The sequence below is a fragment of the Vidua chalybeata genome, chromosome 2 (assembly GCF_026979565.1).
Source record: "Vidua chalybeata isolate OUT-0048 chromosome 2, bVidCha1 merged haplotype, whole genome shotgun sequence".
Lineage (NCBI taxonomy): Eukaryota > Metazoa > Chordata > Aves > Passeriformes > Viduidae > Vidua > Vidua chalybeata.
Window position 1 is genome coordinate 4,609,792 of NC_071531.1, and position 129,791 is coordinate 4,739,582.

At 44.0% G+C, this 129,791-nt stretch overlaps 4 protein-coding genes and 1 long non-coding RNA gene across 15 annotated transcripts; 2 read left to right on the forward strand and 3 right to left on the reverse strand.

Moving 5' to 3' along the window:
- Positions 1-5,707: 5,707 nt before the first annotated feature.
- On the reverse strand, positions 5,708-38,891 carry PRDM15 (PR/SET domain 15). 4 transcript variants are annotated; one of them, XM_053935252.1, is made up of 25 exons: positions 38,861-38,891; positions 35,055-35,101; positions 31,773-31,866; positions 29,417-29,570; positions 28,448-28,700; positions 27,191-27,316; positions 24,756-24,854; positions 23,752-23,979; positions 22,985-23,120; positions 21,760-21,938; positions 21,043-21,137; positions 20,184-20,271; positions 19,313-19,480; positions 18,081-18,175; positions 16,826-16,957; positions 16,306-16,440; positions 13,789-13,952; positions 13,165-13,244; positions 12,459-12,578; positions 11,656-11,787; positions 11,095-11,178; positions 10,733-10,908; positions 9,541-9,621; positions 8,998-9,210; positions 5,708-8,547 (listed from the first exon to the last, which is right to left on the reverse strand). In XM_053935252.1, the coding sequence occupies exons 2-25, from the start codon at positions 35,089-35,091 to the stop codon at positions 8,068-8,070; spliced, it is 3,549 nt and encodes a 1,182-aa protein (XP_053791227.1). In that variant the 5' UTR covers positions 35,092-35,101; positions 38,861-38,891; the 3' UTR covers positions 5,708-8,067. The 4 variants fall into 4 exon arrangements, with proteins under 4 accessions (XP_053791227.1, XP_053791226.1, XP_053791228.1 ...); XM_053935251.1 differs by lacking the exon at positions 38,861-38,891 and adding an exon at positions 37,797-37,810 and having other exon boundaries at positions 21,760-21,941; XM_053935253.1 differs by lacking the exon at positions 24,756-24,854 and having other exon boundaries at positions 21,760-21,941.
- Positions 38,892-42,417: 3,526 nt separating this feature from the next.
- Positions 42,418-79,726, reverse strand: C2CD2 (C2 calcium dependent domain containing 2). Of its 2 annotated transcripts, none has more exons than XM_053935963.1 (14): positions 79,350-79,726; positions 77,346-77,444; positions 68,767-68,886; positions 68,336-68,437; positions 65,171-65,293; positions 64,763-64,853; positions 61,411-61,519; positions 59,396-59,457; positions 57,679-57,812; positions 56,727-56,898; positions 55,870-55,983; positions 53,562-53,689; positions 52,488-52,800; positions 42,418-47,908 (listed from the first exon to the last, which is right to left on the reverse strand). In XM_053935963.1, the coding sequence occupies exons 1-14, from the start codon at positions 79,629-79,631 to the stop codon at positions 47,682-47,684; spliced, it is 2,076 nt and encodes a 691-aa protein (XP_053791938.1). In that variant the 5' UTR covers positions 79,632-79,726; the 3' UTR covers positions 42,418-47,681. The 2 variants fall into 2 exon arrangements, with proteins under 2 accessions (XP_053791938.1, XP_053791937.1); XM_053935962.1 differs by having other exon boundaries at positions 64,763-64,883; positions 79,350-79,725.
- On the forward strand, positions 79,457-87,455 carry LOC128784391 (uncharacterized). 2 transcript variants are annotated; one of them, XR_008429468.1, is made up of 3 exons: positions 79,457-79,541; positions 85,751-85,907; positions 86,849-87,455. It is a non-coding gene; the product is annotated as an uncharacterized LOC128784391 (long non-coding RNA). The 2 variants fall into 2 exon arrangements; XR_008429469.1 differs by lacking the exon at positions 79,457-79,541 and adding an exon at positions 80,011-80,098 and having other exon boundaries at positions 85,754-85,907.
- Positions 87,456-88,819: 1,364 nt separating this feature from the next.
- Positions 88,820-107,673, reverse strand: ZBTB21 (zinc finger and BTB domain containing 21). Of its 6 annotated transcripts, none has more exons than XR_008429467.1 (4): positions 106,083-107,503; positions 99,790-99,844; positions 93,659-97,012; positions 88,820-91,943 (listed from the first exon to the last, which is right to left on the reverse strand). XR_008429467.1 is itself a non-coding variant. In XM_053935957.1 (3 exons), exon 3 carries the CDS (start codon positions 96,997-96,999, stop codon positions 93,823-93,825), a length of 3,177 nt encoding a protein of 1,058 aa, XP_053791932.1. In that variant the 5' UTR covers positions 97,000-97,012; positions 99,790-99,844; positions 106,083-107,503; the 3' UTR covers positions 88,820-93,822. The 6 variants fall into 6 exon arrangements, 4 of the variants coding, with proteins under 4 accessions (XP_053791932.1, XP_053791936.1, XP_053791934.1 ...); XR_008429466.1 differs by having other exon boundaries at positions 88,820-91,753; positions 91,853-97,012; XM_053935957.1 differs by having other exon boundaries at positions 88,820-97,012.
- On the forward strand, positions 107,567-111,524 carry LOC128782454 (uncharacterized). The gene is made up of 3 exons (XM_053932818.1): positions 107,567-107,772; positions 108,566-108,900; positions 110,268-111,524. The coding sequence occupies exons 1-3, from the start codon at positions 107,567-107,569 to the stop codon at positions 110,771-110,773; spliced, it is 1,047 nt and encodes a 348-aa protein (XP_053788793.1). The 3' UTR covers positions 110,774-111,524.
- The last annotated feature ends 18,267 nt before the right edge of the window (positions 111,525-129,791 follow it).

Below are 129,791 nucleotides of genomic sequence, written 5' to 3' on the forward strand. Positions count from 1 at the left end.
TCTTCATTTTGATAAAATGCTTACAACTTAATTTCTAGACACCTTTCCAAGTAGGCAGTGGCTGTACTGTGAGAAGACAAAGTAAATTAAGAAGGAAATGTGTGTTTTGTATAATTAGAATGACAGCTATCCCCTTTACTACCTACAAATGCTCTCAGGGGTGAGTGCATGACTTTAGAACAACAGCAGTAACCAGAGCACTCTTTTCCAGGCTCTTTCTGCTGGGAACACCTCATATCTCTATTCAACCCACTTCTTACTTAAATAACCACACAAGTATATCATGCCTGGAGGAAAACTTAGTGCATGTTGGGATTTGCATTTATTTCATGGGAAAAAAAGTAGTGAAAAAGGGAGGAGAGTGAATAAGGAATAGGTGTATTTGCCTTCAGGACAGAGTTTCCAATTTTTCTCTTTGGTTATGCAATATGAGATCTTCTCTTTTTTTTTTTTCTTTCTTTCTTTTTTTTTTTTTTCTGTGTCTTTAAAAATGGTGCTTTGTCACTGATTCCAGTCTCTTCAGCAAAAATCTGTTTGCATCAGCATGGACTTCACAGGACGGCAGTAAAGCAGCTATTCTTCACTTTTAAAGACACACACAGCCCCAAAAAGAACCCACTCCTGCCCAAACACCCCCAACATATGCACCCATATTTGCAGTTCAGCAATCCTGAATTTTCCTCCCTAACGAGGGCACAAGTGCCATCTCTATGTTGGTCAGACAAAGGTATTTATTCCTTTTAAAGCTCTGGTGAGGGTCAGGGCATTGGTGTGGAAAGAAGGGAAAAGGAGCATGAACAAGCAGTTTATTTGTTATTTTTAATCTACCAGCCAGTATAACAGACTGAGAGCCATTCTTTTGTATGTCCCTTGGCAGAGCAAGGATCTGGGGTTAGTACTTCCCCACCCTTTCCTATAATGAGCTGCTTGGATTTTTTAGAAGGTTTGTTTTTGATTGTAAATCCCACCTTTCCTCCAGTGCCACCCCCTTGAGAACTCTCCTGTGCCTGACTTGCATGCAGCCATCACAGAGGTTTATTCTGTGCATGAGAAAGGGCAGTGAGAAAACCCTGCTCACAACCTCACTTCCACAATTCCCAAAAGCCATGAAACGTGGGCCTTCCTCATTCTCTTATCACTGGGCATCTCCCTGCTTGCTTTCTGCATGTTGCTGCACATAACAACACACAGAGTGTGTGAGTCCAAACCTTTGGGTTTCATTTATGCCGAATTCGCACGCTGAGCACACATCAACGCTTTTCCCTGTGCGGGTGACAGAACACAGGACCTGTGCAATAATCACTAATTAGTGAGCAGCCCTGCAGCCAGTTCAGCACAGCCTGCCATCAGCTGAGCACAGCAGGCTCAGCTTGTCTTCTCTCACCTATTTTTTAGCTGTACTTTCAATGTGCCTCGTTGCCCCTCAGGCCCCTCTTTCCCCCCAGTTTTGAATCCCTTTCTTGATGCTGAGAATGTTGGGGCTGCTCAGCCTGGGGAGGAGAAGGTGATGTGGAGAACTCAGAGCAGCTTCCAGTGCCTGAAGGGGCTACAGGGAAGCTGGAGAGGGACAGTTCATGAGGAACTGGAGTGACAGAAGGGGGAATGGGTACAAACTGAAAGAGAGTAGGTTTAGTTTCGATATTAGGAAGGAATTCTTCCCTGTGAGGGTGGGGAGGCCCTGGCACAGAGAAGCTGTGGCTGCCCCTGGATCCCTGGCAGTGCCCAAGGTCAGGTTGGATGAAGCTTTGAGCAACCTGGGATAGTGGAAGGTGTCCCTACCCATAGTAGGGGGTGGGACTGGATGATTTTTAAGGTCCCTTTCAGCCCAAACCATTCCTTGAACAGGACAAGAGGCCTCAGGCTGTGCCAGGAGAGACTCAGGTTGGACATGAGGAAGAATTCTTTCACAGAAAGGTGGTCAGGAATTGGAAGAGCTGCCCAGGGAGGTTTGGAGTGCCCATGCCTGGAGGTGTCCAAGGAAGGCCTGGAGGTGGCACTCAGAGCTCTGGGCAGGTGACAAGGTGGGCATTGGCCACAGCTTGGACTCGATGGGCTGGGAGGTCTTTCCCCGCCTAAAAGGATTCTGTGATTTTACATTCACTGAACACGAAAAACACGAGTCCTGGAGACTCTGAGGTTCCCCTGGGCTCTGTGCAAGGCTGTGCTGGGAGAGGCACTGAAAGGAGCACGTGGCTTGAGGGGAAGGCTGGCAGAGCTGGCTGCTCTCATTAACACCACCCTTCCTCGAGCCCCCATCACCCATCACGGCACACCTAAGGCTCATGTGGGCAGCAGAAGGGTGGGAATCTGTAGAAAATGAGCATCACTTGTTTCTCCTAAATTTAACTCCTCATTCTACCATTACTACTCTTTTTTTTTTTTCTGGGTTATCTTAAAAACCTCTTAGAATCAAGACCTGCAAGTAAACAGAAAAACACAGGAAAGCAATCAAGTGACAACAAAGATATTAGGACTGAAAAACTTGGCTTTAAGTGAAATAAACCTCCAAACCCAGTAGTTTTTCTTGCTTTTCATGTCAGCTGCTCTATGGACATTGCACCCAATAATCAGCTTTTCAAAAGTGTCAGCAGCTAACCAGGCACTGTAACTGGCCAACACAGCTCCTGGATAAAGCAGGAATACAAGGGCATTACACCCCAAAATGTTGATGGAATTCTTATTCTGGGGGTGCCACTGAAATCTCCAGGACACTTTCTGCTCAGATATTGGGAATTTAGCAACAATGAGCTTGTACTCTTTGGATGAGTGATCCAATGTTTCAGCCATCCTCAGCTGTGCAGGACAGCTGGAAAGGGACTTAAAATAAGGGTCTGTGGTAACAGGACAAGAGGGAGTGGTTCTAAACTGAAAGAAAGCAGGGCTAGATTTGGTATTAAGAAGAAATTCTTTGTGAGGGTGGGCAGGCCCTGGCACAGGTGCCCAGAGCAGCTGGGGCTGCCCCTGGATCCCTGGCAGTGCCCAAGGCCAGGTTGGACACTGGGGCTTGGAGCAGCCTGGGACAGTGGAAGATGTCCCTGCCCATGGCAGGCGATGGGGTCTGGATGATTTTTAAGGTCCTTTCCAAACAGAGCCATTCTGATATTTAAAATTCTACTGCAGAATCCTGTCTGAACTGAGATGGCAGAAGTACAGATGCAGAACAGCCCTGCAGCACCCAGGAGGGAAAATAAATCCAGAAGAGCTTTCTCAAAGCATCTGAGCAAGAAACATCCTTTCCAACCGTGGCTGCACTGATTTTTTAACAGCTTCCTGCCATGAACAGTGCAAAATCAACACTCAAGACAATCAAGTCAAGTTCATGAGAAACGTGATAGAAATATTTTTTTCCCTTTATCCTGCTGCCACCATGAGACTTTGGTTTTGCTGTAGGGCAAAGCCCCTATGTGGAAACAAACCTTGGTAATTCCAGAGATCCAAGTCACTTGGCTGCATGTTTGTCTCCAAAGAGAGCTTTTCAAGCAGAGCTTTGCTGTACATTATGGTGTGGATGAGCAGATCCTCCTCCCATGTTCATCTCCTTTTACAGACGAGGCCAACCGTGAGAGGGCCAAGAATACAAGGATTAAAGAGTTTCCAACAGGTACACCCAAATCAATAATAAATGCCAAAAGAAATCAGAAGTTACATTATTATTACTGTAAACAGCACCAAGGAAATCTCATCACAAAGGTATTCACCCCACACATTTGCATGGGGTACCTAGAGTTTGGATATGCTGACACTTGGATGTGTGGTATTTATTCCATTCCTGGTTTTCCAGATGAGAAATTGAGACATCTTTGTGTATGCAGAACAAATCACTGACAACCTGGCAGGGAATTCAGTTCTTGAAATAAATCCAACTGTTACCTGGATGTTAACTTCAGGCAATCTCTGGAACAATAAAAGTGTACAGAAATGTGGCTGGTTAGACTGGCAGGAGACTGGCTGGTGGGTTTCTGCAAAAATACTTTTCATAGTGCCACAGTTAAAAAAAAATCATTTTAGAAAGTGTAGTTACACTTGATACAGTCAGTTCTCCTGAGAGAACTCAGCACAGAAACCATGAAAGATTCAATCTCTTTTGCTTTCTCTTATTACCAATAACAAGCTACAGAATAAATATTTTAGAATGCTACCCCCGTGTTTCTCTAATTGGGGATGCACAAAGTTCCACGGGATGAGGGTTAATCTTATTGCTTTTGGGACAAATCTAAGAGAGCAGAAGGAAAAAAATGTTTGATATCTTAATTAAGGAACAGTAAAGAATAACACTGGCAGAGAAAGGGTTCTGTACCTCGATGCTCCTTTACTTCAGAGCCCAGTGTGCCACAGACAGCATTCAATTAAATAATAGTCTTAGCAATAAACAACGACAATACACAGAACACCACACAACATCACTCCTTTGGCTCAAAGTAATTCCAGTTTGTGACTGAACAGCTGTTATGCAAAACAATGAAGCCTTCACATCCTACAGCTGAAAAGGCAGGGAACAAATTGGCAGAGGAAATTTAGATTGCACATCCCTTATGGAGTGGTTTTATTTCTTGTGCAGTTTGAAAACAGCACCAGTACAACTTTGGTATTCACCTGGAAAAGGCTTAGTTGGGAGAGCAGTCACTGCTTGTCCAAGGGAAGCTCTGTCTGAAAAGGCAGCAATTTCCAACAAAACCATTTGAAACAAAAAGCAAACAGAATAATTTGTTCTGAATTTTTTTTTCCATGGTGCAGCACACCCAAGATACAGTTGTTTTCTCACAGAGATGTTAATAACAGGAATAATAATAATAAAATCATGCTGGGAGATGATGAGGCACCACAGCAAGGGCTGTGGAGAAACTCACAATCCTGTCTCAAAGGAGTGCTCTGGGAAGATCATATTTAGAGAGTTTTCTACTGCCTTGCCTAACCAAAGCCTTTCCAGTGGTTATATTTTCCTCTCCTGAATATTATTTAAGGTAGTTTTTACAGTAAGAACAACCAGCCACTGAAACAACCTTCCCAGAGCTGTGTCACTGGAGGTTTAAAAGATGCAATTAGACAGAATGCTGGTTAATGATGATTTTATGATTCTGTCACCTCACCTATCTCCCTCTCCCCAGAAAAAGGCTGGACCAGATCAATCATCTTTTGAGGTGCCTTCCAGCCTGGGCTGTTCTATGATTTGGGGGATGCTGAGAGACTGAAGAGGGACATTTCTATGTGAAAACCAGCATGCAAGCACTTATTGTGGGATTATTCCTTCTAAAATCACCTGGAATCAACTACTGCCAGAAAGGCAAGATCCTATTGCCTGGATGAGGTTACTGAGGACAGGTAGCATGGGAGGAATGCCAAACCCCTTAAGAGTACAGAAAACCAGGGGATTATATTAGGATAGAGATTTTGTGAAGCCAGAGAGGTCTCTAGAGGTTGATTTCCTCTGAGTGCAACTCTTTATCAAGCAGGAAATTATGTGTTAAAATGATGCAGATTGGTTAAATGCAGCACAAATGCCACTGTCAGTAGTATCAACATGAAGAAGAAGGGCTCTGCTAAGGTAAAAAACCTCTTCCTCCCCAATTAAAAGCCTAATCACCATTTACATGTGTCTCAACAAAACTTTGATTGTGTAAAAATTCTGTATTTACCACAACAACTTGGCCTAGGAGCTCTCAATTTCACAGAATCACAGAATTTGCTTTCCTTCCCTTTTTTTTCCCCCTTCTTGCACTCTGACAAAAAATAATGTGCCTTTACCAATTAGGCACCAAACACAGGGGAAAAAAAAAGTTTCAAGTACATAAACAATATATTTCATAAATAAAACCTGGCTTCCTCTTGCCCATTGGTTTGGTGTGAAGCAGAAGCATTTGTGGACAGGACAGCTGAGGAGAAACTGAACTAGCTCAAGCCAGTGGTGAAATAATCCAGGAACTGTACTCAGGATATTGGGAGCCTAAAAAATTACAGGATCTCACAGTATTTGTGTGAAAAGTACCTAAGGAAGACAGAAGTGAGCAGGGAATGAAAAATTCTCTTTCCCACACTGCTAAAAGGTACCTTTCTTCCTGATATGCATCCTTGTCCCACCAAATACTGGTCCCTCCCATGCAGGTATTTTATAGACCTGCTGACATCTAATTAAAAGTAGTTCTGCTCCTCTGACACCCAAAATCTGTCACCAGAAATCCCTTTCCTATCCCTGTCCTGCAGCTTTACACAAAGCCTGGTATACCAAGCCCCTGGAAACAGCCATGGCACCAAGAAAACCAGTGGAGGTTAATTTTAATATCCAGGCATTTATACTTTGGGAGAATTTGTTGTAGAGACTGTAAGGCAACCTTTAGGGATCAAGTAGTTCATGTTAATAGAGACTTTCAAAACTGAAGTCATTCCTACTCATATTTCTGCTAAAACATAGAACTTTTCCATAAATACAATAAGCACAGACAGGATTTTTACAACCACCAATCCATCCTCACTGTCAGACACAGCAGCTGCTTATCCTCAGGGGGAAAAAAAACCCTTCAGCACAGTTCTGTGGCTCAGTCTGCTGCCCCAAAGGACGCTATTCTTCAGCCACAGCAGGGTTTGCCCTTCAGGATTTCAAGCAACATTATATATATACATATATATATATATGCACATTATATATATACATATATATATATATATTTAGTTTATTCCTTTTTGCTACCAGCTCATTTTCCCTGTGGGAATAACACTATATTCTTGACATGCACAGGTCCAGACTGCACATCCATGGATGGAGAATGAAATGAAGGGATTCTGTCAGCACAGACGTGTTTGACCCAACCCACGCTCTGCATCCCCAGCAGTCATGCAAACCTTGCCCATCACACACTGGGGCACACTGACTCCATGTGGCAGGACACAGAATATGCTTCAGACATTCCTTTTCCTTTTTCTTGCACTTCACACAGCCTTGTGTGTGGCTGTGAACTTTGGAAATAAATTTTGGGAACAGAAGGAACAGAATCCATAACTTTTTCCCGTGAGAAGTGGTGACATGGGGATCAAAGAATTAATGAATCGTGTTGGTAACAGTGTTTTTCACACAAATACTCACCAGGAACACACAGTAAAATACAAAGGCTATATATATATATATATATGTATGTATATATATATAAAAAGAATGCTTTCTCAAATGTTTATTACAGGATGAAATAAGTCTAATTGAAAAAAATTCACATCCTGAACTTCATCAAAGGGGACTGATTGCTCTTCAGGCCTATTAGCTAAAAGCAAGATTGAAAGAGCAGGTTTGAAAAATTACATAAAACCGTATCACATTCTTCTTTCAGTTTGTAATTGGTTTGATTAAAACTTGACTAGAAGACCATAAAAGTTTGCTTCAGCATTAGACCAGCTCTCTGGCTCAAGCAGCACTAACACTGTCTGATGGGTATAGGGTTTTTCCAATAACTAAAATGGAAATAATTGGTAATATTTTCTTCCACACCACACTCATGCCCACCCCAAAACCCCAAATTCCACCTACTTCACTGATGTTGTTAGATACAAGACCTAAAGAAGATAAGAAACAGAGACAATTCCTGTTTTGCCCCTTTGTGTCTTCACGTTTCAGTCTCTACCAGCTGACCACAAGGACATTCCACCCACTGTGAACAAGGTCTTCAGATGTCATTTCCAGACTTGGAAAGAAGTGACATGGTATGGCTGAAAGGGTTTTTGTACATCACAAGTGCCGCAAAATTTAGGATTTCCCTGCTTTGGTTAAGGTGTGTGATGATGCACCTGTCAAATCTCAATCTTAGTGCACAACTGGAAGGGGCTGCTAAATTTGTGGTGAGATTTCTTTTTTTTTTCTCCTTTCTGTTATTTTTTAAGACAGTGCAAGGTCTAGACACAGCGTGAGAATCTCAGACCGGGGTGTTGCAGGGCGATCTGCCAATTTCAGCTTAAATTTCATCAGATAAACATTTTCCCGTCTCTGTTTGGTATCCAGCAAACAATCCTAGTAGAAATTTTCCAAAGGTCTGTGTGGTTTTATGTGTCTCTGAGCACTGTCCATGCCAGCACTTCCCCAAGTATAAATTAGTAGCTGTACATCTGCTGCTGCTGCTGCTCTGTCTGAACGGGCTGCTGGCCCGGCTGCTGCGGCGTGGCCGGCGCCGGGGGCTGCAGGACATCAGTCTGAGGCACTGACCTCCAGCTCAGGGGGTGCTGTTCTGTCATCTGATTCCCCAGGGGAGCAATGGAGTTCACCAGGGTGGTCAGGTTTATGAAATGGGCCACGGACTGGGGGTTGGGCGCCTCGGGCTGCGGCGGGAGCTGGATGTCGCTCTGGCGGTTGTGCAGCACGGCCGAGCCGCTGACCGTGTCGAAGGTGACCGTCAGGATGGAGTTGTCCAGCTGCAGCTGGCGCTCCGGGGCGCCCAGGTGGCCCACGGCCACGGGCTGCAGGTTGGTGAACTGGGTGCCAGCTGCCGTGGTGATGGGCGTGACGGTGATGTTGGTGAGTCCCACGGAGCTGGAGGGGGCTGTGACGTTGGGGTCACTGAGGGTCACCACCACCTGAGGAGAAACACAAAGGTGACCTCAGCCTTGTAGATTCGGACCGGGAAGTGCTGGTGGGCTCACACGGAGCCAGCAAGAGAAGTCACACACAGATGGGAACGTAGGAAACTTGGGATGTACCAGCTTCCAAGTGTAGAAGTAAGATGGTGATGGGACAGAGAAATATGGGACGTTCAGAACAAGCAGACAAATTAACTTTCATTCTTTTAATCCCAGCTTCCAGACAGTGATATCTAGCAAACAATTGATGCTAACACCAGAAGATATGAAAACAAACATAAGGAGCTTATTGGTCCAACTTCTTGGGTTTTTAAACCCAGCTTTGTATTACCACAATTTATCCCATCAGCTCCAAATGTTCCAACCAGTCTTTTGTGATTTTTTTTAACCAAAAGAAGGGTCATCCCTCTAAGCAATGTCACCCATCACCCTCCTCCTGCAGCTCACCTGTTGGATGCTCTGTACAGCTGAGTTAGTCTCATCTCCAACATTCCCTGTGAATTCACCTTCCTTCTCTGTGTATTCACTGAAGGCAGGGTCCTCAGGCACTTGAGCTTCCTCCTCCTCACCTGACTTTTGTTTTCGTTTCTGGCCACGTTTAGGAGCTTTTATGTGCTGCTTCCCTTCTGGTAGTTCACCCTGTTCCAAGGCTAATTCCGGCTGGAGCAACACATTTCCAAACAAAACAACAAGTCCTTTTGCTTAGTGAGGTTCCAAGTAAGACACAATCACCTGAAGCTGGTTTACTGTCAGTTCTCAAGCAAAGAAACAAACTTTAGCAAAATCCTGACTCCAGGGATTGAGACCTCGCCCTGTAATTACATTCTGCCTGTTATACAACCAAGCAGATCAGCAGCTTGTGGCTGCTTGGACATGTTCCACTGGGGCTGACTCTCTAAAAAAGCACCTTACCCACCAGCTCACACCCAGCTGTGTTATGTACCCAAAAAGTGCTGTCCCACCTCACCCTGCAGCAGGCCTGGAACTCACCTGAACAATCCCAATTGAAGAGGCATCAATGGTGGTTGTCTCAGGTAGCGGCTCTAAATCATCAATCCTCACTGAAAGAATCTGAAGACAAAGAGGTGTCAGCTGCAGAACTGCAAACCACAGTCAAACAGCACAGCATTTCCCTAACAAACCCCATTGCCAAGGCAAAGTGATGTAATCTAACACTTTACACATAGTATTTACTACAGGGAGTTAACTGTGGCTTTTTAAAATAACCTTTTGGCATATCATCTTTTCCCTCTTGTTGAAATCCAGTGAAATTTAAACACAGTAAAAGAACACGTCTATTTTCATATTCTAGACAGAACATAACCCTCTGGGAAGTGATGAATTCTACAGAAAACAATGTGTTTGGAAAAAAAGAAGTATTATGTTAGCATTGCAATATATAAACCTATCAACTGTGTCCTACTTCATTATTTTCAGATGAATCTACACATCTCAGCTCATCGAAGAATAGAGACAAATTGCCCTCTGGATTTCAGATATGTACCTGCATTTTAAATCCCTAAATCAATAAACAAAGCATTTTGTTGGCTTCCTTTACAGTCATCATGATAAAACAGCAAAGCAATGCTAATGAAAAATTGGTAGTTAAAAAATTTTTAAAAAGCCTCAAAGGGAACAGACAAGCCTTAGTCAAACCTAAACAAGAAATGCTGAGGAGAAACACAATATTTAGAACACAGAAAAAACCTTGCTGGGGGTCAGACAAAACATCCCTCTAATCCAGATTCTCTTCAGTCAGCATTCATCTTTAATACTGAGAATAATTTTGCATCATCAGCAGATGCTGCCACCACCTCTCTACTCACAACTTTCAGATCATTTCTGAATACAGAGAACACAATGGAGAAAAAAGAATCCATTATACTCACTAATGGATGGAGACAAAACATGAAAAAACATATATTTAAGCCGGGGTCGAAAAAGAAAAGAGATTTAAATAAGCAGAAGAACTTCATTTTTAGGGACTGAGAACCAGACAGTGAAATAGCTGATTCAGTTAAGTCCATGTTTCACAGATACTACTTAAAATTGGGCCCAAAAGATCAGGAAAAAAAAAAGAGAGGGAAAGACAGAATTTCCTTTCAAGTCACCAAAGGCCATAAACATTCTTCAAATTTTTTTTTTTTTTAAATTCCACAATCCACCACTCAAACTCACTCACCTCTGGGTGTTTACGCCTCATGTGTCGACTCATGGACGCCCTGGTAGAAACCTTTGTCCCACACAGCTGACAGCTCTGGGCTTCCACCTTGTCATGGGTGAGCTGGATGTGCTTCTGCAGCATGTAATCAGTGACATACTTCTTATCACACACTGAACACGTCCACTGTTTTCCTACTGGTGGCAGAGGGAAGGAAGGAAACCCAATGGATGAGCATCAGATTGCCAACGCCTCAACGAGAGCAACAATTTATGTTTGGCAACAGGATGCACGACATTAGTTCCAAGACTGGCCAGTCTAAATCAAAATTAAGGAGCTAAATTAAGGTATTTTTGCTGGATACTGCTTTTTAGAGGGTTTACCTGTATGAATCAACTTGTGAGTCTCCATTGTGTTTCTCTCGCTGAACGTCTTGCCACAGAGCTCACACATGAAATCTTTGATTCCTGCATGAAAAGCAGATTTGGCACCTGTGAAAGCAGCCTGAAGGCATCTGGGACAATTCTGAGTTTTGTATTAGTAGCATTAAAAAAATAAAAATCACAGACAAGAAACAAGCTGTTTTTAGTTAAACCATTCCACTATATCCAGCAGAAAACAAATCCCAGAGAAACTGATGTGGGAAGTAGGATTTTGTTTTGGGAAATCACAACCTGAAATTAACTTAAAACAAACTCAACACTGTAGAGCCACCCTAGACCAAGGACCTTAAAAAAAAAGCAAAACTTGAAGCCAACTAAACTGCATTTATTTGTACAGCACACACTCCTGGTTGAGTACAGGACACAATCTCACTTTTCAAAGAGCAGAACATGCATATTTTATTAGTTTTTGTCATACTGTCTGACTGTTCTAGGCAAGAGTTCTCTTGGGAAAGATTTAAGTGATTCAGTGCAACTTTTGTCCATCTTTGGGGTCCTCACCTGTGTGTCTCTTGTAATGTTTCAGCATGTTGACTTTCTGTGCAAATTTTCGGTGACATTCCTTGCACTCGTATTCCTTAATCCCCTTGTGAAGCTTCATGTGGTGACGAAGGGCATGTTTTGTCTTCATTCCTGTGAGACAGAAGGCACAGGACACTTAGTCCATCACTCCCACCTTCAGGGGAGAACTCAGGCTCATGTTGTTAACCAACAGCTCTATTTTATATTTGCTGCGAGTCCACAGTTGCATATTTTTAATTGTTTATGTAGCAATGCACTTCATCATTATTATTCTAATTCCAGGAAAAAAGCTCTGGAAAACATCTGAGTAATCACAAAACAGCAGGGACAAGCAAATATAAAACATCCTTAGAGGTGTCAGACTTACTACTGCCTTTCATTAAAATACCAGCTCAGACTTGTTCAAGTTATAACACGAGAAATTAAAAAAGTCAAAGTGACTTTGACTCCTAATGCTCTTACAGAGAGAAATTACTCTCTTTTTTCAGCTCAGAATGAAAAAATAAACTTGCATTCACTTTTGTGCTGTAAATCAGGCATTCCTCAACCTGACAAAAACAAATGCTACTAAAACCAGTGTTGTCTTACAGGCCATGAAACCAAACTGTACAAAATTAGGGCAGCTCATGTAACAACAATACTCCTGATTAATACATTTTCTACCTCTCAAAAATGCAGGATTTACAGCACTGCCACTATTCTCAGCATGGAAGCTGTTTTAATTCAGATATTCACCTGCTACTCAGTATCACAATGAATGGAAAACAAGGCATCAGACATACCTTTGCCACACTCTGCACACAAGTATTCTCGGATATTATCATGGACTCGCATATGTTCTTTTAACATGTCTTTTCTAGCAAATGATTTGCCACATTGCTCACAAGCATGACTTTTTACACCTTGAAAATAAATTTAAAAGACAACGTAAACAAAAAAAAATGTTAATGAGTAATGTGCATCTCCTAAAAATTGATTAAAGGGGTGAATTAGAGGGCAACAGCCCATCTATATACTGACAAGCTTCATGGATATTGTAGCCCAAATTAAATTAGAAGACTTTGAAGAGAGAGAAAAGCTGGCTTTTTGTGTGAGAAAAAAAAAGATTAACTCTGAGGAAGGAGAAGACTGAATAGCATGAAATAGTAATGAGCTGTTAAAAATGATTTTGCAATAGCAGGTTTCAGCCTGTGTAATGGCAAGAAGGTGGCATGGATAAGAATTTGGGGAAGAACAGAATACAGAATTAGGTGAATCCTGCAAACATATTAACTAGGAATTTGGATTGTGTGTCCAGATCAAATCTCTTCATTAATATTCCCTGCTTTAGAAAACTGGTTTACTCTAAAAGAATAAATATTATATTTGTCTTATTGTAACATAGAGTGAAAATCCTCCAGTGGGAAAAAAAAAAAAAAAAAAGGCAGGCACTGGCAACAGAAATTTCTCTTTAGTATTGATAATTATAAATAAACACAACATTTTTACCTGTATGTATAAGCTTATGTCTTTCCAGATTTCCTATACTGTTAAAAATCCTGCCACAGATTTCACACGGATGGATGTATCTGAAACCAAAGAGATCAAAACCTGTGATTCTTCTCTTGAGGCAGAGGTGATTCTCAGGCATCTCTGTCACTAAGTATATTTCATTTGCTAATACTAATTACTCCAAAAGTTCCTTGAAGCACAAGTCTTTCTAAATGAGCCTTAAGAAACCCCCAGTTTGACTGCAAGCTTGGAGCAATCTGGCATTGCTATACACTCAATTTTTTAAAAAACATTTATTAAAATCATTGATTTATCCTTTGCAAAGCCCAGACTGGGGTAGCAAGCTTGGAGCAGTCTGGCATTGCTATACACTCATTTTTTTTAAAAAAAAATTTATTAAAATCATAGATTTGCACTTTGCAAAGCCCAAACTGAGGGGCTGCTGACTCATCAATCCGTGTGAAGCCAATCACTAGCAACACACATTTCAAGCTCGTAATAAACATTTTAACCCCCCATTTCACAGTTATTTTAGCACAGCCAAATTCTCTAAGAGCACCCCAGGTGGCAGAACCATTAGGACTCCAAGCAGACAGCTCTTCTCGGTGGAACAAGCCTTACTTCTGCACGTTGGGGTCAGGCAGGTTCTCCCTGTGGATGACCATGTGCGCGTGGTACGTGGCCTTCAAGGCGAAGCGCCGGTTGCAGATGCTGCAGCCGTAACCCTTCTCCTTGTGCACGTCCATGATGTGCTTCAGGTACTCCTTCCCTCTGCCAAAGGTCAGCTGGGGAATGAACCAACAGTGAATGGAAGGGGGGAAAAAGTCCTCGGGCACGGCAATGAGCGGGTAACATCGAGCAGACATACCCATCCCATGTAGCACTAAAATCCTGTGTGCCACTGGATGAAAAAGCTGTGACAGCTGGGTTTAGGCCTCAAACTCTCTGGACGTTACAAGCACGCTGCTACAGGACATCAATTCACTCAATTTCTCTAGATGGAGACGGTGTCTCCACTTCTGCACAAGAAGAGGACCTGGAGTTGTTCGTGCACTGAGGAACAGTCATGTTTAACCTCCACCAGCTCACCTCGAGTACTGTGAGCAGTTTTGGTCACCACAGTGTAGGGACAATATTAAACTACTGGACAGTGTCCAAAGGAGGGCTACAAAGATGGTGAAGGGTCTGGAGGGGAAGCCTTGTGAGAGCCACTGAGGGCACTTGGTCTGTTCAGCCTGGAGGAGACTAAGAGGCGACCTCACTGCAGTTACAACTTCCTCGTAGGGGCAGGCACTGATCTCTGCTCTGTGGTGACACTGACAGAACTTGGGGAAATGGCCTGAAGTTGTGTCAGGGCAGGTTTAGGTTGGGTATTAGGAAAAGGTTCTTCCCCCAGAGGGTGGTTGGGCACTGAACAGGCTCCCAGGTTCTGGTCACTGCAGCAAGACAGAGCTCAAGGAGTGTTTGGACAATGCTCTTGGTACATGGTGGGATTCCAAGGCCTGCATAGAGCCAGGAGCTGGACTCAGTGAGCCCCAGGGGTCCCTTCCAGCTCAGCTTATTCTGTGATTCTGTAGGAGTGAGGACATCACAGATGGAGAAAACACCTGCTAGGCTCTAGGGGCATGATGAGCTCCTGCTTTGGCAGCAGCTCCTGAAGGGCTGGAATTTCCAGGCACTGCAGGGCAGTGACTCTGGCTCAGCTCCTGGAGGTGCTGCAGCTACGACAGACAGGTGCTGCACTACTGAGCTCCAGATGTGCACATCCAGATGTGCTCCAGCATATCCATGTGTGCTGCAGCATGCCAGGGTGAAGTTCCATAATGACATGGTCTTTTGCTCCAATTCTGGAACTAGTCAGGGCATCTCTAACAGCACTGCACAGCTTGGTGAAGATGTACTCTGAGATCAGGAAAACCAGATTTTTTAAGACCTCAGAAGAGAGATTTCTCCAGGAGTTACCTGTATTTGTTCTCCCTTTGGCTGTTCATTGTCCCCATTTCCTCACATCAAATCCCATTTCCCACAGCTGTGCCCTTACACAACTGTTTACTTCACAAACACCTATGAAAGCACTAAAAGAACCCCAACTTCCAAAAAGATCTTTCTGATTTGAATGGCCCAACTGCCCTCACTTGGAAGCACACAATTTTATATAGTTTATGTACTCATGAAGTGTCAGGCAGGAAAATCAGCACAGTGAAAGCAAGAACATGATGAACTGCTATGACACCACACCTTCACATGTTTACTGACACAAACTTAAAAACAGTTTGCACTGAAAACCAGCTCCCAGATAAGAAAACTGAAATATTATTATCTCCAGGTCTTAAAATGAAGACAAATTAAGAAATTTCACCACATTAAGTGTAGGCTGTGAAATAAGCTCTGATTTCCAGGGGTCAATTCAGTGGCTGAACAACCAAAAATCCCCTGTCCCTGTGTCAGTTTTGCTGTTCTCACTGAGTTGTTTTCCACCCCACCTGCTCCAGCACAGTGTGCTCACCCAGGGAGGGCACAGAGTCCTTAAGGACCCATTATTTCTTTAGAAAATGGCAAAAGCCACACAGTGAGAGGTTTAAAAAGTCTTCCCCTCTCAGCTGACAACTGAATTAACTACATTCCAGCAGCACTTCCAACACCATCCTGTTAGTAATGGAGCAGGGCAAGAATAAACAGTCACATTGAGCATAAGCAACAGTCTTACTCCTCCAAAGTGGATGTCTATTAAAGAACCTTCTGACCTCATAAAAATTAATCAATTTGTGGGCTCTATCAATCAGAAATGCTGTAACTATTTAAAGCTGCACATAATTGAAAGGTAGTTCGAGATGTGAATGTTCCTTTATTGATCCTTCCTCCAGTTTTATTTGTTTTCTTCCTCACAGGAAAAAGTGAATGTATCTGTCTTTCATTTTTTTAGTGTTTATCATCCCCCTTACTGGACACCACCTCAATTCTTATGGAATAGTCTCAGTTCACAGACTAGAGGTAACAGCACTGCAGAAAACAGCAGACCTGAGAACTGGTCTTCTCTTTGAGAGCCCTTAATGTTATTTAGAATTCTGAATGATTTATAAATCCCTCCACTCCCTCCCCCATCCCAAAACAAGTTAATTTGAAAGTATTTAAAGCTACCTGGCACCTTTTGCAGCTATACTTGTGAGGCTCTGAATCTGCACTTTCATCAGAGTTGTCATCGTTTTCCTCTGATGAGATTCCAATTTTACCAATGAACTCTTCCCTCTGGTGATCATCCATTAGGGCTATGTCCTGTGTAGAGTAAAGGGAAAGAATATTTTAATAGATTAAACTTCTTCAAAAAGTAAGGCCTGGTCACCTTTTTCTGCCATGCAGACTGCTTTGCATTAACTGCTGTAATATTATTTATTTAAAATATCCTTCTGCTTCATTCAATCCAGAGCTTCTCTGCCCAGGACCACATAATGAATAACTTATTCAAACACCTAATATTAATTTTTCTGCATATAAAAGGAATTTTAATATAAAGAGACTCAGCTGGTAGAATATTACATCAATAAAAGCATCTTTATGAGCACCACTGAGTGATACAATTCCCTTTTAATTTCATTTAATTCCTTACAATTCAGTGTTGACAAAACAATCTGCCTTCTCTAATTGATTATTAACACAATACCTTAAAATGGACATGAATATGATCTCTCAAGACATCCACCCTGAAGAATTTACGTCCACAGATCTCACAGGTGTATTTCTTGTCTCCATGTGTTAGAAGGTGTTTGTTCATATTGCTCCTACATGAAAATACCTAAAAGGAAAAGAAAAGGAAGGAAGGATTTTTGGATCATGTCCAGCAGGGCTACAGTTCTTTGCAACCTATCCAGTGGAGAACACAGAAAACTTTTATTGTCTTTTTTTATTCCTTCTGGCCAGAAACATGCAGGAGCTCCTGTTAGCAGTGTGCCTCAGAACTGCTGGCATGGCAAAATCCAGGGGCACAGTTCCAAGGAACTGACTGAAACTAGCCATTTGTCAGGGGTGGACTTCCAAAAAAAAGCTGCAGTAGAATTACACAGAGTAGAATTTGAAATATTTTGACAGTGTCTTTTGAATCACAAATGTTCCATCTATCTCTAAAAAGATATAGCCACAAAATCTACCTTGACTGATATGAAACATATCTAAAGCATCAAAATCAGAGGTCTACACAGCAGCTTAAAGAGTTCTTGAGTACCTTTTGTGCCATGAATCATTAAACATTTATAAAATCACAAGTTAAACCCACACTCCTTGTGACAACAGTGACTTAAGATCATGAGTGTTGAACATTCTAATGCAACCATGCCATGACTACACCATGAATTCACTTTTATTCCCCAAGGAAAACGATTCCCAATGCACACAGTCAACTCCAGCTGTTTACAACCAGTCAGAAAAACTTCATTTTAAATAACATAAGCCATGAGACTCCACTGACACACACAGTGGCCATGTGACACTCTACATTGTGCTGCATTTCCTGAGGAAAGTTCAGGCCTGAAATGCACTTTTGCTCTCATCTTTGTGCTAACAGCTCCCACCATCCATGGCCACAGTAGGCTTGGATAAATAATGGAGCTACAGGTGTTTGAAGAGGAATTTCCTGACTGGACTCCACGCCCTCCCTGGGCAGCTGTTCCAGAGTTCTGCCACCCTCAGTGCGAGGAATTTCTTCCCCACGTTGAGGTGGAACTTCTTGTGTTTTATTTTATGGCCACTACTCCTCATGCTGTTGCTGAGCACCACCAACAAAGAGTCTGGCACCATCCTGTGACACCCCTTGGAGATATTTAAATGTATGGATGGATCCCCTCAGTTTTCTCCTCCCTGGACTGAACTGCAGCACCCCTGGAGCCAAAAGTTTCTCATGGCACACTGGCACAAGCTCCTACCTTCCCACACACGGGGCACCCCGAGGGCTCCTTCTTGTAGCGAACCATGTTCTCCGTGCTGTGCTCAAAGTCTTCTCTCTTCACACGCCTCACCCCTTAACACAGCAGTCCCCATCAAAAAAAACAAAACAAGAAATAAACCATGGCTTTCCACTCCAGCCTGCAGGCCTGCTCAGGAGGAGACTGGGAAGAAGAGTGAAAGACTGGGAAGGGCCTCAATGCAGGGTTTAATTGCTAATAAAAGGGTGATTTCTAAATTAAAACGTGTTTTAAGAATATAGAAGCAGTCTGCCAAAGTGATGTGTTACAGCTTATTGGTTGTTAAAACAACTGTAAAGTGACTAAAAACACTTTTGTCAAAAACATTTTTGTCAACACCAGGAAACAGGCAGATCTAGTAGGCCTTGGTACTTAAAACTGGTATCTGGTCCAGAAATTCACCCTCACTACAAAAGAGGAGAGGAAGTCTCTAAGGAGAGATGCAATCATCCAGCATCAGCTGTATTGCTCAGACATGATTTCAGACCTCTTTCTCTGCTACTTTCTGGAGGGCAGAGGGCCCCTGCTCTTCTGTGACAGCTGAAAATGAGACACTGCCAGTGCCATACAGCCCCTTGTCCTCTGGTTCCTGACACAGAATAAACAATCTGGCTGTTTTTTTTTTTTTTTTTGTTAATCACTTTTGGTTTTATCATCTAAGTCACTAACCACATCCTAATACATGTTGAGCAATGTACCAACTTTTCCCCAGTCTTTGAGTACCTGTAATATCCTTAGATGCTTGAAATTTTGAACAGCAAACTCTCATAATCTCATTTTCATATATTCTAAAGTGTTTCAAAGCTAACATGACACTGACATTGTATTTATGTAGTAGACATTCTCAGCTGTACATGGCAAGTTAACTGTCTGCCTTCAGACTTTCAAGTTACCACACAAATTTTAAAAAAGGAAGAATGGGATGCAAAGAAAGAAAAATATATAATTAAATTCAGCCAGTCTAAACTGCTGCCATGCAGCTTCCACATGACTGTTAATAGCTCTGGACCCACTACTGTCATTTTTCATAAATGTTAACATTTTGCTGAAACTTTAAACTCCTGATCAGGTAACTGATAAAAAAAAGACAGCCACCATTCTACAAGATCTAATGCACACTATCATTTCCTTAACCTGCCCACCTCCACTGCTGTTTCAGGAGAAATAATTAGGTTGATCTGCAGTAAATTTACCTTCCAAGTGCCGCCTCTGATGGTCCAGCATAACATCCTTCCTGTAGAACATCTTATTGCAGATCTCACATGCAAACTTCTTATCCCCGTGTTTTTTCTTGTGTTTTGAAAGGTTGCTGTTTGTAGAGAAGAATCTGAAACACATCTCACACTGGAATGTCTTGTCATCTGTAAGCAAGAGAAACCATGCAGCTCTTTACAACTGAAAACAGGTTTTGTACCTTTGTGAGACAGGTGGTTCCTCTGTTGGGTCTGGGTTTTCAACATGCAATCCATCACTATGCTGTAAGGGCAATTACCTGTGTGATTCTGGACTGAACATTATTGTGGGGCCATAAAAATAACCAGGATGTCATTTTCTGAGCATAAGATCACAGCAGAAATAATATGAGTAACCACAAGGGATGGCTATGGGAGAAAAGGACAGGTTGGAGTGATACTAAGGAAAAAAAAAATTAGAGACTACTGCAAGTATAAAGCTGGAGAAAGCTGAAGAAAACTGTAATCCCAGAAAACTGCAAATTACCACTAATATTGCTCCTGTAACAAGTACCTCTGTTTCAGAGGAGTGAGGTGGAATTTAGTTTCACAGAAAAAGGTTAAACAGAGATGATGACAGATTATCTGTGAACAAAGTGAGGATATTACACAGCTGAGCAGGAGATATTAAAAAAACCCAATTCCTAAGTGAATGTGTTGCTCTACAGAGCATTGGTTACACTTTTCTTATCAAAAAAACAGGTTGCTTGTTGTGATGATGACAAAAACCTAAATCCCTACTCCCCTTCTGTAGTTTCTATGCTGAGATGGATTTGGGGACATCTTCCCAGAATGGAGCAGAGATGCCAGAGGAACAGTTATCCACTCTCACCTGTCCTGCAGTTGTGGAATTCCAATGCACTCTCTATCCGAAAGGCCTTTTCACATGTGGTGCACTTGTATCTGTACTCACTGTCCACCTGAGGATCACAAACAGGAAAAGCCAAGTCACAACTGACAGAGAAATTCTAAACCTCAAATACCTCTTTGGTTTTCTGTCCTTTCCAATTTTTAATCCTTCAAGAGGGCATTTATCTACACAGTGTTGCAAAATTCTGATGCTGTATTATTGTGCCATGTTCCTGCATCCGAGCCATAAAAAAACCCAAAGACTATGCTCCTGTGTGGATGTGGAATATCTTCCTGATATCCCCCTGGTCCAACACAGACACAGAGAAGCAAGATGTGATCTGACTCATCTTCCAGAAGAGGTGGCAGCAATCTCAGAGTTAAGGACCCTGGTGCCAAGCAACAATGGAAATTTTTACTAATAAGGTGCCACTACACGTGTCTTTAATATATCTATGGCAGCAGCATCAAAAGGCAGAGTTCACACATTGAAGGAATGATAAATGGGGAGAGATCAAACAGGACAAGCAAACAAGAATGGAACAACCCTACTTAGCAGTATAAGTCAAGTCAGATCTCACCTCTGTATCATGCAGGTCCAGCTAATTCCAGCTTGTCTTGCTGGAAGTGATGCCTGAAAGCAATTTTCTATAGGAAAAGGGCTTGCACATGCTCAAAGGCACTTTTCAAATCCATCAATTATTCTAAGATAAGATGTTAGCATCCCCTCTCTGTCCTTTCTCACTCACATGGGATACCTGCTCACATGAGCAAGGCATGCTCACACCTGGAATCTCACTGTGCCTTTCCACATAAACCCTGCAAGAGCCCCTTCCACTCACTTCATTCCTGCTGTGCTTGTATGAAACGTGTTGCTTCAAGCTCTCCTTCCTGCTGAACAGCTTTGCACATTCCTCACATTTAAACAGTTTGTCACCTGAGGGGATCAATCAAGATGAAAGGGAAGTAGTCAGTGATTGATAATAACCAACTCCAGGCAAGGCAGGGGAAACTAAAGCACAAGCAACTGCACACAAACAGGCTAGTGATGAAAAATTTAGTAATTCAGGAGATCTAACCAGTGGATTTTAACCATTTCTAACAATTCTGGTTTCGTTCCTCCACCGTTTTTCAGTGATGATTTTTCATGGAACCCTTAGAATAGGACACAGACCCCTGGAACTGCAAATCACAGGTGGAAAAACACCTGTCATTTACACAACTATGTTACCCATGTGCCTGTGAAGGTGGGGGTGATATTTATGTATCAATTTAAAGGCAATAAAAGCTTTGGAAAAAGCATCACATCCTTGCCCTCATTTAAAAGATGTACCTAATTCAAATTTTAAATACTTTCAACTTCAATTTTGCACTATTATCTTCTCATGCTTTGGTCTGAAAAATTAAAATAGTTTCCTAGAGAGAGTTAAAAGAAAGAAAAAAGCAAAACCAGCTCTTATAAATACATATCCCAATACCTAAAGCGAGCCCTGCTGTTTAACTCAAAAGTGGAACCAAGACACAAAATCAATGCCCAGGCAAGGGAAAAGCCAACCCACCATGAGAACGGATGTGCCTGCTGAGGTTGCTGCTGTTCTGGAAGATCTTACTGCAGATGCTGCACTGATAGACCCTCTTGTGCTCCCCCAGCTGCTTTATCAGCTTCCGCCGAATCCCGTGTCTACTGGAGAGAATTAAACTTCTTTTGAGGGACATGGTGTTTTGGTGATGAGCAAACCTACTGGATTAGAGAGAAAGGCAGGGACTGAAAGCTATCCCACAGGTTGCAACAGAGTTCCACCAGCTAGCAAAAACTAGAGGAGTGTTAAACTCAGCTCCTGGCAGGAGGGAGGGGGCCTGGATGGAGCTTCCCCAGCTCCAAGGTGCTCCCCTGGCCACCCCCTGGAAGCTGCAGATGTCACTCATTCCAAATTTTCTTCACCCAGAACCCACGAGGCAAAAAACAGCAGCAGATATTCTCTTTGCAGGCTCCTCAGAGGAACAGAAAGGATCTGTTCTGCTCTGAAAACATCAGCACTGCCTCAGCTAGGGAAGCTTGGCAGCCCCCACATAAAAGCTGTATTTGGGCAGAGGGCAGCAGGGTGCCAAGCAGCACTGTGCCATTTCCCAGCACAACCACTACCTGCTGAAATGCCTTTTTGATGGCTCTGTGTCTGCTAAAGACTTCAATATATACCATTACTAGCTCATTCATAAAAATTGAGTGCTCTATTATACAAAATAAAAGAAAATGCTAAAGGCCAATTTTACCAAGACAAAAAGACATAAGAATCTGAATTAATCACGTGATACTGAAGAGTCTCCCTGAGGTTCTGTTATACTGAAGTTTTCCCCTCCTACTGCTCCAAATCTGGAGTATTACATGCAAAATCAACATGAAGTCATTCATGAGCTAAGATGACAAGCAAGACTGAATAATAATAATAATAATGATTAACATATTCTGAAAGAAAAAAATCTCTTTGCCTGTCTTATCACTAACATTCAATGGGAGTAAATTTCACCTTGCAGCTGCAGGAGGCTTTTGGAAACACAGAATAAAAGCAGTAACACGATGAAAAAAAAAGAAATTTTCATTTCTGTTATGAAATCCTACCAGTGTACAAGTGGCACTCAAAATCACCTCTTGAAGGAGCAGCAGCATCACACAATTTTATGCTGATAAAAAAGAGCATCTGTGGGCCCAGAAGCTGAGCAGAACTGTTGCATGCTACATCATCTTAGATACAAATAAGAGGAAATTCTGCATCCCAGAACACTTACTTTGTCACTGAGCTGATGCTGTTTGTGGTGCTGGGCATCTTTCCTAAAACCAAGTCCATAATCCTCTCTTCTGGAGCTGGAGGCAGGGCCACCTCCTCTGGAGGGACCTCAGTGACAGCGTCAGCCACACGTTCCACTGCACACACACCAAAGAAATACATACAGGAGTAATGTGGACAGCTGGAAGTAAAACCTCAAATGCAGGATTTGTAATTAGATGTGGCACTGGACAAATGAATTGTCCACAAGGAAAGAATTCAGAGAATCATAGAACAGTGTGGGTTGGAAAGGACTCTTAAAAATCTAACCCAACCCCCTGCCAAGGGCAGGGACATCTCACCTTTTTCTAACTTCTTCCAAGCTATTACTCAAGGGTCAGTTAAACAAGGATCATGAAAATTCCCATTAGAACATCCCTTCAAGGAAGGTAAAGCCCTTTCTAAACTAAACTTGAGGTAGAGAAAGATTTGTCCTCTTGAGAGGAAGGATGCTTCCTCTGCTGTTCCTTCTTGCAGTTCTCAAAACCACTACCCTGCGTTTCTCTGGGGCTCTCTACAAACCATCACAGAAGAAGGCAGGTGACTGGCTGTAGGTGCTGCCTTCAAGGCCCTCAGAAATAACTAACAAAACTTGTAAATTGGCAGTTTTAGTGATCTAACTAACAACCTCCATCTTGTCTCTGCTGCTTTTTAGGCCTTTCTGCAAAGGTGTTGTCACAGATGTATAAGCAGATATATTGCTTAGCATTTTCTATATTTCTTTTTTACCTGTAGAATCTTTCTCTTCATCAATGACAAGAGGTGTTTCTACTTTTGCTGTTTTGGCTTTTCTTCCCCTCCTGGCCTTTCTCCTTGAGTCTGTGCTGGCACTGGCTGCATCACTTGCCACTGTTTGATCTGCTGGCACAGCCTCTGCTGCTTTCTCTGCTTTCTCAGCATCATTTTGGCTGCTTGGGGAGGCACCTTTGGCTTGTTCCAGGTGACTCAGCAAGTGCTCTAGGTGGATAGGGAAGAACAGGAGAGTAAGGAAGAAATTTTCCTTAAAATACTCAAATGGAACTAGCTGAAGCCCATCCATCAGGTCCATTTCACTTTGCAGAGACTTACTTCAAACTATTTCAAAAGCAGTCACAGTACCTTCACAAATCAAAGCCTACAATTTATTCAACTGTCACAAGAACTGGATTTTTAAGGAGATTTGTTGATATCACAGTAAAAAGTTTGTGTTTCTAATAATGGGCACGTCTTTCCAAATGCCCAAATTATTTACTGACCTAAGTCCCCTTTCAAAAAAGATTCACCAAATGCCCAAAGCTTCTAAATAATTTTAAGCTCTTCTGAAAAAACTGCATAAAATAGTTGCAAATGAAATGCAGAAAAAAATACGTACTTCATTACCCTTACTAAATCTGTGCAATAAATACCAGATGGACAACATCAAAAAGTAGAACCTGGCATCATTGACCTTTACACTGCTCATGCAGCTTCCTATCCTTGATCTTCCTGCCAGTCACATCATCTTCTAGATCACAGTTTTATTTCTTCTATATTCAACATTACAGCTGTTTGTCCAGAGACTGAACACTGCCATGGTGAAAACATCCAAAATATCCTTGTTCTACCTTCCCTACTACTGCTTTCCTTAAAGGAGCACAAAATTTAAATTTTTTGTCTTACTGCACCATGGATGGTGCATGGCTTCACAGCCATGGGAGAGCAGAATTCTGCTGATGATTCTCAGTGCTCTCCCATGAGTTTCTAGCACTTCCTACCTGTCAGCAGCTGGGGCTCTTGGAAAGCAGATGAACACACTTTACACGTCCACAGGTTGGGCTTTGCTTCTCCTGTTCCACTGCCTTCTGGAGTGTTCACTAAATCACAACAAGAAATACTGAAATACTCTGAAAATGGGGAGGTGGTAAACCCCTGTAGCTTTGTTTATCTTGCAGTAACTCCCTGAGTATCACAAGGTACAATTTAAGCAGCAAGAGGCCCCTGGGGGCAGCTGGGACCATTTCAGGAGTCTCCCAACATGGAGAGTTGAACTATGAGAAGATATAAATGATGCCAGGAGAGGGTATCAGTGCCCTTGTAAAATCCTGAGGGCTCCTTTATCACTTTCTAAAGAACCGTGTTCATAAAAGGCATGACATAAAGCAATTTTTAGCACCTTTAAAAACAGAGCTACCAGTCTTCTTATGGGTTAGCTGAGGACAGAAGCAGGAGAAATCTCTGTGAAGGGCATTGCAGAATAAGAACATTTGGATTAATGGAAGTAAGGGTGAGAACAATGAAAACCCAGGTTTCAGCAGTTTCATTAATTACATGTGCTATGAAATCACCATACTAATACTTTAATTAACACATCAACTCAAGAAAGGTGAAGAAATTAGGGCAAAAATGAAACTGGAATAAAAAAATAAAATAGGAAGAGCAACTCTGCTCACAGTCCTTTGTATTTCAGTCCTTAGATGATATATTTGAATTTGTCAAGAGGATCTGATAAATCTGGACTGATTCAGAGATTTTTTTTGGCACACAAAAAGCTGAATAAGACTCCTCCTGCAGAGGATGACACTGAAGTCAGGGTAAGTGAATGGCAGCACAGGGAGTTCAAATTGTGCCTCAGTTTCTGCCACAGATTTCCTAGATGGTCATTACATGCCAGCTCATCTCTCTCTGCCTGAGGACCCCATCTGTAAAGGGACAGTAAAGTCCTTGCCTTCTTTTCAGTGTTGGCTCTTAAACCAAAATAAAGGATTCTCTGAGGCAGAGGCTGTTCCCTGCTACAGGATACATTCAGCACTCTGCACTACAGAGGTGTGATCTCATCCATGCTGCAATAAATAAATTAATAAAAAATCACTTGGCAATACAGCAACAAAAAATCCCTCTTCACAGGCTACATAAAGAACTTCTTGAGGGCTCTGTCCAGGAGGACAAAAGCAGCAAACCAAGATTCTGTGTAAGTTCATTGTGCCTGACTCTGCACTTCCCTTGCTCCTTAGTTGCTCCTTGTACTGGTTTGTCAGGAAGAGTCAGGTCCTTCTTAATTTCCCACTTCCTCAGGCTTCCAGGGCAGCTGCAGGGTAACCTGGCTCACTTGGAACCACAGATCTGACAGCTGGCAACTACTTGGTATGACTTGAGGCAAACAGAATCAAAAGAAGAAAATTTTGTTTTGGAATCACCAAATCAGTGGGAACACCTCAGGGTTCCCAAAATATAATAGGCAGCATTTTGTTTCTACTGAACTTTCAGGCAGCAGGGTGAAGGATGTAGGAGGGGTTGTTCCAATCCTTCATTTTACCTCTGGAAAAATTGATAATGCCAAACTGAACAACAATTCCCCAGTCAACTTCACAGTTTAGCTGTGACAGAACCCAAGCTGACAAATGGATCCTCTGATCAACTGCTCTGTACACGTCTGCAACAACTCCCCTCCTTTCCTCCCAGCTACTTTTAATAAGTAAAGTTTAGGAAAATAACCTCTCAAAGAGCAGACCTAGAATGGTTTTCTTTTGATCTTGTGTACTCTGAGTGTAATTTTTGACATTTGTGTTAAGTGGGTTCTTAATTTCACTGTTCCACTTTGCAGAGACTGGGTGGGGGGGAGCACTGCTTTGTAATAAATCCTTGGGTCAGAGTTCCTAAGACACTACCAGATATTTCCTAAGCCATGTGCTCTTTGCCAAGAGGATATGTATTGCTTGTAAGATTATTGAAATTCGAGTTTCTGTAATTTAGAACAGTCTGAACTCTAACAGTGGCATATACTGTGGTATTATTGTAATTTGGGGGTGGCCAGTGTTCTTGTCATTTCCAAATATTTGAAATGTTTTTTTCTAGAACTTGGCCTGATTGTTTGAATTACTACACTTTGCACAGGCAGAATGAAGATGTTCTTGAGGATTACCCCCATCCCAACACTAACCACCTCCAAAGTCAGGAGCACTTGTGGTTTTCATGAAATAATCTGCTTAAAAGTTTATTGGCCCCTCTGTCACTTTTTTTAACCTGTGTATGTACTTTAAGCACTGTGCCCATGAAAATGAAAAGAAAAAAATCAGGCTTTCAAATCCTCTCTAAATTAGTATTTGCCAGAAGTTATATATCCATACTACACTTGTAGGAGTGTTGCACCTAACAGCTCTGCAGACCTGTATCTGTCCTCTGTCTTCTTTAAGAGCACTGTAATTTTGCATACCTGCTGGATCAGCTGCTAGTATGCTGGATTTCTTGTTTTTTTTATGGGGTAAGACAGCAGATGAAGATTTTGAAGAGACCTTATTATTCCCCTCTTTATCAGATTCCATTGCTACCAAGGATGTATCTGTGAAGAGGAAAAAGAGTTCATCTTCTTTACTGCCCACACCCTTTGACTCTTGCTCTGTGCTGAGGGCAGTAGCCACAGTCAGAAAGTTTTATTCTGTAACAGGCTTGCAAATAACATTCTCATGGAAAATTTTAACCAGGGCATTCTTATAGCTGAATCTCACCCACTGTGCCTTAAATATTCTGGAGTGTACCATGAAGTGCTGAACGAGAGACTGCAGGGCATACTTCAACAGTATTTAAAAATACCCATGATCCCCAAAAAATGCATGAACAGGTTAAATTAGAGGGAAAAGATGAAACCTCTCAGTTAATACCAACTGGAAACATCTCAGAGTTCAGAAACATGTCAACTGCATTGATTCAGCTGTAGCACCTGAGACTGTGCTTGGGATCAAGGGCAGCCATAAAGCTGACACTGGTGGCAATGGCCGCTTCCGAAATTTGTCACCCCAAATTATACCCAGCAGAGCAGTGATAACATCCAGGGAGTACTCCCAGCTCAAGAGCAGGAAGAAAACGCCCTTGCAATGCTAAAGGATCTTGCCTTTCAGCTGAAGAAATGGAAAAGTAGGAGAAAACAAAGGGGAAAACACTGGAACTTGTGGCAATTCCAATTCAGATTCTAAAATACCCCCTGCCTTTCTTTCCAATGCACAGCCACATGGATCTTACTCTAGTGGGTCCCATGTGAGGCTGCTTAAGAGAAATCTATTTTTTAGAACTGTGTAACAGTTCTGTGCAAAACCAAACCATTTTCACTGCAACTGAAGAATGGCTTCTTTAGCAAATCTGCACACAGATTTCTCTGATAATTGAGCTCCTTTGCTGTCCTACCCAGAAATTATTTGATACAAGCACCAAATCTTTAGTTAAGGACTATTTATCCAGTCTGTCCACTCTGAAGAGGCTGAACCATTAACTAGGCCACCTGTTTTAAAAAAACCTGGCTGTATCATGGTGAAGAATCTACACTTTCCTCTTGCAGGGCACCCACGCGTGCAGGCTGGCCTGACTCTGCAGGATAAGAACCTACTGGATAAACAGCACTGTCAACTCCAACAGCCAGGGACTATCAGTCCCTGCCAGCACTGGGCCCTTAGGAAGGAAGAAAGGCCCCCACACATACCATTGGCAACACTAGTGACCTGCTTCAGCACTGGCTTTTCCATTTTTTTGGCGTAAAAAGCTGCATACCACACTCGCAGCTCAGTTCCCGGGGGGATGTCCTGGCAGGTGGTGAAGTAAATGTCATTGTCATGCTGGAAGGCTGTTAAGTTTTGATGCTCATACTCGGTGGCGGGGCGCACCATCATCATCCAGTTGCAATCATCTTCGTTTGTGGTGTCAAAATACACCAGGGGCCCTTCCTTCTGGAACACCTGCCAAGCAAAATGTGCATGGAATAAAAACCCTGAGAAGTGATACAAAGTTAAGGGAAAATAAGTTATTTTCTGCTTTTGCAGTGGTTTCTTTTCAGAGGACATCAGGGACAAAGCAAGCCTCAAGTCCTGCATCAGGCATCTTTCATTTAGTCACACCTTCAGATGAGACAGACAATCAGGTGCAAGATGGGAACAAACTGAACAAAATCATCCCAAGAATTCTTGCTATAGCCACCAGTTTCCCAAAAAATTACTGCATACATGAGTGGAAAGGTATCCAAATAGCCATCAGTCCAAGGCATATTTCTAAATCTTTATTTCTGAGGGCATTAGGTATTAGTGGAAACTAAGACTGAATTCCATTCTGAATGTAGCATGTTTCCTACCAAAACTTGTCAAGAGAGGAATAAAACAATACAGGACAGAAAAAGAAGCCCCACTTCTTCTGCATGTTCCATAAACCTAATGCATATGTGGATCATTAGGCAAATTCAATCAAATTGAAGAGACTCATTAAAAGAACTGAGCTTCTAGTTTGGTACTTCTGTTCCTTGCCCAGAGAATGTTTGTTTAGCTCATCTCTTACAGGGCACACCTAAAAGATGTTCCAAATAATCCCCCTTCATATCTTTGTTTTCATGGTGTTAGCATTAATTCATCACAGGTAAAACTGACTCCTTGCTAATTATTGCTTTACAAATTCTGTGTCTTACCTTCAGGGGAAAAACTGATTCTTTCTCCAGCTTGAGAACTCTCTTGCATTCAAAGGGGCCAAACTGGGTACGTTTCACCAGCTGAGTCAGAGCAAACACTCCCTCAGTCCCATCCTCCAGCTGTCTTATCTCTAAATTAGGAGGCAGAGATGACCTAAAAATTTAAGAGAGAGGGAAAAAAAAAATCACAGAACTGATTAGGTTGGAAAAGACTTCCAAGATCAGGAAGTTCAACCTTTGGCTGAACACCACCTCATCCAGTAAGAGTTATGCACTGCAGGAACCCATGGAAGAAAGAAATCAGCATTAAACACAAGTGTTTCTGTGCTCCCAGCCTCTCTCTTTTCCCAAACTTGCTTCTGAGAAGAACTATACGTAGCAAATACTGTTACCACATATAATACACAGAGAACATCTTCCCAAAAATTCACATGACTGGCCGGCCCCACAGTATTGGTTTTACAGACCAAAAGCAATTCTGTTTTTTCATGTCTGTGCTAACAGATGAAAAGCTAAAAATAATCAGACAGCCTACTGACCACCCTGTAGAGGTTGACACTGGCAGAACTGCTTTACTGCCTAGATAAAGAGAAACACAAAAAGATTGTAATCATAGTCATAAGCAAATGAATTGAAAACAATACTTTTAGTTTGAAACATACTATAAGCAGTGTTAGAGACAGAGAAGTTCAGCAGATGTTTCTCAACACTTCTTTTCTAACCATAAAGCATCCATTTTATCTTTTCAGTAAGACAGAGGGAACAACAGACGTGGTTAAGCAAGCAGACTGTTTTTAAAAGATTCATATCGAGTTTGTGGTTAAACTTGCCCTTGACCTCAGATAACTCATTTTCAGTTACTGTTCCCCACATGTAAAGGCTGCAATTAAATTTCTTCTTTCCTTTTCTTATCTTACCTGATTTCAGCTGAAAACTCTTCAGGAAAATAAATACATTTATCTACAAAAAAGTCAGTTTTAAATTCTGCTTTCAAGTCTATGGTCCAGCAGCCCACACTTCCCCTAGGGAAAACTTTGCATTTGCGTGTCAAAAGGAGATTGAAAACCAGTGCATGCACCATATTTGCAAACGTTTCCAGTTGGAACATCTCGACATTAAAGTGCAAGTTAAAAAACAGAGAAAGGTAGGAAATAGTAGTTTGTCACAGAATGTGTGTAGTACAGGCTAGACACTTACTGCACTGCCCATTTTTTTGTATATAGTAAAAGCACCTCCCTCACCAGCTTCTATTATTCCAATGGGTATTTTTAACAAGCACCTGTAGTGTCAGGGCTGTTAACCATTAACAGCTGCTGGAGGGGATCATCCAGGGCAGGTTTCCAGGCACAGGAAGGCAGTGCCTGGCAGGAACTGCAGGGAAATTCCTCTTCTGCAAAGGCCAAGAAAAGCAGGGGCAGCTCCTGCACAGTGCAGCCACTGTACTTGGTGGGACACCAAGAGCATCCTGCCCCGGCCAAGGGCTTGTGGCATCCAGGTGGCAGATCCAGCACATCAGTATTTGTTACAAAATGATGCTGGGAATACACAGCATGGCCTACACAGCCAGGATGCGCCAGACTTGCTGCCCACATGCCTCTTTTCTGCCTGTGACTTCCCAAGAAGAAATATGGAAGCCCTGCACACATTATATAACACATGAAGCCATCTGAACACTTCCCTTTTTGGATCTGTATTACACCTTCACAATGGTTGGCTCTTTTCCTTAGCCTTACATTCTACACCTTAATATGAATTTTGCTGACAGTGCCTGATTGTCTTTCCCTGTAAAAATCACTACTCAGTGTTGTTTTCTCCCCACTAGATTGAGTCTATTTGTTTCTTTTGGCAAACAGGAGTGTTTCTGCTGCGCTGTCACAGATTTGCTGACAGAACTATTACCCCTAATCATTTGCAAAGACCCACAATAATGAGAACAACTTGTTTTGCTTCTAAGTGGAGGAATGAGAGAGTTCATGCACATGAATGAGAAATCCTCACACACTACTCTGAAATGAATCTGGTGTATGTAAGGGGGATAAAAGTGGCAGGTACTCAACCACGACAGAAGTCATCACCCCATCTGGCACCACCTGACTTCTTGCCAGAAACCTCAGCAAAGAAACCGAGTCCTGATGAGCAGCAAGTTATTTTTTTGGCTTCTATTCAGTGCAGCACTTAAGTGTGTGCATCAATTTTTCTATTTAATCAAGGCCATGTGCTTTCCATAGATTTCTGTCATCCTCTGGGACTTCAGTTTCCAGCTGTCAGCGTGATATCCATGGAACAGCAAATATGCTTTAAAGGACTAACATGGGCATTGGGTTAGTGAGGATTAACACAAACATTTCTTACTTACCTTGCCCTGCTCAATACAAAGGAGTCTTTGACTGTCACCACTGGGCCCAGCTCAGGACACTCTGAATCGTGGTACTGCCCACAGTCCTCGCACCCTGCAAGGAACCAGACAGAAAAAGTTGGTGGAAAACACTTTTGTAAGACATTTCCCTCCCTCTTTCAAGAGAAACCTAGCACCAGGTAAAATACATACATAGAGAGGCAGATATTTATTTATATTGTTTAAAAGAACATAAATAATTGAGCAATGAGTGGATACCTGGCAGCTCTGTAGGTGAGATAACACAAACTGTGATCAGCACCATTAGAAGACAATTGTTTAAATTCTCACACAAAGGAAAATAAATGCCTTACACCCACAGTAAATATTCTGCTTAAAGATGGCATTATTCTTCAGATAAAGTGCTGCAACACGTAGCAGGTAAGGAAAACCACATCACTGCCTTCCCCAGGAGCTGGGCTGTTATGAACAGATTGGGTAGTGTGGTGCTTCCAGTGACAGAAGGCACAAACCCAGAACCAGCAGCAGAACTGGCACAGGGCTCAGCAGGGCACCAGCATGTCCTGGGAGCCCAGCTCTGCCTGGCCACACGCACTTCTCACCCACAGGGCAGGACAGAGACCTCCAAGGTACCTCCTGGTGCCTTTCCAGACAAGTCAGCTGGCTGCACAACACACTCTGGCCATCTAATTCACTGTCAGCTTAGCTAAATTAACTTTTAGTTTAAGTGGCTGTAAATTACCCAGAACTGAGTGGTTCCTAAGAAACAATTTTCAGACGAGGATAATTTGAGGCTTTCTAAAATAAGCTAACTTAACAGGATTCTAAATGCTTATACACTGTTTCACTGTGAAAAAAATAGCTGTCAAACTGCCCTGCCTGGTCAGCTGCTGACACAGCTTCAGGAGAGATCATCACTCAGGGCTTATATTGCTGTGGTGCCTTTTGCATCTGAGCTCCAAGCCTACATGAGCAAGTCAGGAAACTCCAGAAAAGGAGCAATGTAAGGGTCATTACACCTTTTTTTGGGAAGACATGATAAAAGCCAAGTCATTCCAAGGTATATTTCCCCTGGCAAAGCTACTTTGTGCTCCAAACTGGAAGCTTCTCCCCCCACCAGGTATTCATCCCAATGAACAAAAATACTTCTAAAACAAGGGATTCCAAACTGCTTCACATTTCTTCTGGCAACAAAACCAGCTTAGTAGTGAAAAAATACATATATTTGACAAACAGCATTTCTGGCTGGTGCAACCCCCAAGCCTGGCCACTGCCTCCTGTCGAGCTGTTTGTGCTGCCTTCTGGTGAGCCAAGGAATGAAGCAACCAGCTCTTCACATTCTTTTTCAGCAGAAGAGATTTCCCAGCCTGGCTTGCTGTACAGCACCACAGAGTTATTGTACCAGAGGAAAGGATCCATGGGCAAGTACTACTCACAGAGCACCAGCACCAAAGCTCAGCCTACAGCTGTTCACTGTTCCACCATTCCCCTGCTCCAGGTGTGCCCTTAATATTACTGAAATAATCTGGGCTAAAAGCAGATTTCCCAAACCAGAGAGGGCAGAGGAATGACAGAGGAATGTGTAAATCTGATTGCTGAAAGAAATGGACTGTCATCCATAAAGGGTTGTCATAACCAAGGGAACAGGAAGGAATAGCCTGAGTAACAGCTTCTCCAACAGGCTTTGCTGTCCGAAGAAAAAAGCACTTTGTCATTCTCCTCATCTCCTGACTACATCAGGGCATTCCTCACTTCTGCAAAGATAAGCCTCTGGAAGGTGCAGACAGCATTGCCCATAGCTACAGGCAGGAATAAGCCACACATTCCTCTCACTCCTCTGCAGAGGAATGACCAAAGCCAGGGGAATATGACAATGACATTGTGTGGCACAGCTCAATATCCAAGGGATCCCCTACAGCAGCCATTCCCCAGAGCTGTTACACCCACCATATGTGACACTTTCAAGAGATTGCAGCCACAGGAGAAACATAAAAACAAGCATGGGAATAATCATAAAATACCCCAGGGAGATTGTATTCACACACTTAATAAAAAGAAAAAATCCAAAATTCTCTTGTCTATGAAATACATATTCAAGGATGTTTATTATTGGGAGTGCACAGTGTCACTTATAGCAACTCACTTTTTCAGAACATAAGCAGTCCCCATATCCCATGGGAAAAACTAATTGCAGAGAGCACAAGAAAAAGCCCAGTGACCACAGCCCCCACTGGAAGGAAGAAAATCATGTTGTGTGACACCTTCTACCTAATTAGGAGTATCAAATCCCCATTCTTTTTGCTGTCCACCAGAATCTTTTTATGAAGGGGAAGATAAGGTAACCACTATTGGTATCTGCATCTCAGCAAAAATGCAGTCAACAGTATTTTTGAAGGAAGCTGGTGGAGACAGCTGGTGGAGAAAATTCAGCTTTCTGATAGTTGCCATAAATGCAGCTGTGGAACCATCAGAGGTAAAAGACTGTGGATCAAAAACCCCAGGACGTGCTCCATTCTGCTCTGCCTGACTGGATCCACAACATCTGGGCCCTCTCTGCTCACACAAGGACTCCACATCCCTTAACTCTTTTCCACTGTGACACCAGGTCCTGCATGTCCAGGCTGCTGACAAAGGAGAGGATTAATGTGGGACCCAAGCCTGCCAGCCCAGCTGCAGCAAGCGTGGGACACTGCCCAGCCTGGGCACAGCAGTGCTGCAGCCTTTCCTCACCCACCAGCACCTCAGGAGCCCAGAACCCAGTCACAGAGCCCAGCCTGGCACTCAGGGTTACACAGAGGGCACAGCAAGAAGCACAGGCAGTGAATGCCACGAGTGATACTTGCCAGGGCAGCTGGTGCATCTCAAACTGGGCTTGTTCTGAAAGAATTATGAGTCTGCCTGCCCCTGTTGTGGAGGTGCAGATCCCCAAGTCAGGCCAGAGGTCAGAGTTATCCCCAGACACCCCTGGCTGCTAGAGCTGGTTGTATAAACAAAAGGCTTACATGAGTGTTAGACCTTCAATCTCACTCACTTCAGCCATGAAAAAGCTGTGCTGCTAACTCACATTCAGAGATTTCATTGTGTGTTTGCCAACAGCATCAGCATGTGTATGCTTAAATTACACAACCTCCTCTCTATTCACCCATTAGCTGTCTGAGCCTCCTTTACAAAAAGCAATTTTTTTCTAAATAAAATCTTAAGTCTGGTTTAGTCTTTAATTTCAAGCATTCTGAGTAGACAAGTCACACACAGTGAGAATTAGATCCTTTTCCTAATACTTACAAATAAACATAATCTCCTCACTGCCATCTTCAGCCATTATTTTAAACCTGCCAAAATACAAAAGACAAAGTTAGTTCTGAATTTACTTTTACTTTCTGTATTATATAAACATCCCTTTGTGAAGTAATGATGCTGACTGACCCAGAGCCCACCCAAACACATTAATGTCCCTGCAGGAGTATCAATGGAAAATTAAAGAAATTAAAGTTTTTAAAAAGCCCCCAGAGACTGCTGTATCATTACATGTGTTGCAGACATCACTACCAAGGAAGCCTCAGTGTCTCTTGGTTCTCAGGCATTTCTCTGTGAGGAAATGCTGTCTCCTACTGCTCCCCATCTCTGACAAACTTCCAGCCACTCCTGCATCCCCTGCTAAAAAGCTCCTGTGGAGCCTCAGAACACACAGGGCCAGAGGATAATCCAGGTCAGCAGCAACCACTGCAGGAACAAGGCCCAGTGCAACATTTTATTGGACTGTAGTTTAAAAAAATTATCGCTGAAAGGCAGATTACTTATTTAATAAACACAGTAATCTTAAAAACTGCAGGTACAGTCACAGATCTCTTCCAGAGGCAAAGGGATATTGTGGTACTGAGCACCAGAAAACCTGAGGAAATTAAATCCTGCCTCTGTCACTGGCCTTCTATGCAATGGTAACTAACCAATTTGATTTCACAGTTAAATAAGGTTAATTTATATTCACTTCATTAGTGTCAGTCTGTATTAAAAACTTGCATGAACACTATTGCCCCATAACAATTAAACTATGCTTGGCACAAAGTCTGATTATGTATGGCTAAGACCACAATACAAGCAGGACCTAGGAGAGAGTTTTTCCCTTTTCTACCCAAAAAAAGGTCTCCTCCTCAAATCAGCAATTTTGCCAATGCCTCAGAAGAGAGGCAAAGCAACACGAAGATCATGACCCAAATCTGAGAGAGGTGAGGCTGCAAAACAGCAAGTGTATTGGCCAAGAGGAGGACAGGAAGGAGTAAGAGGCTGAATCTGTGAGAGGGAGAGGAAACATGACAAACCAAACTCACAGAGCCCTGTCTGAAAACAGATAAAGCATTTGCTACTACAGCAACAAAAGCCAAGCCAGAAATGTTGGAGCACAGGCAGTACTCAGGATCAGGACTCTTCACGCACTGCCCTCCCCAACTCCACTTGTCTGTCAGCAGCAGGATCCCTCCCTAACACACACTGCTGTAAGGGGCAAACACTCCCCATCCGTGCCACAAGCTGGCCCTTTCTGGGCTGCAGTTTTTGGGGACTAAGCTCAAATAACAGAACAAACGTTTATACAAAAGCCCAATGCTGAGCACGAACAGCAACTCAGGAAATTTCCCCCAAAAGCTCTTATCCTGAAAGCAAGATGAACAATTCAACAGGTATTTAGGGGAGTCCAAGCACAGCACTGCAAAAACAAGTGGTATAAGTTGATGTCAAAAATGGTTTGCTCTGCTTTTTAACCAACACTTTTTTTTTTTTGATGCTTTGCGCTATTTCAAGAGGGGTATGCCCAGCTGTTTTTAGACAGTTTGTGACAAGACTTTAATCCTTAATAGGGCTGAATTAACAAATAATGGCCTTGGTAAATGGTTCAGTGCAGCCACACCACCAAAGGCATTCACCCTCCAGGACGTCGCTGTGTCACATCCTTGGCAAACAGCAGACTGGGGACAAGTGACATTACAGGAGCCTTCAGATGAGAATAGCAACAAAGGGAGGGAGGAATCATCAGCGTTGTTCAAGGTGATGGGGAGGAAGCGTGAAGGGCCCTCACAGGTGCCTCACGCAGCCTCAGCGATCTGCATTAGCGCAGCTCCCTCTCTGCAGCAAGGGCTTCTGGTGTTCTGCACTCACAATCCCGATCCCTCCTCACCCTCCTCACCCCTCGCTCCCAAACAAACGCTGCTGCCTGCTTTACAATTCTGATTTACACCCTCCTCACCCATGCTTTACAACTCCTCCTCCCTGATCTCAGCTGTATTCCCCAGGGGCTTTGAAATAACAGCGGGTAAACAGAGTCACGATGTGCCACTCACATGACGGCACTGAAGACAGGCTGCAGGACTGTTTTTGCCCTCATCTGCTGTTGCTATGGGCCACGTCTGATTTTTTTTTTTTCTCTTTTCAAACATTTGTAACAGAAAAATACTCCATGAAGTCACTCATCCCACTGCTCCTAATCCTGTCCTTGTCTTGCAGGGATAATCAAAGCTTCTGGGAGTTCCAAGTATTTTTTACATAAAACAGAGAGTAATCATTAGCAGTCAAGAATCAGGAGAAAAGCCACACAGACAAAATTAGACCCAGTACAAAGCCTAATTCTGATGGCAGTAAAAGAGCAGAAAAACACATTTTTTTGGCTTTTATAATTTGATGAGTGATTTTATGCCTGAGAGTAGAGCCACACAGCTATGCAAAAAAAATCCAGCTTGACACAAGCCTTGGAGCATATCTGGAACTTGAGGGAACCCAAATGAAGACACTGAGGAGCCCATGATGTGCAAAGATACTGTCAGGGAACCACTTGAGCTGTAAAAATTTAAGAATGGATGTAAAATCACACTTCCTCCTTATAAACTGCTGAAGAAAGAAATCAGGCGCAAGTGCTAAGTTGAGCCATTTTGATCTTGCGAATGGATTTTTTAAATAAAAAGTAGGTCAAAAAAATTAACGGAATGCCTGAAAATCTGTGTTTGAACTTAATGATCAACAAGGTAGAATTAAAATTACCCTTTCTTCAGTCTGAGAATGGGCTTCTACGAGTGTGAATAACTTGAGAGCACAAGCAGATGGGTGCTGCACATATGTATGTGGAAGGAAGCGCTTAAAAACGCAGTTTTCCTCATGATGTAGTAGAACTTGTTCATGCTACCACTCAAAGGAATTGAAGAACATCTGGTAAACTACAGTGAGGCCTTGTATTTCTTCAAAAACTCAGGGCCATTCTATCAATTATTGTTGAGGAGGGAGACGATTTCTAGGCCAGTCAGGGGGGGCACGGAGTAACGCAGCAGCTGGCGGGGTCTGCGCCACCTGCCCTTCCCAGCACTTCCCGCGATGCTGCGAATGAACTACACGCAAAGTTTAATGGCCCTGAGCAGAAAACGAGCGTACTGCAGAAAATTTCACGTGTGCGAAGCCCCGCAGATCGCGGCTCTGCTCCTTTTGTCTCCTCGGGCTCCCACCGCACCCTCTCTCAGGGCACACGCCGGGGCAGGGCAGCATCCCCGCACCTCCCTCCTCCTCCTCCTCCCAGCCTCTTCCCTCTGGCTCACGCCCTCGCACCTGGGAGCTCCCAGCCCCCCTCCATCCCCAACCCCCTGCGGCCAAGCCGAGGCGCTCCCCGCTCCCGGCCCCGCATCCCCGCGGCCGCCACGGCTCCGTGCCCTGCCCGGCCGAGCCCGCGGGGATCGCCCCGCGCCCGCCCCTCAGGGACCGCGCTGCCGCCGCCGCCCGGAGCCCGTCGGGGCCCGGGATCCGGGAGCGGCTCCGCCGGGTTTTGCCTCGGACCCGCCTCGCCCCCTTCGCTACCGCCCTCCCGGCCGCTGTAACAAAGAACAGGCGGCCTGGAGGAGGCGGCGGCGGCGGAGGAGGAGGAGGCGGCAGCAGCGGGGCCGCAGCCACCGCCGCCGCCCCGGGAGCGCTCGGAGCGGCCGCCGCGCCCGCCCCGGCCCCGCCGCGCGTCCCGGGGAGCGGCCGGAGGAGCCGCGGCGGGGCGGGCGCGGGGGGTCCCGGGCGGGGGTGGCGGGGAGGGCGCGGGGTGCGGCGGGAGGAGCGCGGGGAGCCGGCGTTACCTGCCCCGGGAATGGCCAGACCCGGATCGGATCCGCGCTCCGGGTTCCGATCCGCTCCGGAAACCACGCGCCAGCGGAAGCCGGCGCGGGCGGGCGCGGAGCAGGGCGGGAAGTGTAGTGCGGAGGGGCCGGCCCCGGCCCTGACCCCGGCCGCGTCCCCGGCCATGGCCCTGTCTCACCGCCCGGCGTGCCGCCACCCGGGTCCCCTCCCGGGCGGGTCCCACGCCGGAGCCCTTGGCGGCGGCTCCCCGGGCCGGGCTGCAGGCGGGCGGTGGCCGCGCTGAAGGTGGCGGAGCACCCGGGTGGCTCTCGCCGGGTTTCCCGTCTCCTCACGGGCAGTGCCGGGGAGCGGGCTGGCGGAAGGGTTGGCAGAAGCAGAATCGCAGGATCGGATGGGTTGGAAAAGACCTGTGGGACCATCCAGTTCAAGCTATGAGCCAACACCACCCTGTCCATCGGACCACGGCACTGAGTGCCACGTCCAGTGTTCCCTTAAAAACGTCCAGGCGTGGGGACCGCACTGCGTCCCTGAGCTGCCCGCTCCAATGTTTTATCACATCAGTGAAGAAATTCTTCTGATATCCGACCTGACCCTCCCCTGGCGCAGCTTAGGCCGTTTCCCCTCGCCCTGTCCCTTGTTCCCTGGGAAGAGAGCCCAGTTCCCACCTGGCTGCTCCCTCCTGTCAGGGAGCTGTAGGGAGCAGTAACATCACCCCTGAGCTTTTTTTCTGCAGGCTGAACACCCCCAGCTCCCTCAGAGCTAAACGCCCTCAGCCACTCATCAGAGGGCTTCTGCTCCAGACCCTTCCCCAGCTTCGTTGCCTTTCTCTGGACAAAAGCCACATCAGGCTCCCAGTGGGCCCAAGCCCTGGCCATGTACATGAGCACCTGTGCCTCCTTATCCAAGCTCACTGAGGTGCAGCACTCCAGGACGAGAGGACATAGTGTCAAGTTGCACCAGGGGAGGTTCAGGTTGGACATTGGGAGGAATTTCTTCACATAAGACATAATTAGATGTTGGCGGGGGCTCCCCAGGGAGGTTTGGAGTCCCCATCCCTGGAGGTGTCCGAGGAAGGCCTGGATGTGGCACTCAGTGCTCTGGGCTGGGGACAAGGTGGGGACCAGTCAAGAGTTGGACTCGATCACCTTGGAGGTCTTTTCCTAAATGGTTCTGTGATTCCTAAATCTCACATTCTGGCATTACCAGGATCTATCAGCACCCAGCCCTGCCATGCCTGCCAGCACAAATCATTTAGGGGGCTTTAAACCTTCAGGTTATTCAACTCCTCCTGGCAGTGGCCAGGGCAAGAAGCACACAAGGTTTTTGTATTCAAGCAAGATGCCCCAATGTTTTGCTTTGCTGAGAAGTGTTGCCTGCAGTGGAGTTCCCCCAAAGCCTTATGCACTGCTCCCTGCCACCATGGTGTCACTGCTCAGCCTTCTCTGTCACACCACCACTGGAGATGTAAAAGTGGTGGGAAGCTGGCACCAGCTGTTTTCTCCAGGGAATGTGCTCTTCTCACATCTGGATACATCTTTAACAGCTGGGAACTGCCAGAGCCTTTCTCAATTGTTACCCATCCCACAAATCCAAGTTTCAAAAGAGACATGTAGAGAGTATTCTGAGAATGGGTCAGGCTGGAAGGGACCACAGTGGGTCACCAGGTCGCATCTCCCTGCTCCAGCAGGGCCAGCCCAGAGCACACAGCACAGGGTTGTGTCCAGATGGTTCTGGAGTAATTCCAGCAAGGGAAACTCCACATGCTCTCTGGACAATCTGTTCAGGGCTTTGTCACTGCACAGGGAAGTTCTGTCTCATGTTCAAGTGGAACGTCTGTGCATCAGTTTCTGCCCGTTCCTCTCATCCTGTGGCAGAGCCTGGATCCATGCCCTGGCCATCCCCCCTTTAGCTATTTATACACCTTAAAGAGGTCCCCTCTCAGGTATCTATTCTTTAGAGAACAGCCCCAGCTCCCTCAGCCTTTCCTCATAGCAGAGATGCTCCACACCCTTATTTTGTCACCTTCTGCTGTGGCAGCTCTCCAGGAGCTCTTGTCCCTGCTGTGCTGGGGAGCCAGAGCTGGACACAGCACCCCGAGGTGCCTCCAGGGCTGGGCAGGGGGACAGCATCACCCCTGACCTGCTGGCAATGCTCTTCCTGATGTACCCAGGGTGCCATGGCCATACTGCCTGTCTTGTCATGTGCTTGGGAAAACCGAAACAATGCAGCATTTGAATTTTCAAAATATTGTACTTGGCAAAACAGCGTTCATTTCAGGATTGGAAACAATTTCTTCTTTCAAAATGACTCACCAGCAGTTTTAAATGACTACAGGAGTAGTAAGGGGAGTGTTTTTTAAGGATCTAACTCCATGTACAAATAATTTGCTTTTTCAAAGACTGAAGCTGACTGTTAGTTTATGTATAGTCTGCTTTTACTTATTGTCCCTGTATATCTCAGTGAATACTCACATGGACTTCTGTCTGGTTTTCTCCAGCATCCAGCACACCAGAGTGGTTTATCCTACTTGCAGTGCACCCACTTTGTCAAAATAAGTATAAATTAATTCAGTATAGTTATCTGGACATTTACAAATCATGTGAATCTGGATCCTGCTGCTCCAAAATTATTTTGTTCAGCATTAGCCTCAGACTGTGAAATTACATCTTATGCCAGGCTCACCTGATGAGAGAGGTGAAAAATTGAAGATCTTTATATTTATTGTTTAAGAACGATGAACTGGAGGAAAGAGTTTGTGCCACACTTGGAGCTACATCCATTCCTGCAGTCCCTCTGACAGGTCTTGGCACTTTTGCTAATGTACAGGAATGGCGTCACACAAGGTAAAAAAACTCACCACAGATTAGAGCAGGGAGGATAAGGATGAAGGTTTGTTAATAGGAGACTATCAGGAAATTTGAGCTAAGCACTTCAATAATATGAAATAAACACGTGGGCAGTAACTCCCAGTAAGGGAATGTAACATTTCCTTGTAAAAGAGAGTACAGCCCTCAGCTTTGGAAGGGAAATAGAAACATTATTGTGGCTATTTTCACACTAATGCCTTTTTTTTTTTTTTTTTTTTTTTTTTTTTTGTGGTAGTTTTAATGTTGGGGTTGGGTTTTTTTCCTCTCAGTCTGGTAGGGCTTTGTGGCAGCACTGATTTATAACATAACCTTTCCAATAAAACCATCACAAGGGAACCTAATTCCCAGGCTGTGCTCATTCTAGGACTGGTGTCTTCCCCATAAGATCCAGGCCCTAAAACACTCCCACTTTGCCCCCTAATTCAGGATATTACAACAAAACTGAGAGAAAAAAATACTGAGTAACCACAATGAGTCCAAAATTCTTTCTGCCATTGGATTCTGTAGCCAATCTGTGTTTCAGGTGATTTCTCAAGCAACAAGGGGCTGCCTGATAGGCTGGGGTTATCAGGAAAGAACTCTGCTCCTGAACAAACAGGTAAGTGGTCTGTGTTAAGCAACAGGTCAAACTAGTGAAGGAAGGTAGAAAACCATCTGTTCCACCTGGGTATGTAGGACAGCACACCACACAGAGACAATTGGCTTTTATTGTACGTACAGCAGGAGTTACTTCTTTTAAAAAATCCTCTTAGGTTTTTGTAGTGATATAATAAATCTGTACATCATAGATTTCATAATTGCACCAACTTAAGCTTATGTATGCACAGGAAGAAAAACACACCACAGAAGAAGTGACTATGACAGTTGATGCTAGAAAAAAAAAATGTTTTACTCCACCTGGAATAATACAGAGCATAATACATCATTGGGAAATACAGAGTTATAGTACTGGACAGACCTCAGATTATCCTTCCCAGCTATTTTCACACCATGCCAGCACCTTGCATAGTATCAGTTTGGATATCCTGAGTGAAGTGGTATTATTCACCCTTAACTTAAAGTAATCACCCTTGTTATATAATTAATCTGGAGTTGTTTGTCACCAAGGCTGAGGCTTAGCAATGTGCAGAAGCATATGCTGACTTTAAACACATGAATAAATCCACTTAGGTCCTGCTGAGGTCAGAGCATGAGGTCAGCTGTTCCCACTCACAACAGGAATGTCTTAGCCTGGAGCTATGGCACAGTCAATTCTAGAAGCACTTCTCTCAAACCTCAGCTCTCCAAATCAAAGCCTGCAATAAACTCAGCTGAAAAATCCAGGCAGCTCTCACCTTGCTCCGTGTAACACCCAGAGCTCCCAGACCTAAAACAGGTGTTAAGAACAAGATTCTTAGTGTGCTTCCCCATCCACATTTGATAGCATTTTATGCTTTCAACTTTTTTTTTCCTATGACGTTTTGCACATCAAGAACAGCAGAACTCTGCAAGAAATACACAGCAGAAAGTTTTCACTTGCAAAACACCTAGAACCAGCAAGGAGATGCAGTACCAGAAAATGCTGTAAAATTCCACCAATCCCCAAAACTGGTGTAATTTCCAGCCAGTTTCATCAAAAAAGCAGCACTATAAATGCAGTCCTCTCAAGAGCAAGACAGTACAAGGTCCGTATGGCCTGGAACCCCAACCTGTCTCCCAAAGAAAGAGCAGGGAAAAAGAAAAACTGTCAGAAATGGTAAGAATAAAACCCATTATTTTTGACTGCACAGCGTATGACTTGTCCATTAAGCTGAAGAAGTTTGGCAAAGGTATTTTGTTTTCAAAATGAACTTTTTTCTACCCTGGCATTCCTTCTGCCTCAGATTCCCAAGTGTCATATATTGTTAGGAGTGAAATGACTCTAAATTCTTCCTGGGTCAAGTGGGATATAAAATACCAATGACCTAGGGATAAAGCCTTCCCTCCTCTTTAAAGTGACTCCTCCTCTTTCTCAATCACTTTAAGAAAGTTACTTAGCTTGTATTCCCACTGGAGATATTAGGTAGTTTTATTGCTTTCATCTACAAAGAGTAATTTAATTCTTGTACTATTTGCTCAGTCAAAATTCACACTAAAGCTACGACAAATCTTGGTGAGGATAGGGCTTGTCTCCATTGAGGCAAATTTAAACACCATAAAGCAAAACAAACTACAGACACAAATTAAGAAGTTGCAGGTATAGACAAAAAAATTCTTAAGAAAGGAAATGCAAGCCTTCATCTCTTAGTCCTCATGGAAGAAATATCATGCTTTCTTTGCTGTACAGAACATCCAGAAACACAAAAGTGTGAGAAAAAGGGACAAAAGGAATGAATATTTCACAGGTTGTTTCCAATCTACTGTTCTGACCACATTAAATTGCAAGGCAGTAAACAACAAGTGTTCAGTGTAATAATATAATGTAAAGATTTTACCAAATGGGTAGTTATTAAAATTCTCTGTAATTTTAATAACTAGACATTTGAACAATGGATCAAATTACAAAATAAACAAGGTGATTCCTTCACAAAAACTGCACAGGACACATCACAGTGTTATTTGTGCCAGTTGACAAATCAAATCTTTTTGACCCAAAACTGCAGTGTGGATCCTGCAGGTTGTGAGGATCCAGCTCACACTGACCCATATACACAAGAAATGTACATCCTCAGATCTCCTGGTCTTAAGTGACAACCTAAGGAGGGAATGGGATTCGTTATTGTGGGTCTTTGGGTTGTCACAACTCAATTGTCCCCTTGTGTTTAGTGCCTTAGCTTGTTTTTACAGCAGGACATAAATTATTTGCAGAGGAGTAAGAAGAGGTGAGGAACACACCCGCCAGATACAGAGATCCAACATCAAACCAAACAATGTTTATTTTCCTGAGGAGTGAAGGCAAATAAAAAAACAAATTCCCTTTTTACACCCAGTGCCTTGCTCTCCTAATCTGAAGAATTCATTCTCTCTTAACACATGTGAGCCCAAACCTTCACACAGTTTGCAGTAAAGAATGTCCTTCATTCCCACCATTCAGACAAGCATTCAAGTGATCATCAAAACCTTAAGAACAAGCACTCTTTTCATGTGTATCCATTTTCTGGGGTAAATTACAAGCAAATCCCAGTGCTGTATCCTGCAAGTTACTCAGTGTTATTTCACTCTGTTCTACAGTACGTGCTCAAGCTGCTGTAAATTAAAATCCCAGCTCAGTAATTTAAGAAGACTTCAAGTAATGTTATGTGCTGCCTCTACAGTCCCAATTCCACAGCTCTTTGTTTTTAGGGTATGGATGTGCTACCCATGGAGCTCAGTTTCATTTGGGTTTCTTGAATTTAGAGAACAGTGTGGTTTTATCCTTCAGCATTTAAAAATGGCAGGGACTTGACGCCCACCCTGTCCCCTAACACAGAGAGTTCCTGGTAAAATCAAGAGAAAAAGTGTCTGTTGAGGGAACATGACATCAGGGGTTTCAATGCTCACATCTTGAACCACGGTAGAACAAATGAAGAAACTAAATTTCTACTTTGTATTAAATTAGAAATAAACCAAAGTGTTCAGGCACATTCAGGCTGGACAAACCTGTATTACTGAACTGGGATTTCCAAGCACAATACAGCTCCAGAAGATTCATTTGTACCCAATTTTCAAAGTACAGAACATTAAAAAGCCTTCAAGTGTTTCATAACAAGCAGCATGCTTAAATGTACAACTATTTGACAGCCTGGTCTACTGAACTACCACAGTGATCTTAGGTTACACATAAACAGTATTCGTAAACAGTTTAAAGATTTTGACCGTTCAGTTCTAATATTTTCTTGGTAAAAAGAAACCAAACCCCTTCTACACTTTGATATAAATTTACCAGGGAACCTTGAGTCAGTCAGAAATTTGAAATGTGTTTCTATTCTTCAGTAACTTTCTGTTTTTGACAAATGCTTTAAATTGAAAGCCCAAATATCTGCCAAAGTGTTGGACAGCTTAAAGGAAGGAAAGGGGCCAGGGGAAAAATCACTGTTGGCAAAGTAGGCACAAGGTCTATCATCCATTCAGGTCAGTAATTTAGATGGAATGATTGGATGTTTTTCTTGGCTGAAGAGAACAGGCTTGGTCCTTTGTCCTCAGCAGGAATGCAGATGATGGAAAAATACAGGTAAAGCATGAAAAATGGTACCTGTGAAATACTGACATTTTACTCTTCTTCATAACCAAAATGAGAACTATGCCTTCACTCCCATCAGTTTTTCATTTTAGACTAAAGGAGCCAGCTGCAAAATTTAGCAAGGAAAAAAGGTTTAAAAAACTCATCTGACCAACTACTCAGCATATGACAACACTGGTAGATCTACAAACTGAACTAAGGGAACTAATATTTTTTCAAAGCTTTCTTCACAACTGTGTATTTTAAGATCTCAGTGTTTGGCAAGACAAGCTTTCCAATGAAAAGCACTGTAGTGTTAACTATGCTCTACTCACCATTTACTGCTCCTAGCTTTGCATTTGATATGATGGTTTATATACTTGTCTAACAAGCATTTGGGAGAAGGAATTAGAGCCCCTTGGATGAGTTTTTGCATCAGCAATACAGCTTCTCACACAGGGAAGAAAAGCAACATGTAAGATTTTACAAATACTTTGTTTGCGTGTAGCTTCAAGTAAATTTAAAAAAACCCACTCAAGTTCTGTGTTTTAAAGCGTAACTTTTTTAAAGCAGAACATTAAACAATATGCTAGTATTGGTATTTGCATAATTTATTGATTTATGGCTAATGTCAAAGGCATCTCTCCACCTCCACGGGCTGAGCAGTGATTATAGCAGGCTACAGTTATTACAGTAGGGTGTCTGAGTCAGCGTTTTCCTTCTGCTTCTGAACACTCACCCGCTTCCAAATTACAGCACAAACTGGATCTGGGCCTCTTTTTTCCCCCCTTTCAGTCAGACTAGAAAAATCAGTTGCTACTGTTGCAGGCTGTAGAGAGGGAGCACAGCGGTGTCTTCTCTCTCTGTGGAGGTTCAGTCACATAAGCTGGGTGTGAGGTTTCAGTTCGGAGCTCTCGGTTGATGTAAATGAGCTGATCACATTTGGGTCCCCCCTACAGGATCAGTCAGGCTGGAAGTCACAGAGGGTCACTGGTGCCACCTCCCTGCTCCAGCAGGGCCATCCCAGAGCCCAGGGCACAGGGCTGTGTCCAGATGGCTCTGGAATATCCCAGGGAGGAGACCCCAGAGCCTCTCTGGGCTCTGCTCAGGGCTGGGCACTGCCCAGGGCAGAAGTTGTGCCTCCTGTGCAGGGAATTGCTGGGCTCAGCCCCTGCCCGTGGCTCTGGGGCCATTGCTGGGCCTGGAGCAGAGCCTGGGCCTGCTCTGCCCTCCTGCACACAGGGACACAAAGGGACAGACAGGCAGGGACACACAGGGACAGCCAGGGCTGAGGCCCCTCTCACTGGGGCTCCTCTCCAGGCTGAGCAGCCCCAGCTCCCTCAGCCTTTCCTGGGCACGGAGATGCTCCAGGCCCTTGCTCAGCTCCAGGAGCTCCTGTCCCTGCTGTGCTGAGGAGCCAGAGTTGGACACAGCACCCAGAGGTGCCTCCAGGGCTGGGCACAGGGGCATTACCTGCTGGAAAGGCTCTTCCCAGTGCACCCCAGGACATCAGGTGCCTTCTTGGTCCCCACCTGCACCATTCCTCATCCTCCCTCCTCTTCCAGAAGAAACCACACACTCCTCCAAAAGCTGGACGCATTCAGCACTGCTCGTCTTTAGAGGAGCGGCTTCCATCATCAGAGAGAAAAAACATTTTGGAAAAATAAACCAAAAAGACCACTGTTAATAGCGAACAACCTTTTATGCAAGTCATCAGCCATATTTGTATTCTCTAGTACTGCTCTGTAAACAAGTGCTCAACTGGTGAGCAGGAATCCCATCGGAGAGGGTTTGGGTTCATAGGTACGGCTCTCCCGAAGCCCCGTTCAGTTTGTTCTTGCTCTTGTTCCTGGAAAGGAGCTTCTTGCTCAGAATTCGTGAGAGTGTCCCCCCCTTCTTGCGGCTCTCCTCTGACAGAGGCTGCTGCAGGAACACCAGGTCGTTGTGGGACTGGCTCATTCCCGGGTCCTTCTGGTGGTGCTGCCGGCGGAAAAACAGCTTCGCGCTTTTCTTCAAAATCCCACCTGTGGGGGGAAAAGGGTGCAGGACAGTTTAGACAGAACAGTCTGCTGCCCTCTTGAAACTCAACTTTAACTGCAGCACGAGCGAGAAAAGCTGATGCTCTGATTTAAGTCTCCCTCCTTACACTTAGCTCCAAATGCTCCTCTGGAGGCCATGCTAGTGGTCATACACACATGCACAGCAACTGGTGTGGGTTGTACCCTGGGCTCTCACGGGTCACAAGAGGCACATCCAATCTTTCCAACCAGTGAAGTAGAAATTATTTTATAAAAAGAATGAAAGAGAGGAAATAATGTTACTCTTTGTTGTTTCAGAGATCAAAGGAGGTGAAGATCAGCCTGTGAGGCACCATGTGAAGCAGATTTTAATTTGAAGTGCAGGACAACAGTACCTGGCAGTAAATGTGTGTGCAGTGGCTCTGTACAAGCCAGGCAGCAGGTGTTCTATACAAATTCAGCAGCACCACCCAGAGTAACACTCACAAAGCATTTGCCATTCTAAAACCCTGTTAGGAATAGCAATGCACTTCAAGCAGATTAAAAATAGTATTACAACTGCTTCCAACAGGTTCAGAAGTCTGCCCAAATCCCTCCTGAGGTAAATTAAGTTGCTTTATTTTGCCATGTTCCTTCCCTTGACCCCCTGTCAAACCCAGCATGCAGCCAAGGCAATTGCAGCTGTCATCTCACCAGGGACTCATGCTGCCAACAGCAGCTATCACTACTCCTCTCTTTGCAAGCTTGGGCTGTTTTTGCAGCCATTCTGCCAAATTCCACCCTCCCTCTCCATGCGTGCCTGGTGTGCAGCTGGCAGGGACACTGCAACAGGCACCAGCAACACTCAGCCTGGCTGGGACATCAGCTCTGTGTTAAAATAGCATCAGTTTTGTATGGAATTGGTAGGGCTGTTGTCCCAGGTGGCAAGAGCCCATTTGAACAGAGGAGGACCCAAGTGACAAGCCAGCACAGGAGCTTCTGGCAGTCAGACAGTCACCTCCCTGGCAAAGCTTCCACACCTCCTCCCTGCACCACTATCACGTTTCCTGATCCTTTCCAAGTTCAGCTATTAATTCCTGTCATGGCATGATCTTGATTCTGCTTTTCCTCCTGCTGCAAATGGACACAAAAAGCAACACACAGTGCAGTTCTTTCACGGGACACTGCCACAGCTAGAATTAAATGTTTGTCCCCCGAGGACCTGCCAAGGCCTGTGTGTCACTTTGCACACAGTGACAGCTGCAGAACAGGTATTTCATGGCAGCCAGATGCTGCTTTGTGCACACCAAAGCAGTCACAAACGTGTAATTGGGTTTATTACTGTGTACTTTAAGGGCTAAGCACTCAGCACCTGGGAGGATATTCAAGCATTTTTTTTTACAGCAGCTGCTGAGACTCTCCTCACAGGGCACAATGGGATGGGAAGCAGAAATCAGCTGAAAGCAACCAGAACTCATGGATTTGAATCTTGACTGCTCTCCCATCAGCCTCTGATTGATCTTTCTGGCAAGGCAGCACCACTTCAAGCTGTCATCAGCAGCACAAAAGCAGCAGTGTTCCACCCCAGGACACTGACAGCTGTTGACGTGCAGAGGCTGGGGGGACGCAGAGGCCTCGCTGCTGTGCAGCTCCTGTTTGAGCAGGCAGCTGCTCTGCCCAGACCCCGTGCCAGCAGCACTAGGACACAAGAGTTTATCCCTGAGCAGATTTTTAGGCCCATCCATTCTGTCATTCAAACTGATTTTCTACACCAGGAAACAGCACCCGACTAAGAACACTCCAAAAATTGTGCCAGTGGCCTGGGACAACTCCCTGCAGCTGAAGAACCGTGGGCAGCATTTCCCTGAGAGCAGCACAGGCTCAGCACGAGCAGCAGCCCCTGACACAAGAGCTCCCTGGTGTTCAGCCTCTGCTGCCTGGAAGCTTGCCACATGCCCAGCAGTGTGCAGCCAGCTTGGAGCGTGCTGCCTGGCAGTGGCTCTGGCTGCTGCGCAGACATGCAGCCCTGGGAGGAGGCAGGGCAGGGCAGGGCAGTGCTGGTTCATGTGCTGGCTCATTTGCTGTTTGCATGCTTATTCCTCCAGTTCAACAGGATCCATGCACCAGCCCTGCCCCCAGCATCAGGAGGTGAGCAGAGAGCACTGTATGAACTCACTGCACTGATGTAGGGTGTTCTGAAAATGCTGGTGGGGGGTGGGATCACTTCTGAATCTCATTTGTGCTAATGGAGGAAGATTTCCTTCCACATCTACAAGGATACCAACAGAGATTGCTTTCCATTCCTTCCCAACTTCCAAAACAGTTTTCATACAGGTGGTTTTGTAAAAAGCTGCTGATTTTGTAAACACCTGCTGAGATTGTGGTAGCTCTGTGAGTTAGGCCAGAAAAGCTTCATCTAAAAATCTATAAGCAGCAGGTTTTGAAGTAAGTTTTGTGTATATCCATTTATGGGGTCACACATGGTTTGCATGAGCAGATTTTGATTGATTACCAGATGCTACAGCAATGGGCATGATGGAGGGAGATGAGGAATGTAGAGCATCCCTCCAAGCCTTCCTTGCTGCCCTCTCTGTGTGACCCTCCTGGACAGTACAACCACCAGAAGGATGATCTGTCACAGCAGACTGCTCTGCTGAGACACCTGAGCACAGGAAGGTAATTTTGGAAGGAGAAAAGGAATGGATAGAGGAAGAAGAAAAGGGGTGTCAAACTAATTTTTGCTTCAGTTTTTACAACGAGTGTCTCATTGTAAAGCTACATTTTCTTAGGGATAAAAAAAAGAGACAAAAATAACTTACGGTGTAGGTAATTAATTCTGGCTGGCATAGCAGTCATCTTACGTTTATAAAAGGGAACGGGTAAGAAAGAGGAAGTCAGAAAGGTAAAAAAACAAACAAACAAAAATATGCAAGAGTAAAAAAAAGTGCTAGCTTTAAGACATTAACACACACAAAAGGCTTTTCAAAGCAGAAGGGGTTTTGTTTGGGTTTTTGCCATGTTTATGTTTTTTTGTTGTTGCATTTGCGGTTTTATTTGTGGTGGGTTTTTTTGTTGTTTGTTTTTTTTTAAGGGAAAGCATTTGATAAACAGAAGCCTTGAACTATTCACAGCTCATTGAAGGCAGGGGGGTTGAAATGTTTTCCCATCTTACCCCATAAAAGCTACTCAGCTGTGACAAAGCAGAGATTCAAGACTTCCACAAAGACATCTGTGTATAATGGAAGGGATTTGAGCCAGGTTTTTCTCAAGTATTTTTTCAAGATGATACAACTCTCTCAGAGATATTTTGCAGTTTTTAGCAGTCCTATACTGAATTGTGTGAAAAGGATCTCTAGAAGCCTCATCTCTTTGCACAGGGAAACCCAAAACTAGACAACAACTCACAGATAAACTTCCACTTTCTTGCTTTAGCATAACATATTGAAGAAGAGTCCAGAAGTTTTGCAGTTTCTCACACAGCTTCCTAAACTTTTCCAGGTTCCAAAATGAGCCAAATCCCTTGACAACTACCCCACTCCCCTCACCCCAAACACACCCAAGGCTTTCCAGTGCCTGAGCATGTGTGTGACAGGGATTGTTGCTGTTCCCTCCTGATCTCTCATGTGGAGCAGTCCAGCTGTGGGGAAGGCCAGAGAACTCTGTGCTCTAAGGGAGGGTCCTGACAAAGAGCTCCAGTGTCTGTCCTGTGGCTGAGGAGGGTGAAAATCCAGTAAAATAGGGAGGTTTTGTCGTGAACCATTTCCCAGGATCTCTGGGCGAGGAAAGGATAGAAAATAATAAAGCAGAGAGGGATGGATATGAGTGAAAAGCACAGTATTTTTTGCAACTTTAAGGTGCAACCTGTGTGCCTGTTTGGAGCACAGTCCACTGCACTGACCCTTTTGTAAGACTTCCTAATAGTCCCTGTGTTTAGCACAAACCAGTGCTCGGAGGTTGCTGGATTTACCAAGGAAACACAAAGAACCCTAAAAGATTTTCAAACTGCAGCTATTCAGGTTTGTAACTACCTAAGCAAAATTTTCTTATGCCTTATTTACTTATCAAATGAACTTTTCCATTTCCATTTTCTTTAGCAAATTATGCATTAATGAAATGAGTGAAAAGGGGGAATCTGTTCAGCAGGCAGTTTCTGCTTCAGCTGTGGTGCTTCCCTGAACACTAACACTAAAGTTAGTGAGGTCAGGGCAGCCTTGTGCTCAGAGAGGTGAAGGAGGAAGAGGAATGTATTGGAAAGCAACTGTGGATCCCTGCCATTCACCCTGGTAATGGGGCTGGCAATATAGGGCAAGTCCTGGGTTACAAGGACACAGTTTTCCTTGAGGAATTGATAATGTGACTAGTGATTTCTCTCCCAAATAACTGAGTTGGGTGCAATGAGCTGCCAGCTTCTAAGGGTGAGCTGTTTCCTCATGGAGGGAGGGTAAAAAAGCCTGAGCTGGCTCAGGGAGCTGCAAGTAAAACAGCTTCAACCAACACCACAATGACAAAGAGTTTAAAGGACAAAAAAATCAGTAAGAAAGGATGAACTACTGCAGCCAACTACATAGGGAAAGCAGTCACTGAAGTGGAAGTGAGGATCATGTACCTTTAGATTTTTTCATGCTCCCAGTTTCTGAAACACTTAATGAACTCCCAGACATTTCTTCAGAGGTCTGGTCTAAGAGTGTGCTGGTGTCCCACTGCTGGCTGCCATTCTCCAAACCCCAGGCCTTGTGGGTGCTTTGCTGTGGGTCGGTGCCAGGGACTCTTTCTGAAGCATCCAAAGACTGCTTTTTATCAGAGGTGATTTTTGCAACAGCTTCCTCCACAGTGGGTGCATCTGCTTCCCTGCAGGAGCTGTCCATGGCTGCAGCATAGTCCATCATCAGTGAAGCTTCACTGTCCTGAGATAAAGAGGTCTGCCCAGTGGAAATAAGAGACAACACTGACACGAGTCATCCTGCTGGAGAAAAACAAACCTCCCTGCAAGAGTTATTTTAACTCTTTACACTTGTATTGCTCAGGACCATCAGCAAGCCACCTGAAGCTTCCTTAACTCTACTGAAGGAGAGGAGCACTCAGCAAAGTTTTAATCATGTTGCAAAGGCCAAATGAATGAAAAAATCAATTAAGTAAATGCCTTCTACCTATCCCTGGCCCCACTACAAATAAAAGGACTCCCCCATATGTGCTGCTGTAATGAAGTGTCAGCATACACAGAGAATTTTTTGGTCCTTCTGAGAAAATTAACACCAAAACATTTCATCTTGTCTCACAGTTTGCCCTCCCTCTAGAACAGAGACCAGAGAACCAGAGACTTTTTCAGAGGGTTTTAACAGCTTTGACAAAAAGTATAAAAATCTTTCATACTTTTTCAGTGTGTCTTCCCTACGTGGGTGAAACACAGAGAAGGATTATCCTCTCTTCTCACCTAAACTGATTTTCCCAAATCCCTAACACCACTCCTGTCCAAGGACACCTTGCATTTCAGTCAGGCTGTCCAATCTAACAATCAGAACCCAACAGCCCGATTTGGCTGAACTTGAAACAGTCACAGAAATAACCTGGCACACAAAACTGGATTCTGCAGGGACAGCAGAAGCCCTGTTAACGCTGTAGTCAGTGCAGAAAAGGCTTTCCAGAACTAAGCATCAGCTCTAAGTGCTGTTGTCTGCTCTACCTTGGACACCCCTGATATGATAATGGTGCTTTTCTTCCGAGGAGACTTCAGCTTCTGCTTTGCAGACTGGCTCAGCTGCCGAATGGCTGCTTCTGCCACAGGGTCGGTGCCGTTCAGTACCAGCAGCTCTGCAGAGAAAGGAGCATTTCAGAGGGGAGAAGAAAAACAGGAAAAAACACAGCAGAGACAGGCAGAGTTTGTCCTGGACTTAAAATTCACAGAAATGGCATAAACACCATAAACTTGCCAATTCACCACCCAGCTGTCTTTCCCTCCTTTGGAGCAAAGGTACAAAAGGTAGCCATTTTTGGAGAAAAGGTACCAAAATGGCATTTACAAACCCTTTCCATGAGAACAAAGGAGGTTCTGGAAGCCTGGACAAAGCACCCCATTATTTCAATGCACTGCTATCCTGTGGTGACAGTGGGGACGTCATAAATTATCACAGTCATGAAGAACCATAGTTCTAACATGGTACAAGGCTGGGACATGATGCTGCTTCCTCAGGTAGCTTTTTTGTTATTTTGCTCCTTTTCCAGATTTCCCTGATCAGCATTTCCAGTTTTGCTATGGCACTGTGATAGGGTGGGGAAGGCAAAATAGATGCCTCCAAATCCTATAAAGTGCACCCCCCCCTTTTCCCCTCCAACCACTGCACAGGAATATAAAATCTTCTCTATAAAATGCTCTTTACTGACAAACACAAGTTTATTTTTAAGCATGGCCCTTTCTGGCATCTAGGACACGAATACACATTAATCAAATTCATCAAGCTCAGGAACAAACAAGGCTAAGGAAATCAACAAGCCAAAAACCCCCATGTTTAATTGTCTGAGGTGGACTTTTCTGGCAAGAGTTTTAACAACAACAAAAGGAATAGAGGCAGGAATAGCACCAGTGTTAACTAAATTGGGCAGTGCCTTTTGTTACTGTGATGGTAATGTAAGAAAATATGAAGCCTAGAATTAAGAACATGTGTGCGTGTCTGCACACTCATCTCAAACCTTGACTTTTTCCATCTCCCCAGCCCCTCATTAATTCTTATTGTTGTCATCACTCAGAACTATGGCACAGACACAGCATCTTTCCCAGAGTGCTTGCTGCTATTTTGCCATAATGTTTGTAATAACTTTTACCTAAGTTACTGCTATACCAAAAGCTCCTTTGTATTTCTTTCATTTGGCTTTTGTTTGAATGAGTAATTCTTCCTGCAATACTGTGAAAACACTTCACAGAAATCCCCTGCACTCCCAATAAAAACACTGTCCATAACAATATGGTGTCTCCAGGTGAATCTTCCAGTAAGTGTTTTGTGTCTTTAATATCATGAACACTTCAGAGAGTCAACTCAGAAGTCTTGCACTATCTTAACATTTCCCAAATTGATGTGTGTGCTTCATGGTGTCAGAGTATTTCTCACCCTAGAGATAGGAAAAGATCCAAGTGCTGTTACAGCTATTCATGGTTACTGCTTCTTGCCCTTCCCCACATTTGCTGGCCAATACATTTCTGTCTCTCAGAAACCTCCTGACTGTGCCAGGAGCAGCTCAGATCATCTCCAGGTTGTCCATTCCCCACCCAGACCTGTACAAAGCCAACTGAACTCCACAGCAGGTGCCACTGGCAGCCACACTGGGTCACATCTGTCGCATTCAGTGGCCACAGTGGTGACCACACACAGGACTGAAAAATGGGCTGAAGATTTAGAGGTGCAACTTGAAAAGGTAAATTCTCCAGAGACAAAATCAGGTTTATATACAATTCAAAGTGAATTTGTAATTATTGGCAATGTCACCTGACACTCTGAAGGAACTTCAACTGTATCCAGGTGACTTAGGAAGGTGGACAAATGGGCAAAGCAAGCCCAAAAAAGACCAGTGGCAGGGCTAAGAAGAGAACTGAGTCTTCAGTCCAGCCTCTGCCTTCTCTTCAGACACAGGGGACTTAGAGGTACATATCACAGGGGTTTAATTTAGTGCAGAATCCCCCAATTCTTTATAGAAGGAGGCATCTTTCATTCCAAAGTAAGAGAAAAGACTTACTTTTGGCTTTTCTGCAGCCTCCTCTCCTCTGCAAACCACAGCTCATTGTTATTTATTCAAAACCAGTAATTTAAATTGCCAATTAAAACCAGACTTTTACTGCAAGGCTGCCATACCCCAAACCACAGTGCTTTGTAACATGAACACCCCAGTGCTGCTGACAGGCAGCAGCCACAGGGGGTGGCTGTCATTTTAGCAGGATCACATTAATCCCACGTGCAGAACAGAGAAATGTTCTCCTTAGCTGCCCCAAACATTTTTATTACCTGTATCTGAAGATGACAAAGTTTTGCTGACTGGAGCACCATGAGAATGGAGGGCTTCAACAATGAAATCCTTTTCAGTCACCTTTACTTTAACTGGAGTTTTCACAGGAGAATCTGAGGACCAAGTTTTTTGGTTATTTGAAATGGTCAACACATTTTTTATTGTGTTACTAAGAATTTATTATACCAATTATGCCTGCTCAAATTGTTGTTGAGAAAATTGTTTAACAGAAATTCTCAACACATGTTCTGTGGCAAACCTGACCCTAGAAGGCCACTGAAGTGTGAGAATTTTTTTAAACATTTTGAAATGTTTAAAACATGAAAGAATGTTTCTAAACATTCTACTGTAACACATTAGACAACACCCACTTAAATAAAAAAAGAACACGGATCTTTGTGATGCTCCACACCAAGACTGTTCACAGGTTTTACTTTTATAATTTTCCCAAGAAAAAATTGGAAAATCTGCTCCTGGAGGACATGCTGAAAAGTATTTTGTCACCAGGTAACACCAAGCTTCGTCAGAGATGATAATACAGATCAGGATTAGAAGGCACAGGATGGTTTGTTATCAGCAAACCTCTGATAGGTTTGTCATGTGAAAAACCATCCACCAAAATCCAGCCCTTCTACATTATCACACCATGGTGAAGATTTACAGTGCATATTAAAAGAAACATTAACTGTTCCTCTTGTAAGAAACAAGTTTTTGTGAAAATTAAAATCCTGATTCTGGAGAATACAAACAACAACCCCAACGCATCTGAGAACTCTGGAATCTTCCCTGACACCCCAGTCCCCAGTGCTTCTCCTGGTGCCCATGGAGGCACACAGGCAGATCTGGACGTGCTGACCTGTGCTCAGGGGGGAGGATCTCCCTTCCAGACGAGGTTTGGTTCTCACAGCAGTGACAGTGGTGACCACAGTCCCACAGGGCATCACAGTGCGGTCCTTTTCGATCTTGGTGGCCAGCACTGGAGAGGAGACCTGCCTTGCCTTCAGTTCACTGGGTTCTATAAAAGAGAACTAAGGAGACAGGAAAACACCACCTCAGAAGCAGTCAGGCAAAAAGGACTCTATTTCTAGCTGGTACTCCTTTTAGGTTTTTGCTGAGCCAAACTCAAGAGTTAATTCTTTCAATAAGACACTGCTGGAATCTGAAATGCAGGGAACTCTCAGAACTCTGGGCCTGTAAGCCAAAGCTTAGAATTAAACCCAGGATTTGATCTGAGACCTTGGAAAAGGCTTCCAAACTTAGGTGCTAGAAGTGAGAATGTGGATTTATAGTTTATAGGAGAGACACATTAAGTTAATAGAGTTTAAGCTATAGAAAAAATGAAAGCAGTTACAAAGGTAAACAAGTTTAGAATGCAGTACTGTAAGTTTGTGTGTCATAACACTGACATTGGCTAAGAAAGCCACACTGTAGCATGAGTCCATAAAATTAAATATTTGAGGATTGGTTCAAAAACATGAATATCTTTGTTGGCAATGTTTTATTGGTCAATAAATCCTTAAAAGGTCTTGTAACTAGAGGTCCTGTGACCTTCTGAACCATGCAGTAAAGATGTGAGCCAAACTCACCCTTCCTGCCCATGTAGAAGAAAAATAAATCACATAATCTGAAATAACTCAGAGGTCCCATCTCCAAATAATTCAAAATTCCTTCAAAAATCCCCATAAGACACAAAGACCCTGCAATCAGAACTGGCTGTTCTGACTCAGCCACAAGCCCAACATGAGATGAGCCCTCCCAAGCAGCTCCTGCAGTAAAAGACCCAGCCCAAACGCCGAGGCCAGCAGTACCTCTGCACTGATGGATGCCAGCCCTGGCTCCGAGCCGCTCTCCCCGGCCCCGCTGCTCAGTGCAAAGCTGTGCTGGCCAGAGGGCTGCTTCCTGAACAGGTCCAGAGGTACAGTCACCTGCCCGGATAAAGCACCTGGGAGGATAAAATCAGCAAGGTCAGCCCAGATCTAAGCTGCCAGGATATGGGAAGTGAGGAGAAAAATTCAGGCAAAAAAATTGCAATAACTGGTTCTACACCACGGGGCAGAGAAGTGGCATTTTACAGCTTTTTTTCCATTTTATGACTATTCCTCAGCCTGGCCTAATACTGTGCAACAGGAAAGAATGGAACCATGAAGTATTATTCATTTACTGCTGTTTCTGGCTATTATTTTTCCCTGTATCTGCAGAATGTCTAGGGAAAAAAGGAGACAACTATTAGGTTCTTGGACAATCTCCATAACCAGTTTCTGCATCCTTCATTTCAGAGGACAATCTGGAGTCCTGGTTAACTGGTGCATCACAACAATAGTGTTTCTTAATTTGAACTTTAGTAAAACTTCAGCAATTCTCTTGCTCCTCCCCTGACTTTATCAGCTCCAATAGACCACAACAAATTATTAGCAAAGGTACAGCATGATTTCAGAGATGAAATCCTAGTTTTCTATGCAAAGCAGAATGTTTTAAAACAATAAATTCCTACACTTCACTGGCATTTTGAGGTCAGGTTACCACAGAACATGTGCTGAGAATTTGTATTAAATGATTTTCTCAAATACTTTCAATTTGAACAGGTGTAATAAACTCTTGTCTATACCTGTATTATACAAGTAGGGATCTACATTATATTCACATAACTCAGCACTCTGCTTATTAATATGATTCTACTTTGAGTCTTCTATTTAAGTTTTTTGGAGAAAAACAGCTCAGTAGGTAAGGAGGGGCAGAGGGGGAGGAAGAGAATTGTCAGTGCAATTCACTGGGAACTTTTTCTTCAGGAAACCAGGCTGAAAGTTGGGATGTAGAACATTCCTGGTGTTGTTTGAAAGACTAAAGATGTTTAGGTACAGTCAAGACTACATTCTATCCAAGAAAAACACAAGTTTGCTGACTCCACATACTTTTTTTTTTTTTAAATAAAAAATAGCATCCACATCAGAAATTTTTTAAAGCTTTTGACTTTACAATCCCTCCAATAATCACGTATCATAAGCAAGATATTGCACAACTTTGTATATCTAGATTATTAAAAATAATTCTGAAACAACAGAATCGAGTTGTAAAAATGTTTGAGCCCCCATGTTTTATATTTAATCCAACATAATCAGAATTGGAGTGTTTTACACCCGATTGTGATTTTCATACGTGAATTGTTACGCACTCTCTGGGACTTGAAAAGGAAGGATTTACAATTAACCCCCATGATTCCCCTTCAGCCACAGAAAGAACTCACAAGCTGAACTTGAAACAAAAAAAGTTCACAGTGGATCTGTTAGATGTTTAGAAGATGGAAAAATACAGGATATCAGCACCTGCATGACTCAGTGTGCTGACAATCTAGAAAGAAACTCAAAGATTCTCTGTAACTTCAACTCAGGCACCTGGTCAGGGTATTCTCCTTCCACCCATGATCTCACAGTTTCTGTGGCCATCCAGAAATAAAAGGGGACTTCTGTCAACATTCAGCAAAGCTCACATGCTGATCATGCAAAATAACTCAAGTCTTAAAATACTTACTATCCAACTTTCCGTCTTCTACTATTTGCAGTTGCAATGCTTTTGATTTGGCACTTAGTTCACTGTGAAGGAAACAAAACCACGTTAGATCTTTGCAGCCCAAGCAGGTTTTCCTTCCCGTGTAGGTTTTCCCCTTTCCCCAGCTGTTCTCAGCCCTCTCCAAGCCAAGCACTGCACCTTGCAGGTGGGTAAGAGTGACTAAAGGGATCACAGTAAAAAGCCATGGCTTGGGTCCCTCCCTCACTTTTGCACAGGTTCAATTTGTTGAATTTCAGAGGCTTTTCTTCTCCCCAGGAGCTGACAAACGCTGCCCTCCACGCTGAAGATGGTTCCTAGTCTGACTGCTACACCACAACACCAAAAAGCTTTGTCGCTCCTGGCAGGATCAAATTGGTAAGTCAAGATGCTGGAACAGGCTCAATCAACATCCCTGTCAAAGCAGGAAAAGTGTCCTGCAAAAACAGGACAGATGCAAGAAAACAAAAGTAGTTACAGCTTTACATGAGAAGAGTCAGTATCACTTTTCCAAAATAAGACTCAAGGACGCTGCAAGCCAACAAGAGGAGTTTTTGTGTGACAAAACCCAGGTGAACTACTCTCAGAATTACACATGTGGTGCTTCCTAAGGTGGACCAGACAACAGATACAAAACCTTTCCTCTGACTGACACAGTGGAGCAAACTGGGTACCTACTGAGGAACCCTCCAGCAAAACTTTATTTTATACCCCTCTCAGCAGGCATTCTGCCAAAAACCCTAAGGGCATGCAAACATGTATTTCATTTTGCCATGTCCTTGTTTCAGGATGGTGTGATCCTGGCTGCAGACACCCCACCACCATTAGATGCTGTGATACATCATCATGCAGCAGATTTTAAGTTTTTCCCTGACATTCCCACCCTTCCTGCACCCCAAAACTTGGAAAGGAGCACCTTGATGGCACTACTGCTGCTTTGTCATGAAGCTAAAGCAGAGTCTGACATGGTCAGTACAGTGGTGTTCAGAGTGGAGGATATTTTTGGCTCTGAAGAAAGAAAAGGGCAGAGGAATTTGAAAGAAGTTCAAAAACCCCTGCCAAAATCCTAATCATTTATCTGTAAAAGCCCCCAGGCTTACCTCATGCACTTCTGAAAAGCAGTGTGGAAACCCCAGCATTATTCCTCGTGTCAAGGCCAAATTCCAGTCAAGTTAATCACATCCTGCCTGCCCTCTCTCAGCCCTTTCAGTTGGAAAAGGGTATTATTCTTACAAACTTCCTGTCCCAAACTGCTGGGAACTTGTCTGCTCTGCAGCCTTGGTGCTGTTCCACCAACAGATGGCTGAAGTGAATCACAGAGCCACTGGCTGAAGCACTTTGTGATATTTCAGAAAACAAAGTTCATCAGTGAGTCCCCCCTTTCCTAAACTCATGGACCTCAGAAGCCATTTTTGCTCTGCTGTTAGAAAGTGAAAATAAAAATAGTTTTAGAACGGCTCACTTTTGACCCTATTTACAGCAGTTGTGTAAATCACATAATACTGTGCAGGCTGCCTGAAAGTCCCTTTTTTTGTTCTACAGGAGAAAGAAAATCTAGTTAAGTTTTACACTCCCTTTTTAGTCATGGCCACCATTCTTTTAGATGCTCAATTGTTTTTGCACCTTTGTTTTTCCACTCAGGGGAGGGAATGGAGAGACATTAGATTCCCTCAAATGCAGTTTTCACAGTAAAGTGACTTCAAAACCTTGTTAACACTTCTTTTCTGGCACTGTAGGAAAGCATGAGGTGATTTATTATGCCTGTGACTGCTGCCATCTACTAGAATCATGTATCATGGAACACGTAGAGAGCTGTATCTCATATCCATGCAGAGGGTAATCAGATATCCTGAAGTCCTCAGCAGCTCCAGATTTCTCTGAGGCCACACAGAGAAAGGCCAGGAATGGACCTATTTCAAAATGCCATTCTTCTCTCACACAGTTAAAGAAAAAAAAAGGTGCTTTAGTGTCAAAGTATTCTCAGTAGGTAAGTTACTTACAAGATAAACTCTTCCTTCCAAAAGGGATGTGCAGCATTTTTGGCTACAGAGCTGGAAAACTTCTGCATAGGGTCATTCAACTGAGCTATACACACAAGGTCTGTGCTGCCTGTAAGGGCAAGAAAAATCAGTAGCCAGTTATTAATGCTCTGTCAACAAGAGGCCACTTACTGCAAAGAAACCCCTTTCCTTGCACACTGCACTTCTGAACTGACTTTTGCAGACACTTTCTCACCCTCCCACAGAATAAATGCCATCCCTTGGTTTGTACACCAAGGACATTAATGGCAAAGGTCACTATTGCACCACTGCTGTCTTATGAACTACCCCACACACTGTGAAACGTGACAGCCCAATTTAAATCCTGCCATGAAGCAACAAAATGCAGGCATAAAACGATCCAAAAAGATGGGGAAGACAAAGAGTGAGCAGGTGATATTGTGGGTGTGAAGCAGGGAGGGAGCGAAGTTGTTTACAAGCTGCTTTAAACAAAACTAGAAGTTTTCTACGTTCCTCCTGGCCACAGTCACAGTGGTTTATCTGGACATGAAAAGAAGTTTTTTCTGCTGGCAAGTGACTGATGACAGCAGTGCTAATTCACAGTGGTTCCTGCACTGTGGTTTTTAACAAGTTTTAAAGCACTGTTGCAGACTTATCTCTGCGTTGATCTTGGAATTTGATATTGTTGCAAATTGGCGTATTAAGAGTAGCTCTACTGCTGCTCCAAGAGGAAATAGTTTGCCTGATGTGCTCCTCTTAAAAGAGTTTCTTTAATATGCCTTTCACAGCATCAGAAATAATTTAAACCCAGACTTCCAACACATCAAGGAAAGCAACAAAAGCTCAGTTCTGACTGTGTGCGAAGCAAACAAAAGATGCTGCCCCCAGCTCTCCAGAAGAATCTGGGTTTGTATTTGCTGTGAGCAGCTCTCAGTTGTTCTCTGGGGATGCTCTGGGCTCTGGATCAGCCCTGTCTCAGGCACAGAGGCAGCCTGGGCCTGGCGAGGTGATTAGAGGAGACAAAGCCCTGGGTACACACAGCTTATTTGGGATCCAAGCTGACCCCAGAGGAGGCAGCTGAGCTGCTTTCACAGGGGCTGAGCCTGAGCTCATGGGCCTGGGCTGGCTTCTGCTCCCCCAGCCATGTGTCTCTGAGCCTGGTGCTGCTGCCACGTCCCCAGCCCAGGGCAGGGACCCTGCACAGCCCTGCCTGGAACTACACCTGAGCCACAAACCAACTGTATCCAACAGGGTATTGCAGCTTTTCTGCCCTGGACACCCTGCTGTAAACAACTAACTGCTTTTTCCTTACCAGCAGAAATCTCTGTTGCCCTAAGGTATTCCCTGTAGGGCATGTAGTACAAAATCTCGGGTGACCTTTGTTTACATACACAAACCAAGGAGATAAAAACAGCCCATAAGCAGAGACCAGTTCTGCTACTGGGTATTCACCAGCTGAACTAAGATACCTACAGGAGAGCCAGAGCTCCTATAAACCCTGTCAGCATCCATCAATCACCCATGGTTTCATCAGCATGGACAAGCTGCCCCTCCTCAGCCCCCTGTGTATCTGTGCCTGAAATACTGCACAGTCCCATGGAGCCTGAGCTCCAACAGGATAATTCATTACTGCAAGGGAAGGCCAGGAAAAGGGAAGGGAATATTAATTAAAAGTCAGTAGGTTATGTCCAGAAGCCAGCACCTTTGCAGCTGTACAGGATGCCCACTGGATTTCAAGTGTACCAGTTAAACCCCATCATGAAGTTTTATTTCTCATCCTCAGTTCCAAATATTTACACTCCAGGAGCTGCAAAATTCCCTCCATCTCCTGTTAGAATGGCAAATGGGGATTTGGCCTCCCAGCATCTGTGTTGCCAGAGCAGAGCACATGAATTGTCTCTTTTTTCTCTCGTTTTTTTGGGAAGGTGCAGTGATTTTCAGAAGGTGACTCTTCTGTTCTATGCACTGTATGCACACAAAGATATCTCATCTCATCTCATGACTTTTAAAGCAAGGCAAAATGACCCAATCTTTTGGAAAGTTTAGTCTACACTGCAAAATTGTAGAGTAGTAATAAATCACAGAATGGTTTGGGATGGAAGGGATTCTAAAGATCATTTCATTCCAAACCCCCTGCTGTGGGCTGGGACACTTTCTACTCAACTGGGTTGCACTTGCCAGCATATTTTATTGCTGAAGGACATTTCACAGCCAAGAGATCCAGAATTGCTTTAAAAATAATTTGTTTGTTTTTTTTTTTTTTTTAAAAGCTCTGCAGAGATTTTTAGGAGGCTCACTTCCAACCAGGATGAGCAAAGCAACATTATGTAAGACTCTAGGGCAGAAACCTATTACCTCTAACTGAAAAAAGGAGAACAGCAAGTAGGATATATTTATCTGAAACTACTGCCTTGCCCAATTTAGCAGCCACAAGCTTCCATTAAAAATACTGTTACAGAATTGTTTAGTGGCCATAAACAACAGATCCTCCAATCTGTATTTCTGCTGAGAGAATCTGAGCTGTGCCTCAATCTGCACTTGGACAAGTCTGAGCACTTGCAAGACAGGCCTGGTGCTGCTTTCCAAACCCAACACTAACTTCACTAGACAGTAACCTCTTTTTTGGCTTCATTCTCCACTTGCAAGAGGCACCTTCCTTCTTTCTTTACCTGCAAAGGCACTTCATTAGAGGAAAATGTCCCTGACAACAACAAAAAAATCTTTCAGGAGTTTCTAATACAGGAGGAGAGTTTGAGATACATCTGCAAATCACTCTAATCTAAAGAAAAATAAGGTAACGTTGAATCAAGCCAACGTCATTGCCAGCAGCTAATGGAGAGTTGGATTTGAGCCCCTCATCTTGGGTACAGCCAAAGTGAGAACTTTTAGAAATTAAAACTAGAAGCCAGAAAATAATCAGCCAGCTTTATACACGTGGTCATTTCAATCTGTTTTCAGCAGTGATAGATTTCTGTACAAGAAGAACAAGATGTTTAAATACTCAAATAAACTAAAATATACATTAAGTCAGCACTGGCACAGGTTGTTGTGGCTGCCCCATCCCTGGGAATGCTCAAGGCCAGGCTGGATGGGTTTTGGAGCAACCTGGGACAGTGGAAGGTGTCCCTGCCCATGGCAGGGGGTGGAATGAGATGAGCTTTAAGGTCCCTTCCAACCCAAACCATTCGTGATTCTATGAATTCTCTTTCTCAGAATACAGCAACTTCTTAAACCTTCTTTTGAGAGCAGGCTGTAACCCAGAACTTCCACTATTACCTCACCTGAAAGGAAAGTAAGAAACCCCAAGCCCAGGCCAGCCTGGAGTGGAGCAGCAGCCCCTGGGCTGCGGTACCTGCAGCACGGAGATCGCTCGGCTCCGCCGCGATGTTCCTCACCAGCAGCTTGAGGTCGTGAGCCCTGGGAGGCTTGGGAGGACTCGTGCCCTGAGGGAGAAGGCTCGTGTTCTGTACATTCTGCAAAAGGCAACCACGACAAGGGGCACTGTGCACATGCCAGCACCAAGCCCTTGTGCCACGCTGGCACAGGGAAGAGGAGGTGAGCTGGGCTGGAACACCAACACGGAGCCACAGGGGAGGTGTGACCACAAAGCCTCCACTGCCAAGGGCTGTGTTGTTCTAAACATGTGTCCCAGGTGGTTCTTGTCACTGTTAAACTTACTCAGCTGTGAGCCATGAATGTGTAATAAAAGCACTAAGCAGAAGGACACTTCTCAAAAGATTTTGGAAGGAATGAGCCTTACCTGAACCTCCTTTGTATCTGCAGGCCTCACACTCAACTCTACAGATGGAGAAGCTGAGCTGAAGAGGTTCTTCAAGACATCTCTGAGCGTTTCAGATATTGCACATGTCCCTGCTGTCTGTCCCTATGAGGAAACAATCAGGCTGCTCAAAACTCAGAAGTTGAGGCAAAAATTAATTTGGTATATACCTAAACCACCAAAGCCATCAAACATTAGCTTTGTCAGAGAGAGACGCACGGTTTCTGTTGCCAGCAACAGAATTTAACAACAGATCATGCAAAGAATTACTTAAATTTCTCCATTATGCATTAAAGGAAAGTTAGAATTAAACACTGAATAAGTCATGCTGTTCTGAGAGTTAGGAAGGCACAGCTGTTAGCTACAAAAACAGAAGTTTCTTTAACAGTTTTTATCTTATGATGGTGTTTTAAAGATTCTGCACTGCTCTGTACTCTCCTGAGAGAGCAGATCAGGTCATCAGATAAGCAGATCTGCACCATTCCACTGATTTAATGGGAGCTATGCCAGCTTGCAGCAGCTGAGAAGAAACTAATCCTGTGCTGCTCTGAAAAAAAAATATTATAGCATCTCCTGGAGGTCTTCAACCTTGCTGAAAAGTGCAGTGTATGGACAGAGTTGTGCTGCTCTGGGGCACTGAGTTGTTGTTTGCCCATAAAAAAATCTCATGGCCACCTGTGCTCAGCACCACAACCTCTGAGGGGTCAGAACACAGCACAGATTTTGTGTACACACATGTAGCTTCACATGATAAATTCTAAGGTGTATGAAGAGACTGAACTGCCCCTGCCCTCCCTGTGCTCCTGGAGAACGCCTGCTTTTCACAGCACACTCCTCAGGAGTTTTTGTCTGCTCAATTACCTACAGGGCACAGATTTTTAAATCAAGCTGTCCCAGAAAGGACAGTCTGAAACTCAACAGCTCTGAAATCTCAGTGAGGTTTCTTTTCTAAAGGAAAGACTGCAGTAGGAGACAAAGATCTTACCTAAAAACAGAGGACCCATCCATCTTTTCTCATCTGATACCACACTGAGAGACTTCACAGATGTGCACCTTGCAGGACATGTCAAAGAGATTGGGAGTAACAGCCCTTTCCCAGCTACCCAGGTGTAACAGAAACATTTAGGGTGTTTCACAAAAAATCCCAGGAATGCTGTGTACAGAAGTCCTGTTGTACTGCTTCTTACCTAACTGGCCTTTGATGACATGTTCAAAACATACAATAGCATTGGCCAGTCCCACAAAAATCTGCTGCGTTTACACCATGTGGCCTCAAACAGTCACCAAGGAAACAGATAATACTCATTCACTTTAATAAAGATCACAGTAAATTAGGCTTTTTAAAGCCTCAGTAACAGCAATTTCATTACTTAAGTTACTTAAATAAGCAGATAAATTATGGTTAGTCTTCATTGTTTTGGAGGTAATTTCCGTCCCCTGCTCTTACCTAAAGCCCAGTTGCCTCACGTGTTTTGCCATCAGCCTAATGTGACATCTGTTATTTAACAGTAACAACAGCAACCTCAGTCACTGGACTTCTGTTCATAGGTATTTGCTGTGGTTTCCATAGTCATTTGGAAAGGAGATTTGATTGAAGAGCCTCCTGTCAGCTCTGCCTCATTTTTAGCCATCCTTTTTTTGCAAAGTAACTCTCCAGCACAACTCCCTCAACAAGACAAGCCATAATGGCTTAACTGCCACCTCCAAATGATAAAGACAACAGGTTTCACTTTGGGTTTGACTTGGGCTAGGGGTGTACACCACAGTCAGCCTGGGGCACACCAGCACATGATGTAAATTGTGTAAATCCAAACCCTACCAGTCAGCCAGGTTGCCCAACACAACTCAGGTTCATCCAGCCATTACCAAGAGAAAATGGGTTATTAAACCCAGCTTGTGTGATGTCAAAACCACTGTGCAGATAATCACAAGTAATTAGAGGTATTTGTTTGTACACACAGTATTGCTTCTGAAAGAGAAAGAAAACAAGACACAAAAGCTGACATTGAAGTTTAGGAGCTGAAGCAATTTCTCAGGTGTAGCTTGCTCACAGGTTGTAGCCCTTTGTTTATTGCCTCTCCTCTTCCATAAGGGCCAATACAAACTTCAAAGTGAAAATAAAGCCCTCTAACGAATAAAGAACTTCACAGGCTCATTCTAAAAATGCAGGCAAAGCAGAACAGGTGCAACTCTGCAAAGCTGGATTTGGGCACCTAGCAAAAAGCTGATTGTGAAGTCCAGTGACTGCACCAGAGTCATCTGTGTTTGTCAGGAAGGATTTAATAGTTAATGACTGTTCAAATGTGGATAATCAACATGCCACCCCAGCATATGAAGGTCATTTCCATGCTACGTGTGCATGGTAAAACCTACATTAAAACACACTTCAAAAGGCTTGTCTGTCTTTAGTTATGAGTTTCACATTTTTACAGACAAAAGCTGTGGTAATAAATTATGATGATTGTAGCTCTCTCAATACAGGTCTTTAGAAGCAACTCTACAATAAAATTATTTTTTAACAAGGCCTTCAGGCAAGAAAACAACTTCACAAAACACAAACAAGTCTTCCCCTCAGTTGTAGGAAACAGTTAAATCACCACATTTGTGCCAAAAATAAAAAACTGTGAAGGGTCAAACACAGAAGAGAATCCCAATCAAGATGGAACTCTTGCAGGGGATGGCCCAATGAATCAGTGCTCATATACAAAGCTCAGGTGCAATTCCAGCATCAAAATATCTTTAGATCATCCATCATTTCCTTAAATAATTGTATTTTTCACAGCCATTCCTGGTCTATTGCTGCCAGATTTCAAAACTTATTTAATTTAGGGAAGAAGCAATGTTTTAATTGCTTTGATGGAAATACCACAACAACTGGGGGTTTTAAAATTATTTTAGAAGTGTTCTGAGAGAAGATATTTAGGAACAGACATTTTTCACACCTTGAATTTGGATGAAAGATGTTTGCAAAGTCATTTGTCTGTCAAATACAGACTTGTTTCAGTGATCTTGAGAGGTGTTGCTGGATTTCAGAGGTGTAGGGGTTTGATAGATGATCCATGGGAGATGCTTTGCACCACATTTTGGACCAAGGGGATGGAGACCCATCTGCTCTACCATTACAACAAATAAAACTTACTGACTGACCTCCTGCACTGCTGGCTGGATTTCAAAGTTGATTTCTTCGGTGTTAATGAGGAACCACTCAACTTTGACATCTTCTCCTTTGTCTTTCACATAAAGCTGAAGCTGTGGACAGGAAAAGAGTTATTGTAGAGTGTTGTGGTGTCCTGGAAGGAAATTGTTGGTCAATCTCCACGTTAAGGCTCATCACAGGAAGAATGACACCAGTTTCTGAGTAGGTAGCTTCAAAGTGACACTCTAAGGAGGCAGAAGTTGCTTAAGCTTTGAGAGTTCATGCCACTTAAAAAAGGGAATTGTTCTAGATATCCAAGTAGTCTACCCAACATGTTATTTATCCCCAGTCTCCTGAAGAGGCAGCTTAATTTCTGTATTTACCACTTGCCCCAGAGGGGAAACAAAAGGAAGGGAAGAAAGAACAACACTTAAGACTTTACCTGCAGGTGGACTGGGGACAGCTTCACAAAATACGACTGAGCTTCAGCAGCTGTGGGTGGAGGGGCTGAGACAGCAACGAGGAATTTCACAGAATCTCCCACAACATTGCAAGAAACCACCTGGAGAAAGGAAAAGGACGAGAGGAAATGAAGGGGAAAAGAAATTAGTCTTCAGAAGGTCTGGTGAAGGCAAGAAAGAAAATAAGAAAGGAATTTAAGCTAGCAGAATTCTGCTAAGTTGCACAGGTGGGTAATTTCTAAGCAATTTCATTCATGTTCCCATCTCCTTCTGCACATTCTTCTAAAAGCACATAGTTCAAGTGTTCAAATCTGTACATGAAATCTAATACCTGCAAATCATGGCATTTCCCAAAATTTCTTTTGAATTATTACCTAATTCAGAAGTAACTCCTTGCCTGACAAGGACTCCTTTCCATTTCACAGATCTATGTATTAAAGCTCCAAGAGGGCAAAGATGTTTGTTCTTCTTCCACTCCTGCTCTGAGCTAAGTAGCCTACAACAGGACAGCTGATTTACCACACAATTTTCAATTCAGTGGTATCCTACAAATGTGAAACTTTGGTATAAACCTGCTGTTACAGCAGAGGATTCTGTCTGAGTAATTCCAGCTCTCAGTGGGTAAGAAGGAGCAGGAGCCTTTAAGAATTTATTCAAACCTTTGACCAAACCAAGAAAGCCTGAAATGTGGTGACAAAGCTAAATGGGAAAAGTCTGAGTGCCACTTGACTGCACTGCACTTTTAGGAGCAGTAATTTAACTTGTTGTCACACTGAGCTTGTAAACAGTGGACAGTTTTTGCTCCCTCCCCTCTGCAAACTGACTGAGCTGCTGGAGCTGCCATGCAGAATTCCTGGAGTGTGCAGAAATTCCTGGAGGGCTCCTGGCAGCACAGGAAAGCCCATGGGGTGGAAGTCAGAAATTATTCATCACACCATAGAGGCATGTTTGTTTTGCAAACAGATGTGCTGGTGGAGGAGAGCTGCTTGTCCCCATCCCTCTGTGGTTACTGTCCCCACAGCTCCACTGGGGAAAGGACAGCTGGGCCCTCCTCACACTGACTCAGGCAGAGGGAACCAGGTCAATGCAATGCACAGACAAATAACTCCCTGCAAGGTTTGTCTGACAAAAACTCTGCATGGTGCTATTAAATTGTGTTTGTGCACTTACTGCTCCACTTATGGGCACTGGAATTGAAGCTGAAAGCTTTGAGAGGAATCACATAACTCCTGGAAGATCCTTATCAGTCTCTCCTTAAATACATTTCATCTCCCTGGGCTCTCTGGGGTACATTTTAAGGATGGCCAGGGCTTTATCAAGGGCCTGAGTGCATCCATTAAGGTAGAGACTTAATTACAAAGGAGCAGGGGGTGGGGAGGTGAATATGACAAATAAAAATCCCAACCACACCCACAAGCAATAAGATTTGCCTTTTCAGGTTATATCTTTGCAAATTATAGTTTAGAAGTGGACAAATGAGTCCACCTCACCTCTCCCCTTTCCCAAAGTCCACACTCCTTCAGAAGTGATTTCTGACCTTAATCCCACACAAACAACACCAACACCCAGTATTATGGTAAAATAGAAAGGATTTTTAATAGCTAACAAGAACAAAGAGCCCAGCTGCTTCCAGCTGCTTGTTTTACTTATAGCTGAGATGAAACATAGAATCACTCCTTTAATTCAAAGAAATGGATTGACACAGTGACTCTTTAAAGTCTTGGAAAAGGTTCTTCCCTCTTTATTGAGGAAAGAGGAGAAAAAAGGACAGGTCTGATGCAAAAACTGCTGCCACTTCCATATCCTAAATGCAGTGTTTTATCATCCATACATGTTTTTTCCACACATCCACAGGAAGTTCAATGCATTCAGAACAAGTTGGACTTGCTGTACATGCAATGCAGAGCCATTCATCTGGAATTTCTGGATGTCCAAGAGCCAAGGTTGCCAAGTATATGGTTGATTAATGTTTTTAAAAGAAATAAAAGTGTGGCCAGAGAGCTGACAACTGAGTTCATGTGCCACTTATTTCTTAATCATGTTTAATTCCAAGTAAAGGATGGAAACAGACACTGCAGGTGGCAGAACTTTCATTTTTCTTTCTGCGTTTTGTCAAGAGATGCTAAATCAGTTTTTTATATGTATTTTTACCATTCATTTCAAAGCCCAGACCAGTGAAGTTTGGACTTTTAGTCTCCTTGGTTAATTTATTTTCTGCCAATGACATCTACTAAGCCCTACTCCCCCTCTGTCCTCACTTTTACTAAAAAAATTGTGGTACTCACATACAGCCACCTGTCAAATTTTAATCCAATCATCAAAAGGATTGGTTCCATGTTTGTAAATGGAAAATTATATGTATTTATGCCAGGTGAATCCCTTTGTTCTGGGAGCAGGATGGATGATGGAGTCAGAATACTGAGAGAAGCAGAAATCTGGGCTAGAATTTGAAGAGAAAGAGACTTAGTTTTCATCTCTGATGCTGCCACAAGTGGTGAAAAGGTGATTAAAGAGATTGCAGCTGCTGCTTGCCTTGCTGAGTGACATTCCTTTAGAAGTGTAGCAGGTGATTTTGATAGACCCAAGCAGAAATATGTAGGCCACTTCCCCCATGGCAGGCACACAAAGAAAAACGCTGAAGCCTCCCGTGCTCCGCTCCTTTTCCCCCGCCTTGTTCCAACCTGCTTCCTCAAATTCATTTTCTCTGCACAGATGAAGAGCTGGAGAAGGGAGGGCCAGGCAAAGCAGCCCTTTCTGATTGGCAGTGGGATAAAGAGGAAGGATAGGTGTTCACAAGAAACCAGAGGAACCTGGACTGATAGGATGAGAATTCTCCTTAAATTTAATTTATATTCCTTGTTCTCTCTCCCATTCCCCTTACCAGAGACACCCCCAGTTATCAACCCTTTGTGTTTTAGAGTCTAGAAAACCTGTCACTTTTATAACAAACTGTTCTTTAAAAACCAAGCCCTGCACAGCAGCTGGGAGCAGCTGATTCTGAGCTCCCAGAGGGGTCACCCCCCACTCTTTGTGATCCTACCTCTGGGCAAGACACAGCTCCTAAATTAGCAGAAATAGGGTGAGGTGAAGTAGCAGCACAAAGAAACCAATATCAAGGTATTTTCTCCCTCCAGCACCTCCCTTGACACAAACACCCTTCTCTCCATGTGCTTTGGGTTCTCCCATGGAAGGAGTTCCCAGCCCTTCCTCAGGTACCTTTGGGTCCCTGCTCCTCCTCAGTCCTCTGCTATCCCTCCCCGTGCACAGCTGGCACTTAATCACTCACTGCCAGGGTTATTCCTGCTGTTTCCAGCCTCTCCTCCTCATCCCTGACCTGACATCCTCATGATGGGATGAGCTGCAGTGGCCAGAACTCCCAGACCTGGCTGGGCTCAGTTCCCCATATGGGAGATGCTGGCACTCAGCTCCACTGAGCTGCAGATGCTGTGACACAGCCTGCTCACACATACCTAAAACTCTGAGTACAATTATCCTAAAAGTAATTCTCTTCCAGATAAGCAACCACAGGAACGAAGGAGACTGAAAAAGCACTGTGGGTTGAGCAAGACTATTTTCCCTGAGAAAGTCAAGTGGCCAAACTTGTGTACTCACAGCTATTAAAACCCTTCCTCCACTTTGCCCTTCCCCTCTATATCCAGACTTTTTCCCTTTGCAGTTCCTCTGGACAGGTTTCAAAATCTGTTTTTTCCTTCCTGAAGTAGCAGCAGAAGCTGCTTCATCTCAAGAAGCACCATGGTGCCCCTGCTCCTCACACATGGTGCCTTCTTGCCTTGAGGTTTCAGTTTTGGCCCTGGCACCCCATTCATTTGTGCATTACACGTTCCCTTTTCTTTACTCTTCCCTCCCCAAGTGCAGCAGCAGGTTCCCTCCCTGGCTGTGCTTCAGGGGGAAGTTCTGACAGCCCTGATGGGTAACATTTCCCTCACCTTCCCCAGGCCCTGACCACACCACATGTGTTTGTAAAACCCCCAGCAGTATGGGCCTTGATTGTCTTTTTTGTTTGTATTCTAGAAGGAAATTCATTTTACTGCACTTAGTATTTACTTCCAGAAAGAGCAGGTTACTTGAGGTTACTCAGTAGTATGTAACTAATACAAATATTTAACATTTTCACTAGAGAATCAGAATTAACCACGAGGCAGCCACACAGTGAAATCTCACTGTGAGATCTCACTGTAAGATTTAGGACCCTCACAATTTCCCATCTGTCTCACAGGGTTCTACTATGAGCAGGCTCTTATTTTTGGCATGGAAAACTTATCTTGTCAATGGCCACACAGACAGCTTGTGTGCTTGGCTGAAAACCTCACCACAAGAAAATTTTTCCAAGTCAAAAACTTCTGCCTTTTGACAGTCATTAGCACTCAGCTGTTCAGAAGAATTACATGATTTTCATAGTTACCAGAGCCAATTCCTTCATTTCTTCTGGGGTTTCTCCAACTTCTTCTCCACTCCTTCTTTACCCAAACAATTGATCAAGTGACCAGGGCAAATAAAGGGGAGATGATGAGAAAATGCAATATCTAACCCAGGCACAGGCAGGTGTGGATTTTTAGGAGACAAAATGAATTTGCTGTAAATACAGTGAAAACCTCAGACCAGTTTTCCAAATGGTGGTAAACACCACGGTGAAGGCAGGGTGAGGGATGGACTCAGTGCAGGAGAGAGAGTTTCCATGTCAGCAATAGAAACAAAGCAGAAGTTGATGGAACATGTGAATTTATCCACTCCTTTGAGACCAACACATTCAAATTCAAATTCAAATAGGTGGAAAAAATGGGGAGTGAGGGAATGAAATAATCAAGCAGGGAGTACAAGGAGACAGGACGGGAAGAATTTTCAATCCACCTAGTAAGTTCAAATGAACATCAAACAGTGCAAAGACAGGAAGCAGTACTCATATTTCAGAAAGGGGAATATAAATCAATACCAGAACTAGAACTGCTAGTTTGGCCCCACTACCATGCAAGCCTTTCCAAACAGTCTGTGACACAGCACAGCTGAAGACACAGAGACCAAGAGGAGACAGAAAACTCCAGGAGAGGTTTGCCAGTTTGTGCTGTGGTAGCTTGGACAGTGATTCACCTGCAGACACAGCTCCTCTGTGTTGGAGTGCTAAGGCTTCCCTGATCCCTGTGCCAAGCTGGCAGATGTGGCACAAGCCTATAGGTGGCCCACACACATCTGCAGCAGCAGCTGGAAGACAGGCAGAGCCAAACCCAGGATCACCTCCAGTGAAGCAAACAAACCCCACCCCGATGTCCTCCCCTGACCAGGCACTCAGTTCTGAAGAAGGTTAGATGTTAATGTTGTCTTGTTTACTTCTCTTGGCTCGCCCCACTAACAATTAAGCTTTTACTCCATCACTCCCCCATTACGGTGGACTGGGATGTTTGAAAGGGAGAGGACAGTACAATGAGCAGGGAGGTGAAAGCTGGAAACAGGTTACCAAAGATTCTTTTGAGCCCCAAACCCATTGCACAGGTAAAGTCCGAAATACCTCAGGAGAAACCTGAAAGAAAACTTGATGCTCAGGAAAACAAGCTGGGAAACAGCAACATAAAGGAAGGTCATCACACAGGAAAGCTGAAAGACCTTGAAACATAGGAGAGAAATGCAATACAAAATATGTAGAGTGTGTGTGTGTGTGTGTGTAAGAATCAACAACTCCTGCTCACACAAAGGACAGTTTATTATCAGGACAGCACCACAGGGAGAGAGACCTTGATGCAACAAGGCACTCACAGCATGAAGCAGCCACAGGAGAGGCACACTGGAGCACAAAATCCCTCAGGAAACTACTTCCAGAGCCAAAAAGAAGCTGCCTCCTTGCACTGTGAGACCTTACCTGTAGGGCTGTGTGGCCCTTCAGCCATCAAGTTCAAAAACATGGATTTAATTGGAGCTGCTGCTGAGAATGGGGCATAGGAGAGACTCAGGAGCCAGGACAGCATTGTAAAAGGAGATTTAAGGAGCAACTTATGCAGGCAAGCTAAACAAAAGCTAGAAGGAAATATAATCCCTTCATAATACATTTACTGACAGCAAGCACCATGAAAGAGTAAACATATTAAGAAGAAAGGATTATATTAGTGCAAAAAACAAAACAAAACAAAAGCCAAGGAAAAAATCTCCATGAGCTAGAATTCCACCTAGGCTTGTAAAAAAACCCTAGTCATTAAAGCAGCAAAGATCTGGGGTTGCTTTTGAAGCAAAAAGGGGAGTTAAAAGACAACAGGAACTGTACATCACGGTCAGGGTAGTTCACTCCACCAAAAATAATCAGAAATAAACACCAGGAATGGTCCCAGATAGGAGTGCAGCAGTGACATTAAAGGAATGGCACTCTGAAGGAATTTTACCCCTTTCCATTTGAGCATGAAACAGAAAAATAAGGGAGACTTCTATCACAGCCTGCTCCATCCAAATCCTCTGTGCCAAGTCCTCAGCAAGAGAATCCTCTTTTTCATTGCCTTTTTTGTTGCTGTTTCTGTTGTGAAGTTCAAGCCCTCTGGAAACAGACTGCACTAATGGAAAGGCTGGCAGAAAAAGCTAAGACTAAGAATATTTCTAATGTTTACTTTATTAAAACAAAACAACCAATACCACACAATGAAAACAGGCCACTTCATTCTATATATTTAGGCTTTGGCCCAAAATTGGAGTGAAGCAACACATAAATAGAAGCTTTATCAAGGGGCAGTGTGGTGTAACCTCCAGCCACAGAGCCACAGAGCAGCTCTGTTCCATCACCACAGCTTGGGCCAAGCTGAGAAGCAGCAGCATTCCAACCATGTCTGCAGCATTGCACTGTGCAGCACACACCAATTTCTGTCAGAACTTTGAGTTTGGCCAAGCTGCAGGGAGAGATTTCCATTTCACATGCAAACATTGAGAGTTTGAAGAGGATGGGGCAAAAAAGAAAACACCAAAAAAACCCAAACACCCTTGGTATTACCTCAGGAAATATAAGACACAATTATCATATAAGAGAACTCTTGAGGTATTTAGAGAAAGGTATGCATTTAAAGAATAAGGAAAAGTAGCTACCAGACTGCCACCCTAAGGTTATTATACCCTGTAATTCAAATATTCAGGTTATACCTCAAGTGAAGGAGTAAGAATGATTCAGAGAACTTTTTCCAGCAGCTGTGCACAAGACTATTGAAATGGGTTTTTGCACAGTTCAGAAGAACCCAGTGTATGAAAACAAACCTGTTTTATCCCAAAAAATTTTAAAATGTGCTTCTATTGGTCTAAGCTGTTTTGAAACCACATTAGATTTCTGTCTGCAGCGTAGCACCTCGATTAAGATGCTGGAATGGCTCAACCCAGCCCTGCCTGTCCCTTCCAGCAACATTTTAGACACTGCACTGCAAGACACCAGTTTTTTGTGCTGTTATTTGCAGCAGCTCTCCCCGGGGTCCTGCCTTCACACATGACACAGCACATCACTTTCAGACCTAGCAGTGCCCTCTCCTTACAATTTCCCATCGTGGCATCTTCCAGTGGCACAGAGGAACACTTGTGCCAACCCTACAGCCCTACCAAGTCCAGTCCCTCCAGCCCCACTGCTGGGGCAGGGACTATGGGTATTGAAACAATTTTTTTTTAAAAAGGGAGCAAATAAGTACACAAACAGCTTTACATGTTAACAATCCCCAGCTGCCACCAGTCAGGGTGTGCCTGTAAGTTGTGTATCAGGCAGATAAGCATGCATAGTTTTCAAAGGAATCATAGTAGAGCTGCTTAGCATCTAAATCAGACGAGCAAAGCAAAATAACAAAGCAAAACTAAAAGAAAAGCATTAGGCTAATTTGATGCAGGTGCCTAATGTAACCAGTACTTACAGTCACTAGGACAAAAATGCAGGAGCTATCATTGCTAATAAACATATATAGATTTTTTTTCCCCCTTTTAAAGCATTTTTACTGCTCCAAGAAGCCACGTTTTGCCTTATTTTAATTTCACAGGCACTGAACCACCTCCCAGTATTTGCAATGGGAGAGGAGGAAAGAAATCACTTGCTCCTCACTGAATACAAGACTTCACCCTCAGGACTCTGCACCTGTTCCACTGATCCTTACTCAGCTCCCACTTAGGAAGCAAACCTGTAATCAGCCACACAAACAGCAAGAGGCAGACAAAGATGTTTGCCAGTCCCAGGAGAGAAATTTCCTTCTTCTCAATGAAGTTCCCACTGCACACTTCAGCAATAGGATGGGGAAACATCATCAGGACAGTGGAGGTGGAGGAGAGGGCTGCTCCATGAGCTCACTGAGGGCGTAGCTATGAACTTGGCATAACCCTGGTTATTGTGCATTTGGTGGAAGCCCTGGAGCACACTCTGCTCACAACATGCAAAAGAAGTGAATCAATGCAGAGAGTTTGCACAGCTTCTTTAGAGAGGCAGCCTCTTACCTGCCTCAACAAACACAGGTCAAGGGTACAGATCTATTGACAAATAAATCTTCCACTAATACTAATAAAACATTTCCTGACCCAAAGTACACGGAAGGGCAACAAATCCAAAGTTTACCTTCTCTCCAGCTGACTTTACAACACTGGTAACTTCTTTAACTGCTAGCTCAAGTGGTTCTGCTGGGTCATCTTCCTCAAACGTGAGCAACTGAGAATCCTAACAAGAAGAAAAAAGAAGCACTGTTAGGTGATGAACCCTTCACTTGAAAACAAGTGATAAAAATGCACTGCCAGTCAAGTTCCTGGAATTGCAAATGTATGTCAAAACTTCCATGTATTAATTGCATGACACCTTACTACATAATACAGGGTAGAGCCTGAAAACATATACTTAGGACATAGCTATGGGCCTAATCATAACTCATCTCTCCCTGTAGTAGAATATCAAGGTATACACAGTGCAGAGCCAAGTCCATGAACAACAGGGTCCAGCAAAACTGCTGTTCTTCAGCAAAGATTTATCAGCACTGCAGTTTGAAAAGGCATGTTTGGTTTGGCCCACTAATACAGCTGCAGTAGGCTATGCCAAAACTAAGAAACCCCAAATATCATCTTGCAGAGGTGAGGAAAGAAGCCTTCCCCTGCCCAGCCCTCCTCATCAGTGAAGGCAGACAGCGATGACAGCCATTCAGTCTTCACACAGACAGCAAGGCAGGGCAGCCTTTGGGCACTGAAGTCATACTTTGAGAAGCATCAGCGGCGCACTCAGCCCCGCTTCCCTCATCACCCGAGGTTGTTTTGCACGCAGGAATTTCATTAGCTTCGTGCTGCTGACATTGTTTTGGGAGGCTGACAGCGGGAGCAACGCCACGCTGCAGTGCCAGGCGCTGAACTCCCGGCTCCAGCTGCTCACCTGGGCAGGGAGGGTGAGCGTGTCCCTGTCCAAGGGGCTTTGCCCTCTGCTCAGGGAAGCTGTCACTTGTGCCTGGTTACTTTCAGTTCCCAGCACCTGTGCTCAAGCTGTCTGGACCCTTCTCTTCCACAAGAGCAGGGCAAACCAACCTTCATTTCTTAGCACAACCCATCCTTAACTGCACTGCACAATTTGAAAGGGTGCACAAAATATTTTGTTTCTACTGCCCAACTTACAATGACATTTGGGAAGTGTTAATTTTTACTCCTTATCTTTCACAAACACATGTTGCCCCACTCTTCCTTCTTCCCCAGCCTGCTCCCTGACATGTAAGAAGGAACCTCTTAGGTCTGAGATGCACACAAATTCAGAGACCTGGGGACATGCCACTTCCTAGAGTTTATCCTCAGCATTTTGCACTGACACGACAAGGGTTAAGTCCTCAGGACAAGGAAATCAGCTTGCCACAGGCTTCACCTAACCTCGTCACCTCAGCGGGCATACCATTACACACCAACGCGCAGGATGCCACACTTCGCCTTTTCCAGGAAGGGCAGGTTGGGATGATAAGGAGCACCACGTTTTGTGCATCCTCCCTGACCCGGGTTACAGGCAAACTGACCAAACCCTGAGCATCCCCTCCACCATCCAGCGGGCTCGGAGGCCACCAGCCCTTGGAGTTACACCACACACAGCAGGGCCCGAGGCACGCCGGGGGAAGCCCAGCTCTGGGAATTATTTGCCGAAGGACGGGCCGCAGGCCCAGGCCAGGAAGTTTCCATTGTTTCCTCCTCCCCACGCCCGAACAATGTTATCGGCGGAGCGAACCCCTGCCAGGGGCTGCGGGGGTCGCGGCTTTCCTTCCTCCCCATCCTTTCCTGCTCCCACGCGTGCGCCCACTCCGTGCCTCCGGCCGGCTCCCTCCTGCTATTCCTGCCAAGCAGCCACCGAACGCACACGTGTAAATATACGAACACACACACGGAGGGTCAGGAACACACCCGGCACATCCCTGCAGCAAGTCCCGGCGTCCCTACAGCCGCTCCTGGCAGCGGGGAGCGCCCGGAGCCGCGTCCCGGCGCGATGCCCCACGGCCGGGAGGCGCCGGCCCCATCCCGGCGGGCGCGGGGGAGCCGCCGCCGGCCATCCCCCGTCCCTTTCCCTCCCTCCGTCCCGCCGCCCATCCATCACCTGCATCCCGGCACTCACCGCCCGCTCCGCCGCCTCGGCTCGGAGCGCCGCCACCCAGGCCCGCCGCCACTGCCGCCTCCAGCTGCCCCGCGACAGCGCCCAGGCCAGCACCGAGCCGCCCTCCTCCAGCAGCTCGTCCCGCTGCACCGGGGCGGCGGGGGCCGGCGGCGGGCGGCCCCTCCGCAGCGCCAGCAGCGCGTACTGCACCAGGTACACGGCCAGCGTGGCCAGCGCCGCCACGAAGAGGGCGACCAGCGCGCCCCAGCGCAGCTCGGCCAGCCCGCCCGGCAGCCACGCCATGGCTGACCATAATGCGGCCGCGACTCCGGACCCGTGCAAGGCGCGCCCGGCGGGGAGCGGCGGCCGCAGCCCCGCGCAGCGCTCGCTCGACCCGCGGGCGCCGGCGCAGGGACCGGCGCTGCCCTGGGACGCGCCGCGCTGCCCCGCCCGCCCACGGCGCAGTCCCCGCCCCGGGGCGGTGGAGAGGAGGCCCGGCCCCGGCCGCAGGCAGGGCCCCGGCGCCGGCTCTGGCTGCTGCCCGGCGCGGCCCGCGCGGGGGCGGTTGCCAGGCGGCGAACGGGGCCCGCCGTGTCCTGCGGCGTGGCGGTGATGGGCGGCGGGTGGCCCAGGGGCAGAAGGGGGTAGACGGGCTTGGGGTGGGCACCTGGTGCTCCCGGGGGTGAGAGGAGCTTGGGATGAGCATCTGGTGCCCTTGGGGATACAAGCTCACGATGTGCTCCTGGTACCCTGGGGTAAAGGGGCCCAGGGTGAGTTCCTTGTGTTCCCGAAGGTAGAGGAGTTCAGGGTGGGCGCCCGGTGCCCTCGGGGTAAAAGGACTTGGGATGGGCGCCTGGTGCCCTCGGGGTAAAAGGACTTGGGATGGGCGCCTGGTGCCCGGGGGTAGAAGGGCTTGGAGTGGGTGTCCGGTACCTCGGAGGGTAGGGGGAACACAGAGGGCACCCAGTTTCCCATAGGTAGAGGGGCTCGGTGTGGGTATGAGGCAGGTGCCTGCTCTGTTTATTTCATACTGTCTGTCTTTACCTGTGGGACCTCCCAGCCAAAGACCCTCGCCTGATTTTTTTCCCAGTCCATGTTCTAAAACAACCCTTGATGAAGTTATGAAAGCTGGTCATGCACTGTCATTGCAAGATCTTGCTCCACTTGGCTTTCAGCCCCTTCAGAGCTTTGCCTGAAAGGGCAGGAACATCTTTTCCTTGCTGGAAGCTGGAATTGCAGACCATTGCAGTGTGTGCCATGGACCACAGCGGGGAATTCCCGAGGCTCTGGGGTGCTGGTTCTGCCGTGGCCCTCGAGGGAGCTGCAGCTGCAGGTGACAAGGTCCCGAAGCTGGGTGGGCTCCCAGAGCAGACAGCAAAGCCTTCTTTGCTGGGCATTTTCAAGCACATTCCCAGCTTGAAGCAGAGGCAAGAAGAAAAGGAAAGCAAGGAGCTGACAGAATCCTGGAATGCTGGCGGCTGGAAGGGACCCTGAGCAGGCGTTAAGAGCCCATGAGAGAGAGAGGCCTCTGCCCAATTGACAGTGCAAAGGAGACCACATGAGGACAACATATGGATTTTATTTAATGTGGATTTTATTTACCAATAAAGGGGAGGTAGAGCAGTAGAAAAAAATAGGAAAGATGTCTCAGAGAGAGAGCAGAAGATAACTAGTTGGATAGATAACTCTAGTTCTTAGAAGATAACTCTGGCTGGAACTAGAGAACTGTAAGGTCCTTCCCTTCGTTCTGTGGTTGTGTGGATGTTTATTTTAATTTGATACTATTATTTACTTCTACAACTGTTTCATCTTCTTCTTTATCGTCTTCTTCTTATTATTATTTATTACTACTACTATTTAATTTTCTTTTTATTATTTTTCTTACTATTATTGTTTTTCTTATTAATATTACTACTACTGTTTCTCCTTCTTCTCATAATTCTTGTTCAACTTACTATTCTTATTCCTTTTCTTGTTCTTATTTACTACTATTAGTTCTGCATTATCTTCTTACTCTTATTAATTTATTTTGTTTTGGTTTTTTTGGATTTTTTTTTAATGTGAGTGGAGAGGTTGTGGTCTTTTTTTCTTACTACTGTTGTACTTGTACTATTTCTTAAATTCAACCTTCACTGTTTTGGAAGAATCATTTGTGTTGCAGTCCTGCAGTGACATCCCTGGAGAAACACCTCCTGTGTGTGCCCATTCCTCATGGGCACAATCCCAAAGGACCAGCACGTAATCCTTTCAGGATGAGAGAAAATGGCCTTCCATTCCACCAGGAGAGGTTCAGATTAAATATTAGAACAAGTTTTCCCTGACACAGTGGTCAGGTATTGGAAGAAGTTGCCCATGGAGGTGGTGGAGTCGCTGTCTCTGGAAGCGTTGAAGAGTTGTCCAGACGTGGCACCTGGGGACGTGGTTTCGGGGTGATGATGGCGATGCCGGGGTGCTGGTGGGACTGCACGACTGTCGAGGTCTCTTCCCACCTTGATGATTCTCTGGGATTCGCCTGAGCCACCCGGCACCAACAGTCCCCCACAGGTGCTGCTCTGGGGCTGGCCACACGGGTGACTTGGCCCTGGGGAGATGCCCCCGGGAGGAAGAAAATCAGCCTGGAGGGGCACGCCCAGGCAGAGGCAGCCCCGTGTGGCTCCCTCAGGACGCCGGGCAGGCTCCGGGCCAGCCGCCACCTGCGGGGCCCAGCCTGGCGCTGGCAGCAGGCACGGATCGTCCGGCTGTGGCCTCAGGCAGGGCCAGCAGAACAGCGCCCGCAGCGCCCGCAGCGCCCGCCTGAAGCGGGACGGGCGTTTCTTGGGGGCAGCCGGCTGCTCCCTGAGGGCCTGGGCTCCCGGCTGGGAAAAGCACAAAAAGCAGCTGAGCTGGGCAGGCACCGGGCTCTCTGTCACCTGCTCCTCGAAGGCAGGAGAAGCCGCGGTCCTCTGAGGAGGCCCCGGGCTGCCAGGTGGGGAGGCGAGGCCCAGAGCGGCACTTGGGGCACGGCTCAGCTGCCCCGCGCTCAACCCAGGCCTCCCGAGGGACAGGCACTGGGAGCCCGTCTTCTGCAAAAACTCCCAGTCTCTGCTCCCTGTCTTCTTCACTCAGCTCAGAGAAGCTCAGTTTGTCCCGTGTCCTTCTCCCGCAGCAAGGGCCTGACCCCATTGCTGTGGACGCTCACGTGTTCCCAACTGTCCTGAGCAAGCTCTTTGTCACCATCATTGTCCCGACTGGACTGCACAAAGGGTCTGCTACCATTGCCTTGGGACAACTCTTGGCCAGCGGAGTCTTCTTCTTTGGAAAGCTCTTGGTCAACAGAGTCCTCCCAGTCAGACGGTTCTGGGGAGCTTCTGACTGCTCCTTGGGACTGCCCTTGCTCCATGCATTCTTCCCCATGGAAAATTCTTGGTAGCTAAGGGCTTCTCCCTGGGACAGCTCCTGCTCTCCTCATCCCAGCTGGAGAGTTCTCCACAGCCACTGACATCTCCTTGGGAGAACTCTCGCTCAAGAGATTCTTCCCAGTCAGAGATCTCTTGGTAGCTCCTAACATCTCCCTGTTGGGAAAGCTCATGATCCACGTCAGATTCCTGCTCTTCCTCCTCAGTCTCTGACTGAGCCCCCATTGCCCCCACCAAGTGCTCACCGAGGGCCTGGTCTTCTGACCAGCTGGGCAAGGAGCTGGGGATGAGGGGTGTCCCTCAGGGCTCTGCCTTGGCCCCGGGGCTCTTGCATGGCTTCCCCCATGACACAGAGAGCGGATCCAGCTCACCCTCAGCACGTTTGCAGGGGACAGGAAGCTGAGCAGGGCAGGGGCACCACGGAAGGAGGGGACAAGGGACAAACTTGGGGACAGGGACTTGGACAAGCTTGACAAGTGGGATCACAAGAACCTCACAAGGTTCAATAAAGCCAACAAGGTGCAGCACCTGGCCCCTGGGCAATCCCCAAGTCCTGGATTCATCAAGGTCAGAAGAGACCTTCAAATGCCTCAGATTAGCGCTGCCTCCCTGGCCGCTCCCAGCACTGGAAAGTGTTGGATCTGAGATTACCCCAAGTCCCATGTTACAGAAATAAGCATCATAGCTTATATTTATTCATAGTTAATTTAATCATAGTTATTTAATACATTTCATTTTTAAAGCTGTGAACACAACAATTTGCAAAAAAAAAAACGGAGTATGTTCAGTCACTGCAATTAAAATAAATACAAAACCAAATATATTGCAAAGAGATAAAATCAATACAAAATTTGCCCACTGATTGTCTGCCTCTGTGCTCCAGAGTCTGTTTTCTACATGTGAAAGAAAGAGAAGGTTCATAAGAGGCCATTCATGCAGTCTAACATGAGGTTTGAAACGTGCTTTGTCAGGAGAGTGTAACAGTGTAGAATATGCTTGGTTTGTCAGAACTACACTTTGGCCAGCAGAGCTTTTTGCAGCATTCCAGGACTCTGTGTGATGCCACCTTTACCTGCGAGGTGGCTGTAACCATGTCTTTATTGAGATTTTATAGCCTCAGCCTGTGGTGGAACCACTGCATACTCCTCACTGACAGCTCTGCTGGCAGAAGCAGACCTGGAAATCTTCATTCCTGAATGTGATCCCTCAGCATGTCCCCTCATGGAAGAAGGGACCACTTCCCCTTTCACATGCAGCTTTTCAGCCTTTCTCCCAGAGACAAGTAACAGCCCTGTCCTTCTTCCTACTGACTGTGGCAGGTTTGCTCAGGAGTTGTGGGGCCAGGAGAGGCACAAAGCCAGAACACTGGTTCCCCGTGTTGTCCTGCCCTCATGTGGACTCTCCAGTCTGTTTTCTGTAGGCCCTTTCTAGGTGAGGCGCAGCACGTGTGACACATCCCATCCCATCTGAGTCAGCACTTATGAGTCTTTGTGACAGCTGTCTGAGGAGGAGGGTGATGGGTGTGCAAAGATGTGGAGCGAGGGCCAGGTGGGATGCCCAGAAGCCTCTTTGGAAGGTGGTCAGCAGCCTGGCACCAGGGATGTGCCACCAGGCAGGCTTCCCTAAGTTGGAGCTGGCGTGGGGACGAGGAGGCTGGGACACATCTGGTTCTTGATCTGGAATAACCCTCCAAACTCGTGTCTTCCAGAGGACATCCTCTTCTTAATGAAGCAGTCTTGCTCCATATAAAAAAAGCTCAGAGGTGATGACATCATTAGACCTCCACCTAACTGCTCTTATTTTCATTTCATTTGCAAAATCAGGAGACATTTGATCTATCCAAACACCAATCTCTGTAGAAGAAAAAGGAATGTGTCCACCATGACCTCATAGCTGGAAAACTGCAATTCATTTATGGTCATTTCATTCTTCTTTGCCCAAATGCCTACATCTCTTAATTGCTTAAGGAGACATGCTGCCAGGAGCTGAGTGTTTTATCAGATCAGAAATTAGCTTTGTTATTAAAATACAGGTCTGGTCCTAAAAACGTCTTGAAAGAACAACTTTATGTTACAACTATGAATGTAAATTGTTGACGAATTGGCTAAATTTCAGAGCAGATGGGTCACAATGTTTTATTTTGACCAATCACAATTTTGAATTATGTATTAAGATATAAAGTAAAGCTGCAGAGCCATGTTTCAATTCTGCTTGAATTGACCCAAGTTAGTTCACCTTGGATACTTGTACTTGCTTTTGAAGCCCTTCATGCACCAATAATGCAGCGTCTCATGGGGTCATGGTTTAACTCAAAACTAGAAAACAAGGAAATAGAACATGTGAAAACAAATAATGGCACCATGATGTTTGCATTAACCATAACCCACCTGTATACCACCCACTAATTTTATAAGTGTCATAATTTATACGTGTCATTATTATAACAATTTTACTTTTCCCTGTAGGATCACACTTTTACCTTTCTCGAAATCCAGCTTCAAACAGAAAGACAGCAGGTTTAGATTCGATTTTAGGAATAAATTCTTCCCAGGATGGGTGGGCCCTGGCACAGGGGGCCCAGAGTAGCTGTGGCTGCCCCTGGATCCCTGGCAGTGTCCAAGGCCAGGTTGGACACTGGGCTTGGAGCAGCCTGGGACAGTGGAAGGTGTCCCTGCCATGGCAGGGGTGACACTGGATGATCTTTGAAGTCCTTTCCAACCCAAACCATTCTGGGATTCCATATCTGGTAACTAATCTATTCCTGAGTGGTCACAATTTTGCAAGAGGAACAAAGGCTAGCAAGAGACATTTTGCTTGGAATGTACCTGGCACTACAATGGAAAAAAGGAAAATAATTTTTGGGACTATTATTTTTTCTATGATGATGACTCTTCAAAAATATATTGACCAAAACTTCAGTGAAATACCCTGAGTTTTTAGAAACTAAAACATACAAAGCTGCCTTTTATTTTTTTTTTTTTTCCCCTCCTTTATTTTCACTGCTGGATGCGGTTCTTTTCTCTCCAGCAGAGAGCGCCAGGATCCCCAGAGGTGCTGATGCTGGGACTCGAAAGGGGTGCGCGCTTCTCCTGGGCAGTACAAACACCCGTGTGCCCCTCAGACAAATGCTTGAGGACACTCAGACCAGCTGGCTTTGGGAATGTGGGATATCAGAAAGGACTTGGTAAGTAGCAAAAGACATCTTCACATTTTAGACTGAGAACAGCAGCACAAAAAGGAATTTTGTAGGAAACCAACGGGCTTCCTATATTCCTAATAATGCCTTCCTCCAGAGAACAGTGAAAATGCTCCAGTTCAGCTGGACAGATAAGAAAATCCAAGGACCTGTGCGTATATGGAGAGAGGGCTTCACCTTCAGTGTGATGGTGCAGTCTTTTGTTTCTGTCTCCTCCTCAATGCCTGTACACAGCATTAGAGGCACAGAATAGATTATAGGATCATTGCCATTAAACAAAGATTCTATGTGATTCTCCCTCTCTTAAGCCTTGTAGTAAATACTTGGTAAAAAATATCCAATTTCAAATCTCATTTTAGTATCTGTGAATCTCCTCCAGATTTAGAATTCGGTATTTTTACAGGTTTTTTTTCTCATGCTTTTAAAAAATGCATTTACATGCCTTTACAGACCTCTGTCAAATTTCTCCTGAAACAAATAACCTGAATGTGAGCTAACAAGGCAAAGTTTTCTTCTTGTGGCATTTGGCTGCTCAGATGATTGATGAGTAAAGAAGCAGCAGCAGCAATTATTACAGAGCTGTAGTTGTCACACCTGGGGAAGCCCTCAGGATGTGCAGTCTTCAAAGACTGTTCCAAGAGCACCAAAACTTCCTCTGGTGCAAGACTGCAGAGAAAATATTATTAAATATCTTTTGGGTAAGTTTTTTCCCATAAACTCTTTCATAGACTTCATAGGATAAATTAATGGATGACAAGAGTAATAGATGCAGTTTCTGTCAGCCAAAAAGGGTTAGAGGTGTCACACCCCAGAACACCTCATTCATTAGGGAAGAAAGGAATAAGTGGGAACCAAAAAGAACCATATTAATCACAAATGGCACCTTAAAATAGAGGCTGTTTTTTTTTTCTTGCTGTTCCTTTTGGCAGGGTTGCAGCGTGCTCTCCTCTCTATCTTACACTCTCCTGCTGTTGTCACCGTACTTTCTCTGACCTCTTCTGCTGCCTCGTTGCCCCTTGTTCCTTCAGCCATCTGCCTGCAGAGCCTGCAAACCCCAGCATGGTCTCTTCCTTCCAGCAGAAGCATCCCTGACATGGATGTCAGTAATCCCAGCAGGTTTTTACACCAGTGGACTTCACTGGAGAGATGCATGTGGCTGGGTGAGAGCCTGAGCCCTCAACTATCAGCTCAAGCTGCTGACTACAACCAGGGCTCCATACACTGAAGAGCTGAATCCATCCCAGATCCTGGACTGACAAGACATTAATAAATTTTTAAGGGCATATCAAAACTGCAGATGAAATTTAAAGCAAATTCTTTGTCAGCAGAAACTGACTTTCAAGGTACTCTTTCAACACATGCAAAATGGAAGGGAAATGAAAGTTGTGTATGTTGCCCCATTGCAGCCAACACCTTGAAAATTTTTATTGCCAGAGTATTTCAGGACTGGAAATCCCTGTTGGTCTAATAGTAAGGATGCTCCTGTGTTTGTATATTGAATGATAGATGGAAATATCCTATGGAAAATGGATATGGAAAAGTAAACATTACTGGATTTGTTTGCACACCAACTGTCTTAGAAGGGGACAGCTGGAATTGGAACAAAAATAACCACAAAAACAGGTGCAATGCTCATGGCATTATCAGTAACTTTTAATAATTTCAATCTGTTTCTTGAGTTTTATGTCAGACACAGGCTTTTTGTTCTCTGGAGCATTTTCTGTGAACCATTCTAGCAGAGGTCGGTCTGTGCTGAAACAGTGATGGAGAGGACTGCGTGTCAATATTAACTGGATGCAGGAAGAGCTGGAGTTGTTCTGATCTGAAAGGAGAAAGAGAAAACCGTATCTTCAGGGATTTAAGCCTGTGAGTGGGTCAGAGAGGAGCCCTCCACCCTCTCTTCGCCTTTTCCACAGCTTCCCTAACCTGTGAGGGGCAGGGATACCCCACAGAGGGACAGACCACAAGCTCTTTGTCCCCATTTTCAAGGAGAGGCCCAAATCCTCCTGAGCTCAGAGTGCCCGTTTAACCCTTGATCCAACTGGTCCTGCAGCTCTGCCCTGTGTTCCACCTGAGCCTCTGAGAGGTCAGTGCACACACACAGTGACAAGTGCTGGGGTAAAAAGTGCAGGTGAGTGCTCAGCACATCCTCTGTGCAAATCTTATCCTTCCCACTGGATTTGTGGTGTCCCACTGACACCATTCCTCAATACCCAGGCAGGGATTTGCATGAAACTTGTGGGACGTTAATTCTTGAGCCCTTGTCTCCTCTGTTAAATGTGGGTGAAACTGGTCAGTGGGTGCAACCACACTGCACAAGGCAAAAATGGCAAAAGACAGCAAATGTGGAGTCCAAGAAGTTGAGAAAACTGGCCTAAGTGTTCTCAAAGACAGGTCCCACCTAGTGTGAAGAGAGGAACTGAGTAAACGCCATTCCCAAAAGATAAAAAGCTCATTCTCTGCTTTATGGGAATCCACACACTACATTCCCACACAGAGGGGTTTGAGGAGGGACATTCATGCAGCAAAACTGCTTTGGATGAGACCACTGCAAAACACCAGAAACATTTCTGTGTCTTCTCAAACATCTGCCTCAGTCCAGTTTTAGATGGAGACACTTCCTCCCACAAATCACCGATTGCACATGAAGCAGGATTTGGGCTGTGCTCAAGATTTTATGTCTGGAGCAGTTGGTTTTCCTGTATTTTCCAGTAAAAGGTTCAGTGAGACACTTACTAAAACAAACAACCCCCCATTATTTTAATGTACAAGTAGCACTGACATCCAACAAACAGAACAAAAGATGCTCTTTTACAAACTCACTTCCTACCCCGCAGACACAATGGTTTGTACAATAACACCACCCTCTGCCAAGAGATTCCAGCAGAAGACACAGTGACTCAAAAGAAACAAAGTGTAAGTTTATTTGGATGTCAACATTTCTTAGTCAAGATCTAAGTAAAGAAAACACACAGTAGAAAAAGTTGTACAAAGCAGCAATGGATTTACATTACATTAAAGAAAAAGTTGCCTTAAGCTATAAGTCTCAGTCCTAAAAAAAGTAAAAACCCATCCTGGTGTATTGAACAGATACAGAATGTATAAGGTATACAGGATTATAAACCCAGAGTTGCTTGTCTTACTTCTATAATCCTTTAAAATGACAAGTGATTTTGTGTAACTAACCGGAAAACTCTCTAGAAAATATATTGGATCATTCCAATTTTTAGTAGGAAACTATTCCCCTGTACCCAAGCACTTAAAGTGATCCCATTTTCCTGCTTTTTTAAAAGGGACACTGTCCAGAATAAGCCTTAAAATACGTACTTTATGTGTATTTTGCACTTAATGCTGCAAAAGAGGGTTTGTTCTGGTTTTCTGTACATTTTTGAATTAAAAGCTGCTGCAATAGTGGGAAGCTTGTGTCTTTAAAAGGTAATGTGTACCACTGAGAGACTGGAAAAGGGAAAAAAAAAAAGGTTGAGTCCTTTATTCTGGAATAGTGAGAGAAAAAGCAACATGAAAAATCAGCTCAACCCATAGAATTCAGTTATATTTTTCAGACATCCTCACAACTGAGGCTGCCCATAATAGGATTTTCATGCCCAAGCAGCTCAAGTGTTATGATTCAATTTGTTTTTAAATTCAATATTATTTATTAATATAAAGTATTTCTAATATAGGTATGTTCATTTTCTGTATCCAGCCTTTCTCTTGACAGTGTCCCTTTTCATAGAGCAGTTACAGTACAGTTTTTCACAAGTCATTTTAAATAAAAAAGAATCAATAACATTAAAAATACTATCAGGCTGTGTTCAGCAACAACAGAAAAAAAAATATTTTAACACTGCTTCAATAACAGCAACACTAAAAAACCTCCCAACCAAAACAAACAGACAAAAAAAAACCTCCAACAAAAAACGACCCCCTAAGCTTGTTTTGATTTTTATCTAAATCTTCTGGTAAGAAAATGTAAACAATTTTACAGAACAGTATAGGCACATGCCAGATTACAGGCTCATGCCAAATATTTGCACCCTCACTGTTAGAGCCAAGAAATTAGGCATAGTCTGTCCTTATCCCACGGGAGGAACTCTTTTTAACACTGGAAGCTTGGAACAGCAACAGAGAACCACACAGAGCTTTGGAGCAAACCCACGTGTCCCACTTGGGGGAAAACAAACAACATCAGGCAAAACACCTCCTGGATGTTCCTGTCTGAACAGGAAATGCAGGCCAAGCCTCTTACAGCTGTTTGGGGTCACAGATAATGCAGCATCTCATTTTTGAAACTCTGGGCTCACCCTCTTCACCAGGTTATCTCCTCTGTCACCTGCCACGGGGTGTTTCGCTCTGCCTCACCAATAACCCACAACTAGAGACAGTTCTGTTACTGGCTCGTGTGTTTTGCTGCCATTGCTCACTTTCAAGGTTGGTCATGGTCCCAATTTAGCAAAGAACTTGCACAGAACAATTAACAAAAAAAAAAAAACAAAAAAAAAAAAAAACAACAAAACTGATCTTAATGGACTTAAGATAGGCTTAGAAGCTTTGCCAACACAGTGCCTGAAAGGAAACAAAAGTCCCAAACCAAAATACATTTCATGGCTCAACACTGCTCCCCTGAAATGCAACACTAGTTTCCACTCCCACTGAAGCAGGATAGTTCTCTGAGATTTATCTGACAGGTTATAAAAATAGCAAAAAAGGACAGAATTATAGATTCTAATCTATATATTAAAACATCTGCACGTTCCTGTCACAAATTTTAGAAAAAAAAGCAAAACACTTTTTTATATTTAACAAGACCTCAAACTTTTTGTCACTTCAATACACAGCTATAAAATTAAACAAAATATGATGAAAACAGGCTTTTGTATCAATAATTTTGCCTTTTATTTTGGCTGTGGCCAAACTAGACACTCTTCTAAAGACCTTTATTTATAAACAAGCAACTAACATTTTTTCCCATAATTTAAATTTTAAGACATATATTAAAGTTATATAAGTGGAAGCATATTTATTCCGTATCCTCCAAAATAAACACTTCTATCAAGGGCTTTTTAAGATACTGTATAAAAGCTAATAGAAAACCAGAACTGCTATATAAACATCTCGTATTTAAATTTTAGAGATCCTGAATTCCTTTACTAAACAACAGGAACCAAATGTAAAAAAAAAATAAAAAAATCACACAGAACACTCTCAAAGTGGAAAACAAAACTTTAAATACCCCCTCAAAACCAAAGCAACTGAAGAAAATCTTAGGAGGCTACTTAGACCAAAGACATTTTATGGATTCTTTATAATACCTAGTACACTAGGAAAAAGGTTAGGGTTTCTTCAAAGATGTTGCACAAGGTTTTGATTTAAAGTGTGTAGAATTTATCATCATAGCACAGAGCAGAATCCCAGCTGGAAGTGAGATGGCTGTGACCCAGCTGAGCTGGTTGCCACCTTCCTTCAGAAAGCACACTGAATTTTAAAAGGCTATAACTCAACTTTCAGGCTGTGGTGCAGAGGAATCACCAGGGAAAACTCAGGAACCATTCTACAAAAACACGTTCATATTTTATACACACAGATTCTTTTTAACATATATAAAGGGTACTTAGCAAGGCTTTATGTTTTTCTGATTTTTAAAACCAGGTTTAAGTGCAATAACCATTTTATACTGGTAAGAAAGAAATTTATAGTTTTATTAGATGGAATAAAAAAGTCAGTAACTGGAAATGTCACTATTAAGCAAGTACCTTGTTTTAACTGCAATGCCACTGAAAGAGTTTAACTGATATTCAAGCAAATTAGCCTAATCATACTCAGCCACAGTTTGCCTGAAAGAGGACAAAAAAGAACAACATGTAACTTTCAGAGGTGTCTAGTAGCAATTTTAGATCATAAGAAAAATGAAGCAGAAGAGGCTTGAAACTAACATTGCAAATTTTTTTGGTAGCTGAAAAAAATCAGGGGTCCATCCTGAGCTGATTCTTTCGAACTTCATTTACAGGAAAAATAGTTAAATATCTGTTGGGGAAAAAAAAAAACAAACGGTGGCACACTTAGCTTTCACTGAGAAAAATCTGATGTGTGCCTAAGGGTGCCCATCCTCAGATTCTTAGGAGTTACACTTGTGCTTGATTTTGCTGAATCTCAGCACCAGCTTGCAATTCTACCTTTGGAACTTGGGATACTGAAAAAACAGTTACACACATGGTTACACAGGGAATTCAAGCCTCACTCCTGCTCCCCCTGAAACTGGTGACCAAAGTCCTGCTGGTTTCAGTGGACACAGACTGGGCTCTGACTCAGCAGTGTGGAATTACATCCCCCTTCTCCCAGCCCTGCAGGGGGAAAGCTGGTCAGGATCATAAACACAGTTTGCATCATTTATGTTCACTCTAACCCACCACCCCTCCACTAAGTTTAAATTCTAGCAAAATAATTTCTCACTGCTGGTTCACCTCCTCCTTCTGGGTAGATATTTCCTTGACTTACAGAAAAAATTGGACCCTTACTATAACTCCTGGTAAATATGTGTGATCCTACTTACACTAAATGCTCCAGTTGCCATTTGAGGTAAAATAATGGAAGCACACAGAATATCTGCAGCCCATTATTACCACAATTTTCAACAAATTGGAAAATTGCAACACAGTCACATATGACTAAAGCAGCAGAAAGAACTACTCTATATGCATTGTATCCATAAAATGCAGTGATTGTAGTGTGATTTTCTCCTCTGCTTTGAGCTGGATATGTATGCTTAATACAAATTTCAAATACATATTTCTTCATTTATACAGGTGTCTATATAAATATTTACATTTTTAGGTTTTGTTAAAACATATCTTTGTACTTCATGGCTGAGCTTATTACTTGTGTTTAGAAACACAACTTGTCTTCTGTCCCTTAACGAGCTCTCTCTTGTTGATTTAATAGTTATACATTCCTTTGTAGTTAAAATTACAAACAGTTGTACAAATAGTGGAAACAAAACTATGAAACTTGTCTGACATCCACTCAACCTCAGTTCATGTTATAAACAGTACCATTTGCATTACGATGGCTGTTACACAATGACTTCAGCTACCCAGGTATCCATAGGAAATTAGTCTTTGGGACATTATATAAAGCAAAGTACCCCCTCTCTCAATTTTCCTTACAAAGTTATAATTTAATGGCTGAAAGCAGGCTTGCTGCTACTTCTTATATAAAATCTTAGTAATAATATTGCTGACTTTAGATTCTATTTTAATTTGCACAAGTTCCATACAACAACAAAACAATTCTATGTTCCCTTAAAATAGCAAACATTCGTATCCAATAACATCAAGATTACTCAAACTTGAGGTTTATTTGTTATTGCTAAAGGTTTCTAAGACCTAAGTCAATACAGCAAGACACTCCATCCACTTCCTCCCAAACTGCCAGTGCATGGCAACCACTTACATGGAGCTTGTGTGTGTTGGTTTCGTTTTGAAAAACAAATTATGACATTGGTTACAGTATTTCACTACTATAAGCTCACAGTTAGAATCCAAATTGTTGTTTCTCTTTCATTTAATATGTAACTTTATATATAATACACACGCACACACCAACATCACGGGATGAAGATCCATGCATACAATCCAGATGCAATTGTATTTCAGTGTCAAATGAAATAAAATTTATTCTGTTACTATTAGATCCCAGACCACAGTATTTATTTTAAATTACTCTGCTTTCTACCTACTAACCACGTTATAGTTTTCCCTAATCTTCAAATCCAAGCAGCATCACAAATTCCAGGTTTTCCATCATCACCATCTTTTTGATCCTCTTAAAATGTAGTCTATGTGGCAGGCCTCTGAGATCCTGAACACAGCCCCCCCAAACCAGCTCTGCAAGGGTTCTGTTAAAGCTAATTGTGTGTCTGTTCGTGGCTCCAGAGACTGAAAGCCGTCTTGAAAGTCCTGTGGCAGAGTTTGCACATGTATTGTCTCTTGAAGGTGATTGCCGAGAGCGGCGGGGCGTGGTAGAAGAGCGTGTCCGACTCCTGCGGCACGAACAGCTTCTCAGTAGTACTGGAGCTTTCCGGCAAGCCCGTGGGGCTGTCGGGCTCCAAAGGTTGGATTTTGGGGAGTGGAGGTGGTGGGGGTAAGGGTGGGGGTGATGGGGAATTAGCTGGTGGACATATCTCAGGCTCCTTATTTGTGGATTCCTCTGCAGCCTGGGACATGTGAGACTGGAAGTGGCTCCAGAGCCGGAAATTCGTTCGGAAGGCCTTGTTGCACACGTGGCAAATAAAGGGCTTCACAGAGCACAGGAGCTCCTGGTGACGCTCCAGCTGCTTGCGCAAGGTGAAAATCTTCCCACACTTTTCACAGGGCCACAAACTGGGATCTTTCTTGGAGACTACGTCCTTAGGTTCCCTGCTCATTTCGGTGATCTCGTCCTCTATATCATCTGCAGGCTCCTCTTTGATCTGGATTTTAAACTGCTTGGAAACACTTAAGTCTTCAGGCAGGCATGAAGAGTCTTCAGAATCAAAATTGATTTGTTCTGACGAATCACTGAACACACTGTCCTCCTTTGCAGCAACAAAATTGTTCATTTTACTGGATTCCGACTGCGGAGGCAGCCGTGACGAACTGGTGACTTCTCCATTGTGATCCATGAGAGGCAAAGAAAAGTTCTCTGATGGAGCCATTGTGTTCTGATTGTGAACCTCAACCTGATGACGCCAGATACTGAAGGATGATTTGAAGGTGCGCATACACTCAAGGCAAGTCAGCTTCTTGTACTCACACTTGCTTTCATGCTCGTGCTTCAGCTCTGGGGAAGAAAACCTAAGGCTGCAGTAAGGACAGACAGTGGCGTTTCTACAGAGTCGCTCGTGGTTTCCCTGTTCAATAAGTGAGGAGAGCTTGGCATTGCAGAGACGGCACTGATAAACCTCCTTGTTTTCCACTGGGTTTTCAATATGAATGTGATCTTTCTGCTTAGGAGCCTTATTCCCTCCAATGGGTTTCTCCCCAGGGTGCATTTTTATGTGCTGTTTGAACTGGGAGAGGAAACGATAAGCTTTCCCACAGTAGGTACAAATATAGGCTCCTTTGGTTCTCGACCTTAAATTCCTTTTGATGACTTGTTGTGCTTGGGAAGCCGACTGGCCCTGAAAGCTCTGCTTGCCACGTCTTAGTTTCACGATCAGAGCTTTTTTGATTTCTCTCTCCCTCACAATATCGATCAGTTTTCTTTGGAATTTTTCATCCAAAAGGGCGTGTGAACTGGAAGCTGGTGAGGGATTCTTCACGATTCCATGTTGTGTCTGGCAGTGCGTCCACACTTTGAAATTGGTGTGGAATCTCTTGTGGCATATGTCACAAGCATAGGGCTTCTCTGGATTGTGATACATGTTAACATGGCGGTGAAGACCTGCTGTAGATCTGAAAATTTTAAGGCAGTGTTTACATTTAAATTTTTTATTTGGTCTTGCTTCTTCCATCTCGCTGTATTCATCTTTACTGACATCAGAGTCAGGGAAATCAGCATCAAGGTGCATGGGGCTTGAGCCTTCCTCAAAGTTTTCTTCTGATTCAGGAGAACCCTGCTCATCCACCTTCAGCTTCTTGAACGGTAGCCTCCTATCATCCTGGAACCTCCTTTTGGCTGGAAGTCTGCTTGGTTCCTTACGGTCATCCTCAGTTTTAAAAGCAAAGTCTTTGTTTGCTGATGCTGAAGCATCACCCACTGTGACTCGTATGATTTCAGCAGGATCTGAGAGGGGACTGCTGGGCTCAGTTTTGATCCGCACCTCTGAGAGAGGGGAAGCGACCTCCCGATCCGTTGACTGAGAGGCACTGAAAGACCTAAGGCGATGTGGGTGTATTACCTGTGGCTTCTCATCCAAGGCCGACTTCTCCAATGACTCTTTCAAGGATGACTTTTGGGATGCAACATTAAATGTCTTCTGGGAATCCTTAGTTCCTGGTGAGGAGCATGAGGATACCTGTGCAGGTTTTAGGTCAACAGAAGGGGAGTAAATAGGAACCTGGCTGTCCATGGACAGTGACCTTCGAAGGATACTTTTTACAAGGGGCCCACTTCTGTCAATACTTCGGTTTTCTGGGCCAGACCCACTAGATGGGATTACTAGCCCTAACTTGGAGTAGTAGAGCAAATTCCTGTCTTCCCCCTGACCATTTCCTTTTCCTGCCTCTCGCAACGAAAACGTTGATTCCGCTGCCCCACGCAGAGACAAGACTGGCGGACGTGGTCTTTTCAATGACATCTCTGCAACTTTTCCTCTCAGAAGCTGAGCGCTGCTTCCTGGCTCGCCACCTGCCATTTCTTTCTCTGCTAAAGACATCTGAGGCAGCACCATGTTCCTTTTCACTAAAGCACCTCTGCTCTGATCCTCCACAGTTCCAGAAGTTTCATGAACCTTTGTATAGCTCACAGGGCCTTCTTTCAGCCACCTCCTTTCAGTCAGTGATAAGTTGTGAAGGGTTTCAGTTGGTTTTGTTACCTGTGGTCTGCTGCTAGCTTTGACAGCCACAGAGGGTGAAGGTTTAGGAGTATGGCTTAAGTCGTGTTGTGTTTGATTTATGCTTTTTGCTTGTGCTTCAATTCTGTTCTGACAGACAATGACACTTCTTTTCTGAGAACTACTTTCATCTTCATCTTGGTAGAGTATTTTTTTCATAGGACAAGAAGGAAAAGGAGCTTGAGGATTCTTGGAAACAATGTTTGTAAGAAAAGATATTCCAAGACTGTAGCCCAGCTCTTGCACAGCTGCAAGGCTGCCTTTCTCAATGAACAAGGATGAAGAATAAATGTAGTTCAACACATTATCAAAAGCATCTGGCTCACAAAAGTCGAGCTGAAACACTGACTGAGACTCATTCTCCTTATTTGTGAACAGAGTCTGGAAATATTCACTGCTGGCAGCCAGAACATTCTTATGAGCTCGGAATTTCTGGTCTCCTACGATCAGCACAACGTCACACAGCTGTCCCTTGAGACGCTCCTCGTTCAGGGTGCTCAGGAGGGAAATGGCATGTGCTGGGTTTATGTAATGCAAGAGCCCCTCCATGATTCTGATGTCCCTGAAAAAGAACAACAACAACAAAGCTGTAGGTTATCTTATATGAACTGTTAGAGACAAACACATCTCCTGTACTTTGTAAACTGGCTAAACCACCATCAAACAGCAATTAAAGAAACAGATTGTGTGGAGGAAAGGTTTGGGAATGAAACATCACTGGTAGCTCCAAAAAAGCACAGGCATGGGAAGGACTAGCTTATCTGCCCACTTTCAAATATCCTTTTAATTGCTAATCTTACACCAAGAATATTACACCTAACAAACTGGAGGATGGATGGATGGATGGATGGATGGATGGATGGATGGATGGATGGATGGATGGGCTGTTTTCTCTTCCTGTAATACACCTCTCCACAGGAAGGAACAGGTCAATGATTTCACTTTTGATCATCTCTTTCTCTACTTCAGCTTCATGAAGATCTGTCTTGACAACTGGATTGATAAACTCTGGACTCTTGGATCACATATATAAAGTTTAGTTATAGAAACTCACCTTTCTGAGGCTAAGCAACCCTGACAGTCTCCTGCTGACTAGACAAATTAGGGGGTTTTGTTGTCATTTTTAATAGGATGACGGGAAGGGCATTAACATTGGGAAGGGAGAAGGAAACAGCATTATTGTCTGAATCGAAATTCATCATGTTTACTTATGCTTAATAAGTGCTGTTAATATCTACTTCTAACTGTATGTGTCACTTAAAACTGCACTGGCAGGATGTGGTTTCTGGGAAATGTCAGTTTTCACTGAAGTATCCTGGCATTGCTTTGCTCAGGATGAAAAGCAATCAGAGAACTGAAATCCCCATTTCATTCATTAGCATTAGAGCACTTTATGCCCACAACCCATGTGTCTATCTGAGGAACAGTTACCCTTGGCTGCATCCAAGAGTACAATAAGGACAAATAAAGCTGCAGTGTAGAAATCTCGATGATCCATGTGCTTCAAAACACAGCCCATTCCATACTTGATATGTTTTGATAACTCAATATACTGCTCCTGATGAGAGCTTAACAAAAGAAGATAACCAGGTTTTAAGTTAAACAAAGAAATTCAATGGCAGGAGTTGCAATTTATATATCTGTGCGCAAGAACACACACAGAGAAATCAACAATATTATCTTATTTTTTTCATGGACACTCTCTACACTACCTCCATGGTGGCTGTAAAACAAGTCAATGATGTGTCTGTTAAAAGCAATTCTCTGACTTTTACAGCTGATTTGAGAAACTACTTTTTAGTTTCATTTGTACATGATACATGCAACTACAACAAAAGGTTTCACTGTTCATCAGCTTACAAGCAAAACTGTAAAGTGTATAAAAATAAAAAAAACAGTACTGAGAAGCTACAACCCCATGGTTAATAAATGAGGATGGTAAATCTTAAAACCAATGGGTATAAATAAGTAATCAAAGTCTAAATTGATATTACTGAGAAATGACTTAAAGGATGCTGCATGCAGTACAGTGTCTCAGGGCACTGATCATAGCAAGGACTGAGCTACCACTCCTACACCTAAAAATACAAAATGAGTTCATAGTGACATGGCAACAGCAAAACCAGAATGCTGTTTCCTCACCAGATCAGTCTTTACTGTGTAAATCAGTGCCTTGCAGTGTCATTTCATAAACACTAATTTATCCTTAATTCACCTTATATATAATGCATAATTCCCCCACACCTCCATCTATATATATATAAAAAGCAGTGCAGTCAATCTCAATTTGAGAAAGCAATCTGGTTTGTTTTGCTTTCTATATTTTACTTAAGAACACTGGGAGGATGGAGGTGGGGGTGTGAGGATGGTGGTTCATTACCCTCCTCCTTTGTGGATGCCACTGCGATTTAAAGTGGCAGAGTTTAATCCAGTTTCATGGTCTGAGCACCCATTAACACTTAACAGAGTTGTAAGTGCTCCAGGAGGGCATCTTTCCCTTCACCTGGAATAAAGTGAGTTTGCAAACTCAAGTGATTCCTCTGGGACACACAAGTTGTAGAAGGTAAATGGAAGTAGCAGACCAACAGAGCTTAGGAAACTTTAACTGTGGTGTAGAGACACCCAACAGAAGCTGCTGCACAACCCACACTTCAGGGACACAGTGGAAATAGAGTGTATTAGTCAAATGTTTTGAAATATTTTAAGATCTTTCATTTTAATCTGCTTTGCCTTGTGTTTTTAAAACTGACAGAGTAAACACCATGTAATTACTGTGTTCCTCTGCCCACATAACCCAGCAGTGCAGTGTAACCAGTAGAGAGTGGTGTAAAATCTGCAGGACTAAAGCAGAATCCAACAGTCACCCATCCCTCCACAGGCCACAGTTTCCTTCTTCATCCTACAACTTCAATTCATCACATTAAACACCACAGACATAAACACCCCTCCAGTCACACACGGTGCAATTCAACTCTGTCACTTTAACAGTAACCAAGGCTGCAACGTGCACAAATGGCAAAGGACCAAATCAATCCTGCAAAGGCAGCTTTAATCCTGGTATTTCCTAATTCAAGGGCTTGACTTTTAGCTTAATAGCCTTTAGACACAACAGCCAGAAATTATACAAACAATAGCAAGAAACACATCAGAACTGTTTTGCAAAGCCATTTAAAGACATTTACCCAGATCATGTGAAAGCCTGAAATATTTAGAAGTAGAAAAAAAAATAACCCAAAGAATACCCAAGTCAGAGTACGATGCGTTAAAATTTCACTACATGAATACTTTTGCGTAACAAAGTTGATCCAAGTCATCCCTGCTCTCTTGTGTTCATCTTACCTGCACACTGCAGGTCACTCCTCCTTCAGCTGTGCCAGTACAAATATTTGCAGGCCTGTATGACGTAGCAGAACAGACAATAAATAAACAGCCAATATTATTTCTTTTCAAATGCTGGTCAATTTTTATAGTGAACCGCATGAGGAACTATTGCATTGGCATAACTGAAGAGGCAGCAATAGGAACAGCCACAGGACACAAGAACTGGCTCCCCAAAGCCAGAGCTTGGCTGCCTGCGCTTAGCCCCACACAAAAGCTTCCCTGGCACCATGTGTAGATACACAACTCTGGCAGTCTCCTGTAACACCGGATTTGGTTCCAGGTGTTTGAGTACTCCTACTTCTCAGCTGTAGATTGTTTTGTGATTAGCTACCTAAGATCTTTCCTCCAGATAATCTGCTTTTATTCTCTCTAACCCTTTTTTCCAGCCACCTTCACTACTGACTGGAAATAAAGCTTTCTTCTTTTCTTCCATGATGTTCAGGTGGCATCATGGAAACAGCAGGAGCACATCAGAAAATCTCCCACAGTCTGGTGGCAGGTGCCTCATGCCACAGCAGCTGCTGGTCCTCAGGAGGAACAGACCCAGGAAGGGCCAGTGCAGCAGGAACCTTCAGGAGGCCAAGAAGAGATTTTCGTGTCAGCCTTCACAGAATCACAGGATGGGTCAGGCTGGAAGGGACCACAGTGGGTCTGCTGGTCCAACCTCCCTGCTCCAGCAGGGTCACCCCAGAGCACATGGCACAGGATTGTGTCCAGATGAATCTGGAATATCACTAGAGAGGGAGACTCCACAGCCTCTCTGGACAATCTGTCCCAGTTCTCTGTCACTGCACAGGGAAGAAGTTCTTCCTCATGTTCAGGTGGAACTTCCTGGGCATCAGTTCTGCCCATTCCCTCCTGTCCTGTTTCTGGGCACCACGGAGCAGAGCAAAGTCCACCCTCTTGTCACTCCCCCTTTAGATATTTATACACATTAATGAGGTCCCCTCTCAGTCATCCTTCTCCAGGTTGAACAGGCCCAGCTCCCTGAGCCTTTCCTCATAAGAGAGATGTTCCAGTCCTCTAATTCCCTCCTTCAACAGCCCTCCACTGATCTCAGAAAACTAGATTTCAAAAGCCTAAGTACCATATTTGGTATAACATTGTTTTTATTTTATATTTTGAACAAGAACAGAAAAAGATGCCTCTACTATTTCAAAGTAACTTTTGCAAAATGAAAGACATCTCAGGAAAACTCTTTACAAGGGAAGGGTGAAAAAGCTTAATCTTAGGCACAACAGTTTATTGATCTTCAACAGCAACTTCCTTTGAAGTGGTAGTTCCCCCTCCTTTCCTCTGTTCCTTACTCTCACATCTCCTCCCAGCTGTGTGCTATTCTCCTCTTCCTTTCACCAGCTCTGCTGCTCATTTGATCTCCCACTGAGTTGATTCAGCTCCTTAAAATTAAGCAGGGAACAAATAAAATAATTCCAGATTTTTTAGATCTGTTTGCTACTTTCTAGGATAGGGAGCTTAATGAGCTCACTGAGAGGTCAAATGAGCATCAGGATTCCAGCAAGAGAAGCCAGGCACCTGCCCATTCTTTGTCAGGAAGTTCTTCCATCAGCTTCCTCCATCTGAAATTTCACCTTTAGAAACAACAGAGCCACTGACTTTACAGCTGAAACATTCCAGACAGAATCAGGCAGATACTTATGTGTGGTTTCAGTGTAAGCTACACCCTCAAATACATGAGCAACTAAGAGATGTTGATGTTGCTTTCTGACTTCCATGGTAAGGAAATCACTGTCAGCTGAAGCTCCATTAACAGCGTGCTGGGGGGGCAGTGGGAAAGATGATGTTCTGAAACCCTCCATGAGATGCAATATTGCAGCAAGGAGGTGTCAGGGCTGTGAGAAAGTGCAGGTGGAAGCAGAGAATACGAGGATGGAGGAGGAAAGACAGAGAAGAGACTGAACAGGTTTAAGCACACAAGCATGGCAGGGACAAACCCACTAAAGACAGCAAAGAAATGTGGATTATAAGACTCAGCCAAAAAATACAAGTGACTTCCTGGGGCATCCCCTGGAAAATGCAGGAATGTTGTATTCATATGAGTTCTTTCCTGAGGATCTGATGGCTCTGACAATTCTGGTGCTGTTTCAGACACCAGAAGAATAGAAATGTCCCTTACTTGTCTGTCACAAATCCAAATGAAAAAGGAACCTAGACTGCTTAAGCTTCTACTCAAGGACCCTATGCTGGTTTTTATGATTTGAGTTTGGCAACAGTTTATAAAACATCTCTTCTCCCATCAACAGCCTTTGCAACACAGATACTCTCCCACAGCACATACACATTTACACATCTCCCTATATACCCCCAAAACCTGTAGGTAAAAGCTGCAAACCCACATAGAATTATTGTTTGCATTTCTATAATCTTTTTCTACATAAATACTTAAATAATCTCTTGCTGCATGTTTGGGGATTCTGTCTTCCTGGATTTAATGAAATGAGATCTCACTGCTGTTGCTGTTTCCCACTGCAGACAGCACTGTGAACTTTCTCCATGAAGACAAATGTTTCTCATTTCCAATAAGTCAGCAGCATAGAGAGACTCACTGGTATGAAGACAGGCATAAAATCACATAAATACCATGCTTGCTAGTGTGTGAAATTGATGGACTAATTTCTACCTATTTATCCTCCACATATATAAAAGCAGACATTTAGGGAGAGAAAAAGAAGAAATTTTTCATCATAGATTTACAGAATGGTTTGGGAAGGGACCCTAAGGATCATCCAGTTCTAACCCCCCTGCCACGGGCAGAGACACCTCTCACTAGACCAGGTTGCTCAGAGCCCCATCCAACCTGGCCTTGAACGCTTCCAGGGATGGGGGCAACCTCTGCCAGTGCCTCACCACCCTCACAGTAAAGATTTTTTTTTCTAGTATCTAATCTAAACCTACTTTCAGTTTGAATATTCTGCAGTCTATTTTGCCCTACGCTCCAGACAAATAATTAGCAGTTAACCTGACACAGACATGAAACTGACTTAGAAATTAGAGGCTACTTTTCACATTCAGATCATACCCTCAGTTTCACGTTCTGACACTTAAAATAGCTCCCCCTGACGTGCAGCAAACTACAGAATGTCAGAGTACAAAGCTCCTCTTGTCATTCCCATTCTTGTTTACAACCCAGCAGCAGCTCAGGGTGCAATTTCATCTTACTCTCAGAGCAGTCTAACGAGGCAGGCGTTGCTCCCGCAAGGAGCAGCCCGTGTCTCTTCCTCCCCCTCCGAGGAAGGGCTGCCTTGTGTCAGAGCAGGGAGTGGATCCAGCCACAGGATGGAACAGGGACAGAGCAGGGAAATGCTGGCTGGGAGCTCTCAAAACATTTAGTGAAGATTAAATCACATCAAACACAATTTGATAAGATATTTGTCCTGGCCTCCATGACTCGACTAAAAGGTGTGTAACTCAGCCTCCAATTGCTGTAAACAAAATATTGAAAAGTTTAAAAACACCTTTCCATAGGAGTTCTTTCTTTCATTCCCTTGAAATATTTGTTTTGTAGTGCAAAATACAAGGCAACGTTTGCTTTGTAATGTTTGTACTCTTACTCAGTACACACTCTCTGATGGGACAAGTCTGAAAGGCTTGATGGCCATCAAATTTAAACACCTACAGAAATCTCACTCCCAGAAATATTTGTCATTTTTTTGGTAAGAGATGTATGAAATTTGAAGAATTGTAGACCAAATGTGTACACTTGTACTACTTCTACACGTTGATTTTATTGTTTTATTGGCAAGGCTGAGATATACTTATCAAATGGAGTAATACTCACTCATCTGCTTTACTAGATGAGACACATTAACTGGCCTAATTCACATTAAAAAGTTGTCTACATACATTTTTGCTAGTGTAGCAAAAATGACAAACACTAATTGTGGTTGTATTTCTAATACTATAATGGTGCTTTTTACAGGCACAGTGTATTTTGGATGGGAAGAAAAGCCACACATCCCTGTAAGGTACTATTTTATCAACAGGATAGTGTTCACACTAAGGTTTCTTTAAAAAATGAGACACGAGGGGGGGGGAAAGATTATACATTTAATCTGAAAAATGCAGAATATAAAAGCTGAGCCTAAAAAATTCCAAATGAGAAAGCTGTGATTCAGGGAATGCAGGTATCTTCCTCCCACTGAAGGGATCCAAAGAAAATGTCATTCAGCCATCACTGATTCTGGCCAAGATACTGAGATGACACAGGAAAGAGGAAAGACAACAGCAATTTTAGCAGAATTTTACCTTGAGATTTACAAGCTCATGAATAGCATGGAAGATTTTCAGTTTACTCTAAGTCCACAAGGAACTGAAGGGAGACTGTGTCTTACATAGTTAAAAAAATTAATTTAAAAATCCAGCTCCATGAACAAGAGCACTGTATTTTCTTTACTCCTCAAAAGTATTTATGAGAATTGAGATGGTCATATTTTTACTGGAATTCCAGGAAATTTGGCCCTTAAACTCAACAGCTGAAGGACTGTACTCAGAGTTACGTCTTGGTACAGAATAAACAAATTCCTTTTGGTTATGACAGACTGAGCATGGCAGTGATTAGAAATCACTGTAATTCCACTGCTTTTCCTTCCATGGCTCTTAATTTACATTAAAAGGGGCTTTGTCAGGCATATTTACTATCCCAAGTACACTGTTTTTAGGAAGTGTCTGAAGATACTCACAAATGTGTGCAGAGCAGACTGTGAGGGGGTGGAGGGGACACTCACTGGGCCCTGTGTCAGAACTGTCCCTGCAGTAACCACAACTTGTCAGAGGTTGTTAAGAATGAATCGCAACCTAAATGTTACTCACACTGTTCAGTACTGAGGTAGGATAAACCTTGGATAAGGAGATTAATGCTCCCAGACAAAAAAGGGAAGAGTATTTCTTCCTTTCCCAAAGAATGCAATTTAGTTGTATAAAAATTATTACCAAAGGAAAAGTTTTGTGGCATTTAAGAAATATATATATATATATATATATATATATATATATTTGGACAAAGGATTTTTCATGTCTTTTCATCAGACTGCATGGAGAGAATTTGCACAAGAAGGATGTGGTGCTTCACTAGGTCTCAGAGGGAAAACCCCTCAACAATAAAGACCAGGGGATTTTGAAACTTGTATTTGTGATGGACAGCAAGACTGATGAACTGATGGGGGTGGAGATGGAAGGAGCTTAGGAAGATTGAAGACTCGCCCAACACTTTCTTTCCTTGTTCATAAAATATGCCGGAACTGTTCCAGAAAAGCAAAATACATAAAGTAGTCAATAAGAAGAGACAAGAAATTTCTTTTTATTTCACTGCTGATTGAAAGAAAATATAAGAGAACTGATGTCTTTAATATTATCAGTAGGGGAAAAAATGGAAACACTACATTACATAGACTAATATTAAACTACAACAAATATTTGGGAAGGAAATCTACCTCTGCACAGAATATCTATTTTAAAGCAGAGTATATTGCAGTCTTTCCATGACTTTGCTGCTTCTAAAAACTTTTGTTGCTTTTTGAGGATCTCAGATCATTACATGAGACAGATTACAAAATGAAGGTGCTCAGTTGCTCAAAATTTTAATGAGAGCTGAAATTGTTGCAACTGCAGCATGTGACTCAGAGCACAGCCCCTCCCAGTGCAGAAGAAACCTTGTGCTGATTACAGTGCAACTTCCTCTCCCCTCCCAGTCCACACTTGGTCACACGCTGAAGTTATCACCATTTTGCAGATAAAGTGAATTTCAAAACCCTGAAAGCTACAGAGGGTTGGTTTTTAACAGTAACTGCTCCACAGATCCTGAAGTTCAAAACAAAACAACTTAAATACCGTAAGAAAGCTCAAGGCTTTCTGCCTTTGACATCCAAAGGTTGATCTACCCATAACTAATTTTGAGGGATTTGTGATCAGCCATCACTACAAAGATGATCAGAGCACTCAAATTTTCTGTGTGCAAGTATTCTCTACCATCACACACAAAAACACCTCCATGAGCTCAGAAAACCTAATTTTTCAGTAATATCCAGCTTCTACTGATGCAGAGGGTTCTCAGTGTGAGATGGATGTGGCAGAGTATCACCCTGGCACTTGGAACCTACACAGGGGAAACAGGAGGCACAAAAGTTCACATTTATCACTGAATGTACAGCACAAAAAGCACTTTGGGAACTTCTTAAAAGCTGCTACCTGCTTTATATTCAGTAAGAATGGTAAGATGTTCTAAAGGGGTAAGTTACCTTGAACATTAAAGCACAATCAGGGGAGCTCACAAGTGGTGAAATCCCCAAGGAATCCTGGTATGGCTCGGCAGCTGAAAACTCCAGAGGTTCTAATTTGTGACATCTCCCTGCAAGCCCCTGCTGAGAACATGTAAATGACAGCTCTTGAAATGGTCACGATCCAGTCAGCATGGGAGGATTTTCCACGGGTAAACAAAATATTCTTAAGAAATTACAACTCTACAGCATACGGGTGAAACACACATCTGAAAGAGATGTTGGATCCCTTTCCACCCAAGAGATGGCCACATAATTTGGGTTTTTTTTGCTAACAAGTTTTATAAAAACAGTTGCTTAAATTTGCTCCAAACTTCCCCTCAAGAGGATCAGCATACCGCTGGTGGAAAATTTTAGTCAGAGCACTTTGTCAGTTTGAGCAACAGAACACTAAACCTACACATAAAACAGTACTAGATTTACCTGTAGTGTGCATTTACTACTCCTGATTTAATATCAAAAGACTTCCTGTACAAAAGTATGTTTTAAAAAAATCTAGTTTCACATTAATTTACCTAAGGATAAAATATTAATTTTAATTTAACTACAAGATCTTCAGTGTATTCAAAAAAAGCTCTGTGATTGTGTAATTCATCACAATCTCTTCTTGTATGTACAGCCTACCTACCTCTTACTTCCACTGGGAGTCCAACTACACTTTTTTTTCTTTGTAGGAAGAGCTACTAAAGCAATTGCTATTTAATAATTAAGATGAGCTTACTCAGCTCACACAAATTCCACAATTATTTCCTGTCTAATAGTAACTCCTTGAAGTTTTTCTCCTGTTTATTTACACGAGCCTCACCCAATCTGAACATAACAGCAGCCTGGACTTTACAGAGGATTATAAAGTTCTGTTTTACCTGTGACCAGGTAAAACACCTTCCACAACTTTCTGCACAGGCACAGCCCACCACTGAGGATTCCCCCACCTGGCTGTGAAATGTGCTTCATCCTTCTGATGAATAATCCAGCCCATTAGTGGGCTTGGACCAGCCAAGCCACACTTTGTTTACAGAACCACAGAATGGGTCAGGTTGGAAGGGATCCGCTGCCATCTCCCTGCTCAAGCAGGGTCATCCCAGAGCACATGGCACAGGACTGTGTCCAGATGGTTCTGGAATATCTCCAGTGAGGGAGACTCCACAGCCTCTCTGGACAATCTGTGCTCGGTCACCGCACAGGAAAGTTCTTACGTTGAGGTGCAATGTCTGTGCATCAGGTTCTGGCCATTGCCGGGCACCACCGAGCAGAGCCCGGTCCATCCTCGGACACCTCCCCTTTCTACACTGACAGACATTGATGAGGTTTGGTACCTGCCTGCACTTACACGCGAGGACCTCGCTGGGGGGAGATGAAGCGCGCTCTCCCTTCCAGACACACCAGGGAGGAGCCGTGTCACCGAGTCACGGCCCTCCCGGAGCCTCTCTTGTTTTAGAGCTCGGATGGCAGCGGGGGCAAGAGCCCGGAGCTGCCGGCGGAGCGTGAAGCGCCGGACCGCCGGTGCCTCACACCCCTCGGGCGGCCGGTCCTTCTCACCACCGGTGCCTGGTACCACTCACACCACCGGTCCCCAGCGTCCCTCACACTACCGGTCCCTCACGCCCTGGGGCGGCCGGACCCTCGCGGCCCTCACGCCCCGTAGCAGCGGGTAACGGGCTCCTGAGGCGCCGCTCCCCCCGCTCCGCACCCGACCCGCCTCTCCCCGCCTTCCATCCATCCATCCGTCCATCCGTCTATCCATCCATCCTTCCTTCCTTCCTTCCTTCCATCGCTGTCGGCCGCGCTCATGCGCCCTGAGCGCTTCCCCCGCGCCGCCCCCTCGGGGCTCGGGCCCAGGCGGGGCGGGCGATGTGGCGGCGGCCGCGGGCACCTCCTGCCCGCTCCGGGCGCCTGCGCCGCGCCCCGCCAAGGACGGGGGGAAGAGTTTCGTAACCGGCGCATGCGCGCGGGAGCCGCATCCCCGCTCGGTGGAGGAAGGGTGGGGGGGGGGAAGGAGGAAAGAGGGAAAAAAAAAAAAAAGAGAAAAAAAAAAAAAAAAACCACCTCAGAGTTACGTCAGGAAAAGACGGATTTGTGCGCGGGGAGACCCGCGCGGCGCGGGCAGCCCCCGGGACGGGCGCGACACGCGGGCGCTACTCACGCTGTCCGCCGCCCCCCCCCTGCTCGCCCCCCTCGGCGCCTCCGCTCAGGGCTCAGCCCGCGCTGCCGCCGCCGCCGCCGTGATTCCATCCATCTTGAATTTGACGTCATCCCACAACCGAGGGATGAGGTCATCGCGGGGAGCGCTCGTCACGTGCGCGGCGCCGCGATTGGCCGGGCCGGGGGGGAGCGGGGGGCGAGGGGGCGGCGCGGCGGGGGGGGGGGGGACGGGGGGGGAGACGGGGACGGCGGGGGGAACGGGGGAACGGAGCGGGGACGGCGGCGGGGATCCCCCGGCCGAGCGGCCGCCACACCGACCGGCCGCCTTCCAGCGCGGGCAGCACCGCCCGCAGCGCCCCGGCCGCCGCCCTCAGCCCGCCCCGCCGCAGGGAAACTGAGGCAGCAGCCGCGCGTGTGGGGACGCGCACTGAGGGACAGGTCCGGCACGGGGGGGACACGCTCGGAGGGACAGGTCCCTGTGTCGGGGGACAGCGGGGTTTGGGAGGTGCCGCTGTGGTAACCCGCACCCGCCCTCCCGCCGGACCTGTGTGCTGCGGGTGTGAGGGGGAACCCGCGTGCAGCGTTAGTGTGCGATTCACCGAAATTTGTAATTGTTTCGTCGTGACTTTTTATTGTGGTGATTATTATTACTGTTATTTTTATGTTGTGTGGGATTTTTTTTTTTTTTTAAGTGTAGGGGTAAGGCCCAGTGTGGTCTCTGAAGAAGCACCGTGCCTAGTGCCACCCACTGTGTCCCTCACAAGCCACCCCCCAACCCCTCACGTTTCTGTCTCCCTCAAAAGCCACCGCTGTCCCCATCAAAAGTCACTGACACCCCCAAGCCACCCAATGTCCCATTCACTACCCACTGACCCCCTCCCAAGCCACCCAGTGTCCCTCAAAAAACACCCTCCTTGCAAAGCCACCCCCGTTCCCCTCACAAGCCACCCACTGTCCCTCCCAAGCCAGCCCACCACCCTCTGTTGCCATCAGGGTCACACATGCCCAGATCCCGGGGGGTTTTGGCTCAGGCCCTTTGTAACTGCTGATTTGAAAAAATTGTAATGGCCATTATCATTGCTTTAGGCTGGCTTCTCACTGTGATTATCCGCTTTGAATTAAATACTCGAATAGGGCTTTATGTGTCAAAATGCAAGTATTAAAATAGAAATTAAGAATTACAAGATTTCTCTTGTTTTTGTCAAAAGCTAATCTGGCGTGTTATCTTTTCATTAAGGACAGCTCTAGAGATTAGCATCTAATCCCATACATGTTTTCAGTGTGCTTTCAGATATCCCACCTAAGTCACAAACACTCCAAAGCAGCTGTAGAATCCCTGGAATTTCTTTAGGGATGTGTTTGAGCCTTTTTTTGCCAAGGTTTTTTTGCAAATGGGCTAAAACCCACGTAAGGGAAGGAGATGTACCTTACTGGGTCTGGCTCCTTTTTCCTCTTTCCATATCTTGAGGGTTTTTTTTTGTCATTGCTGGCTCTTTTGGTAGCTTTGGAAACTTGGGAAGCTGCTTGTGAAAGGAGTGTTTTTTTTTCACTCAGGGACTGGTGCCCTGACGCGAGTGTGGCTTTGTGAGCCAGCACAAAACCCCAGCAAGCTCTTTGGAAGAGTTCCCTGCTCTGGTTCTCTGTGCAGACAACTGCTCTGGCACGGGGGCTGCTGTGGTGATGGGAACAAACAACTGGGAAAGCACTTGCATCTGTTCCCATAAACGAGTTTGTACAGCAAGGCTGGCTGTGCTGCCAGGGGAGGATTGGGGAGCTAACCTGAGCTTTCTTCTTCTTTTTTTTTTTTCTCCTCATGTGTACTCAGTTACTTCTCAGCCAAGCAGAAACTGGTCTTGCATAATTTCTCATCTGTGCTTCTCCAAAAGGGCCTGTGGCACAGATGGAGGATCTCTGTCCCAGAATTACCCTGCTGAAAGGTGGTCTTACACATGTGTGTGTGTCTTGCTGTGCAGGTATTTATTACCGGTATTTTTGATTTGTCAGGTTCCCTAGTGAAAGTGCAGCCAGTAGAACAGAGCCCATGCAGAGGCTTGTACAATTCTGCTGGAGCGAGTCCAGAAGAGGCCACGAAATTGATAAGAGGACTGGGGCACCTCCCCTACAGAGACAGGCTGGAAAACTGGGGTGTTTATCCTGGAGAAGAGAAGGATGTGTGGAGACCTCAAAACACCTTTCAGAACCTGAAGAGACTTGCAAGGAAGCTGGAGACAAACTCTTCATCAGGGACTGGAGTGACAGGACAAGGGGGACAGTACAAACTGGAAAAGGGGAAATTTAGGTTAGATATTAGGAAGAAATTTTTCACTTTGAGTGTGGTGAGGCCCTGGCACGGGGTGCCCAGAGCAGCTGGGGCTGCCCCTGGATCCCTGGCAGTGCCCAAGGCCAGGTTGGACACTGGGGCTTGGAGCAGCCTGGGACAGTGGAGGGTGTCCCTGCCATGGCAAGGAGGGGTAGAACGAGATGATCTTCCAACCGTTACTGTTCTATGATTCTGTAGTTTTGTCATTCTTACAAACAGATGATTTGAGAAAATTTTGAATGCAATCCTCCAAGATTCTGTGATTCAAAAAGACAATCTGGCTGTATTTCATGATCGAGCCTGATTGACCTGATGTTATTAAAGTTTATGGATGCCTTATATTCCTGTAAATCAGATTTTTCTTGATCCTAATGAAATCTTGGAAAGGAATTCTCTAGAATTATTGGGGCTTTAAGTTGTCTCTAAGTAGGTTAATTGTGTCAAATGTACCATTCGCAATTATTTGAATGTATTCTGGTTCTTCAAGATTAGCTTGTTTATGAATGTATTTTCCAACATTTCTAATTTTAGATGCTTTGATGGGGGGCTTAGTTTGATATATTTTTCATCTTTATGTGTGCTTGCAGCTGTTATTACCAGGTGCATGTTTGTTAAGTATAAGGTTTGTTCTCCATTTGGAGTATCCAATAACTGCTCAGATTAACTTTGGATCATACTTGCCAACAAGCTTTATCACTGGAATTTTGTTTAAAACTGAACCTCTGCAAAATGTAGAATGTAAAGAAACTTAAAAGAAAAAACTTTAAAGAAAACTTTAAAGAAAATAAAGAAATAAAGGATGATTATACATGGACATTGTGAGCAAATTAACATGTAAAAGCTAAAACACTTGCATTGGTTGAAAGTATGAGAATTGCTGGTTTTCATAGTGTAAATATTGCACTAAAGGGTTAAGTTGTGTACTTTGAATGGTTCAGTGGTTTTGACACTAATATTTGCAATATAAAAATAGTTGGGATAAAGTCATATCCTGGATCTAATTGTCTTTTTTTTAGATCTGTAGTTTCAGGTCTTTCACATGTAGAGACCCTAAAATTTTCTTTAATGAAGATTTGGACCTTGTGTGATTAATTTAAATCTAATGACATCAGATTCTTTCCCTGTAGAGGATCTAGAAGTAGCTCAGATACCCCGAGGCACTCCTCTGTTAGCAGCTGGGAAAGAGTTTTGCAGAGAGGAGTTTGGTTTTGAGGGAGGAGAGAGGATAAGGGCAGAAGAAGCAGCTTCATTTCAGTGGGTGAACCTTCGCTAGATGGAGATGCTAACATTTTTCATCCTGGTAAATTTTCTTCGAGTCTTCTGTCCATGCAGAGTGATCTGTTCTGTACTTTGGTGGCTTTGAGAGTGTTTCCTGCTGGACCAGCCTTTCCCCCTTGGCAGTGGGGCTTTTCCAGCTCCAAGCTTCTGTAACCACTGTAAAAGTGGGAATGCAAAACCCCAGGCACAGGGTTTTGTCTCTTGCTTCTCGCCAAATCCTCTGGAACTGATTATTGCCAAGGACATATTGCAGAGGGAGATCGTTAATCTCTGAGGAACTGCCTTCTGTCTCTCTGCCCCTGAAAATCTTACCAGTGGGGCAAATGCTGTGGCTGTTGCCCCATTCCTTCAGACACCAGCCCCTATCCCAGAACTTCTGGGATGTGGAGCTCATCCACACAGAACACACTTGAATGAACCCATTTCTTTGAATGCAGCAGATGTTCCTGGGAACATCAGAGGTCCTGCTTTATTGATTTCAAATATTCTGCCAAAACTTAATGACTTGCCAAAATGCAAACACAGAATTTCCCACCAGTTTCTCATTGCTGACAGCTGTGCACGGTAAAGGGTGCCTGGATTTTTATTGATTTCTTCTCATGTGTTCAGATGACACTTCCTATAACAAATACTAGCAGGTAAAGTAAGGAATCTTACTTTTTTCTAGTTAAAACCTGTCACTTACCTTGTCATGAAAGTAGAGACACTTCCCAGTATTCAGAGGGAAAACCAGACAGTGAGATACACAATGGGAACATTAAAAAAAATTGCTATTTCCATTACTGGTGTGATACAAGGCACACAGACAAGACTCTTCCCGAAGATGTAAATTTCTTACCAGGAAAATAACTATAATACAGAATAATGTAAAACTGCCTTCATTCCTGATATTGCTTCTGAGTGCCAAGTCTTGAGCTTTTTTAGCTGTCAGCTTCATTCTTCTGCAAATAGCACAATCTAGTTAATATTTTCCACTTGGAGCCCACATGCAGCAGCTCGGACAGGTTCAGATAAATGGTGCCAGACAGCAACAAGCTGGGTGGCAATATTAACCTAGAAAGCTGTTCAACAGCAAGAAACACATTCCTGTTTAAAAAGGTGATTGTTCCACAGGTTGGACTAATGATTCAGGGACAAGCCACATGTACTGGTTTATGTTTTTCTTAAGTGGGCAGACAGTCATGGGTTACTATGATTAAAGCATAAAGAAGTCTTCATTTGCAGCTAGGAAGGGGTTGCAAATTCGTGGGTATTTCTAAAAAATGCGTTGATGAAAAGCTGCAGGAGCAACTGAAATAGAAAATCTGTCACAGCACAGCAGATACGGTGCAATTTTGTGTTAGCAGCTCTCCCAGCTCTGCATAACTTCAGCTGGAGTTTGGTGTCTGAGCCTTCTAAAATTAAAATCCTGAGTATTCTGATTACAGTGGAAGTGTGTAAGAATATTAAAAAGTGGCTTTGGTTTCCTAGTTACAAGTGTGTTCATCCCAGCTCATTGTGTATGTAAAGAAATTCAGGAAAAACCAAATGGAGAGATGGATGATACAGCAAGCATTTTCTATAATTCTGCCCAGACAATAAGTTCAAGCAAGGAAAAGCAAGAAAAAATAATTTTCTAGTGCTTATTATTAAAAAAAAAGAAAAAGAAAACAACCCAACACATAGGAGGACTTATGTTCTGGTTCATGTTTAACAAAGTTAATCTCCAGGAAGAACAAACAGAATGATAGTGCAAAATTTTGCTTTAGTACAGTAATTCTGTTAATGTCCTGCTTTCCTGTAAATGTGGCTTTAGGGATCGAGTTTCTTGGCAGAAAGCAGCGTGGCTGTAGCCTCAGTTCTTGAGAAGGTTCATATAAGTGAATCAGAGAGAGCACCAAAGAGCTATTAGGGCTGTGGTACACTGGAAAAGTGAGTTTGATGCTTTCACCCCTCAGTATCAGTCAGTTTGGCCTCAAATGACAATTTTCTGGGGTCAGAGATTCCACAGAGATGGACAGCAATTTCCAGAATTTCAGCCAGCCCATTTGTGTTTGTGCATTGCTGAGATGCTGGAAAAGTGTGATGTATGTTGAATAGATGATTTTTCTTTTCATCAATTGTATCCAAGTGTTGGAGGTGATTTGTGGTAAGTTCTTATAAAGTAAAAAGTGCAAAAGTTAGGGAGGAGAGGTATTGGCTTGCTGGAAAAATAGGTTTCCATTTCTTTGTTTCATCAGATAGTGCCAGGGTGCTGCTGTGTCACTAATTTAATTTAATTTCTGATGTTAACATGATGGTTCTTAGATGACAAAATGTGTATTTCAAGGAGAATTTGCAATTTATAACAACTTCAGAATTATTCTTGTGCCTTTCTGTGCGCTATAAAGACGTGCCCAGGGTGTGAGATGAGGAAATCACACTTGCTTTCAGGTCATGATCAGAAATTCTGCCCTGTGACAGCTGAGGGACAGCTTTGCATTTCCATGGCCTGGGCACTCTGACTGATGTCATCTCCACATGGATTTGTTCATTGCTGAGGGGAAGGCTCAAGTGGCAGAGCAAAAATAGCCAAGATACAGAATTATCAATGTCGTTATGTTCAGGCCACTGACTGAATTTATTGTCCATTCTGGACTGTAAAATTACATTCTATGCATGATGAATTCAGCCCCCAAGACAGAATGGGGATTTATTTACTAGGTGTTGCTTTACAGTTCTGAAGGACAGAAGCAGTGCACTGGAAGAGGCCTTTTCGCCTGACCTGCTTTTCTGTCAATTTAACACTCTTTCCCCCAGTTCCCTGTGTTAGTTCATTACACAGGAGCCAGTGATACATGGGCAAGAGAGAAGCTGATTGCCTCTGCAGAACCAGCATCCTGCTGAGGACCAAACTGGCTGTAACATGTCAAATTCCAGGGATTTGGGAGCTACGTGTGCTTACACAGCCCTGTGGTACATCGAATTTTGAATGCTGAATGTGAAGAGACAAAATTTGTCCGTGCCATTTCACAGTTGGCTTCCCCTCTCTCAATTATACAAATGACTTCTCTCCAATGTCTTTCTCTCTTAGTTATGTTCACAGAGGTCATAGCTCTGGGTCACATGTGACCACTACAACAAGAATATGTCCTGGAGAGCCACAGCACAAGTGTTTCTGTCTGAAAACAACTCTGATGGTAAAATCCCACACATGAGCTGCACTGTTTTGTTTGTCAGGCCCTTGGTGACTTCTTACAACATCTTCCTTGCTGTTGTTGTGGACCTTCTTGAGGGGGAAAAAACCCACAAACTTGAAAAATAAAAGGTTTCAGTGGGCAGAACTATCCAGATCTACCAAGAGCTAATCAAGTAATTGCACAAAGGATAAAGATATGCAGACAAATCTGGCTTTAAGCTTTTTAACTTTTGTACTTTGTGATGTTTGTGTGTCTGAAGCACTATTGTCTGTACTGATGACTCAGGACTAGGAAAAACTTTTGTTGACATTGGGCCTTGGGTTGAAATTGCCTTCAGGGTTATGCAGGTATATTTTGGGGCTGGGCTAAAAGATTATGGCACTTATCTGGCCAATTAATGCCTAATTAAAGCACAGAAAACACTGAGAGTCTCAAAGTGGCACAGAAGCTCTCCTTGAGCTCTCCTCCTCTTTCCAGAGCAGCACAAAGTATCAGTAAAGTTGTCTTTAAATACAAAGTTCCCTGTTGGAGAGGACCTGGTGAAAATGCAAATTTCTCTTTGCATGTGGACGAGGAAGTGGGAAAAGGCAGAGGGAGGGTGTCATGCTGCAAGGATGGCATAGAGGGGACTTGCAGCTGGAACCTGACACATCCACAGGAGAGTTTAGCTTTTTCCAGGCTAATCTAGAGTAGTTGAGGAATCTGACCCCTGCAGTCCTGTCAATGGACAGTTACTGAAGGAACATATTCTCCCAGGAATCTGCAGAAATCTGTGATGTGCATCAGAAATTCTCTCCTCTGCCCTCTGACAGCCTGCTCAGCTGCCTGGATGTGGGGTTTTCCTCCCTTAAGCAGGAGGGGTTTTTTCATTCAAATTAGGACTGTAAAAGTTCTGTGAATATGGAAAGTCTCTTCATTGGAAACTTTTCCCCCCGTTGCTTCCCAACTACTGCAGACCTGAGAACTGCTCTGGTCTCATTTTATTTGTTAGGACTACACTGGAGGAGAGAAAGTGAGAGTGGGACCTGGTAATTCATGGTGTATTTGACATCCTGTTTTAAAAAAGATGATAAACAGATTTTTAATTTATTTTATATCTTCAGTTGGCAGTGTCAGTCTTGGAGACGGGCTGGCATGTGTGGTACTTTGGGTGTTGCCTGGCTTTTGTGTCTGAGACCTGCAGAAGGGCAGACCTGTCCATGTTAGCTTGTAAGAGATAAATTCTCCACTGCACCTGCATAGAGCTGCAGTAACCAACACTGTCTTATAGTTTCTGTTGGCCAAATATTTTTGAGAGAATATGTCTGCAATTATTTTGCTGTAAAAGCTAAAATGACACACTTTGTTCCCTCTTATGTTTCATCATTCCCTCTATTTTAGGTCAGATGATTCATCTCTGCATTACTGGTTCTGCCTTTCCATTGCCTTAATTGGGATTTCAGAGTCATTGCAGTCTGTATAGAATTGTCAATGCTATTTCTAACAACACACAGATTTCTTCCTTCCCTTCATTCCTCCCTTCCATGGCAGGGGATGTTGGAATTAGACGACCTTTAAGGTGCCTTCCAGTCCAAACCATTCTGTGATTCTTCTCTTCCTCCCTCCTCTCTCTTCTCTGCTTTCCCTGGTGCCCCCTCCTCACCTTCCTCAGTCCAGGTGGTTTTTTTCCTCCTGTCTTTGCTGCAGCCCAGCTTTTTGGGGAGCAAGCTGGGTTTCACTCACTCTCCTGCTGAAAACTGACTCCTTTTCTTTAGCCACAAGTGACTCTTCATCTGTTCTAAGGTACAGCCAGGTACATACAAAAATCCTTGCAGGCAAAGGCTGTCAGGAGTTGCCCTGGACCAGCACATTTACTGATTATTTCAGACACTACAGCAGCAGTTATTCTCATTTTCAGCAGCAGGTCCCAGCACATGGGGGGTGTCATGGTTGCTTTTCTTCCCACCTTTTCCCACCCAGGTGCCTGCAGACACCAAGAACAGCCCCCACCCAGCACAGGACAGCACTTGCTTCTGTGTACAGTGATTAAGAGCTGGGCTTAACCTAATTGCACCTCCGTATGTCAGTAGGGTGCAGCTGCTGGGTGGAGAGACCACGGCAAGTGCTGGAGTTAACCACAGCTTATCAGATCATCACTGGCCATCTAAACTGAAAAATCTGGCTGGAAGCATGCTTTTAGCCAGTGGTGAACAAAATAAAATACTAAGAAGAGAGTTTAATATTTAAGAATGCCATCCACGAGGCCTAATTGTTCTTAGATTTGTGTTCAAAGGGGCTGTGTGCATTCACAGTTGAAAGAAAGCATTTGAAAAGGAAGATATTTGTCTTTGCTACTCACAGAGAAACTTTTTGTTTGGGATTTTTAAATCCTGAAGTTAAAGAGGATGATTAATTACAATCATGTAATACACCTTTGCATGTAAATAATTCTCATTAACCCTGCACTAAATTTATAGCTTCTGGTAGAGCTGTGCCTTCTCTGCTTGCTTGAAAGTCTTGAACCTTCCAAAGTCATCTCCTCTCCAATTAAAACTTAGGAAAAAATGAGCATTTGCTCTCAAAATATTTTTAGGAAAAAAAAAAGGTAATTAATATTAAGGTTTCCAGGACTGGAGCTATAAATTGAAGAAAGAAGGAAAAGGAGGGTTATTTTAACCATAAAGATTATTAAGCACTGGAAAAATCTGCTGAGGGATGTGGTGGCTTCCCTGTCACCACGACTGGGTTGCTGTGGGAGTTGTGCCACAGCTGCTGCATGTGCTCAGAGTGTTCCCCAGGTGTGGTGGTGTGTCCAGAGCCTGTGGGAAAATCTCAGCAGGGAATTTTCCCCCACAGATGCCCTTGGAGCTCCAAATGGGGCAGCCCTTCAGGTAATATTTCCAGGTAATATTGAGTGGGCAGAGCCAAACTCCTAATTCCTGCTAAGCTGCCTGTTGTCTCTGACTTGTCAACTGACTGTTGTCACTCAGTAGCTACAGAGTTTGGTGAACTAAGGGGACTGGAGTGTCTTAAACTGCTGAAATTTCTGGACATCTGTTTAGCTTCAAGACTGGGCTCACTGGAATAAAACCTGAAACTGTGAGTTGTGTCACTAACGGATGACCTAAAAATAATAAATTCAGGGCATTCTCTCAAGATAGAACAATAATTTTCTGTTGCCTGGCAATGTCTTTGGCACTGCATACAGAGCTGGGAGTTTATTTTATGATGCTGTGCAGAAAAATTTGTTTACAGTTTTCCACTGTGATTCCCCCAAGAGGAAGAACCCATGGCTCATACAGAGCGAGCAAACATTACTGACACCTTCTTTTCATCTTGGCAAATTTATGACCAAGTTTCCACTCCTCCTTCTGTATTTCCAGAAATATTTATGCAGAGACTTGTGTTGTCTCAATTCATCCCACTTATTTTCAGTGGGAATTAATTTGAAACTACTCTGAACAGCTTATTATAGCACAATTTAAATTTTAGTTGATTTTTATGTACTCCTTTTATTTAATAATCCTGTCTTCACATGGCAAGCAAAAATATTTTCCCCTTTTTTTCATGGAGGAATAAGGATTTTTTTAATGTATTTCTAGATGACATTTTATTACCCATACACTGTATTTGGTATGGTTTATAGGGAATGTTATTCACCCATGATGTCCTATGCTTGATAGAAAAATCTCAAGACCCAAATTTCATAATATCCTTCAGGCAAGTAAGCTGCAGTATGCCCCCGAACAAAAACAACAGTATTTACTATCACTCAGAGGACTGGGATATTTTTGTGACTGAATTAAGCCCCAGCAACAAAAAAAGATAATTGAATGTTTTGGGTTTTTTCTACTGGAGTATACTGCTAAGAGTGGGACTGAAACCTCCAGGGTTTCTTGGGCTGGAATAATTTTTTCATATGACTTGGGATAGACCCACCCTGTATTTTTGGGGGAATATATTGGGGGAAAGAGGCTTGTATGAACTGAGTCCACAAAGAAGGTCATGAAATAAATCATCCAGAGCCGTTCTGATGACAGTCACCTATGACACATTTAGAAAGCAAATGCCTGCTAAAATCAACAGTTTAAATACTCTGAATTTCTTGTCTCCATTGGTATTTTAACATTTGGTCAATCCCTGTGATAACTGTAACCCCCAAATCTCCTTTTTTGGTCAATTCCATCGGAGAGGATCCTGCTGATGAGGGGAGAGCTCATCAAAATTAGGCTTGGCTGGTGATGAGCTCAACAGAGGCAGCGAGATTTTGTCCTTGTTTTCCTTTTGTTTACATGGTTACTGTCTCTTTCCTCTTCCCGTACAGATGAATGTCATGTAGCACAGCAGAGATGTGCTGCCCTTTGCTTGCCAGCAGAAGTTTCTAATAATTGAATCACTTGAATGCTGAAATTTAGAGGCAAGACTTCTCAAAGGAAAAATATAAAAATTAATATGCAACCAGTTGAACTTTGTGGCATGTCAAGACCACCCTGTCACTCCTACATCTTAAAAATAATTAATTCTTTTCTTCTTGTGGGAAAGGTGATGAAGTTATCTAAGCCATCAAAATTCATTGTTCGAGTCACAGATTTTTTGGCAGCATCTTGATGGTTTTAAGCCCAACCTCAGCAGCAGCTTCTTTTCGTGGTACAGGAAAAAAATAATTCAGACATCAAACTGATCCTAACTCAGTCTGTTAAATACTTTTTGAAGAGGACAGATTTTGAACTGCTCCTCCAACACGGAAAAACAGAATAAGTTTCATTTGTTTTCATAGCAGCTAATTGCATAATGTGATTTCGCTTGAATGCAGAGGGCTGGAAAGAATAAACAACTTAATAAGGTGCTATGGGACTTGCCTTTATGATGCACATGTAAAGACTTGTTGAGGATAGAGGCTTAAAGTAAACTGATAGATAAAAGCTTCTAGAGGGTGTTTACAACATCCAGCTCAAGCACTCAACGTGCAGGGAGCGTTTCCCTCCTCATGGATTGCACACAGTTACAACCCACTGTTTCCATTTCTTTTTTTTTTTTTTTTTTAATCCTTATCACATTTGTTTCAGTAAAAAATGTGATGCTTAAAGAATGAAATAATTGTGGTTGAAAAGCGGGGTTTGCAAGATCAAGTTTCAACAGGTTGATAAAGTTCCATCATGTTAAATTTAAATATTAACAGTGTTGAATCAAACACAATTACTCTTGCAAGGGTGGTAACTTTGCATAGATGTGTTTATCCACTTATATATGCTTTTTTGTGCCTATATGTATTTGTTTAAATATACAAAGCACAGATGTTTGTGTGTATATATATACATATATAGACATGCATGTATATAAAAATAAATGTTTATAATGGCAGAGACATGTAAAGGAGCAAACCTAAGCAAAACATTCATCTGCATTTAATATTCAGACTGATAGAAATGTAAAAAGGGGGAAGACAGAAGAGGGCCTAAAAGTAAATGAGATGAAAAAGATTTAGACAATCATTAGTAGGAATGCGGAAGAGATTTTCCAAGTGGACACTGAGTTATGTGCATAACCCTTGCCCTTTTGGGAAAACAGGCCTCTCAAATTTGTTTTTAGACAAGTCTAGATAGGAAGCCAGCCCATTTTGTTAGGGACAAGGTAGTTGCATAATGTAGGCACATGATTCTTCAAAATGTGGATGTTTGCTTTTAAAAAAATGAAGCTGGGCTTCTCATTTTTGTTGTTGGTGCAGCAGAAGGGAATACAAGTATTAGTGGAATTTGACTTTGCCTACTCTTGATCATGTCTGCCTTGGAGTGTGTTTCAGCAGCATCTGACAAGCAAAAATCTTCTGACTAATCCTTCTTTTCTCTGCCTCAAGGAGCAGAGAATTACAGAGATTTTTTTCAGGTGTACATCATCCTTTGTTGTGCATTGAACTCCAGGTAATTTGCTGAGTTTTTGGCTGCTTCCTGGCACTTGCTGCAGCTCTTCAGAGTGCAAAACTGCCCCAGTCATGCTGTTTTTGACATGGAAATCTTGCTTTCATTGTGGATCATGTGAGAAATCCTTTCTTACCAGACCCTTGTTATCCATAAAATATCCTTCTTACCATGAGGATACTTTTCTGTGTCCTTCCACAGCATGAGGTTTCCACCTTGCTGGTGAGGAAACATCTTCTCCACATCCTGAGGAAGCATTAAATACTGGCACTGACATCAGGGTGATTTTCTCAGAATGATGATTAAGGTTTTACCGATCTGCTGCTGTTTATAAGCCCTCAGGGCTCATCCTGTGAAGTTTTCCAGTGCCTAAAATTGCCTTAAGTATTTTTGTCCCTTTTGCTTCTGGAAGGACAAGGCCTATCAAAACCAGATCTTTTGCAAGCAGGGAATGATGTTGCCCCTCCATGTTTTTCCTTTTGGTTACAAACAGGGGCATTTAGGCAAAGTGCTAATTTATTCTCATCATCAGCCAAGCTTTTGCATTCTTATTTAACAAATAAATTGCAGCAAGGTCATGGAAGTTTCGTAGACTTTCCTAAAGCCTTTTGTGACTTTTTTCCAGTGGGTCCCAGTCCATCCATCCCATCAGATCTCTGAGAAGAACAGTGAACCAAACAAAAACGTGGTAGATGCAAATTTATTTCATTTGCCTCCCACTTTTCAAGGCATGCACATCTCTTATCTCTCATTAAACTGATTTCACTGATTCAGGTAATTAAATCAGCAGCGTTGCCTTTTGGAGGAGGCTGACACACCCTTGGCTCCCAAATTTCCATCAGAATTTGAGGCTTTAGATCAGTTTGGGAGCTCTGTGTCTCACACTGGATAATATTGAGTAGTTTTTAGAATATGATAGAAACTAATTGCAAAGATGGAGAGCGATGAAATATGTGTGCTGATTTATACTTGGCATTTTAGTGATAAATGAATGTTAATCACAGCAACAGTCATGCTCTCATCATCTCTAAGTGGCAGCATTAGCATTATTGTATCCATAAACTGAAAATCCTGTCATTGTCAGCAGCAAATAACAAAGAAAATCCTCCCTGCCTCAGAGCTCTTGCAGTCCAAATATCACAAAGGACAGGGTTGTGTGTCTCCTTAACCAAAGCCAGATGTTGATTTCAAGGATGGAATTAAAATCTATTTTCACTAGGGATTTTTTCTCATGCAGAAGGTCAGCATGGGAGAAAGCACACAGGAAGTTCCCCTACTGGCATTTGTGCTAATTAAGGGTCCAGAACAGATTCAGTAAATAACCCACTGCTTTCTCAAGCCAATAAACATTTTGAAAATCATCTTCTGAGCTTTAAAAATCGGCTCTCAATATCTGACAAAATAAGTTTTGTTGTGGATTATTTTTCTTTTAGTTAAATAAAGTGAGATAATTTTAGTTGGGGTTTTTGGGAAAAAAGTCACAAAAATTATTTTCCTCCTGTTATACAGTGCATGGCCTTATATTTCTCTTCACCTGAGAATGCCAAAACCTGCTGTGAAGTCTCTTGGCATTCCAAACATGGAATATCCTTGCCAGGCATTTCTCATTTTTCCTGATTAGTTTTGCAAAAAAAGGTGATAGATGGTTTCTTTTATGGGCTACCAAACCAGTGATGCAATATATAATCTTTATTCCAAAGCATTTACATTTCTGCTTCTCCTTTCAGCACTCTGGTACCATAAAGAAACTGCCAAAGTTTGTGTCAGCACTTGATGCCATTAGGAGGTAGGAACAATTTTCTTTTCCTGAGTACCTGGAAAATCCAAGAGTGCTGCCTAACTGAGGTAGGGGCTGCACTTTGGAGAGGATGTGGAAAGAGCAGGAGATTTCTTGGCATCAGAAGTGGAAATATCAGTGCTGAGAAACTCCTGGGAGACAGAGGCTCTTCCCCAGAGTGGTGTGAAACTCTCTCGGGGTCTGCGATTCTGGAATGACCCCAAGATTGTAAAAGTCCTCGTTTCCCAGCCGGTGCAGCCAAAGAAGGAGTCTGAAATGTATAAGATCGACTTCTCAAGGTTGTTTATTTTTCCTTATCTATAACATTCTTTCTCTGACCTGCCGAGCTCTGTCTAGCAAGGAGGCCATGGCATTCTGCTCTGCCCTCTCGGGCGGTGATTACATTTTGTATCAAAAGTTACATATAGTCTGCTTACAATAACGTGCCAATATCTATCATTTATGTTGGACAGTGTGTCTTTACCTTAAACCAATAGAAAAGTGTCACCATCACACCAAGACATGGAGGGCAAGAAGAAGGAGAAGAAGGCTAGGTTATGCCCAAATTCCTCCATCTTGTACCCCTGAATCACATTCTAAAAACCCCAAAATTCTACTTTTCCACCGTGTCAATTCACCTATCACACTGCTCAAACCCTTGTGGCTTGTAATTCCTCACACAGAGTTGCCATCCTTTCCCATGGGCTAAAATCAAAGCCACAGGTGTTTTTGACTTCATGCCAAGGTCTCCGAGGCCCCTGGCAGGGTCTGGAGACAGCCAGGGCAAGCCAGAGGGATGTCCTGGACTCCGACAAAACTCCTGCTCCGAGGACAGAGCTGCACAGCCCTGGAGGTGCCCTCCTTGTGAGACTCCTGTGGGCTGCTAGTGGCCTTCCACTCTTCCACCGCTCAGCTCCCAGGTGCTGATGGAACAAACCCTGCTGGGGAGCTCTGTGCAAGCTGGAGCTCTGCCCTCCTCTGTTTCAGCAGCAGCTCCAGCTCAGCAGATGCTTCAGAGCGACTCGGTGGGCGAAACCATGGCAAATGCCCACGTGTCAGGATGCAGAGTCAGAGCAGCAGCAGGAGCCATCCCCAGGGTGGATTAGCCCAGCACTGCCTTCTGGGCAAGGCTGGGTTTCTGTTCAGACTTGGCTTGTTCCTGACTGACACTTGGTGCAGGGGTTCTTACAAGGAGTTTGCAGCTTTTATCTGGGGGGAAGGGTATGAGCAGGGCCATGGGAAACCCAGAGATGCTTTGATTTTTATTGCATGGATGATTTAGTATCAATCTAAAAATAATTTAAAAAAAAAACATTCAAAGCAACAGTTACACTTGACAGCCAGCCATGATTTTCTTTTAAAAAAAGAGAAGAAAAAGGAAAAGCATTTCCTCACTGTGTACAGTGAGATCTATGAAACCACCAGTGAATTTTCTGTTTGTTCAGAATTCCCTCAGAGACACAGATTTGGGTTCATAACTTATCTGGCCACTACATTTTGGCAGAAATATTAAAACATGTATCCTTATCCTTGCAGCCCAAGTTTCCCCTGTACCTCATACTTTCATTTCATATTGGTTTTAATAATTTGTTGTTTCAGTCATCTGATGCTTTTCTGCCCACATTAAAAGCTCCCCACTTCCTTTGTACTGACTAATCCAGTATGTGTTCTGGGTTAGTCACAGTTACATGTATGAACAGGGAGGAAAAAAGAAACAATACACCTCCCCCAAACAACTTACTTTGTCTCTTCTTCCAAACAAATCTGTTTAAATGTTGGTGTCTTCTAATCAGGTTAAAATGTGCTAGTTTTTTGCAAACCTGCTTGAATTCCTTTCTCAGTATTCACACAGTAGGAGCAGGATGCTATCCCATACCTTGTCTGTATCTTTGGGTCCCTAAATCCAGTGTTTCTGCTTTGAAGGGCTCCTCCTCCTTCACGCTCTGCTTTTAGTTGAGCTGGCTCAGGAGCACACACAACAATGTGCCTTTAGGTCCCTCAAAATGAGAAGCTTCCTATAAACATTTACATTTAATGCATCAATAGAAGCTCTGACACAAATTGTGAAACAGGTTCTGGGGTTTGGACTACAGATTCACCTCTGAAACAACTTAGGAAAATCTCTCATCAGAAAGGTGTGCCTGGGTCTGTAACTGTTAGCTGGCAGTGAGGGCTAAACCTTATGCTGACCAACAGCAAACAGCAAAGTGTGTGTTTTGGTTGGTTTATTCTGTGCTTCAGGTCTGCTGAACAGAGGCAGGTTTTGCATCTGCGTGCATGAGACTGATTCACAAGTGGAATTTCCAGTTGCGTGCACAGTCCTTTGTCCTTCCCATCTGTATCTCAGCTGCATCAGATAGGATTTGTAGGGACAAAAAAGCTGAAGTCGTCCTTTTCCCAAAAGGACCAGCAGGTGCCTTCAGTCAAAAATGGGTTCCAGGCAGCACCAAGGGCACAAGCCAGTGAAGCAGGGCCAGATCTTTGGGCTGCTCACCGGTGTTTGCTGCCCGTGAGCCCTGTGGCACTGGGTGAGCGAGGAGGTGGGGTTGGTGTCAGGGCCCATCCCCGACTTTGCTGCAGGGATCTGGTGGCTCAGCCAGCCAGGCAGAGCCAGGAGGGGCTCAGTCCCATCAGCAGCTGCTGACACAGGTCAGGGACCTCCAGGTGGATTGGCCCTTGTAGCCCCTGGGGGATGCTGAGCAGGAGAGCTCTGAATCCCAGTAGAGCTCCATAGCAAAGGGCAATTCCCCCTCGCAGGCTTTCCCTCAAAAACGCCTGGGTTTAGAGCTAAAAACAAGAAGCAGGCTACGTAATGTCTGAGATGGGATTTACTCCCCTGCAGCACTGCCAAGTCACAGATGAGGTTTGATCAAGTCTCATCTGGTGCCCAGCTCGTGTTGGGGATGGGATCCTGCCCTGGAAGTGCTGGAGGGAACAAGAGCTTCCCTGTGCTGGGATTGCACAAGCTCCTCTGTCAGAGGAGCAGGGCCAGGCAGAGGTTCAGCATGACCTCTGCCTGACTCATGTTTTTTCCTCCTGTTACCAATAAGAAATTTTTCCTCCTCGTGAGTCACTTTGAAAGAGTTTATGTGTGTTCAGGGGAAAAAAAAAAAGATTTTCCTGAGGAACGGTTTGTTGGTGAGACAGAACAAATCACTGGGTACTGTCAGGGACTGTTCTGCCTGCACACTTCAGTTAATGAGCTCTTAGGGCTGTCAGGGATTTTTTTTTCTTTTTTTTATACTGTCATTTGTGTATGTCCCTTCATTTTAATGGTTTCTTCTCTGAAATGCAACAGTGAAAAACATAAGTGCTACTCTTCCACTCCTTGGATGCCTGAAGCTCAGGGAAACAATGACCCCTTCAAAAACTTGCCAGTTTAGCTGTGTCCATCCTAACACAGACCTAAAATACGCTGGCAAAACTGTACTTGTTCTCTTTCACTTTCTTCTCAGGTCACGGAAACAGAAGCAGATTTATAGTGTTGTAGCTGTGACTCTTAAAAGGTCTGAAATACTGTGATTTCTGCCCCCTCCCATCCCCATGGCTTCCTTGCAGTGGCAAATTTGACCTTTGTGACTCACAGCCCAAGAGCTCTGTGGCAGTGGCAGGGAAGTCAAGTCCCTGAAATCACAGACAAGTGTTTTAACTCTGAGAGCAGTGTAGTTCCTGAGAAATTCTTTTCTCTGTTAGCAGAGTAGACATTAAGGTGTTCATTGTATGTATTCATTTTCAGAAGCAGGACTAAGTTTGTATCCTGATGGCAGGAATGATTTGTTTTTCATATTTGGCTGCAAAAAGGTTATTTCTGGCTAAGTCAGACTGTTCTCTCTACTAAGACCCACTGGCCTTGCTGATTGATTTAAGCCAGTTTTGACAGATCAGCTGCAGGTTCAAAGCCAATTAAGTTGCTGTGCTTTTTGTGAAGTTTAGGAATGTAGAAGAGGGAAGAAACCTTAGCACTGCCTCACTAAGGGAAAGACTGGCTTGAGCTCAACCCTTGCTAAACATCTGAAATGCCACAGCAGAAGCTGTTTTAAGACTGCTCTGATGGTGAGACAAAACTCACTGGGCACCAGAAAATGCAGTCCTGGTGCAGAAATCAGGTGGAAATCAGGTCTTATCTGAACTTCTTGTCACCTTCATTGGCAGCGTGGTTTTGCCTTTGCCTTCCTGTCCTGGATTTGGTCATTTCCACAGCGAGATCTTCAGGACTGGTGAATGGACTCCATCCATTCCCACAGCCTGGACTTTCTCAGACTGACAGGCTGTAATCAGGCTGAAACTCTGTGAGCCTGGTGAGGTCTCTGAGTATTTCCTGACAGCTGATTTTGAGAGGTTTTTGAGTGGCCAGAAGGTGAAGGAGGTGGTTCTGCCTCTCTTCTCTGCCCTCGTGAGATCCCACCTGGAATTCTGCATCCAGCTCTGGGATCCACCACACAAGAGGGGTGTGAACTTTTCAGGGTGTACCCAGAGGAGCCCACAAAGATGATCAGAAGGCTGGAACACCTCTGCTGTGAAGACAGTCTGAGAGAGCTGGGGTTGTTCATCTTGGAGGAATGAAGGCTTTGGGGAGAACTTAGAGCACTTTTCAGTGACAAAATGGGGCTTATAAAAAGGAAGGAGATATGTTTTTTTATATGGCCAAATAGTGAGGGGAAAAAGGGAAAAAGGGGCAGTTTTTAAACTGAAGGGGGGTAGGTTTAAATTAGATTTATGGAAGAAATTCTTTAGGTCCTGGCACAGGTTGCCCAGAGAAGGTGTGGATACCTCATCCCTGGGAGTGTTTAAGGCCAGGTTGGATGAGACTTGGAGCAACCTGGGATAGTGGAAAGTGTCCCTGTCCAAGGCAGGGTTTGGAACTTTGGAATAGGATGAGCTTTAAGGTTCCTTCCAGCCCAAGCCATTCTGTGATTCCATGATTCTAGGTTAAGTGATTTAATAGTTCTCAAGCTTGAGATCCTATTCATCTACAGGAAGATGTGCTGGCCTCTGAAGCAAAGAGCAGTTTTTGTTATATTCCCAATGATATATTCCTCAAATATAAATTCCCAACGAGCCCATAGTCCTGTTCCCCTCGTGCATATCAGCCTGTCCTGAAATGTCATGACCATTTTTTGCATCTGAAATAATGATTGCTTTATAGACAAAATAATACAAAGCAAGAAAGAAATGTTCCAGCAATGACCTTTCTGTGTCAAACCCCTTGCCTAGAGAAGATCAGGATCTTCTAAGTGACTAATTAAATCAGAAGTGAATCTGTCTAAAGCAATAAATGCTGAAAAAGTATTATGAGAAAACCTGCTGTCAGCCACAATATTTCAATTACTGATAGTACAGTCTAGGAGAGTCAAATCCCATCTCTAAAAATCTGCTTCTTGATCCTGTAACATTATCCACAAATGGATTTTGATGTGGCTTTTAGCCCTTCCTTGTCTAAATGGCAAACTTTAGATCAGTTTAGACATTAGAAATGTAACTGCAGAAAGTATAAACAGCAGAGCTGGGAGAACTGATCTGCTCCAGATGACTGTGCCAGGAGCACTGGGATGAGCTCCTTCCAGGCTGGAGTCCAGCTCACTTCCAGCACCACACAGCCCTGGCTTTTATTCTCAATATCTCCTTTACCTTCTCCATCTCTCTCTCCACTGTTCTTTCTCACCACCAAAGAGAGAGTGGGCAAATCTTCTGCTGGAGCCCTAAGACAGAATCACAGAATCACTGAGGCTGGAAAAGACCTCCAAAATCATCCAGTCCCACTTTTGACCGATCCCCACCTTGTCCCCAGCCCAGAGCACTGAGTGTCATGTCCAGGCCTTCCTTGGACACTCCAGGGATGGGCACTCCAAACCTCCCTGGGCAGCCCCTGCCAATGCTGACAACTCTTTCAGTGAAGAAATTCCTCCTGATGTCCAACCTGAAGCTCCCCTGGTGCAGCTTGAGGATGTTTCTTCTTGTTCTGTCACTTGTTCCCTGGGAAACAGACAACACTTACTTAAAAGGGATAAGGGAGAAAAGACCAAAAATTTATCTGTGAAATGCAATGATGGTAACTAAAAATGTAGTAATACGCAGTCATCCATGCATGTACAGATGTCCAGTTATCCAAAATATTGATAAATCTGTAGTTTCCCTGCAGGAGACTGTGTTGGCTTGTGCTGAGCAAATGCAACTGATCACAAAAAACATGTGCTGCTGCAGGTGATGCAGGACATAATCTTAAACTTGCTGCAATTAATACAGGACAAGAATGTGGCTGGAAGATGTGAAAAGGGCTGGACAGGACACAGTTTGCATCCTTAATTGCCTAAGTGGTCTTTCCAGTGTCTGAACTGTTAAAAAGTAAATTGCTGTGAACCTAACTGAGGGTAACTGAAGAAATAATGCTGATATAAATCAGAACCTCAAAGCATTTGCAAATTGTGAGGTAAATCCTGAAATGCTCATGATTTCTGTATCCATTTCTTGTTTGGATTAATTGTTCACTGACTTTTCTCAAATTTTTATTTGAAAAGGGGGTTCTGCACATTCTGCATTTAGGAACCATTAACTCACTACTGCAATGGAGATCCAACTCAGATGCCATCCAATTCACATGTCAGTCTGGCATTACCTGTATTTGAAGTTGGACAAGACATATACTTCTTTATAGGAGGGACCAAGTAATTTCTAAGGGCTAAAGATCTGGTTTTTGTCAGTGCTGGACAAAAAATTTAAACCAAGGTGTTTTGCTTGAACATTTAGATAGCTCAAAAAAAAATACAGATCATGAAGAGAAATATTTATATTTGAACATTGAATTTCACTGATTTACATCCTCTTTCTTATGATTATTTGTTTATTAGTGGGGTTTTTAAGTCTGATGGCATCCCCTGCCCAGCCTACAGCCAGTGGCTTCCTGGTGGGAGATGTAAGTGGTGCATCTGTGGATACAGCCTGGCAAGACATCCTGGTACTAAGGTGCACATTCTCCTTAGAGGAAAAATGTTGCCACATCAATTCTTTTTCTATTTTTTAAAAAAAATTTATTGAACCATTTTACAATACTGATTTTCTTTTTTTTTTTTTTTTTTTCCTGGGAAAGCTTTAATTTTCCTTTGT

Coding starts and splice junctions, on each gene's coding strand:
- PRDM15 (XM_053935251.1), bottom strand. CDS start 35,091: ATGGCTGAAGATGGCAGTGAGGAGATTATGTTTATTT. Junction 23,980..24,755: donor AGAGCCCCAGCTGCTGACAG/GTAGGAAGTGCT, acceptor CTATCCACCTAG/AGCACTTGCTGAGTCACCTG. Junction 19,481..20,183: donor ATTCCACAACTGCAGGACAG/GTGAGAGTGGAT, acceptor TCTTGCTTACAG/ATGACAAGACATTCCAGTGT.
- C2CD2 (XM_053935962.1), bottom strand. CDS start 79,631: ATGGCGTGGCTGCCGGGCGGGCTGGCCGAGCTGCGCTGGGGCGCGCTG. Junction 59,458..61,410: donor TGGAAGGAAGAGTTTATCTT/GTAAGTAACTTA, acceptor TTTCCTTCACAG/TGAACTAAGTGCCAAATCAA. Junction 57,813..59,395: donor AGAAGACGGAAAGTTGGATA/GTAAGTATTTTA, acceptor TTATCCTCCCAG/GTGCTTTATCCGGGCAGGTG.
- ZBTB21 (XM_053935961.1), bottom strand. CDS start 96,999: ATGGAGGGGCTCTTGCATTACATAAACCCAGCACATGCCATTTCCCTC.
- LOC128782454 (XM_053932818.1), top strand. CDS start 107,567: ATGGCAGCGGGGGCAAGAGCCCGGAGCTGCCGGCGGAGCGTGAAGCGC. Junction 107,773..108,565: donor CTCACGCCCCGTAGCAGCGG/GTAACGGGCTCC, acceptor CCCCCGGCCGAG/CGGCCGCCACACCGACCGGC. Junction 108,901..110,267: donor CGTCGTGACTTTTTATTGTG/GTGATTATTATT, acceptor TTGATTTGTCAG/GTTCCCTAGTGAAAGTGCAG.